Source organism: Urocampus carinirostris, chromosome 4 (genome assembly GCF_059441175.1).
Source record: "Urocampus carinirostris isolate Australia breed hairy pipefish chromosome 4, RoL_Ucar_1.0, whole genome shotgun sequence".
Taxonomy (NCBI): Eukaryota; Metazoa; Chordata; class Actinopteri; order Syngnathiformes; family Syngnathidae; genus Urocampus; species Urocampus carinirostris.
The window spans coordinates 41,527,879-41,672,057 of NC_142352.1; the positions used below are offsets into that span (position 1 = coordinate 41,527,879).

The 144,179-nt window shown below is 39.3% G+C and overlaps 4 protein-coding genes, 1 long non-coding RNA gene and 1 pseudogene across 7 annotated transcripts in view; 4 read left to right on the forward strand and 2 right to left on the reverse strand.

Moving 5' to 3' along the window:
- Positions 1-528: 528 nt before the first annotated feature.
- Positions 529-25,222, reverse strand: dbndd1 (dysbindin domain containing 1). The gene is made up of 4 exons (XM_088333284.1): positions 24,784-25,222; positions 17,403-17,570; positions 11,804-11,941; positions 529-1,287 (listed from the first exon to the last, which is right to left on the reverse strand). Exons 1-4 carry the CDS (start codon positions 24,812-24,814, stop codon positions 1,130-1,132), a joined length of 495 nt encoding a protein of 164 aa, XP_088189410.1. The 5' UTR covers positions 24,815-25,222; the 3' UTR covers positions 529-1,129.
- Positions 25,223-28,058: 2,836 nt separating this feature from the next.
- On the forward strand, positions 28,059-56,741 carry mthfsd (methenyltetrahydrofolate synthetase domain containing). 3 transcript variants are annotated; one of them, XM_088334606.1, is made up of 9 exons: positions 28,059-28,206; positions 28,302-28,405; positions 28,582-28,695; positions 41,386-41,499; positions 41,580-41,670; positions 44,857-44,969; positions 46,637-46,762; positions 51,935-52,256; positions 53,631-56,741. In XM_088334606.1, the coding sequence occupies exons 1-9, from the start codon at positions 28,179-28,181 to the stop codon at positions 54,047-54,049; spliced, it is 1,431 nt and encodes a 476-aa protein (XP_088190732.1). In that variant the 5' UTR covers positions 28,059-28,178; the 3' UTR covers positions 54,050-56,741. The 3 variants fall into 3 exon arrangements, with proteins under 3 accessions (XP_088190732.1, XP_088190733.1, XP_088190734.1); XM_088334607.1 differs by lacking the exon at positions 28,582-28,695 and adding an exon at positions 28,743-28,856; XM_088334608.1 differs by lacking the exon at positions 28,582-28,695.
- On the forward strand, positions 37,364-38,833 carry LOC148367610 (uncharacterized; annotated as a pseudogene).
- A 4,827-nt stretch (positions 56,742-61,568) lies between the features above and the next one.
- On the reverse strand, positions 61,569-65,594 carry foxf1 (forkhead box F1). The gene is made up of 2 exons (XM_088333285.1): positions 64,450-65,594; positions 61,569-62,408 (listed from the first exon to the last, which is right to left on the reverse strand). The coding sequence occupies exons 1-2, from the start codon at positions 65,420-65,422 to the stop codon at positions 62,245-62,247; spliced, it is 1,137 nt and encodes a 378-aa protein (XP_088189411.1). The 5' UTR covers positions 65,423-65,594; the 3' UTR covers positions 61,569-62,244.
- A 7,404-nt stretch (positions 65,595-72,998) lies between these two features.
- Positions 72,999-77,184, forward strand: LOC148367612 (uncharacterized). The gene is made up of 3 exons (XM_088333309.1): positions 72,999-73,053; positions 75,581-75,717; positions 75,919-77,184. Exons 1-3 carry the CDS (start codon positions 72,999-73,001, stop codon positions 76,717-76,719), a joined length of 993 nt encoding a protein of 330 aa, XP_088189435.1. The 3' UTR covers positions 76,720-77,184.
- A 39,789-nt stretch (positions 77,185-116,973) lies between these two features.
- LOC148367613 (uncharacterized) overlaps positions 116,974-144,179 on the forward strand; it is a 40,214-nt gene continuing 13,008 nt past the window's right edge. The window contains exon 1 of the long non-coding RNA XR_015850208.1: positions 116,974-117,121. This is a non-coding gene — a long non-coding RNA (uncharacterized LOC148367613). The remainder of the gene's footprint in view (positions 117,122-144,179) is intronic.

Consider the following 144,179-nt stretch of genomic DNA (forward strand, 5'->3'; position numbering starts at 1 on the left):
AATGTTCACAGCAGTTTTTGAGAATAAGTCACGGCATTTAGATGGACCAATGACTAACATTTCGGTCTTTTCAGAGTTAACACGCAAGAAATTGAGTGACATCCACTCTTTTATCTCAATGAGCCAGGCCTCCAAATTTCCACAGTTTAGTGTGGGAGATTCCTCCAACGGAAGATATAGTTGAGTGTCGTCTGCGTAGCCAAGCACTGAACCCTGCGGAACACCGCAGGTAACATTAAAGGGCTCAGATATCATTTCACCATATTTAACACAGTGCGTCCTATCTGAGAGGTAGGATCTGAACCACGAGAGGACGGTTCCTGAGAGACCAATCCATTTTTCCAACCGTTCTAGTAGGAAATTGTGGTGCACTGCATGCATGCATCCATGCGCCGCCATGTTGAATCTGACGATCCATTCTGTATAATTTTTGTGGGTCACACATTTGACTAATTAAAAAAAAAAAGAAATGAACTACATGCCAAGAATTGAAATGAAAACAAATAGGAAACAAAATCTACCAATGAGCACAGTTTTCCAGATGTTTATTTTAACCTCTCACATTCACCCAAATAATTCTGCATCAATGAGCTAAATTGATTAAAAACTGATCCAAACTGGGCTGGTCACTTCAGCTTCTTGTTGCATTACACACATGTTGGCACTTCATTGTGTATTTGGCATTCGTGTAATTTTACATTAGCGCAACATTTTCTGTCCCCCTTCAATTTTGATTGGCATTGGAAGAGCAATGTCAGTCACAAGATAGTCATCACTTTAAAAGCTTAGGAAAATTATAACTTGAAAAAAAAAAAAGAAAAAACTATCCGACCATGATGAAGGCAATTATCACTACAGCACAACACACACTTCCTTTACTTAAATCCCAGCATCATGTGGAATCTGGTATTACCCTGTCTGTCACTCCAACACACAGCATCCAATCTTCAGATTAAAGCAAGAGGATGCAGGATTTTGTGTGTGTACTTAATCATTTTGAAAACTGGAAAAGAGTTCAGCATTCAATCCGAACTAATTTGTTCATCAGAGCCACAAAACGCCATCAGAGGCCAAGGGTTGCTCAAGTGTCGAAATGCTGGCTTCATTTTGAAGCTGGTGGAGCATCCCTTCAAGGTTGTTTTGGCCTCTCCAGCTTCATGAAGGTTTCAGACAAGGTGTCCGAGTCGCTATGGTGCTTCCTTTCTCGGGGGAGCTCCACTTTGCTGCAGCGTGTCCATGAGGGAGAGCGCATGTAGCCTCCCTTGCCCAGCATTGCCTGATGGGAACCTGACAAACACACAACACACACAAGAGATCAAATAAATATCAATACACACATATTGGTGACAGCAATTCAAGTCCCATGAGCACTAGCTGTGGAGTCCCTCAAGGGTCTGTGTTAGGACCTTAGTTGTTTTTATTGTATATAAATGACTTCTGTAACGTATCATTTCATTAAAATATATTCTATTTGCTGATGATACTACAACATTAAGCTTAGGTACACGTCAACAAGAATTGCATGCAGAAATTACTGTAGAACTTAACAAAGTAAAAGAATGGTTTGATTAAAACAAACTATCATTGAATGTATCAAAACAAAAATAATGGTATTTGGAAATTCCAAAGATCCAAGACATTAATATACAAAGATGGGTAATGTTAAATCAAAAAAGGTTAAAGAGAATATGTTTTTAGGAGTGATAATTAGCCATAGTAGCTGGAAACTCCATATAAATAGCATACAGTATAAATTAGCAAATAATATTGCTGATATGAGTAGATGCTGGCCTATGTTTGACCAAAACAAACCCTCATATAATGTACAGTACGTTCATTTTGCCTTTTTATGTTTTGTATTGAAATTTGGAGAAATACATATAAGAGCTACAGATATAATTGCTTATTCAATTACAGAAGAAAGATATTATGATTGTTCATAACGCTGGATATAAAGAACATCTTAACAGTCTATGAAATCCAACATGTTAAATGTAAAGATATACTGAAACCTGACTCCCTATTATTAGTGTACAAAGCAAGTAAGCCTCAACTCCCAGCAAATATTCAAAAATAGTTTTTCTCAGGTGTGTCTTGGGAAGTACAGCCTGGTGGTGCCCATTCCTAACATATGTTTCCACCGTGAAATATTTGACCACTAAATGTCACTGTATTTTGTAGTGAAACAGTAAATCTAATGCTACAGAGCACGAGGAAGGAGATAAACTACCTGTGATGAGTCGTCGGGACCTGCAAGGCCTTTTCTCAAGGCCTATAACAATATCTGAATCATGTGATGTTAATCATAGTTTGTTCATTAATACTTATTCAATAATTCCAAATTGTATGTCAGCTTCCTTTCATTGCTTTTCCCCTGCTTGCGCTGTTTTTACATGTAACCAATAAACCAATCACATGTCGGCGATTACTTGTTGCCAAGGTCAAAAATCTACCTGGAGACTTTCCCAATCAGTTCTGAAGGTCCTGAAGCATAAAATAGGTGTTCATAAAGCTGTTGCTTTAACCATTTCGAGTTGGCAAGATGAGGAAAAAGCTTTTCCTGATTGCGAAAGGCTTTCTTGCTTAAATAACGCAACAGTGTATTTCTTAGTTAAACGGCTGTTGGTGCGATCACTGTGGTTCGCCCCTTTGGTGAGAGAAGACAACTCAAAATCTGATTAGCTAAACTTCTTATGTCTCACAAGGGCCCCCGGGTATGCTTCTGCGGGCCTCTGGGCAGATTTCTGAGCTTGGCAACAACTAATGGCTGAAATGTGATTGGTTGGAAGAGGATAGAATTGTGTCAGTGCATAATGCAGATCCGGTAAGTATGGAAACCGTGAAAAGTAATTCCCGTACTTCAAGGGATATCAGTATCTGTATCAATGACCATTCAAGATATGGACATTAGCCTTGGTAATGAATGTCCCAAATTTTAACCGTGTGCGTTACTTGAACCACAGCTTATGAATGTTTTACAGACAACATGTTTAAAATGTAAATTCAGGTCAATTTTATTTATTTTCTTTCAGAACCGCTATGAACAAAACCACAAAATCATGAGTAACTTCTTTTACCCGAACATCTCGGTAATCACTTAAAACATTTACACTCAGTAAAATGTGGGCTTAAAATAATGGTAATGTGATGTTCGGATATTGTCACAACCTTACATCAAGCACTTCAGCTGTCCTGTAAGTTAAAATTACCCTGTTGTCGGCCACTTAGTACAAGTATAGCCATTCCTTTTTCTTGCCACTCGACGACGGAGTCTAACCCTTGAGATAAGAACAAATTAAACGAGAGTCACAGCTTAGCTCTCCGACGGCCCTCCCAGGCAAAAAGTATTCTCTCTGCTGCTTGAAGAGTTCCCCCCGAGCCAGAGAAATGTCCTCACACATCAGACACATTCTGGCTAAGGGGGTGCGGGTTGATGGATGAGTATTGACCTTATATTAATGACTTCTCCACAAGATGATAATTAGAAGCAAATCATTTACTCATTTGCTCTTAAGTAAATCCTACTCGTAGTTAGCTTTTTCTATTAACTGAAAAATACTACATGCTACAGTAACTAATACAATTTCATATTATTCGTTTGCCATATTGAATAGTATCATAGCTGTTTGAATGTTTTCCCTCGGGGAAGGTGGTTTGCTTCCATCAAAGAAAAACTGAATTATTTAGGAAGCCACTTTCAACGTGAACTCATTCAACCTTTCACTCAACCTCTTTCTCTGCAGTCAACCGGACCGAAATGTAAGTTTTTGGTCCATCCAAATGCTATGACTTATTCTCAATAACTGCTCTGAAATTTGACCAGAGTGACTCAGTCAAAAACGTCGGTGTCATATTTGACCCCGATCCGTCCTTTTAAACACACTTTAAGAATATTACTAGAACATCTTTTTTCCTTCTTCACAACATTGCTAAAATTCGCCCTATGCTGTCTCAGTCGGATGTGGAGATTATAATTCACGCGTTTGTTACCTCCCGTTACGATTACTGCAATGAACTACTCTCGGGTCTCCCGAAGTCCAAAATCAAGAGCTTTCAGCTGGTACAAAATGCTGCAACGAGGCTTCTAACTAAGACAAGAAAGTTTGATCACATTACCCCAATTTTAGCTAACCTGCATTGGCTCCCTGTTAGCTTAAGATGTGTTCTGTTGGTAGTATACAAAATCATGCAAGGATTTCACCCTTCATAACTTTCAGATTAAATTTCCCCCTATGTTCCGGTCCGGAGCCTTCGTTCTGAAAGCGCCGGTCTACTGGTGATCCCAAGTTCCAAGAAGAGTTCCGCAGGTTCGAGACCGTTCTCCATTCGGGCCCCGGTGCTTTGGAATGCTCTTCCCCCTGAGATACGATCTGCAACCTCAGTGGAAATGTTTAAATCTAAGCTTAAAACACACTTCTACTCTATAGGATATGAATAACCTATATTTTATGTTGACAATATCTGTGTATTATTTGCCCTCATGTAGGTTTTAGATCAGGGGATGGTGTCATAATCGTCTGTAGTTTGCAATATTCTTTGATCTGTGCAACCCTTTGAGTCTCTTTGTGATTAAGGGCTATACATATAAACATGACTTGACTTGACTCCAACCAGTCAGTTTTCATGTTTAGTCAACATTAAAGTGTCCATTGTTATTCAAACAAATGGGAGAAGCAAAGGAATGAAAATAAGTAGTGAGATGAACCGACGAAGGAAAAAACGTATGTGTGTGATGTTGAGCTATAGGGGCAAATGGATAAAGTTCTGGGACATCCAGAATCATGATCACAGAGGAATATATAACAAAAAGAGTCACAATGTCAACAACTTTTGATGAGAAAAGCAAGTTTTCTACAGTTCCTGAGGCTCATCTATTTTTTCAGCTACGAAAAAAATGGCTTTTTTGGAAGCTGGCATTTTAACTAATAGAAACAGGCAGCTTGTGTCATGATGAATAAACAAATCCTGCCTGTGGATTTAGTTTTATCCCACATTGATCAAAGCTAAAGTTCTCTTTCTTTCAACAGTATTTGTAGCAAAAAGGATGTAAGACACTATTATTGGATATTAAAATCTAGGTTTTCTTGATATAGACATTACACCAAGTTGGTGTGTGTGAACCTTTTTAATGCCGTTTTACAAACAAATATGATCTAAAATACAGTGCCTTGCAAAAGTATTCATTCCTCTTTAACTTTTCAAGATTTCGCCACATTTCCGGCTTCAGACATAAAGACTTAACACTTAATTTTTTGACAAAAATAGGTCAGACCAATTGTGACATGGAAAACAAATCTAAGTGCAGCATGGAGTTTTCTTTGGCCACTTTGCATGAATACTTGGTCGTGCCACATTGGTTTGTCAGTTTTGCATTTTGAGAGACTGAAATTCTTGCCCATTCTTTCTTGCATAACAGCTCGAGCCCAGTGAGGTTGGAGTGGGAGTGTTTGTGAACAGTAGTCTTCAGATCTGCCTGCAGAATCTCAATTGAATTCGGGTTTTGCCTTTGATTCCGTTGTAGATCTGGCTTTTTTTTTGGATCATTATCTCTGTTGGAAGTTGAATCTTTGTCCCAATCTCAGGCCTTTTGCAGACTCCAACCAGTTTTCTTCCAGATGATCCTGTCTTTGGCTCCATTTATCTTCCCATCAATTTGAACAATCTTCCCTGTCCCTGCTCATAAAAAGCAGGCCCAAACCATGAGGTTTCACCTCAATGTTTGAAAGTGCGGGTAGTGTTCGAGGGGTGATGAGCTATATTGCTTTAACATATTTTTACGTATTGTGGACATAAATGTCCACTATGGTTTCATTCGAGCAAAGAACCTTCTTCCAAAAATTTGGTGGTGTGCTTTTGTTTTGTTTTCTCTGTACCTTTTTTATCCCTTGCACTTTATTGTAGTTTAGTGAATGATCTGATATTGCCATTATTCTTTATTTAGAGTCAATTTAGTCCACTTTTTTAAAAATATAAAACATGGGCCACTGGTGCCTGAATAATACATGCATGTTTGATTTTCAAGTTCATGTTATGGGGATTTTCTATAAAAAAGAAATTTGTTTTTTTGTGAAGGTTGAAAGCTAGAGATTACTGACAGAGCCATAAGGATGTATTGTTTTATTTTTTAAAATATTTTATATTCAAGTTTTTATTATGTTCAACGAGAGTAGGGATCATTAAACGTTTGAAAGTTTCCCCGCGATGTCACACGCGATCCAATGTAAACAGTTTTCGATATTGGATGGGTCCAACTGATGCAGTCTGATATTGTCAAGGGTCGCCACTTATTTTTTTGGGGACGCTCAAGAGGAATGTGTAAGATAATTATGTAACTTTATGCACAAAATTAGTTAATCATTTAGAAAATTTCCATTATTCTATTAAGGTATTGCACCATTAATTTTTTCACTAAACCCCAAGATGTCACTGTGTTGTGTAACTTATTTACTATGAACTTTTTCATATCAAGCAACTTTAATGTCAAGCAACTCAAAAAAGTTAAATAAAAATATTGTCTAATCTGTGCAACAACAAATAAACTAGGTAATCCGAAAATTAACTTTACATTTGTTGTGTAAAACATATTGAACGAAAAACACAGGAACCATAAATTAAAGTATTTACACTCAACAGATTTAAAGTCAACAACACAGAATTCACATTCATGAAAGACACAGTCATTCAGATTGTGAAGGCCCAAGTGTGAAATTCACGGCAGGCCACTACGTGATAGAAACTATTCAAATATTGTTTTAGGCCTTCTGACAATCTTATCCAAATCCATGTGGACCTCTTTTGAGGGCACACAATCAGAAAATGACCAACATAATTAGTATTAATTATGCCTCGAAAACACAAAGCGGCTTTTGTTACAAAAGAGCTTATTCATCACCTGTTACATGTTACCAAATTTGCCAGCCTCAGAGTCTGACCTTCCTTGTTTTTGGTCGGTAATTATTCTCACGATGACACAACCGATCCTCATACTGTATTCATCTCCAATTAACGATGCATACAACACCTTGAACATGCTACAGATGGCCTATTTAGATGAAATATTACATTTATCACATTCCTTTCTTTTATTTCTTGGTCACATTACTTTTGAACCAGATGTAAAATTTGTCAATTTTTTTCAAAGTTGACTGTTTGACCTCATACCCTAGAGCTGTGACGTCAACGGATGACAACAAGCACTCAAAACAGACGGCCATTGTAGTAATCAGCAAATACAAAGTGTTAATTTTTGGCTGGGATGTTTGCTTACTGTGTCGCTGGGAGACTTCTGTCTGTTTTGTTCGAATTGCGTGCTTTGATCATCAAAAGCTGCGTGGGGTAAGTTTACCTGCCGTCGTGTAGAGTGTGCGGTTCTTTTTTGCTTTTGCCTCCTTTTAGGTATGTGACTGTGACTTTTCCGTTTGTCTTTTTCGTTTCGTGTCTTGAAATTGATAAAATATTGTCCAAATAGCTAGCCAGTTGGTTGTCTTAATTTTCTTTTTGTTTTTGGCTCCCAGTTATCCTGGCTGCTCACTGCATGTTTTTGGTCGGCCAGCCTTCCGTTTTTTCCTGCTGATTGTTCCCGGTTTGCCCATCACAGTATCCTGCTAGCCTGCGGTGCTCGTTTGGTACATTTACGGCTAGATTCATGTTTGTCGCCTTAAATTGTTTTTTGTTGTTGGCTCCCAGTTATCGGACAGGCTCGTGTTTTCCCGCCGATCGATCCCGGTTAGCTATTTTTAGCAGCTGGCTAGCCTGGTGTGTCTCTGCTGGTTTAGCCCCTGTTAGCTCTAAGTGTGTTATTTTACTAGTTCGCCCCAATTTGGCTGCTCACCATTTGTCGTACCATTGCTGCACACACCTGCAACACAACGCCTAGCCACTCTCCACAAAAACTACCAAAACTTGGCTTCAAACACTCAAAACCTTTTCGGCTAGTTAACATGTAAACCAAGAGGGTAACTGTCTTGCTAGGGTGTTGGTGTTCCTTACACAACGTCACAGCTCAGGAAGTCAAGGCGAGACATGAATCATCTCAGAAATTATGCCAATTAAATATGTATCGGTATTATGAAAAAAATAACATGTACTATTTTCTCACATTTTTTATGTTGTTGAATTTAGGTATCCCTTTAAATTCCTACAACCTCAATTGAGACTTTGGGAGTGTCAGGCAGGATGTAATGAAAACTGAGATCACTTGCACTCGTTTCTTGGTTTTTATTGGAAGGAAGGAATGACAAGACGTGAATCTTCGATCCGTTGTTTGACGGATTGTCGAGACTTGACAGGCGGGTGAAGGCTTGGCGGGAATGGTTGCGGACAGGCGTAGTTGTCGTGTTGTTGGTTGGGGCTGGACAAGAAGGGCGTCGTTGTGTTCGGAAGAGAGATCAGGAGTCAGGCGGGCAGGGCAGGTCGTAGGCAGATTCGGAAACGGGTCGGCAACGGAGATCAGGTAGAACAACAGGAGGCAGGCAAAGAGTCGGAGGTACGGGCTTTCTGAGCAAATGGCAACAGATCGCATAGTACAATCGAACAAAGTGTAACCGGAAGCTGGGGATTTAAATATACAGGGTGCGCCAATCAGCTGTCCTGGCTGTTGGCGCCAAATCCTGAACACAGGTGTTCCCGATCCGGGTGATTGTGACAGGGAGCTATTAGTCTCATTCCTCTCCTCTTGATTGCAGTGGTGGTGATTAAAGATGATCTTACAATTTAACTTCTGAATAATTTTAAATCAAGTTGTTTGAGTTGTGCTGGGCTCTTGGGTGAGTTCGCTATCTGTATGCAAGATGAGGGATCCAGCTCATGAATAAAACATTTTTCCTTCTCTAAATAAGAAGTGTGGGTGTTTATTTCCATGCTCCCACTGCTGTGAAACACAAGCAGAATGGGCTCTCACGCGTCTTTTTCCATTCTGCTTGCTGCCCCAAAAGAACCTTTTCGCCCTAGTCTGTTTTTTGTACCTTCAATTCCCTTTTAGTTCAGTGTCACAGTTGCCTAAAATAGATAATCATCGATTTTGTGGACTAATAGATATTAAATAGAAGAGTGCACTTGACTGGTGTTGTTTACATGTCCTTGAGTTAAGGCTCTGTAAGTCCTCATGTTTCTAAGTCTTTCATATGTTCTAAAGATTTTATCAGATTTGGCGTTAAAGAATGTTCAAATTTGTCAAAATAATGATACAAAGTCTTTCAACTTTCTTGTCAGGGGGCCACTTGAATGCAATTTGTATTTATGTTGGAGTCCTAAAATTGTGTCATAATTTTATTCACCCCTATCACAATCGCACAATGATTCTAAATAATATCTTTTTTTTCATTTACTGATAACCAAAATCTTGAGAAGTAATTTTTCAAAAATCGCACACCAGCACTACATGTAAAAATATCCCATACTCTATGCAAAAAAATGAAATATTTTTAAAGTAATAGCTTTAAATCCAAACATTAAATGTTTACTTTTCATTTGATTTCAGTTTTTGGCGATTTATTATTCTTTGTTTTTTGTATTGTCCATCAATGACCAGTAAAGAGCAACCAATCTTGGTATTGACCTTTGTGAGTACTTCTCTATCCCTAAATATTAGTATGCTAGGAATATCATCGAATGTATCAGAACCGGAATAGATAGTAGACCCAAAGGCGTAACATTTCACACAAAAGTTTGTTGGGATATCGAGGAAGTCAGGTGCAAGGAAACAAACACCAGCGATTCGGTGATCGCTGGACAGGAGGAGCGAGCAGCTCACGGGTTTGGAGCGTGATCAGAATGCGGAAGTGAGTGGATTCGCCGGGGCAGGTGATCGGAGCGTGGTCAGGGGCAAAACAGGTCGATAGCCAGAGCGGGAGATCAGAGCGCGGTCTGGGGCAATCGTAGACAATTGGGAAATCAGGAGCAGACGAGTAGGATAAGGATGAAAATGGGACAGACGGGAGCCAGAGTCAAAGTGCTTGCCGTGCGTATGCAAAGGTTCGCTGACGGACTGACAAGGAGTGACTGGAGTACTGAGTTTAAATAGGAGGTGAATCAATCAGACAAAGAGCAGCAGCTGGCGCCAAACAAGCGGGCACAGGTGAGGGCAATGAGTAATCATGACAGAATGCAAATCTTTCTGAATTTTAAACTACATTTTTTCCTATACTAAATGTTGAACAAGACAAAAAAATGGAGTACTATTCAATATTTTCTTTTTCTTTTTAAGAATTCTGTATTGCAATGGTTAGGACTTTTGCCTAATGCGCGAAAGGTCCCCGGTTTGAGACCATATGTTGGCCTGAAGAGGAATGGGCACCACCAGACTGTATTTGCCCAAGACACACCACAGGAAATGGTGCCTCTACGACCTTAGTGGTTAAGCGATCCAACCAACTCATAAAAAATACGTACCTGGTTGCAGTATACTTACTATACACCAGTGTTTCCCAACCTTTTTTCAGCTTCGGCACTTTTGTTTTGTTAAAAAAAATCACGAAGCATGCAATCAGTTAAACATTTTTTTAAATTCATTCCCAGGACCAGTTTCGTGTTTTTTTATATATTTTTTTGTTTTATTCTTAATGATCATGTTGCTTAAATTTACAGTTCAGTATATTGTTTTTCTTATGATTTGTGGTAACCCGGGTTCAGGAGGTAATACACGCTATTCGTTTTGGTTCATACTTTTGCCGTTATTTTGTATTTCAATATATTCTAAACCTGTTATTTAATTTTTACCTTGTTTTTTTAGAAAAATATAAGGGGCACCGAACCTTAAGGCGCATAAAATTGACACTACAGTAAGAGCTACAGAGTTTATTAGCGTATAACCATTGGTCTCTTTGTACACTTACGGCATAGTATAATAGTAAATGATTAATCAGTTGATGAGTTTTAGTGATCAAAATCGCAAAACATGGTTTGAACCCGGATCGCAACGCTCACCGCCAACACTTTAGCACTAGACCAACAATGGTACAGATGACATGCATAAAGGCATTGGAACTTAGCTCATTAGCACACTCATGGTGCCAGAAACTGATTTGCATAGTGCATTCGGAATTCTTCAAATGTGCGTCAATAACTTTTGGTTTAATATATATACGTACGTTAAAAAAGCTTGTACAATATTTTGTTAAAAGACTTTGTTTTCTGTTTCTGTCTTTCGCAAAGTTATTGATGCACAGGTGAGGAAGTGCAGGCACTGTTCAACCTTTTACAATGCATTATGCAAATCAGAGTTTCTGGCACCGTGAGTAAAAATAGTGTGATCATGTTGATGCCTTTTCATATGTCGTACGTATCACTAGTGTTCTAGTGGTAAAGTACTAGGGCATTCACCCCCATGATTCGGGTTGGATTCCCGTTGCAATTTAGTCCATTGATGATTGTCGATTGATGGAATATAGCTCAAATGATGAGGTATATTGTAAAACCTCGTGTAGTATTGCATTGTTATCCATTGTATTCTGCAGTATATAAGGCGCACCGGGTTGTAAGGCACCGCTTTAAATTTCTGACCACTTTGAGGTTTTGAGGTGCACCTTATAATCCGGAAAATACAGTATATGTGTAAAGAAATTATTTTTAAAAATCTGCTACCACTTACTGATATGGATGAATGTTAGCAGCACGGTAGTCCAGGTGTCATGGCCCTCTGGTTGGAAAACGTGGATTTACAAACCCTTAAAACTAGCCTTTTATTCCCCCAGGAAGCCTTCCCAGTGATCCAGGTAACCCAAATAAATTCCAGCTATTGTAGTAGCTTTCCCTGTTTTTCTTACATGCACTTGTCATACTGTAGGTTACTGTGAATGCATCCCACCTGGTGTACATTCGTTGTGGTTTTCCTCATCAGAGTCGACAAACACTTCAGCCAGTTCCTGATCCGACATGTCTGTCAGCTCGGTCAGATCCAGAAGGTCAAAGTGGACTTCCAAAGAGGACACACTGCTCAGAGGTTCTACAGATCACAAAGAAACAGTCATCAGTGCATTTCTAGGACTTTGTAGAACTTAAAAAGTGTTTTACTTGAGTGTAAGGTGGCTCACGCTTTTTCATAATGAAACATGTCCACTATATATTGAGCCCAAATTCAATATTTTATTGAGATATTTGGTAACTTGTGGAATAACTTTTGGAGACAAACAAGAACAAATAAAATTTATGTCCAAGCATCAAGCCCAAAGTCAATAACCACCAACCTGCCCTCAACATTTGTCCGTATGTCCTTGTACTAAAGTCGCACAGTGCTCAATAGCTGAACTATGGTGAAAGATGTCTGAAAGAGGCGATGAGGCAGATGGAAGCTCGTATGTGTTTGCCCGTGATTCAGTGTGCCTGCCAAGTCTGGATTAAAGCGGCGCAGACTGCGTGGGCATTAAAAAGGCTTCGCCGGCATGGTGTTATCGTTCCCATTTGTGGGCTGCAGTGAGGAAGCCGCAAGACGACATGAAGAATGCTCGAGGCAACAGCTGCTTGATAACTGTGGGCAAGGAAGTGTGTTCTTTCTCATGAGGAGTTTAATCATGACATTCTCAGTTTCCTTGCTGATAAAACTTTGATCAGTCCATAGCTTTCCAGTCTAGACGTCAAGATGTAGCTTAATGACAGGGACAGTAGAAATGACGCTATGTGGGGGATGAAATAAAGATGAAAGAAAGAGGGATGTTGGAGAAACCAAAGAGGAAAATAGAAGGGATGATGAAAATGACGAAAAAATGAGGGAACCACAATCATTTGTCCTCCTGCTTTCTTTTGTGCAGTGCCTGGTGATTTCCCTCTCCCCATCTCCCACCACCCATCTCCTTAAATAATTCATCACAAAGCTTTCTCTTCCAGACAGTAAAACGACCTCTTTGTTTTGTGTGTGTGTGTGTGTAGTGACATGTATTACCCCACAAGATGTAAAGCCGTAGGAGCCACATTTGACACATTTTCACTATCGCCCCAGGGTTTTTAGTCCAACATTATCTTTAATATTCATTATTTCATTGTGTAAAAGGTTCATTAAAAAAAAACATCAATATTAATTTGAATAATAAATCAAAATATATTAACTATAATATAAAGGTGCATTTTTAAATGCTCATAGCTCAAATTTATATTATTGATTTTACATAACATGAGGCTTGCCTAAAGGAAGCTGATACGATTGTCTGCCATCTTGATCCTACAGGTAACCTCAAAAACTAAAACCCTTATGAAAGACTAGGGAAACAAATGAGAATAAAAGTTGTGGGGACTGGTCATTCTAAGGCTCTGTAGTTCTTATTCTTCATTGTTCTTTGTATCACTCTTTTTCGGTTGCACTACATAAAACAGTGGCATGATGTCATCAAGTGTTTAAATAATCCACAGTGTCCCTTTAAATAATTCTAGAATGAATTCCAATTGTTATACACTGTGTCCCTTCAAGAGTTTAGAATAAATTCTCATTTCACATCCACAAATTGTCATCAGAGAAAAGCAACATAATTATACATTTTTAGTTTTATTGTATTTGTTTTTTTCCTGCCATGGGTTTATATTATAACAATAGTAAAATACAGTAATCACACTGAACATAATTTGATTCAAGGGGTAAGACAGCAAGTATACAGCACTCACATTAGGCAGTTATTTTATTAGTTAGTTGTTAGTGAACTTGTTTTAGGGCAGTTCGTTCATTTGGTGACTGATGTATTAACTCTTAACAGAACATCAGAAGGTCAATCAAGCGTGTGTGTTTGTGTTGAGAGAGAGCATAAAAAGCACACTTAAGTTTAAGGCTAAATGATTAGCTTTTGCCATTACATTAGATCGTCAATCTGGCTCTAAAACAGGAGTGCCCACACAGTTTAATCTGAGAACTTTGTTGAAGTTTCTATTGCTTCTTGCAATATGATTTGAGGAGGGTTTTTTGCAATGCCTTAAATTTAATTTAAGTGATGTTAATTTTATTGACATTTGTACTTATTTATTATAAAACTGATCAGGGAGCTATGTATAGTGAAGAAAAAAAAGTATTTGAACACCCTGCTATTTTGCTGTTTCTCTCACTTGGAAATCATGGAGGGGTTTGAAATTTTCATCGTAGGTGCACGTCCACTGTGAGAGAGATAAACTAAAAAGAAAAATCCAGAAATCACAATGCATGATTTTTTTTTAACAATTTATTTGTGTGACACAGCTGCAAATAAGTATTCGAACACCTGTGTATCATTTAGAAGTCTTACCCTGAAAGACCTGTTAGTCTGCTTATTAGAAGTCCACCTGCACTCCGTATATGATCCTGAATCAGATGTACATGTTTGAGGTCCGTAGCTGCAAAAAAAAACCTCCTGTCCACCCCATACAATCAGTAACACTTCAACTTGTAACATGGTGAAGACCAAAGAGCTATCCAAAGACACTAGAGACAAAATTGTACAGCTCCACAAGGCTGTAAAGGGCTACGGAGCAATTGCCAAGAAGCTTGGTGAAAGAAGGTCCACTGTTGGAGCAATCAGGATAAAATGGAAGAAGCTAAACATGACGGTCAATCTCAATCGGAGTGGAGCACCATGCAAAATATCACCTCGTGGGGTCTAAGAAAGGTGAGGAATCAGCCCGGAACTACACGACAGGAGTTGGTCAATGACCTGAAAAGAGCTGGAACCACAGTCTCCAAGGTTACTGTAGGTTATACACTAAGACGTCATGATTTGAAATCATGCTTGGCACGAAAGGTTCTCCTGCTTAAATTAGCACATGTCAAGGCCCATCTTAAGTTTGCATATGACCATTTAGATGATACGGAGGAGTCATGGGAGAAAATTTTGGAACGTTTTGGTCATAATTCCACTATGCGTGTTTGGAGGAAGAAGAATGAAGAGAACAATCCGAAGAACACCATCCCTACTATGAAGCATTGTACTGCAAACCTTTTTTTTTTTTTTTTTTTTTTGAAGGGGCGTCGCTACTTCGCAGATTTTCACTTTTCGCGGATGGTTTTGGTCCCCATTAACCGGGTCTAAAAAATAATAATAATAAAATAAAATCGTATATATATTTTAATTTTTTTTTTTTTAGCATTTTTTAAAGGGGTGTCGCTACTTTGCGGATTTTCACTTTTCGCGGGTGGTTTTGGTCCCCATTAACCGCGATAAGCGAGGTCCCACTGTATTGTAGAATAGATTGCCTCTTCCTCCATTTTGTGTGTGTTTATACATGCTGGGTTAAAAAGTTCTGCTACAAAAAACAGACAACATAATCTCCTACAATAGCAACACTATGGCCAAGTGAGGCGTTGCCCGTCTGACCGGGGGCATAAAGGTAAAGTCGTCTTGATTATCAAATTGTCATGCCTGTGAGGCGCCCAGATGTGACTCGCTCTGTCAGGTTACAAACCCAGCCATTGGCTTGCAGACTTTAGCCTGAAGGAGACGTCGCGGTGAAAAACGCTCAATTTACTGAAGCAGATAAAAGCTGCCTTGTCACATTTAGCCCCAGGATTCAGCAATTGGTTGCATAATGAAGACTTTCAGCATTTAGCCCTGTGCTGCAGCCACCTTCAAGCATGCGTGTGCAGAATACTTAAAAGGGATGGTAAACATTAAATGTCTTTTAAGTACTAGGGAGGTTTGTTTGATATCACAGTTTTAAATCTTTGAAGTTGAGTCAGTAAGGCATTTGGACCGGTGGTATGAAGTTCTCGAAAGACAATCTTTCGCCACAACTAAATACTCTTGACTTGCCTTATTACGACACATGATGAGTATTGATTCATGTATCTGCTCAAGTAATCATCCTCCACTTTTCAACAACAATTTTTTTTATTCAGAAAGATATATTTACGTGAGCTAGTTTCAGGCAATAATGAAATAAAAAAGGCGTACAACCATCCCTTCCAAATGCTTTAAACTGAAATGCACTTTGAATTATAACACAAGCAGTCTTCATGTGGGTTTCAGATCAGGGGTATTGTAATTGTGGCTTGTGCAGCACTTTGAGACTTTCTGTGATTAAGGGATATACACATAAATGGCCTGACTTGACTTGACTTGGTGCCAATCCTTATGCTGGTGTTGGCAAAATATGTAAAACCAAGTGCGACTGATTCGAGTTTGATAAGACCTCTCCTGCTCATCAACGCATCCTACGAACATGATTGTGAAGTAAGTGATGACACCACCTTAATCGGACTCATCTCTGATGGGGATGAAGTGGCAACCAGGGAGAAAGTGGAGACGTTAACGACGTGGTGTACAAAAAAATAAACTTATCCTGACACTAAAAAAATCCAAATAAGTCATATTCGACTTCAGGAGGGCAAGCACATGCCCAGCTCCACTCATCATAAATGGAGACTGTGGAGAAAGCCCACTCTTTTATATTCCTGGGTACGCACATCTCCAAAAACTTCTCCTGTTGCACCAACACAAGGTCTGCACTGGGGAAGGTCCAGTAGCAACTCCACTTACTGAGGGTTCTCAGGAGGAACAACCTGCAACGGAAGCTGCTGGTTTTGTTCTAGAAAGCCACAGTGTAGAACATTCTAGCACACAGCATCACTGTGTGGAATGCTAGGAGCACAGAAGCGGGCAGGAAACACATACAGAGAGTCATCAACACAGCCCAGAAGATATTTGGCTGCTCTCTGTGCAGTCTGGGGGACATTGCCGGCTTGCGATGCCACGGCAAAGCCATAAACATTATAAAAGACTGTTCTCACACTGGCCCCCATGTCTTTGACGTGTTGTCCTCTGGTAGGCACTACAGGTCCCTTGAAACAAGGACTAACAGGCTCAGATACACTTTCTTCTCCAAAACCATCACCATCCTAAACAAGCCCTGAAAACCCTGAAAATTGTTTTATGTGACCTGTGAGACCTTGATGAGAGAAGCACAAGAGAGAAATGAGTGTCAAACAATTACTTGCAGTGTTAAATATGTCCACTGGACGTCGCCAAATCAGGCGCCGTTCCCAAAGCCGTATATGCTGACTACTATTTATCAACCAGAGAACATTGAGGATACCCATCCGGATATCATTTTACTTGAAATAAAAGTCACAGACACAAAGTCTAATGCAACACAAAAAATATTAAATGAAAAAGAAAAAATGTCACCTGGGTGTCTTTGCCATAGTTTAAAGAAACTGCAAACATGTTCTAAAAAGATACAAATATACAGAAGGATCTCCCAAAAGATCCCTATTCCTCCAGCTAAGGCACACTTTTCATGCCATAAGTTTACTAGTTTTACCCTCGTGAGAGTGTTTTCTTCTACCATGTTGCCCCGAGCTACATGTGTTTGACTCCCCTGGTCTACTGTTTGAGATAACATGTATTGTGAGCATGAAATTGCTACTAATCATCTTGAAAATTTCAAAATACCTTTATGCTTTAAATATTATTCATAAAATTACTGATAATGCGTCTGCCTTTGCTTCTTCTACTCACGTCTCTTTTCGGAGATGTGCAGCAGACTGGCGGTGTTTCCTGTCCAGCCACCGTCCTCTCCCTCCTCTTCTTCTTCATCATCGTCTTCTTTCTGCTGCTGGAACTGCTCCTGAGAGAGCTTTCCTGAGCCGGGGGGCTTAAGCAGCTTCTGGATGTCTTTACCAGGCTCTAATGCAGAACATACGTGGGGGACAGCTAATGTTTATGAGCCTTTTACAGCCTCAGTGCACTTTAATGGATTTGTCAGGTGATTGGTTTACCTTTATTAAATTAATTGACACTAAAAGAGCAACAGCAGGTTTGAATTTTTAGCCTCATACATTTTCTTCTACCCGGAAATAACTTTCTAATCAGCTCAACAATTCCATCAAATGAATAAAAGACAAGACTTAAATTGTAACAATATGAGTGAATAAGTAAATAAATAAATACATGGATTAAATAATGTATGAATGAATGGAATTGATATTGAAATGAAATGATCTGCATTTATATAGCGCTTTTCAAGTCAAGACTTCCCAAAGCGCTTCACATTTCCCAATAGCGGCCGTGCAGCCATGTAAGGCGCTAATCTGCTTTTTTTTTTTTCATTTTGGATAAGTCAGTAACTGACAACTGTTTTGGTAATCGAGATTTAAGTTGAACCCTTCTTTTGACGCAATTTTACATAAATGCAAGAGGACATTAGAAGCATTGGGGCTAGAATTATTGATTGATTTCCTCCGGGTGGGACATTGACAGCACGACCTTAGCTATTAGAGGGAAACGTTTTGTCAATATTTAGACTTCAAATTTTATTTGATTTCTGTCCTCATCTTATCTTTATTTCATGGTACTCCAGGGAGGTGTAGCACCAACCAGGATTTTATTCAACTGTAGTTCTTTTGAGTTCAAAATGTCTTTTCCAACCCTTGTTTAAGCCTGACTTAAAAGAAGAGGCATGGTTAGTTACTTGAGGTTAATGGCAAACTCCAGTCAAAGTAAACCGAATATAAAATAGTGTTAGGGAGATGTTATATATTCTTAGTCATGAGTTTAAAATGTGAGTTTGAGAAAATTTACCATTTCCTACAAAGTAGTTTACACAGAATTATTCGAGGGTTAGCAAACGAACTTCTTAATATTCGCTACTTTTACATGCTGGCAATCGAAATTGGACTATATCAGGTATTCTGGTTGTATTAAAAACAAGTATACCCACAATGTATTCTGATTTAATGCACAGTCTAGTCTGGGTATGGTCTTAATATAACTTCAAATACTCTGATTGAAATTGGTGGGTCTATGTCCTTTTATTCAATAAATATCTTTGCATATTTCCATTTGAATGGTCCAATTGCTGGTCCACAGTACTGTACATACATAGTTTCTCAGTCTGGGTTCAATTATTTTCAATATGGAAGTGCACTTGCTGTAAAAATTGGTACAGCTTAATTTCCTTGTTGAAGCGAGTCTGACCAAGGGTGTTTTCTATCACACCATCGTCAATATTGACGGTTTGGTAACAAAAATTAAACTACATTTTAGACTAGGACTCTTTAACCTTTCTAAAACTGAGAGCTTAATTTTGTTACTAATTAGTGCAAAGGTCTATCAACTTAATATTAATTGCTAAAACAACAATTTATCATGTTATTACCATGTTGTTATTATGTTATTACCATTATTATTGTAAGTAGGGATAAATAGACACAGTCAACAACTAACAAAAATCATTTTACAAGAAAATCACAAAGACCCTGCAATGATGAGTTATTCTCAGAACCATACCGCAGGCTACCCAGATATCTTTAAGGGAGCCACATAGTGCCCGCATGCATCAAGTTGGCGACCCCTGCTTGACCAAGTAATGGGAGACAGATTCCATGTTCCAATGTATGTGCTTGATACTATCAGAGTAGAACTTGAAATGGCCAATAATTAGGTAATCTCTCTTTAGTCCACAAACTAGGGCAAATACCTAATGCTATTTTACTTGTGCCAGATCGAAAAGAAGAAGCGGTTTAATATTAAACTTAGCTTGGGTGATAATAGGGTAAAAATATGGTCCTAAATTGGATGGACCCTTAATATTAGAAGAAGGAGAATGGTTTCACAACAGTCTGTATGGAATCGGTCCCCCGTGCCTCAGAGCCTGTCTGATTTTATAGTCAGCGTTTTCAATCCACTTTTGGTGGTCTAGGGCAGCCTCATCTACAGACTTCTGTGGTAAATCATGTGGGAATTGTGATTGCCATTAGCAGTTTGCCCTCTCTGAAAAGACCATTAAATGAACCATGGTTGATACAACTCATGAATAGATGAAGATTGTTGTTTAAATTGTGGCACACTGACCTGCTTCTGGAATTGAAGAGGATTGGGACAGGACTTTTACTACAGCCATGTTTGAATCTTTTACCACTACTCACTAAGACTTATTGTCATTGCCCGAGGTAAATCATTGTATTTTTAGTGCTTAATGATACAAGGATTTTGCCACTCTGGAACTACAGAGTTTTTGGGAGAGATGGTCAAGTACCGATTTCAGGTATGGGTATTAGTGAGAAGATCAGCCTTTTTTTGACGTCATCAGAACTCGGGATGGTGGCCGATACTAGACTGCTGTTTAATATTCATTCATCAGAAAACTAGAACAGTTTTAAATATCCACTAATGAAAAGCAGTATAAGGGATAATGTGCATTATTTAGTGCATCAGAGTAGTACAAAAAAACTTTCAAAATTCATTTGAAAGGGCAATATTGATTTGATTATTGAGCAAAAATACATGAACTATCAAATAAAAATGCATTTTGTTCAAACACTCATAGGTTAAGCAATGAGTAATTTACATTAAATGAGCCTCAGCTAGAGCTGGCATGATTGTACGCCATTTTGCTGCTATATGTACCCCAAAAATAAAAACCTTGTGAAAGGCTGGGAAAAAAATGAGAAGAAAAACGGTGAAGTTTGGTCACTGAATCCCCGTAGTTTCTATCCCCCTTTGTGCTTTGTAGCACTCGTTTATGGTCGTATTACACAATACAACAACATCTAGTGGTCACATTTTACAGTGGTCCTTTGGTAGGGAATGCATTCATGTAGAATTTGTGATACCACACTAAGGTAATCATCTTTACAGGAATACAACATCAGAAGCATGTATTTTGTCATCTAGTTTTCCATTTACATATACATTGTATTCACATATATGTAGTTAATATTTATTTTAAATCTAGTTGAAGTTCACACATCCTCGTCTACCCTTAGCTTTTACGGGTAAGATAACTCCAAAATCAGAAATGTTCACGTGCATGTTTAGTTATGTGAACTTAAAAAGAAGACAGTACTCACATCACACCACTCAAATCCCTATTCTCTAACATGTGATTGGTTGAGTCTGCTGTCAGGAATTTTGTTTGATGTGAGTTGCCTGACAGATGCGGCGAGTGATGAAAAATGTGAAAGGCGTGGAAAATTATTTGCATGGCTGTTGCCAAAATGTGAGACATGTGTCTCGGCCCCACGAATCGATAGATGTTCAGCACAAGTAATGAGCTCAAAGTGATAAATGGAATCAATGGTTTCAAAGCTTTCAGTGAATGAGATTGACAGACAGAGAAAACTGATTCAATAATAAAGTATATTCACAGCAGTTATGGGACTCCATAGAAAAGTAGGTGTACCTAATCTTTTGGCCGAGAAGACAATTGCTTTGTCAAATTGCTTGTAGGTGACTCACTCCTGGATCTATTGATTTTTTTTTCATTTGGTTAAAATTAAATCTACATAAAAGGGTTCAACATAAAGCGCCAACATGAATGTAACATTAAGAACAATAATAATCGTCGGACAATTTTGGTATTTGCTGATAATGTGAATTAGACCATGCAAATCAAGTCCAGAATTAAACTGCATTTGGACACTCTGCTAAAGACTGATTAAGGAGACGGTGTTGTAATATTAAAATGTGTGACTGCATATAAGGTCATGATAGTGGGATTTTTTTTTCAGTTATACACTTTTTTTCAGTCATTTATAACTCTTCACTTATTTAGTCGTAATTGATTCGCTTTAAGATTATTCATTTATTTGAGTGTAATTATTCAAAATCATTTATATTTACATTCATTTAATTGTTGTTGTCACGGTTGCCCATGGCGCCCAATTGGCCCCGCCCGTTTGGCGCCAGCTGCGGCTCGTTGACTGATTGGCTTCCCTCCTCTTTAAGCTCAGTGCTCTTACTCACCCTTAGTCAGTCCGCCAACGAACCTCTGCACCCGCAAGACGTGTGTTTTGACTCTTTCCGGTAGCGATCCCCTCTATTTTGTCCGGTTTTGAAATCGGTCTCCGGTCTCCAGTGTCTGGTATCGTTTCCGTCTATCTCGTTCTGTCTGATCTCTGTCTCCAGGCTCCTATATCTCTTATCAATCCTGTCAGTCCCGTTCTGTCCGGTATCGACACCATCTGTCCGGTGGCTCTTGTAACTGGTATGGATCTCGTTGGTCTCTGGCTTCCTGTTGTTCCACGCCAGACTTCTGTATTTTTTCTTCTGCCAGGCGATCGCCGAATCACTGGCGTTTGTGTTAATGTACATGACTGCCCCATTTCCGTAAAATATAGCTTGTGTGAGAAACTTTACGCATCTGGAACCTCCTCCTGTTCCGGTTCATGACAGTTATTCAGCTTCCCCATTGTTGTAAGTAGTGGTTTTAATTTGCACTTTGGAAAAAGCCTTGCGTTTTTTTCAGTGTTCGCCAGGAATGGTTTAGAACTTTAGACAAAGGGCTGTTGTGAAATAAGGGTTTTATCTGCCCTCCTAGTATGAAAAGGGTTGACAGCCATGTTGGACTTTGCACTTTTTTATCAAGCAGCTTTGTTTAGTAGTAGTAATTTGTGGAGAGTTATGAATAAAAACCCCAACAGAACTGCTCAACTCCAGCACTTTTTTCCCCATCTCAATGCCAATTGTAAACAAAGATGTGGAGAAAGTAAAAAGCTGTTCCTTTTCAATTGCTATGCCACCAAGAATCCACTTTTTTTTCTCAACCTCATAATTACAGTGAATATTGAAAAGTCTACACACACACCTGTCTTAAATTCCAGGTGTTTGTGATATGATCAAAATGTCATTGGGATAGCCCTTTTCAAAGTCTTTAATACTATTCATGAACTGAAAAGTCCAAATTTAAATACCACTTAATTTATTTAGAACGTTTCCACGCAAATCACTGCATACTTGCCATAGTGCCGTCATGATTCTGATGAAGCCTGTACTTTTCAAGTACAGTAATCCCTCGCTATCATGCAGTTTACTTTTCATGGTTTGTTACTTCATGGATTTGCATCCTGCTATGTGTTTTGCATTCTGAGTGGCTTAACAGTTTCCCAGCTTATTATTATTTGACGATACAGTAGTTACGTGTAAAAAAACAACAACCTTATACAAACCCTGTAAAAAGGGTTTTTGTTTTTTGTGTTATAAGAGTATTTCTTGTATAATAGTTTATTTCACCTATCATGGGTTATTTTTTGAACCAACCCCCCTCAATAAACGAGGGATCACTGTGCATTATGTTAGGCTTGTGAGAATAAGGAAACATTCCTTTATATTTTTGGTAGCATTACAAAAACCAATAAAAGTATTTATTAACATTATTTTTGTTTATATCTTTATTTAATCATTACAGTCCGGTGGGTTAGTTAAAGAAAATGTCTAAAACCAGCAGCATTCCGCACATTTCTGTCACGACCAGAACTGAATCAGGACCCAAATGCGTAGCGTAAACCACAAGTTTATTGAATAGAAAGAGGAAGGGCAGCCCCCGCGATCCGGTGCTCGCTGGACGCTGGAAGTGGACCTTCCGTAGCGGGAGATGGCGGTGTCAGGGACGGAAAAACAGATTGATAGCCGGGACAGGAGAGCAAAAACATGGTCAGGATCAGAAACGGGGCGTAAGCCGGGACGGGAGAGCAGACGGGGCCGGGATCAAAAACGGGTCGTAAGCCGGGACGGAAGAGCAGACGTGGTTGGAGATCAAAAACAGGTTGTAGCCGGAGACAAACAGGGAGATCAGGAACGGACAGGTGGAAAAACCGGTGCAGGCGGGAGTCAGGGTAAAAAATGCTTGCCTTGTAACAACAGAAGTTCGCTGATGGATTGACAACAGGCGAGTGAAAGGACTGAGCTTAAGTAGGAACAGGGAACCAATCAGGTAGCCCGTAGCGGCTGGCGTCAAACGAGCGGATACAGGTGATCCAAATCAGTAATCATGACAATTCCTGGTCTATATGAAAGATTTGAACTACTTTGCCACTCCCCTTACTGTAGCGGTGGTGAAATTAGTTATTTCAGGACATTCAAAAATAAAATTCTTCTGTGTAATATGATATATTCCAAGCCTACGAAGTAAAGCTTGTGATATCCAGGCTAGGAGTGAACTTCTATGGGCATAATTTCAGTGCAGGGGTAGTTCGCCCCCTAAGGACAGCTGAGTAGACCACGCACCGGTTCTGAAAAATGCTTACTAGTGTTGGGTGTTTGCGACTTTCTAGTAAAATTATTTTTTTGTGGTTGACTGAGTGTATATAACCCTATTTTTTATAATCAGCCTGGTAATGTCATAGTAATAAAATACTATAAACATGATAAGTTGTCATTAGTAACAAAAAATCAGCTCTCAGCTTAAAAAAAGTTGGAGACCTCTGTTTTAGTGCATCGCTAAAAGCACATCACACCTGGAGTAAATCATCATAGCAAAAAAGTCCAGTTCCAGCAAAAAAAAATTTAAAAAATCATAACATTTTAAAATGTTGGATGGTATGTCCTGACTGCTACATAGCCCAAGGTTCATTTAAATTGGCTCATTCTGACCACAGACCTCCGTCCTATTTTTAGAGGATTGTGTGGATTGGTTTTCAGGTCACATCAATGGTTGTTAAGTCTTTTGGTGATTTTTTTAAAATCACAAATTAATAGAAGAGGGGTTTGTAGACTTTTTCAATAAATTGTGATCCATTTACATGGAAATTAGAGTGACTGACAGTCAACAATGCAGCCTGTGAGCCGTGTGTTCGGCATCCCTACAACGGGCTTCCCCGGATGGCCATCACACAATGCACCCTCTATTGTGCGGCAATTTGTCTCTCATCACTACACTTTCTGCATGGCTGACCCATGGTGTGTAGAATTCAGAGAGGCCCTCTTTTGCAATGAGCAAGCAACTTGAGAGTGGAACCTCCACAACATGGGGAGAAGACAATGAGCGCTGTGTGTCATGCGAACTCTTAAAAAGAGAGGCTCAAGCTTGGGATGCGGTCGTAAAGCATGATGATGGTTAAAAGGTTGAAAGCACCAACAACAAAACAAACAAACAACAACCAAGAAAGAAGTGTGCTCTTACCTGGGCTTCCAGCCCCTCCCTGTGCGTCCATGCGGCTCAACCAAGAGAGTCCTGTTCACCACACCAGCATCCGACAAGCAGGAGGAGTAAAAGGGAGAAAGGAACAAGTGTGATGTGCGTATATGTGCGTGTAGTCGTTAAGCAGAGGAAAATCTCAGATCCTTTCGTTTTTTTCTCTTTCAGAGACTTCCCAAACAGGCGCAGTGGTCAGCTCCCTCCACGTGGCAAGACCATCCATCAGAGCAGCGGACGGATGCTCCATTGCAAAGGGGTGAAGTGGGGGTCCGGGAACAGCCACATCACTGTGAATTCCTTAGCTCACCGGTTTAGTCAGCAAGGCATTGTGAGGCTTTGCTTGACATGTATAGAATCCACTGAGATCCAGAGAGAGAATGAAGAGGGTGAGGGGAGGGCAAGGGAGGGTGAAGCTTGGCTCCCAGCCCAGACAGGGAGAGGGAGGCTGTGGGGTGTGGGTAAGAGCTCTTTTTGGGGAGGTGGTGGCGTCGGTGTTGAGAGAATGACTGTGAATGTACATGTCAAATAAATGTAAATTCTGTAAATAAATGTAGGAATAATCCAGCATTGATAAAAGTTAAAAGGGGATGAAAAAATGAAAGGCGAGTTTTACTTATTTGACATTATACTATTAATTATGATTATTATTACTATCAGTAGTAGTAGTAGTAGTAGTAGTAGTAGTAGTAGTAGTAGTAGTAGTAGTAGTAGTAGTAGTAGTAGTAGCATTATCATTATTATTATTATTATTATTTCTATTATTATTATTATTATTAGTAGTAGTAGTAGTAGTAGTAGTAGTAATAGTAGTGGTAGTAGTAGTAGTAGTAGTAGTAGTAGTAGTAGTAGTAGTAGTAGTAGTAGTAGCAGTAGTAGCAGTAGTAGTCGTAGTATTAGTAGTAGTTCCCTTTGTAATTAGACGTAGCTCACACAATGCCACTCCTCTTCTCCTAATAGTGTATGCTGAGAATTTGAAGGTACAGGGCTCTCTCTTGTGGTCAAATGCTCACTCTGCAGGCTGTCGCTGAAAGGGAGCAGTAGAATGTCAGTCATAATTTTAAAAAAAAATCCCCCTCAAAATATTGTATTTAAAGGGACCGTGTGTATTATTTATCAGCTATTAGGGGTAAAAATTTTGATTTGAATAATGAGCAAAAATATACAAACTATAAGATAAAAGTGTTTTTTTCCCAATTCCTCATAGGTCGAGATATTTGCATTTATTTTACATAACGGGCCAATTTTAAAGGGAGCTGCCACTATTGTCCGCCAGTTTACTGCTAGGGGTACCCAACAACCTCGTAAAAATTGGTAAAAATATGGGAAGAAAAATTGTGGGGTTTGTTCACTTCGAGTCCCCTTTAAATTCTGTTCTCCCTTGTGGTTTTTGGCACTTGTTATCGATTGCATCAATTAATACAGCAACGTGTAGTGGTCAAATAAAACACACTGTCTCTTTAACATAAGGGTCCCCAAACTTTTTCCTGTGAGGGTCAGTTTTTATCAGAAACCATGTGACGGTTGCAGAAAAAAAGTATTTTCTCCAGAAAGCAATCAAAAAACCCTTCTGGATTCTCCTAGAACAAAACTCAGAAAATGAATGATTCACCATTAATGAAGGAAAAAAAATCTGAATAACCTTCCCTGCATTCTTTATAAAAACAATCAAGAAATAAATAATAACCCCTTTTCTGAGATATATACCAATCACACTCTTCAAAGTCCATGGAACATAATCTTTCTGTTGTGTCGTGTTACATGTCTAGTTGTCTGTGCGCTGGACTACAAGTGGTATTGATGACTTGAGAAAAGGCTGTAGATTTTATCTCATTATCACACTATTTTTAGTCACGGTACCAGAGACTGTAGTTAATTTTGTTGTGAGTTTCACATGTTACAATGACAATGAATTGCATTCTAGCATTGTACATGACACATTTATTGTCATTGTACAAGTGAAATACACAACAAAATGAACATACATGTGTAACGGGTGTAATAATAACTTTTATTTTATTGAAATTCCTGCTAAAATATGTGTATAGTTTTTGGTAAATGTACTGCAATGCTGAGTCCAACAGTGCCATCTGCTGGTATGGGGTGGGGTTTGGTTTTGGCTTCTAACATGTGACCAGGAGGCGGGGTTTGTTGTCAGTTTTACCAGAGTACTACAAAGGTAAGACATATCTTTTGGTGCTCCACAAAATAAGTTAATTTTAAACATTATAACCCCAGCTGACAAATCTCTCACCATGCATAGTAATGTGATTGATATTGTCAAGCTGTTTTGATTTATTTTCGTTTTGTTTCTGTTTTACTAAATATTAATTCCCCTTGTAGAGATCAAAGAGATCAAACCCAGCAGAAAAAGCTAATGTTGTGACTCATCCATTTGCAGGTAAATTGTACCCATTTTTATACTCATTATTGTTTTTATTCCTATTTTTTTCATATACATTAAAAAAGGATGATGTTGGTTAAAATTCAGACTAAAGAAAAACATGTTGAATTCATTGTAAACGTTAAAAATCCACTATACGATCTCTTGTTAAAAGTATCTTGTTAAAATGTAAAGATGTAAAAATGTATTGTGATATTCTAAAATGTATTTTCTGTAAAGTGAAAAGAAAGCTCTTTGATATGCTTTGTTGTCAGTTTTACCAGAGTACTACAAAGAGATCAAAGAGATCAAACCCAGCAGGAAAAGCTAATATTGTGACTCATCCATTTGCAGAAACTGTAATAATAAAAACCTCATCATCCAGTCCAGCGTGAATGTGGATCTTTGGTGGGACACGTACACCGCGGTTACACATGAACCCCCCAATGCCTTTTTAAATGTAATCTGTTTTTTGGGTATTACAACCAAAACTGCGTAGCCAGACTTTGAGTTGGTTTTTTAGGTTAAAAAAGGGGTGTCAATATGTTCTCTGGTATTGTTCATGAGGCCAGACCAAATGTGGAGGCAGGCCGGGTCCAAACTGCGGGCCGAGGTTTGGGCACCCCTGCTTTAATACATGCACAGATTTATCCAAGAGCCAATTAATTACAATGTAGAGTTTGGAAGAGATGGTAAAATATACCATCTTCAGCTGCACTGAGTAAAAAAATAATACTGGTTTATTTGAAAAAAACGTTTATTATTACTGTTAACTACGTCAATACTGTATAATATATTTTCAAATAAGAAAATCATTATTGCTATGTAAACACTAAATAAGTTTCCATTTTTGCATTCTGCCAAAATTTGTCTTTCCCGAGTCGCCGTAGTGACCATAAACATTGTCACGCAGCTGTTGCTGTCTTTTTGCTTTACTTGAAGCGCTCACGTGTACTTGGGAGAAGATCGAGCAGAATAAGCGTATCAAGCATAGTTTGCCATGGAGCCCCTTATAAAAATCAACCCAGGTAGGTCGATTGCGCAATGAACCTCGACGCCATCGCTGTCGTAATCCGTTAGCAATGTAGCTCCAGACGTTCTTTTTTTCCCCTGCCTCCACCAGGAGCAACCAAATCGGACATTCGTCAGAAAATTTGGGACTACATCGAAAAGGAGAATTTGGCTAACTTCCCAAGGCCTGTTCACAACAGAATTCCAAATTTTAAGGCAAGTTCAAACCAATTTTTACGTGGCAGTTTTGAGGACCAGTTGCTATCCAAAACTTGCACAGTATACGTATTATGGATTACACCTTGTAACATACTTGATCATAAGGTGGATTCATAACAAATACATGTTGCAACAGTATTGGTATTTTTCCTGTCTTTGTATTTACTGGCCAGAATGCAGTTCAAGCATGCAACAGGCTGCCAGTCCTACAGGAGTTCAAATCAAGCCAGACAATCAAAATAAATCCAGACAGACCTCAGCAGCATGCTCGCTTTGTCACATTGGAAGTAAGTTGACCATTTACAGACACTACACTTTACTGTTTTCCTCTCAGGGGGCTTCCATGGCCTGCCCCAAAGTGACAGAGCTGGAAGTTTTTTCTCAGACTTCTGAGGTCAAGGTGGATCCTGATAAACCTCTCGAGGCTGCTCGACTAGCAGTGCTACAGGTTGACACACCACACACACAACAACAACAACAACAATTAGGGGAGGGCGGATCGATCCAATGAGCAATATAAGCGATGCCAAGCAAAATTTTGGACATTATCGATACTGTTGTCCTGGGATTGATTCTTCACTTTTCCACCAAATCCCTGCGTAGATAACGCAGCCTCTCCCTCTCCCTATCAGACTGCACCCACTGCTACTCTCTAAGGCAAATTTTTACACTTCAAGGAAATCGGATCCAAACTGTTAAAGTCCACCTGAACAGAACAAATCAATTTTTTTCCCTCCAGACCCAGGTCACTGTCATAGGTGGTTCCTAATCCGATACATATTCGATTTTTTTTGGATTGCGACTGCTGTCTGAACGATCAAGGCGCATTCATGCGACTTGCACGTTATCAATCGGCAGCAGACGTCACTATCCTGCCTTCAAGCAGGCGGGAGGAAGAGAATAATTCAACAACCACGGTAGATGAAAACACGGAGTGTCATGATTTTGCATATTTATCGAACGCATTTTGTAACTCACAGACCAGCCAACATCCTATTGCATACAACTGTATTCCTAACATGTTGCTCAACGTCACTGATGTGAACAACAATGGCCCTCATTGATAAAGTGATAGTATCCTCTAGTGGTAGTTAACAATATTTACATTTGAATCACACTACATGGAATGTATTCATTGGGGGAAAGCAAGGTTTATATTTAATTAATATCTGGGGTGGGAGGCCTAATGCTCTGCTGTTAACATCCCTGAGTACTTCCGCAAACAAGAGCGCATTGCGTGTGATGTCACTGTCCTCTTTTGCGCATGCAGACCATTTCTGGAATTCACACGGGAGATGAAGTTTTATACAAGTCGCTTTTATTTGGAAATATGAACGATCTCACAAATATTGGATTTCACCCAGAAATCTGAATTGAGCTTTCAATTCTTCAGTGTGAACCTACTAAAAGTCTATGCCTGAATGGGGGACTGACGGGCACACCTTTATGACTAAGGTACGTGACTAGCCCCTCTCCCTTCCTGTTCAGTGGCTAGCCTTCTGCATCTAGCCTGTTAGGCAGAAGAGAAGGCGATGAGAGATTTTGACAGCCGGATTAATCCTCCCACCCCTACCTAACGTTAAGAATGACAGAGGCAAACAGGACGCGCAGTGTGGAATTTTTTCAACTCCTGAACACAACAATGCCAAGTATAGTTTAGGTGGCAAATTGGTCTGCTGGTGTGACAACACCACACATTTACACAAACAGATGAAATATCACCTTGCTATTAGCTGCAACCAAACATGTTACTGTTTCTGAACAAAAAGCTGTAAACCTGTAGTCACTATGGCAAGAGAAACAAAAGGGCTTCTTACTGACTGTAATATTGCACGATAGAATACACTGTAGTTGTCATGTTGACATTGTAATATAGTAATTGTGTTTTCAAGGAGGGCATGGCAAGGGCTCATACTATAGAGAAGGGGTCGGGAACCTTTTTGACTCAAAGAGCCATAAAAGCAAAAAATATTAATTTTATTTTGGGAAAGAGCCACACCATATATTATGAGACAAATTTACAAAATTGCTAAACCCGCACCCCAGACAAAAGCTTAGTCTTCAGCACATTTATTTTTGATGATTTGATAAAAATTATGAAAAGAGAATAATGCCAGAGCCCCTGTCCCAAAATCAACAAACATACCACTTTAAAATTGTCTCTTTCTTGCAATTACTCAAGATCGGTTAAACTCCTTTTGACCCTTTTTTTCCATACATATTGGTTTCAAAACCAGATGCAAGTTGTTATTGTGTAAAAACGTCACAACATTCTGCAAATAGGGAGCCTGATGAGCTCACTTTTGGCGCAGATGGCGTAGGGCGAGAGATGGGAGGGAGTGCTTGCGCTTTTTGCATGGCTCCACCCATCCCTCCCACTCACCCAATCAAAAGACTAAGTTCTCTTCCGGTGTTTTGGCGTATTTACAGTGTGTTCTGTGGATTCATCATAAGGTATCTGAACACTGAACACAGATTATATAGTGAACTTTTATATAAAGGATTCTTTAGCGTTGTACAGCCAAAACGAGTTTTTTTCCCCCCTTTTTTGTGTGACACCTTGACTGTAAATTGTAGTGAAAAACGTGCCCTATATATACTGCGAAGTAACGCCGTAATACTTAGCTCTGGATTGGCTTTGCGTGTACCTGAATAGGACGAACAACTCAAGTTTCGAATAAGATGGAGAAATTTTGCATGCAATCAAATTTGTCTCTGAGCCATAGATATTCATAGAAAGAGCCATATATGGCTCGCGAGCCATAGGTTCCCGACCCCTGCTATAGAGTAATCCCTCAGTGTTCATTGTACCTCTGAAAAGTGATGGGTCCCGGGGACTCGCATGCTCAAAAATGTATGGGTCCCCAAAATTTAGTGTTATCGAGGTTGAAAGTGTAAATCGGCGACAAATATATAAATAAATATTTAAATCTATATATTCATTCAGTTTTAATCATCGCACTTAATTGGTAATACAAAGCAGTTATCACTTCAGATTTTTTAGTTCACAAAAATATTGTACATTATACAAAATAATATTGCTGAAATATTAGTCTATATATTCATGCCGTTTTAATCACTTCAGATTTTTCAGTTCATATATTCTTTGTGGTTTGCTGTCCCGCTACAGTTGTAATGCCTTCTCAAGGTCCAATTGCAGCAACGGAATTTCCATAGCTAATTTGTGGTTTTCATTGTCGTTGTGCCGATGCAATGTGCTTTTCTGAAAGTTCGTATTGCGAAATGATTTATGCAATCCATTTTTTTTGTCACGCTGGGTGCACGCATCACAGAACATGTAGCGTTCATTATCATCCTCCTCATAGCGTAACCAGGAATATAATTGAGTCCATTTTGGCAGAAATGTCCTTTTCTTGCAAGGAGTATTATTTTGTTTATCTTTCGTCGAATCGTTCGCTTCAAAACGCGTGTTTTCCTTGCCTTCGCGGTCTTCTGAAAAATTTCTCCCCCGTTTTTTCGTGCCGGAATTATTGCCGTTCTTACCTCTTTCTGTATTATGTTTCGACTCATTACCGACACTGAAGAAATTACCATTTTTTTGTTGATTCGCATCTAATACCAACAGTTTTTACAGAGGCATACTTTCACTCGACAACCACCAAAACAATGACGTCATCTCGAAGCAATGAGATCTCGTTTGCCGAGATCGGCGCGAGACCAAAACAACAATGGCAGATCTGCCTGACGAAAAGTTTGGAGTGTGGCAAATCTTTGTTAAAAAAAAAAAGTAATCGGGTAATAATGACAATTTGGTGTCAAAAGAGTTGCGTCCCAGGGACGCACGTTGATTTGACACAATGCATCACCAGCAAAAATGATGCGTCTAGGACGCAGGGACGCGGGCAAACAAGAACACTTGCTGTATCGCAGTTTGCTTATTGCTGTTTTTCTACTTCACTGATTTTCATCGTGCATTACGTTCTGGATTCTGGTTGGTTTAGAGAGTTGACCTGCCCCTTTTCAGCTTGTCCGGCTGTGCTTCAATTACATTGCAGTCTAAATTGTACACATACATAAAACAGCTTGACAAACCTCTGCGCAAATATTTTTTGTTTCAAATTTTTCTAAAAGCCATCATGTCATCAAAACACTCTGGACCCACAAAAACACCAAAAGGCAGAGGAAAAATGCTTTCTACAGCCAACAAAGTTGGACTTCTAGACCTGTTAAACTTGCTCTGGACCCACATGCGGGTTTTTTTTGTGCTCCCTAGTGGCTCCTTGGCACTTTTTAAAAAAGGCTTGATTTTCAGAAAAATACACTGTGTCTGTAGGAGAAACAGGAGACATTCTTAACGTTTTCCAATGAATATAGAGATACATTATGTGTTTCCTTTCTTGTAAGGCTTTTATTTTTTTGTAGTTCCAGATATATATGATTTGGGGGGGGGTTGTTGGTCATTCTTCTGTTTCTGTTTTTTTAGCACTCGTTTTCGTTCGCACAACGCAATACTTTGGCATCTAGTAGTCAAATAATACACACTCTCCCTTAAAGCAGACACACACACACACACACACATTCCTACATTCTGCGAGGCTGTCTATAGCTTTCATCTGTATGAAGCCTTAGTAGATTCACATTTATTTATTCATTTCTTTAGTCATTCAAATTTGACAGGCTTCTGAAAAAAAAAACTTCTCTAAAGTCTGTCAAAATAACAAGGCGTCCCCCACCTCTTTGCACAGGGTCTTCATCATCTTCATTACACACATTCTTTCACGTGTGCGATCATATTTTTACTGTTATGCTTTGAACTTGTAATGTGTAGTCCTTCATTTAGACTAAAAGATGTTAAACCAAATAAAATGCAACACATTTACCGTAAATTCCGGACTATAGAGCGCACCTGATTATAAGCCGCACCCACCACATTTCGGGAGGAAAACCGATTTTGTACATACTCGAGCCGCACCTGTATATTAGCCACATGCGCCCACATCGCAAAAATGCAACACAAACATAAAATTAACCCATACCTGACACAGTCCAAAAATCACAGTCGGTAAAATTAATGGAAAATGATACCGGTACTTAAGGTTTGATGCAGACCTGCAGAGTCCGGGTGCCCGTTGAAAGTAATCCAAGGAAAAAGTGTATATTTCCAAAGGTAAGGGTGGGAAAAATATATATCCACTATTGTCGGCTGCGTCCACAAACACGTCTCACCTTTACTCCACTTCCCGTCAGCCTGCGTTTGCCCCACCCATTCTTTCTCATTTGCTCGTGCAAAACATATCAGAATAAGTTTCTAAAATAAATACATTCCAAAAATATACAGTTGCAAATACATATTATACATGGTTACACATATTTACAAAGAAAGACGATACACCGAGAGAGTTTTCAAAGCTTTAATAATATAACTTTCATCCCAAACGGTGCCTGACAGGGCAGTTAATGGTAGCAACACGCTAGCAACACGCTCGCAACACAGTAAACTGGTCTGTTAAAAAAACATACCGTACTTGTAAAAATCACAGTAAACCGTCCTCATCTTCCTCCTTAGAACTGAAGCCATCAAAGTCGTCTTCCTCAGTGTCGAAAAGAAACAGTGTAATATAGACGTCGTCCCACCCTCCCGCAGCCGGACTCGCACTCTCATTGTCGCTGGAACTTTCCACTCCTGATTCTGTGCCCTCCTCTCCGGCACGCAGCAGACCGGCTTTTTGGAACCCGTTGGTGATGGTGGATTTTTTTATGCTGCCCCACGCTGTCAGGATCCACTGGCAGACCACTAAAAAGTTGCCTTTCGCATGCGGCCAGTTTTAGTGAAGTTGCAGTCTTCCTCGGCGCATATATTCCACCGGTCTAAATCTTACCTTTTGTACTCGAGCGCCGCTGCCGGCCGTTAGAAAAATTACATAAATCGGGCGCATAACTGAAAGTTTTGGGAAAAAGTAGCGGCTTATAGTCCGGAATTTACGGTACTGCAAGAGATTTGGGGGAATAAATAACGGGGTTCATACGGGTGTTTGAAATTCATGAAAATGCTTGTATTTTAATGTTTTGTTTTAAGGATTGAAAAGTGCTTGGACTTTGGGTGAAGTGCTTGTAAATGTTTAAAATCTGTGCCATGTTTCTTAACAAGTCTGCTTAAAAACGGCGCCAACACTGCGCTCTGGGTGCTCTGCTTTGCCTTTGCAGTTCTTCTTTGTTCATCATTAGTTGCAGCCAGCATTAGTTTGTATATATATATATATATATATATATATATATAAATATAAATAATCATACTAAGCCCCATCACCCCAAGAGAACAAGCGCATGCTACATCTAAACAGGGCACTATGAAATGGTAATTAGTGAATGGGTTACACAATGATGGACATTTATTATGGGCCATGCAGAAAAATGAAGGTAGCTTTTCTCCGTGGTATATTGTTATGGGGAAAATTTTCTACCACTGAAAATGTAAGCTACATATTACATTTCATGTCATTTTTACCCAGCACCTATATGGGGGGGATATTTGTCTCAAAAATGAATATATTCCCTATATGCTCAAAATCTAAAAATCAGATGTCTTGATGAATGCACACACAATCGCAGATTTATTTGTCAAGTCAAGTCATTTTTATTTCTATAGCCCTTAATCACAAAGCGTCTCAAAGGGCTTCACAGGTTATTACACAGACTATATTTATCAGACTATCATTACACCATCCCCTGATCTGGAACCAACATGGGGGCAAGGAAAAACTCGAAAAACCTCAACATGAGCAAAATGAAGAAACCTTGAGAAGGGACCGCACATGTGGTATCCCCCTTCCAGGATTACCAGACAGCAAAGGATTTTGCAATCACAAATAATACACAGATATTGTCCACAAAAAGTATAGGTTATTCATATGCTATAGCGTAGAAGTGAGTTTTAAGCTTAGATTTAAACATTTCCACTGAGGTTGCAGATCGGATCTCAGGGGGAAGAGTATTCCACAGCACCAGTGCCCGGATGGAGAACGCTCTCGAACCAGCGAAACACTTCTTGGCTCTTGGGATCACCAGAAGACCGGTGCTCTCAGAACGAAGGCTTCGGACCGGAACATATGGGGAAATCAGATCTGAAAGATATGAGGGAGCAAGTCCATGTATGATTTTGTATAATACTAAGAGAACCTTGAAATCACATCTTAGGCTAACTGGGAGCCAATGCAGGTTAGTCAAAATCGGGGTGATGTGATCGGACTTTTTTGTTCTAGATAAAAGCCTCGCTGCGGCATTTTGTACCAGCTGAAGACTCTTGATTCTGGACTTCGGGAGACCGGAGAGTAGTGCATTACAGAATTTGAGACGGGAGGTAACAAACGCGTAAATTATACCGTATTTTCCGCACTATAGGGCGCACCGGGTTATAGGGCGTACCCCCCAAAAAATGGTTTTTGGTCCTATATCTTCCATAGATAAGGCGCATCGGATTATAAGGCGCTACAATGGGAACGTCGACAAAACAGTCAGATGATTCAGTCAAACTGATTACCCCCTTAACATTCCCAAAGCTTGCAAAGAAGCAAATACGTGTCGTAGACACGTGCGGATGCGGTGTCCGTACGATGTCACTTGAATGCGTCATTTCAAATATCATTCGGAAGGTTGAAGTCTTGGGATTCAAGAAATGCCAAACATTTCTATGTTTCTATTTTCTTTTTCGCTCACAGCTTTACTCTCCCCTCTCTCTCTCTCTCTCTCTTTCTCTCTGTTTCTTTTTCACCCCTTTTCTCCCACTCTGTCTCGGTCTCTTTCACTCTCTGTGTCTCTTTTTCTCATCCTTTTTTGCTCTCTGTCTCTTTCTCTCTGTGTCTTTTAACCTCTTTTGCTCTAACTTCCTTTTTTCTTTTTCTCTCTTTTCTCTTTCTCTCTTCATACCCTTCGCGCTTTCTTTTTTTTTTCTCTCCTTCTATCTTTCTATTTCTCTTTGGATTTCATTCTTCATCTCCCTTTCTTTTCCCCCTCTCTCACAACTTTTTATCTTTTGTTGCTCACGCTCTCTCCCTCTCTCTCTTTTTCTTTCTTTGTCCTGCCCTCTCTCCTTTTACTTCCCTCTTCCTTTTATTTCTTTATCTCTTTTTCTTTCTCTTTAATCTACTAGTCCGGCCCCCGACAGAATGTTTGTTCCATCGTGTGGCCTCCGAGTTAAAATGAGTTTGACACCCCTGATCTAATGCATTAAAACATCATTCTATTTTGTTCATTGACAGTAGTTTTATGTGTATATCACGCACGTGAACGCACCGCGAGTGAAGCTAGCGTAGCCGCTAATGTGCTTTGGCCACTTGAATGCCACGATTTTGGCGTCTGTGGGTTTCGAAAAGAAAATAAAGCACTGAGTCGACGTTGTCGTCGACTCGGCGGATTCCTTTCGAAAACCAGTGCAGGAAGGAGGTCGATTCGCCTGCTTTCCGAGACCGGCCAATATTGACGCTGGCAAACATGGCGGCGCTGCTTTGTAAAGCGACCAAAAGCCGAGGAAACTAAGTCCGGCGAAATAACAACTTGAGAGTCAGAGGGCGATTGGGTGAGGCGATCAGCGGACAGTGACGTAAGAGAAGCGTGAAGTTTTCAAGATGCCGAGCAGAGATAAATGAACTCGAGGAAATTAAAAAGTCACTCGGCTTTTTAATGGACAAAATGGATATAGTCACTAAACAACAAGACACAATCTTGAGTTTAATGGCTGAAATCAAAGACCCAAAAAAACGAAAACGTGGAGAAAGACAAGAGGATTATTGCGCTAGAAGGATGAGTAGCAGATCTGGAACAGTACACCAGGATAAATGACATTATTATCACTGGTCTGGACATTAAACCTCGGACCTATGCCAAGGCTGTGGCAAATAAAAATATCGCTACGGATGCTGTTGAAGATTCTGCTGAGCAACAGGTCATTGCTTTTATGAGCAAAAAAGGCATATCCATCAATGCTGAGGACATAGAAGCATGCCATCAATTAACAAGAGGTGAGAACCAGCCTAAGGCGACCATCGTGAGATTTGTCAACAGAAAACGGAAACATGAAATCCTTAAGCAAGGAAAAAAACTAAAAGGGACAAGTGTTTATTTAAATGAACACTTAAGCAAAAAAAAAACTTGATTTTTGAGGAAAACGAACAAGATACAAGGAACTTGGACTTCAAACTGTAGAATATATATAAAGTTAAACGGCACTCCAGAAGAAGCAAAAATACTTTGGGTCTGAGAAATGCAGAAGCCGGACAGATTTGCCTGAAGTGTAACAATGGCATCCTAGACTGACAATATGGACACCTTTATTACAGATCACAGTAAAAAAAATCCATCATAATATTTTACGCCCTGATCTACCGGAACTGAGCATTGTTGATCACACTGACTCCAATAATTCAAGATTAGAAGACTTCGATCCTGACCACAAATTCCTATCAGCTAGCTCAGTTGCAAATATTATACTGGAAATTAATATAATACATTTGTTAAATCTGAAGGCAAATTCTCAATAATACACTTTAACAGTAGAAGCATGTACGCAAATTTTGATGACATTACTGAATACTTACAGCAATTTGAGAACCCGTTTAGCGTTATTGCAGTTTCTGAAACGTGGTTCAGTGAGGAAAGGGGTGGAAATTTTGAATTAAACAACTATAATTTGAACTATGTAAATAGAACAAACAAAATAGGAGGTGGAGTAACTATATACTGGTATGTGCTCAAAAGATTAAAATCGAGAATATTACAAAAGATGTCTTTTTTCATTGACGATTTACTTGAATGTATTACAATAGTAATTATAAATGAAAAAAGGAAAAATATTATAGTCAGTTGTGTATATAGATCACCGGGCTCAAATCTGGAAACCTTCACAAACTGGGCCGAAAAAACATATTCAACAATAAGCGGGAAAACACTATTCATTTGTGGAGATTTCAACATTGATCTAATGAATCCAAACAAACATAAAAACATTGATGACTATATTAATATGATGTACAGTATGAGTTTGTACCCAACTATATTAAGACCTAGTAGATTCACTTCACACAGTGCAACACTCATTGACAATATATTTACAAATAATATGGAATTTACAAACGTCAGCGGATTACTGGTTTGTGATATTTCTGATCACCTACCAGTATTTACAGTGTATGATGAAAAGGTTAGTGGACAAGAATCAATTAAAGATTATGTTTACAAACGAGTTAGAACTGAAGAGACTATTATTTCACTCTATGATGACTTAGTTAAACAAAACTGGAATGTTATATATGGTACGGATGATGTGGATCGTGCGTTTGACATATTTTTGGAAGTATAACAAATTGCCCAATGAGACAAACTAATATTAAGAATGAATCTGTAAACCATCCATGGATAACTAAGGGTTTACATAATGCTTGTAAGAAAAAAAACACCTTATATAGAAAATAAAACAAATTGACAGGAATATTAAGAGCAAGCAAGAAATTATACTATACCAATTTATTACATCATAACAAAAGTAATATCAAAGGTATTTGGGATATATTAAATAGTATAATAAAAGGAAAGAATGTAAGCAATGCATATCCAAACTATTTTATTGATAAGAACAGTGAAAATTATAATTTAAATCAAGTTGTGGAGAATTTCAATAGTTATTTTGTAAATGTTGGACCAGAGCTCGCTGCAAATATCCCACAGTGCAGTGGTAAACAATTTGAGTCACTGATAAAAATGAACTCCAAGACCATATTTTTATCTGGGGTTACGGAATCAGAAATATTAGACGTGGTTAACAACTGTAAAAACAAAACGTCTATGGATTGTTTTGACATCGATATGGTACTAGTTAAGCAAATTATAAATAGCATTGTGAAACCATTGACCTACATCTGTAATCTATCATTTCTAACAGGCACATTTCCAAATCAAATGAAAATAGCAAAAGTTATACCAATATACAAAAATGGAAACAAGCACAATTTTACAAACTATAGACCGGTATCTCTGCTTCCTCAGTTCTCTAAAATATTAGAGAGACTTTACAATAATAGACTAGAACAATTTGTAGATAAACATAAATTGATTAATGAAAGTCATATGGTTTTAGAGCAAACAGATCAGCAACAATGGCAATTATTGATGCAGTAGAAAAAATCACCCATAGTATAGAAAAGAAGAGATACACAGTCGGGGTATTTATTGACTTAAAAAAAGCATTTGATACCATTAATCATAATATGCTATTAAAAAAACTGGAAAGATATGGCATTAGGGGAGTGGCTTTGCAATGGATTCAGAGTTATTTGACGGGGAGGAAGCAATATGTAAAAATGGGAGAGTTTTCATCTGAATATTTGGACATCTGTTGTGGAGTACCACAGGGTTCTATCCTGGGACCAAAGTTATTTAATTTATATATTAACGATATTTTTAATGTTTCAAAACTATTGAAATTAGTAATATTTGCAGACGACACACATTTTCTATTCAAATGATAACTATATTGATTTGGTAAGCTGTATCAATCGTTAACTAATTAACCTAAAAGTATGGATGGATATAAATAAATTATCTTTAAATTTAAATAAAACCAAAGTAATATTCTTTGGTAATCGTAAGGCAAATCAAGATTTAGAAGTAAAAATGGATGGTGTCGCAATAGACATTGTATCAGAAATTAAGTTTTTAGGGGTCATAATAGACAATAAATTAAGTTGGAAAACACACATCAGACACATACAAACTAAGGTTTCTAAAAGCATTTCAATAATTAATAAAGCCAAATTTCTTTTAAATTATAATGCATTGTATTTATCAGACATGGGGACTTGAGACTTAGTGACTTGGACTCGAGTCGACTCGAGTCGCTGTTTTTATGACTTGTGACTTGACTTGGACTTGGCAATCTAAGACTCGGGACTTGACTTGTGACATGACTTGCCCAAGAAAAAAATACTTGGGACTTACTTGGGACTTGAAGGTGAAGACTTGAGACTTACTTGAGACTTGCACATGTGTGACTTGGTCCCATGTCTGGTATTTATTATATTGTTCTCTTGTTCTGCCATATTTAACATATTGTGCAGAAGTCTGGGGCAATAATTACAAAAGTTCACTACACCCCCTTTTTATCCTTCAAAAACGTGCAATAAGAACCATACACAGGGTAGGATATCGGGATCATACCAACATTTTATTCATGCAGTCCAAATTATTAAAATTGGATGATTTAATACAATTTTTCACTTCACAACTGTTATTTAAGGTCAACAAAAACATAGTGCCAGAAAACATACAAAATTTATTCACTCGGAAAGAGGGAAATTATAACTTGAGGGGCTGTGGTGAATTCAAAATCCCAAAGGTGAGAACCACCAGGAAAAGTATGTGTGTGTCTGTGTGTGGAGTCAGACTTTGGAATAATTTGCAGAATGAGATCAAAGAATGTCCAACTATCCATGAGTTCAAATTTAAATACAAAAAAGCATTACTGGCGAAATACAGGGATGAAGAAAATGGGATATGAGGGAGATTGGAAATACTGCATTTCAAGCTATGGTTAACTTGTTGTTATTGTTACTATTATTATATCAGAACTGTTATTATAAGTATTGTGTTGATTTTTATTGTTATTATACCTGGTGCCGCAGTGACATTATGCGCATTATGACGTTGAGGGATGGTATTGCGAAGATTAGTGTATAAAATATGTGATTATTGTAACTATTATAATTATTGGTATCTGACCCATGTAATAAGTATATCCATGAGATTTTGTTGTAGTGGTCACAAGAGGAGCTATCTGTAAAATGTATTTAATAAGGAAGATAAAGGGGTAGGAAAAATAAGCATCTGCTTCTGACTACCCCTTTTCGAACATGTTATGTGACATTATTCTGTTGTTGACTCATTGTTTTTGTCCTGTTTTTATTTTTATGTTCGAAATAAGTTTTCATTCATTCATTCATTTTTTTAATGATTGCCCTCTTTTTCAACAGGCACACAAAACTTTATTGGTCCCAACTCCTCGTCTTCATTTTGGCCTTTTTAACAAGATAGTGCCCCCGCAGGGCGCCAACAAAGAACAGCTGCGCGTATGTGCTTCCTCTCAGGTTTGTGGCAGGTTTGTTTCATTTCACAGTTATCTCAATCGTTCTATCTCGCCAACAATCAAGTGTTTCCCAAACTTCAGGGTGTAAAAGATTTTAGCGTGCCTGTCGGCCTGGAAGCCAAAGTCAAGGTTGACCTCGTGGTTGTCGGTTCTGTGGCCGTTTCAGAGAAAGGTAAGGGATCGTGTGATTTTTATGCCGTTTTTTACATGCATAGTAATACAAATTGAGAATTTAAATTATCTTTGATAACAACGTAGTGAACATTGTTTGAAACGAGGTAAGACGTAACACTCCAGGATAAACATCTGATAAAGACTAAATAGAGAAAATGAGATCAAAATTCACCTTTATCATCATATGTGTTGCTTCAACAAAATTAGAGTTGCACTCCAGTTGGCAAAATATAAAGTATAATACATAGAACGATATAAAATATTTCTCACTTATACAAAGTATTCACATCCCCCAAAAAACGATAAACAACTGGTATATTGCACTTAAAACTGTCTTATGTGTGCTTGTGATTTAGTGTGTTGATAGCTATGGTGGAAAAAGCTATCCCTCAATCTGTTTGTTCGGGCCTTGTGCGATCTGAACCGTTGGCCCCATGGTAACAGTTCGAAAAAGCAGTTGTGGAGGTGTAAGGAGTCCTTCAGGATGTGTTTAGCTTTGCTGAGGTGGCGAGAGTCCTCCAGGCAGGCCAGGGGGCAGCCCATGATCCTTTTTGCCCTTTTATAATCCTCTTTAAGGTTTTCCTGTCTGCTGCACAGCATCCTGCGTACCACGCGGCGATACAGTCTGTTTAGATGCCCTCGATGGTGCTGCTGTGGAATTTCACCAACCGCTTCTCCTTCAGCTTGTTCCTCCTGAGCACTCCAGAAAGTGAAGTTGTTGCTGGGCTTTCCTTATCACTGATTTGGTGTTGGCCGACCAGCAGAGGTCCTCTGAGATCTGCACGCCCAGGAATCTGATGGAGTGGACCCTTGTCACGCTGTACCTGTTAATGTGAAGCGGTTCTAGGTCTGCTGTGCCTTTCCTAGAGTCCAGGATTCTCTCCTTTGTTTTTGTGGTGTTCAGATGGAGGTTGCTCACTGAACACCTCGCCATTAGTCTTTTGACCTTATCCCTGTTGTCTGACTCATCTTCCTCTGAGATGAGTCCATCCATGGTCGTGTCATCAGCGTACGTAATGCTATAAGAGGGATGTGTCAGGGTGCAGTCAGATGTATGATGTAGAGAGTGAACGGATGCAAAGTCAATACAAACCCATGTGGAGAACCGGTTCTGAGTGTGATGGCGGAGGAGCAATGATTTCAGAGGTTGACGGATTGGGGGCTATTTGTTAGGAAGATAAAAAAAAAATGTCTGAATAAAATGGGCAAAATAAATTACAAGGTAGTGCTTGGAGACTGCCCTTCATTGCAAGGGCAGTTTTCTTTCGTAATACTAGTGCAATAACATGCAAAAACATACAGCAACAAAACTCCCAAATAGGTCAAAAATAAGATATGAATAGCCATTTTTCTGTACTAGGACAAGATATATAAATTTTCAGTCTTGTGCACTATTTAGGGTGGTTATGGCTCTGGCACCTGTTGGTCCTTGTTTTAAGGGACCTGTAGCACCTACCAGGGGACATCAGGTCAAAAAACATAAATAACAGGGTACAGAATATCGGTTTTACTCCCAATCACTAAATCCCAAAACATTTTTATTCTCTCTGTCACTTTCATGGTTAACAGTCCGCTGCTTCCACTATCTGCTTCTAAGTCACCTCCGCTTTCACAATTTGCAGCTCGTAATCCGCAGTATATGATTTTCATTTCGGTGCCATTTTTGTTCAGTTGTTTTTATAAATGATCAGTGTTGTGCCGAAAAATGTCCCCCCGTCTGAAATGTCACCCCGAGCCGAAATGCACATCCGTCACGAGCGCAATCGTCACTAAAATAACTTTTACATTTTTGGGTGGGAATATAATTAAAAAGTAAAGCAGAGAGCATTTGTACCTTTTCTAGGCATCCCTTTTGAGCAATTTGAAAATATTAACTGTGGCGGAATGACGCTTTATCTTCTTCACGATTAAAAAGGTTTTGTCATTTTTCCAAAGTAAATATTTTAAACTTTCTATACAAGACGCAAATTCTCTGTACGTTACTGTTCTATTACATTTCCTCCAACAATTATATCCCAAGTCATTTTAATGAAATGAAATGAAATGATCTGCATTTATATAGCGCTTTTCAAGTCAATGACTTCCCAAAGCGCTTTACATTGTGCTTCACATTTCCCAATAGTGGCCATGATCTGTGCAGCCATGTAAGGCGCTAACCTGCTTATTGGGGGTATTGGGGGTTCAGTGTCTTACCCAAGGACACTTCGACATGTAACACGGACAAACCGGGATTCGAACTGGGATCCCTTAATCCTAAGACGATCGCTCTACCTCCTGAGCGTGATTGACTAAAGAAACTGCGACTCATAGTCCGGAAATTTTCTTCATATTTATCACATATATGTATATATATATATATATATATATATATATCAGGGGTGGCGAAGAAGTTTGACACAAAGACCCGAAATTTTTAACTGTGAGAGTGAAAGAGCCACGCATTGACCTGCCATGACAGAGACACACAATTAAAAACATATTATTTCCTATGACACACTCATCTCCTTACAATACAACAAGTATTGTTATTGTGTTGATTTCAAGGAAAGTGTCTACCCTCAATACACACAAAAAAAACATGAAACAAGGCACAGTATATTTGATGAGGTGAAGAGCCGCATTCTTATTGGCCAAGAGCCGCATGCGGCTCTAGAGCCACGTGTTCGCCACCCCTGATATATATATACAGTATATATATATATATATACAGTGGGACCTCGCTACTTCCCGGTTCCACGTTCGCGGGTTCAGAGCTTTGCAGGTCTAAAAAATAATAATAAAATAAAATAATATATTTTTTAAAATGTATTTTATTTATTTATTTTTAAGCATTTTTGAAGGGGCGTCGCTACTTCGTGGATTTTCACTTTTCGCAGGTGGTTTTGGTCCCCATTAACTGCGATAATTTTTTTAGGTACCCAGTTTGTTTATGTTTCGGTATGGTGGAATGCGTGGGAATGTAACAATAAATACTATTAATTCCAATGGGAAATAATGCTTTGGGACACGATCAATTTGGTGTATGACCACTAATCTTAAACGGATTATGTATCATTGTGCAATTTCATAAACCTTCAATATAACTTGTGCCTCCCTTTGGGGCTCGTTCAGCTTGATTAAGTTTTTCTTAAGTTATCATGCAAAATCCTTCTTCAAGATGTGCCCATTTGTTTTATTTTTTTAGGTTTCCGCATCGGAAAAGGAGAAGGATTTGCTGACCTTGAATATGCGATGATGACCACGATGGGAGCAGTTAATGAGTCCACTGTGGTGGTCACCATTGTCCACGATTGTCAAGTTAGTTCCTTACACTTACTTTTTTTAAGGGACAGTGTGTATTATCAAGTGTTTCCTACTGAGGAATATATATATATATATATATATATATATATATATATATTCATATGTATTCAATTTAAAAAAAGAGCAAAAATACTTGAACTTTTAAATAAACATTATTTTTTTGAATACTCATAGGTAGAAAAATTTGCATTTATTTTACATCAAATGAACCTCAACCTAGACAGAGCTGACCTAATTGTCCGCTATCTTGCATGCTACGTGTACCCAAAAACACTCACAAACGGCTGGGGAAAAAAAAACGAAAGAAAAATGGTGCAGTTTGGTCTCTTTGAGTCTCTGTAGTTTGTTTTATTCCTTTGCTTTTCAGTAGAGGTGGGCAGATTGATCCAATTATCGATACTAAGCAAGTCCTTGGATAGGATCAATACTGATATCCTGTTGATCAGTACTTTACCGCTCCACAAATTTGATCAAAGTGCCGCTTCTATATGTAGATTGCAATATTATTCTATCTCTTATCCAGTGCACTCGGCCACAAGTTTATGACTATTTGTGTGACTGACAGGCACACATTTAGCACCTCTCTCTACCTGGACTGATGCTACAGACAGAATAGTGGCCTAAATCTTCTTATCAGAAGCTAACACTGACAGATGCAGACGTGAAACGCATTATGTACTTTTTTTTCTTCCCAACAACAGAAAAGGGGTAATGCCAGGTGTAATTCGTATGATAGAGTGGTCCGCTGCTGTGCCAAGTTTACATAAACACATGCAAACAGTTCCCCTAGAGCAGGCAACGAAAAGCAACCAGAAATGTAAACATTTTACTGTTCCTGAACAAAAACCTGGAAATCACTATTGCAACAGAGCCACTCTGGCTACTTAGCTATATTGCTGAGTTTTTGGTTTACCCCTTTTGACTTATGCTCTGTAACAATTGTTGTACTAAAGGTTTTTAGATTATATTGTTAACATTATTTGCTCTTTATTTTCGAAATACTGTGCAATGGAAGGTATGATTGACATGTTGACATTGTTACATTTATATTTTCATCACATTGCTGCTTTTTATCAGACTCTTGGTGTTTCTTCTCAAACAGTTGTAATAATAATATTTCTATTTTCTTTTACTTTTTAAGTTTGAATGCTTCATAATTTAATAAAAAGGGAAACATTTTTAATGCCTAATTTTGTTTTGCTTTGTTTATTGACAATTTAAGCCAACATAAGGGGAGGCTTCAATTATTCAATGACATTTCCAAGAAAAACGACTCTGTATTGAATCAGTAATTATCGATAATACAATGTTTTTACTTGGATCAGATTGATACTAAAGTTCCCAGAATCACCCAGCCCTACTTTTTAGCACTTATTTTTGGTTGCACACCCAATACAGATACATCCAGTGGCCAAAATTTTACACACAGTACCTTTAAACAGTTGAGTTTATCTCTTTTGTCATTCATGAAAACAAGTAGCATTTGTATCTTGTTTTTGAGCCAATGTCCTGTCAGGTGGGTAATTTTTCTTTTATTTTACCGTTTTTATTTTTTATGTTTCATTACTTCCATTGTGCTCTTTTAAATAATTTTAATGATTTTATTTGCACACTTGTGGTATCAGCTGTGAATTTATTAATGTGTGTATTGATCCCCTTAGGTGGTGGACATTCCCGGGGAGCTCATGGAAAGCCACGACTTGACAGTGGACTACATCCTCACACCCAGCAGAGTCATTAAGACCAACTGCCTGTCTCCCAAGCCACAAGGAATCATTTGGACAAAGGTGAAGTGGAACTTGTCTCTTAAGTCGCTTTTAGTGAAGTTTATGAAAGTTTCTTTAACTTTGAATAACCACACATTTATACAGGTTTCCAAAACATTTAATTGATATGGCTCAGATGAAAAAAAAATGGTTTGGATTGGCAACTAAGAGAGATAAAAGTTGACCGAGTAGAAAATCTTCAAAGTCAGGCAATTCAATGGAAAACATTTTTGTCAGTATGTCATTAAAGAAAAACTTTTCTCATTTAATATTATTTCTAGTGGGTTTCCTCCGGGCACTCCGGTTTCCTCCCACATTCCAAAAAACATGCATTTCAGGTGAATTGGCCGGTCCAAATTGTCCGTAGGTGTGAATGAGCGAGTGAGATGTCTGTCCCTGTGTGCCCTGCGATTGGCTGGCAACCAGTTCAGGGTGTCCCCTGCCCACTGCCCGGAGATGGCTGGGGTACGGCTAATGAGATGAGATGAGAATATTATTTCTAAACAACAGGCCAATTGTTTCCATCCCTATTTAAAAAATACAAATGATAAAACTGATCACTACACTGGGAAGAAAAATAACATGTTTTACAAATAGTCAAGACTGAAAAACTAAACAGGCTGTATATGGCCCGAGGGCTGTAGTATGCCCATGCCTGGTCTACTCCCTCTTGTCACACGTTTATGTATTATATCATCGTATTGTACACCTCTTTTCTGTGCAAATATGTTATTGTGTCCTTTTGTGAATTATTGGTTGATGTTATGTTTTGTGCTGTGCCTAAATAAGAAAGCTATAAACAAAACGGCAAAAAAAAAAAAAAATCTTTATTTTCTGTAATGAAGATAAAACACAAAAATGTCATATATTTTTGAATACTTACATATCAACTAAAATATTGCAAGATTTTTTTAATAGTGCTGATTTTGGTGAAAACTTAGGGCCCGGTCACACAGCCGTTTGCATCTGTATCGCGGGTAAAATTTTGCGGTTTTTTTTTTTGCCCTTGGTTGCCCGCGATGGAAAATGCGCAAAATTGGCCAACCCACTGTTCATCGGTGGTATGCCTGCAAAACAGACGCCGGCGACTGTTCCGCTTCCTCATCGCGTCATTTCCGCCTCATTTTCTCGTGTGGACCACGGGTATAAAAGCTCCCTAGCCGTTGTTGTGCCCAAATCCGACTCCTATGCGGCCAGAGCACGTCGTTCCGCGTCATTCCCGCGTCATTACCTCGTGTGCCGCCTGCGGTTAACACGTGCTCAAAGTTTTGAGCAGCTCAAAACTTTTTCGCGCGGCCAACCGCGTGTGAATTTCCGACCGCGAGTGAAGCACTGCTGTATCTCGTCTATATGGCGGTCTCAAAGCGCCCAACAGCGCCCAACAGCGTCTGCTTCACGGCCAGAAATTTCTGGCCGTGAATCAGCCTCGATACGCCCGTGAAAGGCTGTGTACCCACGCTCTAAAGTATTGAGCAGCGCAAAACTTTTTCGCGCTGCCACCCGCGTGTGAATTTCCGACCGCGTGTTAAGCACTGCTGTATCTCGTCTGTATGGCGATCTCAAAGCGTCCAATAGCGTCCGCCTCACAGGCAGAAATTTCTGGCCGTGATTCAGCCGCAAACGGCTGTGTGACCGGGCCCTTAGATCTCCTATTTCAAAATGTTGGAATATCAGGAAAAAGTATACAAATTAATTAGCAATATTAAAACAATGGTGTCCAGCAAGATTTCAGTTGATTGATCCAGAATGTATGCCATTTTTAAGGTTTTTTTAGTAAAGATAATAAATAACCTTATCACTTTTTTAATATTCTGAGACAGTCCTGTATGCATCATTTAGTTAACATTGAGGGTCAGCAAACGTTTTGAAAAATGTAAACAGGAGCCGCTAAAAAAAAAAAAAAAGCTCATTGATGTATTAAATTTTTTGTTACATGCCGATAGTCTCAAATGTAATACCTCGGCAATACATGAGGAAAGTAGATGAAGGGACAATTTCATCCAATTGGTTTTCAAAACATACAAAAATACAAATAAATACAATCATTTTACAAAAAATCTTTAAGAGTAATAGCAAAGTAATATCTCCCTTTTTAAGCACTAAATTTGATGATTAGCATTGAAAAGCATGCAATAAAGGTACTTAAGAAGTGTTTTATTGCATGCTTTGGCAACATCCAGTAGACATATTATAATCTGTAGGTCAATGTTCGACTAGAAGCAGGTTATTTTATCCTCATGCTTATCTCAGCATCAACTCGCGGGCAAAATTTAGTCTGTTGGCGGGTATTTTGATGACCCTGGGTTTACATAATAATATATAAGGGGGGAAAAAAAGAATTGATGGACTAATTTGTACATCATGTATTTGAATTGAGTAAACAAAAATACTACAGTTGGTTAAATTAACCTGGTACAAACAGTCAACTGTTCATTTTAGGTCCCAGAATGCATTAATATATAGGGTGTTTCAAACAAATTGATATCCTTTGAATATTAATAATTATTATAATAAATATATGTATTTACCTGTACTGACTTATTATCAGGTATTTAGTATATATAAAGAAAAAGAAATGGTACTTGGCAGGAGCTGGATTACCGTCTTATGCCATGTCTCAGGCGGCTCGCATATTTAACATTTGTAAATGGTAATTGGTCTGCATTTATATAGCGCTTTTCAAGTCAATAAAGACCTCACAAAGCGCTTTACAATGTGCTTCACACTTACCCATTCACACACACACTCACACACCATTAGGGAGTCAGCCATGCAAGGCACCTACCTGCTTATTGGGGGCTTTAGGGATTTAGTGTCTTGCCCAAGGACATTGTAAAATGTTCACTTATCCCACATGCTTTTGAATTTCTCTTTACGATCTGTAAGAATAAATCTCATGATCTTCAACATTATTACAATTTTAATTTAATTTCCCCCTAATCAGATACTTTCTATGATATTTACATATAAAAGGATATCAATTTTTTTGAATACCCTGTATAATATATCACGGTTCCTTGATCCCTTAACCACCTGGGTTATAGGAGGACCACATACTGTGGCGTGTCTTGGGCAATTACAGCCTGGCGTTGCCTATCCCTCTTCAGGCCAGTTTGCTCTCCCACATCAATCATATAGTAAAGGTTTTTATGGTTAGCAGGAGAAGCCTCCTGATCTGATTCGATACAGCACCTTGATCATCTTGTCACCTTTGTGTTTTGGTGTAAAGCATCATCATGTTAGTCAGAGATGAGCCAGACCTCGGCAATGACGGGCCGCTGGGCGAGGTAATTCGGATGCTAGATCCTAAATCACTGGGAAAAATGATTCTGTTTTAAATTTTTGAGAACATGTTAACCCAGAAGCAATACAAACATTAATCGTCCATATAGGAAGCATGTTTAGTAGTGGAGTAAGTTTACTATCAACCCAACCACTTGATTCACAATCCAATGGACTCTACCAAGATCTAAATTTCGCCTATTTTTCCTGATGTTTTTTAACCACTTATCTTAACTGTCTAATGAAAATTTGATTGAATTGTCATGATTGTAGTATCTGTCTTAAAAGGTTTTTTGTGTAAACGATTGTCAGTAAACAGGAGCTGCTTGGTAGGAAAGCTCTTGAGGTCATCTCAGTATTGTCTTCGTGGCCTCCGAGAAGGTAGTATTTGCGGGTTGAAGTGGGGAAGCGAGGGGTGGATTTTAGGTCAAACAGGCCACCATAAAAACAATGGCCTCGTTTATTCTTGTCTGCACCGGCCAGAATCAAAGGCTGCCCAACACACTCCAAGATGTAACAAATCAAGTTGTTGTCTCATTTTAACTGCTTGGGAAGTGAAATGTCCTGCTGCTATAAATTGAAGAGATGCTGATGAAGCTGGCTTGAGCAGGAACAAATGACGCACATTAATTGCTTGGTTTGAATGAAGTTCATTAACTAGCTTGCATAAACAAGGCCACTTTAGAACGAGAAAGCAAACGCCAAAAACATTTTTGTCTTTTTATGCATCGTAAGTAAGTTGTTGTCTTCCACAATAACTACTTGTTTTTCGAGTCAAGTCAAGTCATTTTTATTTGTATAGCCCTAAATCACGAAGAGTCTCAAAGGGCTTCACAGATTATTACACTATATTACACAGACTATTTTTCAGCCGACGAGAAGAGTAGGGTATTCATATGCTATGGAGTAGAAGTGAGTTTTAAGCTTAGATTTAAACATTTCCACTGAGGTTGCAGATCGGTTCTCAGGGGGAAGAGCATTCCACAGCACCGGTGCCCGGATGGAGAACGCTCTCGAACCAGCAGAACACTTCTTTGCTCTTGGGATCACCAGAAGACCGGCACTCTCAGATCGTAGGCTTCGGACCGGGACATAGCTGGAAATCAGATCTGAAAGATAAGAGGGAGCAAGTCCATGTATGATTTTGTATAATACTAAGAGAACCTTGAAATCACATCTAAGGCTAACTGGGAGCCAATGCAGGTTAGCCAAAATCGGTGTTATGTGATCGTACTTTTTTGTCCTAGTTAAAAGCCTCGCTGCGGCATTTTGTACCAGCTGAAGAGACTTGATTCTAGACTTGGGGAGACCAGAGAGTAGTGCATTACAGTAATCGAGAGTAATCTTCGTTGGGGTTGTGTTCCTACATATTCCCGCTACACTGATATCAATACCCTGCAATGTAGAAACATTAATTTATTTATCAGACGTCATTAGACGTCAGCACCCTGTCCTATATGCATTTCTAAAATAACATCTCATTATGTTATTCCTATGCTGTTATTATGTTGTTATCAGGTTAATGTTGGAAGTATGAGTTAAATAGACTCAGTCAACCCTCCCCCAAAAATCATTTTACAAGAAAATCACAATTACCCTGCACTTGGTGAGCTATTTTCATGACAGGTCCCGCAGGCACCTGGGCTGCACTTAGGGGGCACCCAGGTAAGTGAGCCAAGCTAAATTTAACCTGCACTCATGCAACCGACTATAGGCTAAATTTAGCCAAAGCTTAATACCTTAACTTGATTTCGTGCAATATTCCCAATGTGTATGTTTGTGCAGTGCCTGCTGCAGATTATTGAAACACAGTGTGGGTCGACAGAGCTTCCACACCTTTCTCTCCTTCTTAACTCCTGGGCCATTTTCATGCCAGCCACTGACTTAGTCTACTGCATTTACTATCCTCAGCTGTATCCAGAAAAGTTGGAGAAGATCCCAATTCTTAAGCAGTTGCATACCCTTGAGGAGCAGGCGGGGAAGGACGTCACGCTCGGGGTGGCACCTCCCCCGGCCGAACACCTTTCGAAAACCAGTCTCCCCCAAAAGCAGAGCAGGCGCAGGCCCCGTCCCAAAGCAGCCCGACAGGATACCCATGATGAGTTCAAGGAGGAAAAACTTGTAGAACCGCCACCAAATGCCAGACAACGTGTGAGGAAAGAAAGTCGAGGAAGCGAGGGAGACGGTGTGGAGAAGAGGAAGAAGAAAGGACGAAGTGGGCGGAACCCTAAAGGTATTCTCAAAGACACAACATTTTTTCCAATTAGGTATAAAAGGTGTAGAGTTCTCCACAATTAGGCAAATATCTTGCAAAATATTACACTCGCCGGGGGACTCCAAATTTTTTATCTCAAAGTTGACCTATCCGGCTCATTTCCTCATTTCTCTCTATCGCTTAACACAACATGTGAGGCAGCTCAGAAACAATTAGCGATTGCAGTGAACAAAGATTGCATACTGCTCATTTCTGCTTGGAGAAATTGGATCTCTACCCTGTCGCTGGGGGCCTTGTGACTGTTTTGTCATAGTTGCGTGCTTCGACCTCCTAAAGCTGTAAGTTTACCTGCCGCCATTACAGCGTGCGTTCCTTGTTTGCAATTATAGATTTTGGTTTTGTGTTTTTCCACTTTGTAGAAGTTATTAAGATTTTATCCGGCTAGTTCCCTTTTAATCGTCAGGCTGCCAAAGGGCTTACTGTATTGTTTGCTCCCGGCTGGCCGGCAGTCATTGGCTGCACACGGTGTGTTGTTGGGCCTGCTAGCCTGGCGGTAGCACCGATTTTGCTATGTGTCCTTTGGTAATTCCTGGGTGGCTTCACGTTTTTAGCTGTTGGTTTCCGCTTAGTCTGAATGTTCACTGCGTGTTTTTTGTTTGGCCAGCCTCATGTTTTTCTGCTTAGGCTGCGGTGCAATTGCTTTTTGTTGATTGTTCCGGGATAGCTCACGTTAGCTCGCCATTTTTTTTACAGTTAACCTCTTTTTGGCTGCTCACCCTCTTTGTACAGATACTGAATCCACCTGCAACAGAGCGAGCGCTAAGGCATTTTCCACAAGAACTACCAAAACTTAATTTACACATATCATGACTGACTTGCATGCGTGCTGGTGTTCTTTGTATGATATCACAGTTCAGGAAGTCAAGGATGAGACAGGCTGTCTTCAAATGCATTATCTCTGAAAATAGTTTTAGGTTTTAGATTTCATTTATTGGATCTCTTCCGCCGACTGTTCCGGAGTAAACCACAGACATTACATTACAAACAAAAAAATCCAGCAGAATGATAAACAAACATGAGAGTGAGACAATGAGGGCAGACTGATTTTATTAATCAGCAGGGCCCGTTGTTTGGAAAGGTAATGGCAGAGGGGATCAGGCTTTTCCTGGGGAAGGCCCTCTCAAATCTTATTGTTCTGTATCTGCAGGATGAAGAATTGGTTTAGTTGGTTTTGATATGTTGGACGATTGTGTTTTTCAGACTGATGATGGACCTGTTATTTAAGTCTGTGAGGTTGTGTGTGGGGAATAATTGGAATATACAGTAATATATATATTATATATGTATACATTTTATGCAAAAATGATCTACTATTTCCTGCGCATGTTTTAGAATTTGGGAACCTGAAAGAAAAGAACCAAAACCAGACTGGGGATGAAGTTGGGACCCAGGACAAGATCCCACCCGGTGCGACCACGGTGTATCTTGGCGGGATCCCTGCCGGGCTGCGTGTCAGCGAGCTGAAAACGTCGCTCCGGGAGAGGGAAGCGGCACCGCTTCGACTAATCTGGCAGGGGGCTCAGCACCGAGCCTTCCTGGACTACAGCAGTCCGGAGGCCGCCGACAAGGCTCTGGAAGCCCTTCAGGGGCTCAACCTGAACGGTCAAAGCGTTCAGGCGGAGCTGGCCAAGAGCCAACGCCGCGGCAAGAGACCCGACCCGGCCGATCGCAAACCGAAACCAGAAGCTCCAGCATCTGATGTTGGAGCGATAGAATCCAAGACTGAAGCCAACCAGCAGATAGAGTCATAAAAACAAAAGAGCAGTGTTGGGTGGGTTACTGAAAAAAAATAAATAAAAAGAATTATTTACAGTTACTAGTTTTATCAGTTGAAAGTAATTGCGTTACTGCCCCAGCTAACAGATACCCAAAGATAGCTTGGTACTCGGAAAGTAACTAGTGACAAATTACCATATATACTTACATTGAAGCTGACCCCCTAAAACGGCTTTAAAAAATCCACATACTAAAATAAACGGAAGAAAATATGTACACCAACTTGTGGAATTGGTGAAGCCTTCATATGTCTTGGTTTGTGCAATCTTTAGGGCTTGCAAACTAACAGAGCTCAGACACTCCATATCCATTTTGTCTTTTTTCTTCAAAACACTTGTAGAGTTCTTCAAATTCGAAGTAATGTCGAATACATTTTTGCCCTCTGGACATGTTATATTGTATAGGTAGATATGGCTTTAAAAAATCCAACCCAAAGCCACCTGGGCCCGCAGGTATAAAAACCCGACCCAGGCCGAACCAGACCAATTAACTTGTATCGCTCAGATCCATCACTGAGCGACACTTAAAGCCTGTCTTTTGTAACAAAATTTAAGTTAAACAAGACTTTATTAAAATTTTCATATTTTATAGTTTTGTGACTGCAGAGGTTACCTTAACCGACAATTTGCATAATTGACAGATTTTTAAAGGAAATTTTTAGGCCATCTGTCATTTGACGGCTTGAAAACTGAACCATAAACCACAAAAGCTGTGTGTCTTAAGACAAATAAAAAGAGGCAAAGAAGAACAATGGCTTTTGGATACATTTTTAAGAAAATTCCGCGAAAGATTATCCTGGCTAAATTGGATTTGAATTTTGGTTCAGGCTCGGGTGATTAAGGCCTGTACAAAATACTTGACTTGAATTGCCAAAATAATTTTACAAATAAAAAGACAAAAATTCAGCACTCTTTAATGTAAATTCTGTGCTCACTGCTCACGTTTGCCATTTTGATTTTGTTTTTCCTGTACAAGCCACGTTCCTCCCTGACGTGCTGCCTGCCGTTCGCTACTGGAATCAGTACCAATGTGAACCTACCCTCTGATTTCAGTATTTTATTTCATTGTTGTGAATACGGCTTGGATGCGAGTATATATGGTAGGGAGAATAATCGTAACGCTATTGTAATAATTTTAAATCACCTGTAATTAGACCTGAATTGCTGGCGTATTTGAGAGATGTATGTTACTTTGTGAGCAAATGAGATTCAGTCACAGAACAGAAGACAGACAATTATCTCCTTTTAAAATTGAACGTGCCATGTTGTTACAGTGCTCATTACCGAGAAAAAGTAATGACGTCCTAGGAACGAAAAAAGAGGATGCACTAACCTCGAAATGCCTTATGAAAGTTTGGAATAATCAATCCAGGTTGAGTGCAGTAGACTGCAATTTTATATTGGGCAACATCTTATTAAAATATGCAACAATAATTCTTTTAAATGTGATTTTTGTCTCGCCCTTTCGTGGCTATTTCACGGAAGTCGGCCCTAAGCATGTGTAAACAGCACCACTTGGTGGCCATGTTTCATAGGGACACTCGATCCGAAATGGATTAAGAACATTTTTGTATTCATTTTTATATAATTTAACCAGTCCATTAGGATTTAAATCCAAATTAAAACATATTTTTTTCTTTTGTGAAAATAATATATCTCCATTTGTCATTTAATATTTGTTTTCCTTTAAAGGGAAATTTGATATTTCACTGTATTGTTGAGTGCAACCGAAAACGAATGCTCCAAAAAACAAAGGAAAAATATGGATTACAGGCCCACAAAGTGACCAAACTGCACCATTTTTTTTCATTTTTGGCCAAACCTTTCATAATTTTTTTTACCTTTTTGGGGTTCCTGTAGCAGCAAGTCGCCGACAATCATGTCAGCTCCCTCTAGGTGAGCCTCGAGTTAAAAAAGCAGATTTTGTAACCTATGAGAATTAAAAAAATGCATTTTGTATGACATTTCATTCGAATCAGTATTGTTTTTCTTTTTAATCAAGGCACTAAAATACATGATGTCCTTTTAAGAACATACCTCTTGTATTAACTAGTATTTAATTTTACAAAACCACATGCACATCTACTGTGTGTGTACATATATATATATATATATATATATATATATATATATACAAAATATATAATTTTACATTACTTTATAAACCTTGCTGTCGTGAAGGCAACGTATCTCTGTCATCTTTTATCTATTCAGATGTTTTTATTGTAAACATTACAAGGAATAGTGGATTGGTAACATTGCAAATGATGTAAAGGTAAAAGATGACTGAAATGAAGTAGAATCTTATATTTTTCACATGACAACGAAAATAAATACCCCCTTTTCGTTATCAGATTCAGCAGCACGTAATTATTAACATGTTTATTGCACGGATAATACTACATATACTGCAATGTAATCAACAAAGACAGCTAAAATAATGAATCCACCAGTTCTTTCACAAGTCTCCTATTTGACCCAATGAATTGGGCATGTGACTCATCAGGCTTTTTATTTTGGCCTGCCAAACAAAAAGTAAAAAAATGAGTATTACTAAAAAAAGATTTTGGATGCCACTGTTATTCTTCGGTGCCCCTGTCCATAAAATATATATTTTTGAAATGAATGTGTCCAGCGACAATAAACAAAAAATGTTTTTACCCTTGCAATGGCTTTGTTTTGTCATGCATAGATTTGATTTCTCAATGCATTTACCAAATATCTTGACTTTCGCATTTAGAGTTTTTTAAATGCACGTTATCAAATTTTGAGCTCAAGAAACGACATCATATATGAGTTTACTTTTATCTTTAACATTTGCATAGCGTTTTTTTCTTGCATAGGATGAATTTTCTAATCAGAAAATTTTAAAATGACAAAAAAATTATCCCTAAAATAAGTAAAATTATCCCATCTAGCAGGTAGTCAGTAATTGAAGGAATTTAAGATGGATATCATCCATCCATCCATTATCTGCACCGCTTATCCTCAGTAGGGTCACGGGGGTGCTGGAGCCCATCCCAGCTATCTTCAGGCAGTGGGCAGGGGACACCCTTAACTGGTTGCCAGCCAATCGCAGGGCACACAGGGACAGACAACTCGCTCGCTCATTCACACCTACGGACAATTTGGACCGGCCAATTCACCTGAAATGCATGTTTTTGGAATGTGGGAGGAAACTGGAGTGCCCGGAGGAAACCCACGCAAGCACGGGGAGAACATACAAACTCCGCACAGGAAGTCTGGTAGCTGGATTTGAACCTATGACCTCAGAACTGTGCCGCACATGCGCTAACCACTGCGTCGCCGTGCTGCAGATTAATATCAATTTATAACTAATATTATATAAATAAAATAAATGAGAAATTGAGTTATTATATATTTTTAAAAAAAATTAAATTAAGCAAATTAAGACACACCTATTTTAGGGTCAGTATATGTTATTTGACCACTGAATCACTTTTTTTTTTATTTTTCCCAACGGTCTATGAATAAACTAACAAAAAATTAATGTTAATATGTATGCATGTATATTTATTCTTAAATAAGTATAAAAAATATCTTGGAAATCGTTTTTTCTTCATGCAGTATTTGACCCACACTCTGATTTTCTTTGTGTGTTTATATTCCAATCAATCAGTCAATCAATCAATGGTGTTTTTCTTCCTACTTGGCCCTTCTACTAAATTATTTAACCTAGTGCCTACCACTCAAAAACATTGCCCATCCCAATCGGTTAAATTGGGTTTTTTTTCAACTCATGTCAATTTGAAAAGGAGTGTAACATTGCTACTAGACTTATTATTGAGACTTGTGTGTGCGTTTCACTTGTGTTATGGTTTTGTTTTTCTGTTATTTGCGCTGTTTTTATGGTAGTGGTGGCAGATCCATCCGAATAGCGATATTGTAGATACTGGACAAGTAATTACACTGGATTGATACTATTATCCTGGGATACAATGCCGGAGTGGCTAATCGGGAAGAACGTCAAATATCCCAAAGGTGGAGTTTGGGCAGGCTGTATGAGAAAACCTATCTCAAGATGTATCTTGCTCACGCATTAATTCTCTATAGATGGTTTGGCCCACCACCACTCTTCTTTTCTGTAGCCGTAAAATGAACACAGATGAGCACGAATGATATGAGGCAGGTACGATGGAGGTGCTAGGTGGAGATGAAAAAAACAAAACAGAAAAATAAAAAGAAATGCGTTAAAAGAAAGACTGCCGTCATTCATTTCACTCATCTTGTACTTTTAGCCTGTCACCTGTGTGCTCCTGACTGTGTGGTGTGCTACTTGCTTGCAGAATTTAGCAGTTAAATGCCTTCCCTAAGGGCAGCACAGTGGTGCAGTGGTTAACGCATGTGCGGCACAGTTTTTAGGTCACGAGATTGAAGCTCTTGTGTGGACTTTGCATGGTCTCCCCGTGCTTGTGTGGGTTTCCTCCCGGCACTCCTGTTTCCCCCCACTTTCCAAAAACAGTTAAAAATAAAGGTTAATTGGCCGGTCCAAATTATCCCGAGGTGTGAATGAGCGAGCTAATTGTCTGTCCATGTGTGCCCTGCGATTGAATGGCAACTAGATCAGGGGTTCTTCTGCCCGAGGATAGCTGGGATGGGCTCCCGCACCCCCGTGACCCTACTGAAGATAAGCGGTGCAGATGCAGTATGGATGCCTTCACAAAGCCAAACAATCTGTTGGGAAGGCAGATGCAATTCTGATTTCAAATTATGGATACTGTACATAGGTAAATATGTTTTGATCCATGTCAGAAGATTTATATAATTTCCCTTTGAATTAAGATGGGTTTTTTTTGTGTTAACCTGTCAACATACTGTATCCCTGAATTTATTTCCAATAAAAATGCATCATAAGAGCTTGCTGCTGTTCTGTTCATTCAATGTTTTGCTCTCTATAGTTAAGTGGGCCGGCTTTGGGTACAAAGCTCCCGGTCTGAAAAAGTGGCCCACTCTAGGATACTTCACTCCTCGACCAATTTCCTCAAAGTGGCGCTTCTATACTTATATATCCCAGCCCATCTCTCTCTCACCCAGAACCCTTGGCCACTCTATAAATTTGTGCCTGTTTGTGGGACTGACTGGCACACTTTTAGCACCTCTCCCTACCTGGCCTGCAGCTGAATCCTGCCTGCCAGGCAGAAGAGAGGGCCAACTCGACGTCCTCCCCTACAAAAGGCTAAATATGACATTAGCAAGCAGGAATTGCAATGCAGTGTGAATTTTGGGGGTTTGGAGCTCACCCTGCAGAGAGCAACGAGCTGAAACCAAAAATGTAAACATGTTACTGTGCCTAAGCAAGAATATAAAATCGTTGTCGCTTTTGCATTAGAGCCAATGAGACACTTTATTTGTATTACTGACTTAATTTTCAAAATATTCTGCAATGGAAGGTATTTTAGTTCTCTAGTTGTCATATGTATACAATATTTTATTTTTTGTTACATAGCTGCATGCTTTTTTGGTTTGATTCTGGGAAATAATCGAAATATATCTATCTACTTTTATACTAATCAAGTTTGCAATTTAATTGTTAAAAAAACGAAACACTTTTAGAGCATAAAATCGTGCCGTGTTATCGTAATTATAGCCTAACATAACAGGGGAGGGTTCGATTATTCACTGATCATAACATTTCCAAGCAAAAGTTATCGGTCTCGGATCGGTATTGATCGACACTACCATGTGTTTACTTGTATCAGATCTATCCTAAAAATCCCAGGATCGCCCACCCCTACTTCATTGCACTCATACAGTAAGTTCGTCCTTGAACACCCCTGCAGCAAATCGTGTCAGTCTGCACCCGCACCGACCTTCTTCGGCCTTTTTATGGAGCGGGCATGCAAGCAGCTGCGGTGGCTTTGCCACATCTCGGCCAATGTCACCAGATCAAAGAAGAGATTCATTCCACTGCTTGTTTTTTTTCCTTTTCATTCGTTTTCTTTTCTCCCTTTCTTAAAAACTTGATTCCGTGTCGAAGGCGGTTGCAAGTGCACTGTGAGGTGGAATGCGAATGCTGACCAAGTGAGCATGAACCTATAAATTATTTACAGTCTTGTAACTCTGCAAGTAGCATCTGTTCATCTTTAAAACTCTCGTGCAGTATTTATTTTTTCAAAATAAGTTTTATCAAATATATATTTTAAGTTTTTGTCCCGAGAAAATTAAATTACAGCGTTAAAACATAAATACGATTCAAAAATCCACACACAGAATTGTAACAATAAACATTTTTAACTATTTCAAAGTTAAAAAAAAGTATTAAGTAAAATATTTGATTGATCCATTTAAATGTATTGTGGGGTTAAATAACGAAGTTATATCTTATTTTGCTTTAGGATCACCAAGAAACTGGGGCAACTAGACCTTAACAAACTGTTAGTTAAGAAACTAGATAGATAGTTGAGAAACAAAATATATATTGTTGTTGCAGATTTTGTCGTATGTTTTACGATTTGTGATTTTATTTCAGACCGGGTGGAAACATTTGTTGACCGGGAGGGGGATGAGTGCCACCAAGCTGTACTTGCCCAAGACACACCACAAGAAAGGATGCCCCATGACCCTAGTGGTTAAGCGATCCTTCCAAACACCACCCCACCCCCAAAACATTTTATCATGGTAATAAAACGAAATTCTCTTTACAGGAAATCATATTGAGCAAGCTAGAAATTGAAGTCGTATGGACACCATTTGTGTCCCTTTTAAGTAGTGTTTGTTCCCATATGGTTTAAAAACAACTGACATTTCCCTTAATATGTTTTTATTTGTCTAAGAAATTCAACTGGAATTCACATTTGCTGCAATTTGAGTTCTATTCATACGTTATAATATACATAAGTACAATGATACCAGGATTAATTTGTTCTGAATGTTGAATAAACTTGATTTTTTTATTATTGTAGGAATCAACAGCTCACCAATAATATTATTTTTACAGATAGAGTTCAAGAAGACCCCCAATTTCATGAATTATAATCTAGCACATATTGTATTTTTTAAAGATATCATTTAAGAAGAAGCTTGGTTTTAAGAAAATAACATACAATAAATAAAAAGATGCCCGAATTAATTTATTTTAATTGTTGTACCAAATTGAGATGCATTTCTTTAGAACTTATGCGCCTGCTGCTCAGCAAATATTAGAATTTTACAGATATAATTTAATGATGAAACTTGATTTCATGATTTATAATGCACAAATAAAAATGATTTATCTGGTTTGAGTGTTGAACAAAATGCAAATGTATTTTCTTAGAATTTAGGAATCAAGAGCTCAACAAATATGTTATTTTCTATGGATAGGGATTCTTCATATACAATGAATAAAATGAAAAATAGAAAATCAATGATTATTTTATTTTGCATGTTGCACAAAATTGAAATGAATTTTTATTATTTCAGAACTTAGGCATCAACAGCCTAGTAAATATTTTAAGAAAATTAAAAAAGATCCTCGATAAATTCTCCAACAATATACAACAACATGACAGTGCTGGCTTTAATTCCTGATCTACATATTTCTGACGACAACAACGGTGCTTATAATATATCCTCCATTTTAAAACAGAAATGATAAGCGTTCTGACAAATATTGCCAATAAAGCAAAAACACATCCTTGGACAATTCGCCTGAAAACAAAATCATAAATGCCGACCTTCAGAATAAATAAAAAATGCGCTTATAGGCTATAGTTAAAAAGTGCCTTCATCATTTTATACACATTGTCCACAATTGTTAATGTCACCGGAAGTCCCAAAAAGTGTAAAATGCCAAAGGAAGTGAGGACAGAAAAAAGTGTGATTTTCTTAAACAAGGATAGAAACGAAAGACAACTTTGAGAAAATCAGTGAAGTTGGAGGAATTATAGTACCAAACGTCCGCAGACCTTTGCCCCGCTGATCCGTGATGAAAGGACGTAAAAGTTTGTATTATTATATATTATCAACATCGCCGTCCTCATAATAATAATAAAAAAAATCATCAACATCATAATCATTATCAGTATATATTGTCGCCGTTGCGCCAGGCAGAAGAAAAGAAGCCATGGAAAAAGCAGTCCGGCTTGTCTTTTGCGAGGCCTTCACGTCCCCTCAGTGGTTTTATTTTGCTTCAGTCCAACCGAACCGAACAGAACCGAACCGAACCCGTATCACATGACGCACGGCTTGATGTCCTGGTAAGCGACCTGTTGGTGGTGGTAGTAAGAGCTGCTGCTCGGTGAGTGCATAGCGGACGACGTCATTGCGTTGAAGGAGAACACGAACTCTTTCCGGTCGCACATGCTCGGAGACTGCGAATGGTACCGAGGGATACCTGCGCACAAACACACACACACTTTTAGAAGGCAGTACGGTGGTCCCCAAACTAGGGCCTGGGGTCTGGGTGCGTGTTTTGTGGTTAAAATTGCTTACAAACGGGATCGCAGCGGTCTGCGACAAACGTTTAGCACTGGAGTATAGACGACCTATGAAATGCATTGGCTTTTACCTCATTATCTCACTATTTTTGGTCACAGTACCAGAGACAAATGTTATATTTTAAAAATCTACAATGACAATAAACAAGCCACTTTCTATGATTAGAATAGGATAGAAGAATAGAATCGAATTTATTGTATTTTTAACATGTGATATGCACAACAAACTGAACATTCATCTCTACTACCATGAATAAAAGTAGCGTGATAGTGAGATAAAATTGATTGCCTTTTCGCAAGTCATCTGTACCACTGTTGGTCCAGTGTTCTGACAACTAAGTCAAACTTAGACCTCTTAAGACTGTGCACGGCAGAACAAAAAGTGTATATGTCAAGGCCTATCTGACTTTGAAGAACCCACAACATTTTATGTAGTTATTATTTATTTCATAAAAAGTGCTATTATTTATTTTCTGATTTTTGGTTCGTTTTTGATTGTGGCTTCCTGGATAACAATATATTTTTTACATATAGGCACTCCTGCAATTGCCACCCTTTTCGGTTACAGACTGACCCTGGCCCCTCATCAGAGAAGTGAAAAGTTTTGTGGCCCTCACAGGAAAAAAAGTTAGTCCCCCCCGACCTAGACTTCAATTTTGCCAATGATTTTGTAGCCTGTAAGTCTCAGAATAATTATGAATGTGGACGCAGCCGTCTTGTGACATTTAAAATAAAGAAATCCAAATAACAATTGACTGCAATGTAAACATTTTACCATGTGACAATACAGTACATGCCAATCTTCTGACATTAAAGTGCGCTAGATGCTATTGCACACGCTATTTTACGTGCCAAACACAATCAGTCTCCAGAATATTAAAAAACGAGACCAAAAAATGTGTTTGTTTGAACCGGAAGTGACAAACATTTACTAAAAGAGAAATGTAATGCAATAATTGGAGCGGGTTATTCACGCACAATGGTTAAGTCAAAATGAAGCAGACTAAAATTCATGTCTTAAGTAAAGATTGTTGTCTTTAATTTAAATGTGAAAAAAACTGGTTGATTTTTGTCTAATCTGTAGGCGTTTTAAGTGTAGAAAAGTAGTAGTGTTATGCATAAAACGGTAACATTTGAGCGTATGTTTTATAAATACATTATTGATTATAATATTATGTAATTATGATATTTACCTATACCTTTAACCACATCCCCCTTTTATTTTGCAATGGTTAAAAATTAGGTCATATTGGCACTGGTAGCAAAATAAACCATTCCCAAATTATTTTTAAATACATATTTTTATATTGTTCGTTCCCCTGGCAATAAAAGTAAATTAAAACTACGACGGGTTTTTTAGACACGTTGAATCAAATTGAATTGGTTTTGTGAAATATTCTATGCAACGAGGTTAGACATAACACTCTCACATAACATACACATAACAAAGAAAACAAGACTATCAGGATAAATACTCAAAAATATTATAGCGCCCAAGGACTGGCTCAATTTGAAATAATAGTGCAACGATCAAAATAGTGCATTGCAACAAAAGTCTGATGAAAAGTAGTGAAATGAAATTCAACAGCAACAAGATAATCCAGAATTCGTTGCAAGGTTTTTTTTTATTTCACAGTTTTAGTTTTTTGGTGTGTTATTATGGCCCATGTTTATATATATTATTTATTCTCTGAATTTGGGCATACATTTTGGCTATTAACTGCACCAACATGTCAGTTTTATCCGAGCATTTTTTCATTTTGCCACTCAGAATGCAGTCCAGGTCGTAGTTGACGACGGGTCACCGAACCACTGTGATTCCGCCCAACACTAATAATTATGCGGCCGCTCTTTGTTTTCATTTTCCAGGTGATCTGCTTCAATGCAAACCGGATAAACGAATGTTTTCCCTGCGGTATGACTGAAGCGGGAACCTACCTTGCAAGTCTGCGGCCGTATGGCCGTTCTGATGCAGGTAGGGCTGCTCCAGCGAGTGTGTGGGCAAGCTGGGCTGCAGTGGGTTGGCACCAGGGTTGCACGGAGACAGCGGTTGCTGCTTAATGTAAGAAGCTCCGTTATTGGGACTCGGCGCCCACGCCGACGTGGGTGCAGAGTAGACCGGGTGCGGCTCCATTACACCACCGCCTGTTAGCAGAGGCGATGCGGCCGAGTTGTCGTGGTGCGAGTAGGCCCCCTCGTTGGCATTCCCCGCGCAGCCGCCCATATACGCGTGGCCGCCGTTAGCCGACAAGTGCGTCATTGAGTGTCCCGACAGCGCCATGCCGTCCATGTTCCCGGCCAAATGTCCATTCATCATCCCGATCCCACCGTCCAAGGTCAGGCTGTTAGGGGGACAGGAGAGCCCCCCGCCACCCCCTTGGAAGTTATACGACTCGGGGATGTGGTTGAAGCCCAAACCGTTCATCATGCTGTACATTGGCTTAAGCGCTTGGCACTTGCGCCGGAATCCGCGGGGTCTCCTTCGGAACGAGCCCTCCTCGAACATGAACTCGCTGGCCGGATCTATGGTCCAGTAATGACCCTTCCCAGGTCGGCCAAGACCCTTTGGCAGCTTGATGAAGCACTCGTTGAGGGACAAGTTGTGACGGACAGAGTTCTTCCAGCCCTGGTAGGAGCCCCGGAAGAATGGAAAGCGGCTCTGCAGGAACTGGTAGATCTCACTGAGGGTCAGACGCTTGCTGGGGGAGCTCTGAATGGCCATGACGATGAGGGCGATGTAGGAGTAGGGTGGCTTCTCCGGTCTGCGAATCCCCGCGTTAGTCTTTTTGGCTTTGGCAGTTGACGAAGCTGCCGCTGCAGCGACGTCCATCACTGCAGACTTGTCCGGACCAGACATGGGACCGCTTTGGGCAGGAGTGTGCGCTTGGGGCTGCTGGACCTCTGCCGTCATGAGGTGGACGAGAAAGAAGACCGAAAAACGTCTTCAGTCGATGATGTCAACTTACCGGCATACACAGAAGCACTGAGCCCCCCCGAAACGAAAGAGGACAAGATCCGAGAAATTTTCCTGAGAACGGGAGCTGCTTTTCCACTTCACTCGCTGACTTTTTTACTTATCTGTTGCCATCAGCCAGTTGGAGGCATGTCTTGATCATTCGGGAAGAAAAAAACAAAAAGTCCCCGCCCAATCTCCTCCTACTCCAATGGTGGGCTGCAAACACATCTGGGTGCACTCACTTGACTCTGTATTAGAAACTTAACAGTTATATATTTATTTTTCGTATACATAGCATGTTTTAGTCGTAGTCATTTTTTTTCATTATACACATTTTTGACAATTGTGAGGTCACATGAAAATTTACATCCAAAAGGAAGCTCACACCAAATAACCAAAAAATAGGCACTATTGCCGCAGATATCCTAAGAAACCACGTTAATGGTACGTCATGGATTACCCTTTTTTATAGAGCATCGAAATTGCATTACATTACATTTTTTTCTACCAAATATTTTAAAAGTACTTCCATGGAAGAGTTTTTTTTACACGGAAATTGTAAATAACAAAGCTCTTGTATAAACAAAAACAAAGTACTCATTTTGAATTACAGTCTCTTAAACACTATTTATAAAAATAATATAATACATTGGTCCCTGAACTATGGCCTGCGGGCTTGACACAGCATTCATTCACATTTTTTCCTGCCCTCCGAACAATACCAGAGATCATTTTGACACACTTTTGTTTACCTAATATAGTAACCCGACGTATGCACGGAAGTTTTTGAGTGCAATGGGATTTGAATTCAGGTAGTTGCGATTAGAGCAAATAATTCTTACCACTGGACTACCACTGATTAAGATGACATGTAAAAACACATTGGGTTTTATCTCATTACCACATGATCTTTTGTCACAATACCAGGGACGAATGTTGATTTTGTTGTGCATTTCTCGCGTTAAAATGACTATATATATATATGTATATATATATATATATATATATGTATATATATATATATATATATATATATATATATATATATATATATATATATATATATATATATATATATATATATATATATATATATATATATATATCATAACATGTTATAACATGTAAATCGTACACAAAAAATAACTTTCGTCTCTACCTTGACTGAGATGATGTGATAATTAGAAAAAATCTACTGCAATTTTCATTTATGCATGGTCCATGTCTTCTGACGTCTGAGCTGAATTTGAACCTGTGAAGGCTGTGCACAGCACAACAGAAATATGGCGTTTCATGTTTTTTTTTTTTTAATGACAATAGCCCACATGGAGTTATTTGGTCCTTCATTATTTCCGAACTTTTGTTCTGTGAGTAACCCAGGAGGTTTGATTGAGGTTCTCTAAAATAATATTTAACTTTTTCTGTTACAAATTGACATTGGACCCTCATCAGAGAAGGGAAAAGTTATGTGACCTTCACAGAAAAAAGCTTGGGGACCCCTGATATAACATAAACACCTACAGAAAAAAACAGACATTTCCAAAATGCAGAATATACTACATAAATAGGGTTAATTTTTATATTAAATGTTCCTTGATTTGTAAATAAAAAGTACGTTTTTGTATAGACAATGGCACGGAAGAAATGTTTATTACTACTTTAAAAGGAAAATGGAGCAAGCCCTTCATATTCCAAGCTATTTTCAAAATATATGAGCGTTATATGTTTACACAGCAAAATGTTGACACCTTCATTCCCTAGAAAAGAAAATACAGTAAAAAGTTGATACTCATAGACACTTTGTAGTTTGAGATGATCATTAGATCTGAGCTGCCCCCTTTTAGTTTATCTTTAATGTTCTTTTTTCCCTCTTGTTCCTATTATGACTAAGTTAATTGATTATTACTGATATTATTTATTGTATTTATATAGTTATATTATTATTATTTTACATCATTCTCCTTCTTTCTTAGTTTATTTATTTCCTTAATCAGTTATTTTGGCTTTCTGAATGGTGTGAACGTGTGGCTGAATGTGTAGTTTAGGACGCGAGCGGCCTATGTATACACTTTTTCCATGGTGACACCAAGGTTTACAACCTGGTCATTCTAAGTCCACGGTTTCCTAAAGTTGTCTGTACCACCGTTTAAGAGGAAAACGTAAAGATAAGTACTTGAACTTGTTAAGCTGATGCAGTTCGATCAGCTAGTCACTGCAACGGGCTGTGCCCTCGCAGACAAGCAAGTCGTGGGGCGTTTTTTTTATGCAGCGGAATATTGTTTGTGCAAGTCATAATATTTACGCAGGAGACGCCCGGGGGAAATGAAGTCGAAGCTCTGCCGCGCATTGAGCGCACAACCTCGACTGGAGACCACGCAACCACTCCTGCACCTTTTTCGAGGGCCCACAAAAAAGTAAGATCATGTATTTTTATTTCAAGCTTCTCGGTTTGTGTGACGTGCATGTGGATGCGTTTCCATGCTAAACTGTTGGCAGTAACTCGCTTATTGTTCCCTAGAGACTTCTGTTGAACTGCAGTCTGCAACCTTTACCCTGACATTGAGCTCAAACCTCCTACTGTTCTTTGAAAGAAACAAATAGCATGCAGTTGCACCAAAATGTTTGGGCTCTGCACCACTAATGACAGCAAAAGAAAGGCTGGACGTGACATTTTTAATTTCGTTTTATAAAATATAATGCACGCATGCACTTCAAGTGGCAGGTATTGTTCTTTGATGGATCAAATTGCCGGCCTCCTGTCGCAGGATTTGACTTTAAACGCATGCACGCGCGGTAAATGAATGTTGGTATTGTTTGAATCGACTTTAGTGTGGATTTTGTAAGGGGTGGATGTACATTTATCAGCAAATGGGACCACCCAGTGGGCCCCACGCCGGTTGGGGGGGGGGGGGGTGCATGCCCGCCCCTGTGTCCTCTCCCTTCCCACTGCGTTTAATTATGACTTCATTCCCTGACCCCCTTTTCCACCCACCCAATCACTCCACACGTTGAAATGTCGAGATCGATTTTATTGAAATAAATTTTGTTTCAACATTCTGCCTTTGCAATGAAAACAATGATTTAATTTAAAGAGATGTGTTCCAATAAGATTTTTTCTTCTTAAAACCTCTTGTGTTAGCTTTTAGGCAACACGCCAAGTAAGTGTACGGGTCATTGGCTACTCGTTACCTAAACCATCGGCAAAATATGCTAAAAACAATAATACATCACACATTTTTTTCACATCTCTTGCATTGTTACCTTGTTAGGCTCCCTTCTCCATAATAATATTGCATTTTCTATTTTGGGTGTGGGTCTTTTTTTCTGCCAGTTGGTTGGTTGGATCCTTTAACCATTAAGATTGTAATGGCCCGATTTCCCGTGGTCTGTCTTGGGCAAGTACATCCTTGTGTCGCTCATCTCTCTCCAAGCCAAATATGTTTCTACTCTGCAGTATCGAACCCGAGACATTTCGCATGCACACCGCATAATTTTGACATTTAAAAATTGTAAAATTAACCCAAAGAAAAGTATTAAAACAAAAAGAAGTTTTTCTTTTACCTTATTTTTAATGATAAGCATTACAGCACACCTGTTTGATAATCTTGTTTCCCTCCCATTTTAATGATAATAATTATCCACTAGTATACGTTGTACACGTTTCCTCTGTTTTTTTCCTCAGAGATGCCACTTGCAGCTTTACCAATGCAAATCTGTAAATCTGTAAATTCCAGATTTATTCTGCTTTGACATAACTGGCAAGATTTTGATGCCATAATCCCCTGGTTCACCTTTATCTAAAAGGTCTTAGGTGACATTGTCACCCCTAAATACTCTGCAAATTACCTGATCTATGCTGCATTAGCCTTACATGTCTGGGTAGGTTTTTGTTTAATTTTTGTGCAGATATGTTGAAAAAAAAAACGCCAAAAGGAAATTACCCTAATGCTCACATGAGTGAGATAGGGAGTTATCACTATAAATGACAGCGTACTTAAAGTCTCAGTTTTGGTGGTAGTTAGTGTTTTATGAACTTGTTTTCATAGCCAGGTCGAAACCAATCCTAAAAAAATGTAACAATATCAATTAGAGCATTTTATAATGTACTGATTTCTTGTTGTACCTCATTTTGTTGAAATAGATATTCTTAACAAAACCAATAAGCGTTGTTGCAATAAACAAATGCACGTGGATTTTGTGTGCATTTAAAATCCAAAACAGGTCGGTGGCGACCCTAACACATGAGGAGAGTTTACGTTCATGCGTTATTTTCTTCATGCGTGGTAACATTTTGGATAGCACGCAGGGCCACTTAAGTGTAGGAAGACCGCAAAGTGCAGTCCTGACAGGTTTTCCTATATTGCAAATTAGCCGATATACCCTTACATGCACCCCTACCTGCACTCCAGAAATACTTCCTGTGTTTTCTTCTGCATAATTTCACCCAGAAAAACACTCAGTTGCTGTCTCTTCCCAGGCTCAATGGATTCATTTTTCTACCCCAATAAGAAGTTCAGCTTTCTTTACACTGTATATCAAATGTTAAATCAACCCAGTGTTTTTTTTAAATCGGAAAAGTGAAACTTTAAAATCTGCAGTCTGTTAGAACAAGCAAAAAATATATCCTTCAGGAATTTTTGATATAGGCAAAAAATATTAGCAAATTAATATTAAAAATTATTTTTTTACAATTTCTATACATTCAGTTCTTTTTTGATGGCCTCAGACATAAAACAACAGCCACACGATGTATTATGGCGTAAGCAGAAAAAAGCGCAACAATAAAACCAGTTTTACCTAAAATAAAAAAGGATCACGAAGTTGTCAAATTGTATTTATCCGACAACGCCATTGAGGCAGATTTTAAAAACATCACACGTTTTTTTAAATAATAACAAAACACGGCATTTTCACCCGTGTTACATTAACATGTGTCCACAATCATGACTGCTAATTTAGTATGAAGTATGAATAGCATTATTTTTTAAATGTAAAAAAATATCTATTTATATAGTGTTTGAGAAACACCAGATCAATGTAAAAAAAAGTGACGCCGGAGAAAAGAACAGAGCAAATATATATATATATATATATATATATATATATATATATATATATATATATATATGTATGATATAATAATATAATGTCATTTAAAATAATATAATTAGTGTTGCTCACAATTACAATTATGCTGTTGACTCCGATATTTGCAAAACATGCCCTATTTTGGAACTGAAATAGAAATGACACCAACATACGTATGACAATAATAATAATAATAATAATTATTATTATTATAATGATAATTATAATAGAAATAATAATAATAAACATGCACAGATAAGTCGCTTCCTTTTTTTGCAAGTATAATTGTAAGTACGTAATAATTCCAGGACATTCTAGTTGAAGGCCAAACATTCGAACCAATCCTCAATTATATTTAAAAACTAGTTCATACCTGTGAACCTTAGCAAATTGCTTCCCTCTTTAATAAACTTCACAAACAAACCCAGGCACCTATTTTGTCACAGCAAGACAGACTATGTATAATTCAAACTGTTATATTTTGTGTAAACTTAATGACTAAAACGACAACTAAGGTCGAAAGTTTGCTCTTATTATTGGTGGGGACATAACAATTTTTTTAAAGTGATCACATAAAATTGGTACGGACAAAACAAGGATTGCTCGTTCTTGGGTGGGGGCATGCATTTTAAACAACACAAACAATTCGTTCAGCATCTTTCTTAATAATATTTACCCACTTGTAATCAATTTTGTGTTTCTTCTTACACGTAGCAGCGCAAGATTTAGACTTCATCTTCATTAGCAATCTACAATGGCGTTGTTGTCTGCTACCAGTGACGATCCGAATTGAAATAAAAACGATGAAAAACGAATTCAGGCAGCACGCCGGCGCAGTGGTTAGCGCACAGTTCTGAGGTCTTGGGAACCTTCTGTGTGGGTTCAAATCCAGCTACCGGACTGTGCGGAGTTTGTATGTTCTCCCCGTGCTTGCGTGGGTCTCCTCCGGGCTCTCCTGTTTCCTCCCACATTCCAAAGACATGCATTTCAGGTGGATTGGCCGGTCCAAATTGTCCTTAGGTGTGAATGAGCGACTCTGTCCCTGTGTGCCCTGCGATTGGCTGGCAACCAGTTCAGGGCGTCCCCTGCCCACTGCCCGATGATTGCTGGGATGGGCTCCAGCATCCCCGCGACCCTACTGAGGATAAGCGGTGCAGCTAATGAGATGAGATGAGAAAAAACGAATTCAATACGGGAAAACATATAAATGACAGGTATGAGTTCAATGTATCTTAATCCAAGGCATATACATTTGCGTCATAAGCCAGTATGGCCTTTTCTGTATACAGACATAGCAATATGAAACATAATGCACATATAATACAACGCGTTCGTATTCGTGCCCCCGTAATGTGTTGAGGTAGTGGAACATTTGTCATGATTCGCCCGCGGCTTTAAAGGGACAATATGCACTATTTTACCATTAAATGTCGATTGCGTGGTGCTTCCAAAAACGGGTTCTAAAAATCACAAGGAATCTTACAAATTTGGGAGTAACAAAACCAAAAAGGAATTTTTTTCTTTTCAGTTTGTTGACCTTCCCTGAAGAAACAAAAGGAGGGAAAAATAAAAAAGAAAAGATAGAAGAAAAACCTAAGGGAATGAAGATAAAGAGACGGAGAGTGGATGAGTGAAATATTCAAGGAAAAGGGAAATAAAGTAAAGCGAAAAGTAAAATAGGAAAAAGACAAAAGAAAGAAAGAAAATAAAAAGATAGAAGGAAATAAAGACGGAAAAAAGAAAGACAAAATGATAAAGATAAAAACAAAATAAAAAGGAAAAAGACAGAAATAAAAAAGGACGGAAAACAAAGAAAAAAGGGGAAACTAAAAAGGGAAAATAGAGAAAGAAAATAACAACAAGAAAACAAATTCAAACGAAAAAATAAAGGGAGAATAAAAAGCAAGGAAAGTAAGTAAAAAAGGATAGAAAGAAGGAAGGAATAAAGAAAATAAGTTTGAAGGAGAAAGAGGAAAACTAAAGAAAACAAAAGAGAAGTAAAAATAAAAATATAAGAAAATTAAAAGATAAAAAAAGAGTTGAAAATAGAGAGAGAGATATTGACTTAGAAGTATTAAAAACGCATGATTATGTCACATCTTATGTTTGTACTTATTATTTAAATAATGTGTTTTTTGAATGGACTACGTTTTTACCCCTAGGAGGCGCTAAATATTACACACTGTCCCTTTAATTGAAAGCAAACGGGCAGCGGCACCCTCATGACTTTGCTGGCACTGTAGGTGGCCGTGTATATTTTCCTTCAAGTGCTGTTTATGTGAACGAGAAAGGACGCGCTGATTGCGCCCCGCGCATTCGACTCACTCGTCGCGCTCGCACTCTCTCTTTTTTGTGTTCGTGGCCTGCGTGCAAGTGGACCAAATGAGAAAAGCCCCGATATGACAATAAGCATTAGAAGAGGCCGTAAAACCAATATACGGTCATGGGCCATAACATGAGGTACACTTGCCGTCCTGTACAAGAGCTGCAGAAAGATGGTGCCTTTATGTCAGTGCTTCTCAATTATTTTCCATCACGTCCCCCCACCCATTTTCCTTTGACTGATAACATAACAATAGTCAGGACAAAAACCTGAAAAAAACCTTCTCGCATCTTTTATCGTTATTCGTTTGTAATTTTAAAGTAACAGCTCAATTTATTTGGCTTCGTGCTGTCAGCTGCCAACATTTTAAAAATAGTAAACACACTGGTCCAAGTGTCCTTGGGCAAGACACTGAATCCCTAATGCCCCCAATAAGCAGGTTGATGCCTTGCATGGCTGGATGGCCGCTATTGGTGTGTGAGTGTGTGAGTGAATGGGTTAGTGTGAAGCACATTTTAAAGCGCTTTGTGAGGTCTTCATTGACTTGAAAAAGCGCTATATAAATGCAGACCATTTACTGGTCTTTGCTCGTCTCCCTCTATGGTTGCAGTGCTACGCACGCTGAGTCAAACTTGTCAAGGCAAGTCACATTTATTTAAAAAAACCCTAATCACAAAAATGTCTCAAGGCCTGCACAGGATTACAATTACACAATTACCTGATCTTAAACCAACATGCGGGCAAGGAACAACTTAAAACCTCAGCGTGAGGAAAAAAGAAACCTTGAGAAAGGACCTCACAAGTGGTAATCCCCCTTCCAGGATAACCAGGGTGAAATAGATTTAGCATTACAGTACACAAACATAGTAAACACTAGGTAACATGTTGAAAATTTGTTCCGAAAGTGCATGACAGCAACGACGCCCCCAGCCTGTAAACTAGTCCAGAAAGTCTATGACGGCCACGACGCAGCTTCCCATCTCTGCCAGCTGGTTAATGCAGGCGTTGACATGCTTCAGGTCAGACACTAGTCCGCTGACTCATCTCAAATCCTGCTTCTCCTTCGAATCACCACCAGCCAGGCAGTCGGAAAAAGACAGGACAATACAAAATATGAGGTGGGCATCAATCATAAGCTTTGGAATATAAGTGTATCTTCAGTCTAGATTGAAAAAACTTCCAATGAGGTTGCAGATCTTATCTCCGGAGGCAAAGCATTCCATGGCACCGGGGCCCGGATGGAGAACGCTCTCGAGCCTGCACACTTCTTGGCTCTCAGAGTCACAAGTGGACCTGCATTTTCCGAGCGGAGGCTCCGTGCAGGAACATAGGGGGAAATCAAATCAGAGAGATAAGAGGGTGCAAGTCCATGCAAACATTTGAATGTTAGTAAGATAACCTTAAAGTCACATCTTAAGTGGACTGGAAGCCAGTGCAAGTTGGCCAATAGGAGTAATATGCTTAAACTTTTTTTGTCTTTGTCTGAACCAGCTGCAAACTTTTAAAGCTAGACATCGGGAGACCAGAAAGCAATACATTGCAGTAATCAAGCCAAGAAGTAATAAACGCATGAATTGAAACCTCTGCATCTGATTGGGATAGCATGGAACGAATCTTCGCAATATTACGGAGGTGGTAGAAAGCTATTCTAGTAATATTTTTCACGTGTGACTGAAACGACAGATTCGTATCAAATATAAGCATCTGCCAGGATTTTTGACCGAGTCACTATGTGTGATATTAGATTTGTCTAGGTTCAGGGCAGTGTTTGAAAACAACTCACGACAATGAGCTGGACCAAGAATCCACATTTCAGTTTTTTTCTGGGTTAAGGCGCAAAAGATTAAGTGACATCCATCTTTGAATCTCAGTAAGGCAAGCCTCCAGATTTCTACAACTTAACTGTCCAGTTGTCTCCTGTGGCACATACAGTTGAGTGTCATCTGCATAGCAATGGAAACTAATATTATACTTGCGGATAATGCCACCAAATAGAAGCATATAAATACTAAAAAGAAGGGGGGCAAGTACAGAGCCCTGTGGAACACCACAGGGGACATTAGAGTGTTTAGAGGTCAGAATGCCATAGTTAACGCATCGCATCCTGTCTGACAAGTAGGACCTATACCATGAGAGTACAGTTCCTGAGATACCAATGCATTCCAGACGAACAAGTACCGTATTTTCCGCACTATAAGGCGCACCTAAAAGTCTTGTTTTTTTTCAAAAGCTGACCATGCGCCTTATAACACAGTGCGCCTTATATATGGCTCAATATTAAATTCGCAAGGTCTCGCAACTACGAGAAACAGCCGCTGACTCCATTTTTCGCGCTGTGCATACTGGGAAATATTAAACGATTGGTAGTTGCCGGGGCTCGTGTTGTATTTGTTTACTAAGTGGCAAAATGGCTACCCCATTAAACTGCTTAATTCATATTCAACAAATACAGTATTTGTCTGAATCCAGGGTTATGACTGGTGAAGATGTAAAGCACAATTTACCTTAAACAAACGCAGAATTATTCAGAATGTCACGTTTGAGAGAGAGAGAGAGCGAGAGGGAGAGAGAGAGAGCGAGATTCTCTTTCATACGTGCATTTGTATAAGAAAATGGCTCCTGTTAAGAGACACGCGTACAACGCCGAGTTTAAACTTCTGTTCTTCCGATTATTACGTTGGTGTTTTCGCCTCGTATATAAGCCCACGTGGTGGCGCTTTGTGGCGACAACTGCAAGGTGAACAAAGCCATTGCAAAGCAGTGCAATGTTCCTCTGGTCGGCTGCGCCTCCCATCGCTTCAACCTCGCTGTCAAAGAACTCTTGAAGCCCTACGAAAAGGTGAACTTCTTTTCTATGCTGCTTACTTATATCTCACAATATCTATATTGAAGACAGAGTGCACTCTGTCACAACGGTTCCACAATATTTTTTTCACATACCCCACGCGGCCACGCCTTCTATCAAAGGAATTTTACGCAAGGCGATTTTAAGCTGCTCAAATTTAGCATATTTCTTATTTCCTGCTTTTACTTTTTTAAGGTACTCTGTAAGTTGAACTCCTTGATGGCTCGCCTGAGATACAGCACGCTTAGTGCACTACTGGATGAGTACACAGACCTTCGACCGTTGACGAGAAATGAGACACGGTGGTCAAGCACGGCAAAGATGGTGCGCAGGTTCTTCGAGCTGCAGAAAATTCTTGCAAAAGAAGTTTTCACCACCGACCCAAGGGTGATGGATTTACTTCTCAACGCAGCGGATGTTCATAAACTCACTCAACTCAACGGTGATTTGGCCAAGTTGGATTCTTTGACGCTTACTTTGCAGCAAGAAGATCTGACAGTCGCAGAGGCGAGGTACCTCTTTGATGTTGCAATGTCGTCCCATCCTGCCATGGCCCATCACCTCAGCCCCGACGCCGAAATCGTTCAAGCGCCTATGTTTGAGAGGGCTATTGTGAAAATTCAAAACCAAAAACATGGTCAATTTACGACAAAAGAGCGTCAAGCAGTGGAGGCTCTCAAAGTCACCGAAACTGCACCGGTCGATGAAAGTCCAATAGATGAGTCATCGGATATGGCCTTCGGCCAAAATTTGATAAAACGGCGCCGCCTGAACATGATGCTGCCCACCTTTGATCAATTTATCGATACAACATTTATACTGCCAACTTCCAACATAGTAGAACGCTTTTTCAGTGCTGCCGGACGTGCCTATGCGGATGAACGGTACAACTTGTCAACAAATTGCCTAGAAGCCCAACTTTTTTTGTTTTCTAACAACCGCTTCTGGGACAGCGAATTTGTTTCCCACATCGTTTCATCTAATGAAAATCTCTAACATTTTCACTATCTCCGATGTTTCTATGTTGTACACATTTTTGTTCATAAATGAATGTGTAATAAATAGCAAAACCTCTTATTACTAAGGTGTCTTACTGCGCATGATAATGTTGGCGTGAATGTTCTATCATTCACTGTTCATCTAACCTCAGTTAGTGTTCCGACAATTCGCATATTAACTTAGGAGGAATCGACAAATTATAATTATAAAACAAGCCCCAACATGACGGTAGCTGATGTGATCACCAATAACTCAGAAGATATTTTTTGTACTAAAAGTAAAGATTAAAGGGACCAGTTTGTTCGACCATATTGACACGGCTAGTATACCATTAAATTACCAATTAATGGCTAGAAATCCAATAAATACCCATTAATTGGCCTTGCCGCAAAAAAATTAATTTTAATTTTTTCGCACTTAAATATTATTTTTTTTTCCAAAAATCAATTAATGATGACCCCTGGCGTCCCCTGCCCACTGCCCGGAGATGGCTGGGATGGGCTCCAGCACCCCCGCGACCCTAATAAGGATAAGCGGTGCAGATAATGAGACGAGATGAGATTTTTTCTTTTTCTTTTTCTTTTTGAAGGGTCGTCGCTACTTCGCGGATTTTCACTTATCGTGGGTGGTTTTGGTCCCCATTAACCGCGATAACCGAGGTCCCACTGTATCCCCAAAAAATGTTAAAATTGTACTTGTTTTTGTCTTGAAGAGTAAGTAAAGGGACTTAAATAGCAAAAATATGTCTTTCTTCTGAAATACCAGATATTATATCTGATTTTAGCAGAATAAAACACTTCAGTAAAACAATAATAAAATGACTATTTTAAAATTAGATTTTGTAATAAAGTAATATAGTAGTAAAAAAATCAACAATCGTCATATTTGTATAGCCCTTGATCAAAAAATGTCTAGAAGAACTGCACAGGCCACATTTACACCATCCCCTGATCTGAAACTGACATGCGTGCAAGGAAAACCTAAAAAATCTCATCATGAGGGAAAATATTAAACCTTGAAAAGGGGCCAAAAAGTGGTAAGCCCCCTTCCAGGATGACTAGGCTGCACTGCATTGGGTAAAAATACACAAAACGTAGTGAGCATTAATAAAAAAACATAGGTAATATGTAACATTTTCAAAAAAGTCAATAACGGCATCTACGAAGCTTCCCATTTCAGCCGGCTGGTTGATGCAGATGATGATAAGCTTCAGGTCAAGATGCTTGTCCGCTGACTCATTCAGATATGTCCTTCTCCCTCATATTAGCCCCAACCACGCAGCCAGAAAGGACAGGAGGATACATTTATGTGGTCGGCTTCAATCACAAGCTATAGAATAGATGTGTATCTTAAGACTAGATTCCAAAACTTTAGCTGAAGTTGCATACCTTATCTCCGGAGGCAGAGCATTCCACAGTACTGCGGCCCAGATAGAGAACATTCTCGAGCCTGCAGATTTCTTTTTGGCTCTTGGAGTCCGAAGTACACCAGCATTTGCCAAGGGGAGGTTTTGTGCAGGAACATAGGGGGAACTCAAATCAGAGAGATAAGAGGGGCAAGTCCATTCAAACATTTGTATGTTAGTAACAGAACCTTCAAGTCACATCTTGAGTGGACCAAGAGCCAATGCAGGTTAGCTTATGTGGAAGTGATATGGTCAAACCATTTTGATGCTAGACATTGGGAGACCAGATAGCAATAAAATACAGCAATCAAGACGAGAACAAACGAAAGCATGAATAATAATCTCAGCGTCTGATTTTGACAGCATTAGGTGAATCTTCACAATATTACAAAGCTGGAAGAAAGTTATTCTGGTAATATTTTTCACATGTTCCTGAAACGACAGACAAGGATAAAAAAAAATAATACCTTGATTTTTGACAGTCATTTTGGGTGATATTACATTTGTCAATGATCAGAGTAGTGCGTGAGAACAAATCACAACAATGAGTTAGAGCAACAATCAACATCTGTTTTTTTCTGGGTTAAGTCGCAAAAAATTTGGGACATCCATCTTTGTATCTCTGTAAGGCAAGCCTCCCAATTTCTCCAACTCAATGGAGCGGTTGTCTCCAGAGGCAGATACAGTTGAGTGTCATCTAATATTATAAAAAACTAATATTGTACATTTGTATAATATCACCAAGCTGAATCATGGAACTACTAAAAAGAATGGGGCCAAGTACAGAGCCCTGTGGAACGCCACAGGTGACATTAAAATGTTCAGAGGTCAGATTGCTTTAATTATTACAGTGAGTCCTGTCTGACAGGTAGAACCTAAACAACGAGAGTACGGTTCTTGAGATAACAATCAATTTTTCCAGACAATGAGGTAATATGTTGTGATCCACAGTATCAAAAATAGCACTGAGATCCAGCAGCAGCAGCATTGACAAGGCGCCGAAATCTATTGCTAAGAGGATAGTCATTGGTTACTTGATGTTATGTAGAAACTTATATTGAATGACAGTAGTTTTTATGACTGTTCTTTGTACACAAGCTTGATATTTCTTGTATTTATTTTATTGTGTGGCTATTTTTAAGCTGTTTTAAGGGGGTCTTCTTCCATGTAAGTACAGACGGTAATATGTAACTAGCTGTCGGAAATCTGGGAGGGTAACTGAATTACTTTTTAAATGAAGTGAATAGTAACTGTACCTATTTACTTTTTTATAGGGCCCCGCCCAACATTGATAATACATAAAAAAACCTTCTATTTTCGTAGCCATCCTTGCTCGATCACACAGAGCAGAAGAAAACCCATCAATGTGGGCGATGTGTACACCTCCCATGTTGTGGGCCACCACAGATTCATCCTCCTTGCTGTCACTCTGTCGGAAGTGGTTGAAGCGGGCAAAAAGATGGCCTCCAACGTTCATGTTTACACCAAATTATCAATGTTTACGGGTCACTGTGTATCTTGTTTTTTTCTCTTCTGAAAGGGGTTTTCCTGTCGGAAAAAGCAATCAAGAATTCCCGCCACAATGGGAGACATCATACAGCCAAACTGATTTTAATCCCGTATCCAAGTGAAGCCACCGACAAGCTAACCACAAACCACGTGAGAAGGTGGGGGTCAAGCTTAGGCCCGACACAATTCCACAGCGGCTTTGAAATGTCCCGGTTTTCTGTGGGGAGTCGCGGCGGTCGGAATCAGTCAGGAATGTTTGGGATGGTAACCGGATTCGGAGAGTAATGCCCGGGCTCTCCGCAGCGACTCGCGAGGGTGGGAAATAGGCCGAAAGCGTTTCCTGAGTGGAGGGGGGTCCCAGCCAAGCGTCACAGCCAAGCGGGCATTATGTGACAGCCGCCCTTGCCAGCGTCTCTGCCTCACCGTCCCACATGAAGAGCGGCTAGGACGGAAAAAAAGCGTGTAAAAGGCAGCAATTAAAACGTGTGGCCTTTAGGCAGCCAACCCAAACCTGTCAATGGTGGAAAATGAAAAACGTGATGTCAAAGGCAGTGACACACAAGACAAGCTTGGGAGTTTTTAATTTTTAGAGCACCAGAAATATTTGCTGGGTGTAGCAGAACCTTTGCAAGTGATCCCCAAAGAAACTAAAAAAAAGCACCATGCGGTGGGAACTCCTACGCTGAACAGAATCCAAGATATGGCATGTACTCATCTTGTTAATAAATTCATCTTAATTTCTTTATTTGGTCCCCTTGGGGAAATTCATTTTCACCAACTTTACCAAGGGAGGGGGTGGTTACAGTCAGTGCTGTCGCAGCAGAGCGTGCGCTAAACGACCGATTCACAACACCTGGTATTCCCAGGCGGTCTACCACCCAAGTCCTAACCAGACCAGATCCTGCTTAGTTTTCTTGAGTTTGGGCGTTCACAGGCCGTAAATAGGTCACAAGCCTGAAATAAAAATAAAGGGGAAAAATTGTCGTCCTTATGTGTAATTCTCTTAATGAGGGATGTTTAATACCCCAATCATTGTTTGTGAAACCAGTGACCCTTCCCAAGGCCCGCTAGCAGTTGCTGACTTGCCAACTCTGAATCTTATTGGCTAAACCCAATATTTTATCATCACTTATTTTATGCCTCAGGGCATTCCAACAAATCAACTCAATGCGAACAATGTCATTTACAATAAAATTGTCTTGATAAGATTTTTAAAACACATCAAAAATGAATATAAAACGTTTTTTTTTTTATTCCCAGCCATATACATGTATTCAATATTTTTAGTGCCATTATTGTAAAAGGGCCACAATTGTATTGCTATCACGGAAATACTTATACCTTGAAAATATCCTTTTATATTGACATGATATCATAATTCTGGTATTGACACTTGCATATTCCAGCACCTATTAGATACATTTAGGGTTCAATGTGCTTGTAAAATATTTTAAATAATTCACTTTCAGACTTACCTGTCAGGGGGGCCTGATCTCATCTCATTAGCCGTACCGCTTATCCTCATTAGAGTCGCGGGGGGGGCTGGAGCCCATCCCAGCCATCTCCGGGCAGTGGGCAGGGGACACCCTGAACTGGTTGCCAGCCAATTGCAGGGCACACAGGGACAGACAACTCATTCGCTCATTCACACCTAGGGACAATTTGGACCGGCCAATTCACCTGAAATGCATGTTTTTGGAACGTGGGAGGAAACGGGAGTACCCGGAGGAAACCCACGCAAGCACGGGGAGAACATACAAACTCCGCACAGGAAGTCTGGAGCTGGATTTGAACCCACGACAGGTTCCGGGGGGCCTGATATGTAATTTATCTGTGTAAAAATAATATCAGCCTAATCTTTCACTATTTCATACTTATAGGTAGATTTCTGAGGTCCGGATAGAAAAATGGCCATTAACAATAACATTTAAATTGCTAGATACGCTCTGCCGTTTATTTGCTTTAATATATTTAATTTTTCCTTTGCGGTACAATCTTAACCAGCATCATGAAACAAAAAAAGTTCTAAAATATATTTCCCTGTGCTATGTAATGAGCAGAAAATTAGTACATACATATATATATATATATATATATATATATATATATATATATATATATATATATGAAGTAAAAAAATATATATCGTAGTCTGTTGCCACCTACTGGTATGGATGAGTATTTGTTACTCAACTGATCAAAGGAAGAAAGCAAGTATACTGAACAATGGCATGCTTTTTTTGCAAAGATACAATTCCCTGTACACTAGACAAGGTCTTTAATTAAAAAATATTGTTGTAAATTGTTATTGCTGTCCAACTCTTAAGGCACATGCTCAAAAATACTGTTATATTGTTATATATATATTATACAAAAATATTGTGATATTTTTGTGAGTGTATGTAGTAGGAAGGGGTCGTGGTCGTTTGCTAGTGTTTCTTATTTTGAGAATAATCTTCAAGCCAATGCGGTAGTTGTCAAAACCTTTTGATTTCCACCTGCTTGCGGCTTACTTCCTGCTGTATAACAATGGCACTGGGGAAGCAGTGGAGTGCCAAGTGATTGATGCTGTACTGTATTTGGCCCTTCTTTACACGACGGGAAGTGTCTGCCCCCCTTGCGACCTCCACCCAAACACCAACAGGCGCTGACCCTTTATTTTGGTTACTTTTATTTTGGTTCTCCTACAAAGAAGCATATACTGTGTTTTCTGTCATAAGGTGCACCAGATTATATATTATCTATCATACATAAGGCACACCGGACTATAAGGCATGGGAAAATTATACTATAGTAAGAGCTTCCTTGTGTATGGGTACATTTGAATGTAATATAATATATATATATATATGTATATATATATATATATATATATATATATATATATATATATATATATATATATATATATATATATATATATATATATATATATATATATATATATATATATATACAGTGCATCCGGAAAGTATTCACAGCGCTTCACTTTTTCCACATTTTGTTATGTTACAGCCTCATTCCAAATTGTATTAATTTAATCTCTTATCTCAAAATTCTACACAAATACTCCATTATGACAATGTGAAAACGTTTTTTTTTTACTTTTTTTGAATTTATTAAAAATAGAAAACTAAGAAATCACATTTACATAAGTGAACATATAACAATCTTTCACTAGGACAATCACAGTAAATTGCTCCATTCCTTATGAAATACTGTACAAGACAAGAGCATTCGACAAGGTATCCTTGATAAACTATTCCCTGAAAAATAAACCAGATAATTCACTTGATTTAAGTTTTCACGCAAAGTTTTGAGTTTTAGACATCTGACAGACTTTTCGGTGAAACCGAATAAATTTAAGTGAGCATGGATCTAAATAGCAGGCGGCATGAGGGCTGAGTAGTTAACAGGTCAGTGGCACAGTTCTGAGGTCATGGGATCACATTCAGCTACCAGCCTTCCAGTGTGAAGCTTGCACGTTCTCCCCATGCTTGCATGGGTTTCCTCCAGGCACTGTGGTTTCCTCCCACATTCCAAAACCATGCATGTCAGGTTAGTTGGTCAGTCCTATTTGTCCCTAGGTGTGAATGAGCGAATAGCTGTCTGTCTCTGTCCCGTGCGACTGGCTGGCAACCAGTTCAGGGTGTCCCCCATCCACTGCCCAAAGATAGCTGCGATGGGCTCCAGCATATAATTATCCGGTATAAAATATATTTGTATTTATACATATATATGTCTGTTTGTCTGTTTTTTTTTGTGGGTCTGTCCACTCAGGAAAATCAGCAAGAAGTTTAGATCTGACCACCATGCTCTATAAGTATATGTAATGTGAAAAATATATTTGAAAAAAAGCTGACTCAGCAATTTTGGTTTTGTTGACTGTGTATTTTTCCCCAAAAATACATTCTTCTCTCACAGGCCAGAAAAAAATTAATTATTACACAATCTTTTGACGGCAGTAAGGTAGGTTACCCCAGAGGTGAAAACTGTCCCAAAAAGCTGAATCGGCCTTTTTTGTTTTGTTGACTCAACAGCTGTCCCTTAAATATATTTTACTCTCTCGCGCCAGAACAAGTTTGGTCAGGATCACAATCTGTCACAAGCAATAAGGTCTGTCCCTCTAGAAGTGAAATGCCGCCCCCTAAAAACCTGACCCAATGAACTATGACCCTTGGAAAAAGGGAAATGCCCCCCAAAAATGGTTCAGTGCTCTCATGGCAAGCAGCCATTTGAAGTAATGTATAAATTCCCAACCATATCTGCCGTATTCTGCGGTATTGAGGCACATTTACAAATTTCTTGCTAAATTCAGGCGCCTTACAGTCAGGAAAGTACTGTAATTATATTCTATGTCTCCTAGATTATTTCTTTTCAAATCTCGCGCTCAATTGAACTCAGTCACGTCCACTCTGGATCATGTCAGACCATCACTCGTCGAACGCGTCCTGCGTCTGGACGTGGGACAGCAATCCATCACGCCGGCGTTCTTTCCACACGCCGCAGCGGAGACGACCATTCATCACTCTGATGGCCGGCATTCTTTCTCCTTCTCTATTTCTAAACCTTTCTCTCCTTCTGCTTCCTCCAGGTTGGAGTGGGCGAGTGAGACTTTGGCCACAGGAAGCTGCGAATTCTTCGCAGAATTGAAGATGTCTTTAAGGGGGACGTGGTCCACCCGCCCACACCCGCCCGTTACCCCAAAATGACCCTCTGACCCGTCGCCGTGTTTATACCAGAGCGTGGAAGTGAGGAATAGTGATGAGTCAATCCGGGCCGCCTGTTTATACACGGAGTCACGCAAGGAAGGAAATCAGCCGCGGCCTTCTACAAGTGGCTGACTCCGAAGGAGAATAGCGACGGCCCCATCAGGCAAATGCCTCCAGCTCGGCTAGCTTTGAGACAATTTACATTACCCGAGTACTGCCGTCACCGAAAATGCTTAAAGTGCTAATGCTTAAAAATCTGAGGCGATTTAAAGTTCAGAGTGTCTGGCTCGTTATTCATTTATTCATTTTTCATTTGAGTAATTATATGTATTATATATATATATATATATATATATATATATATATATATATATATATATATATATATATATATATATATATATATATATACACACACATTATTATAAAGTACAAAAATGACGGTTTCAAATACAGTCCAAATGCCAACCAAAACCCCCAAAAAGATGAAAAAGGAAGCATTTATTCGAGCGCTTGGAATAATTTCACATCCTTGCACGCGCAACAAAATTGGGTGGAATGATGATTCCAACCAGACGATGGCATCAGCAAACAGAATATTTTTGATCTTCCAATGCATATAAAAAATCTGTACTACCGTTTCAAATGAGGTTAACGTTTTAAAACCAAAGATTCCTTAAAGGGACAGTGGACATTATTCTTATTATTTGACCACTGGATGTTGCTGTATTGTGTGTGAAACTGAAAACAAAGAAACAAGGAAGAATGCAAACTACAGGAACCCAAAATGAACAAACAACATTATTTTTATTCTCATTTACTTGTGCAGCCTTTCGCAAGGTTTTAGGTTTTTGGGTACCCATAGCAGCAAGATGATAAATAATTAGGTAAGCTCCCTCTATTCAAGGCTCACATTATGTGAAATTTTATCAAAATAACTCAACATACAAAGGGGCAGCTGAGTGGTTAGCAAGTTCGTGGCACAGTTCTGAGGTCATGGATTCAAATCCAGCTACCAGCCTTCCTTTGTGGAGTTTGCATGCTCTCGCCATGCCCGCATGGGTTACCCCAGGGCACTACGGTTTCCTCGCCTATTCCAAAAACATGCATGTCTGGTTTATTGACTGGTCCAAATTGCCCCTAGGTGTGAATGGGTGAGTGCGTTAAATGTCATTGGGCGCCCTGCGACTGGCTGGCAACCAGTTCAGGGTGTCCCCTGCCCAATGCCCAAAGATGGCTAGTATGGGCTCCAGCACCCTGTCGTGATTACCTAACTGGAGCCACCTGAGGTAATCAGCTGGCGTGCTGGAATGCGCTTCCTGATTGGTGGAAGCTTTCTACTTAAGCTGTCAGCGTCCAGAGATGGACGTTCGAGTGTACTCCTCGTTTCCATGAGTGAGCCTCCAACATTCAAGGTACCCACGATCCCTTTGTCTATTCCAAGCCTGCTTCTCGTTGCCTGACCCTTTTCTGTTACAAGTTTATGATCTACTCTCCCGCCCCGGCCACCGACTTACCTGCTACGTTGCTCGTCACGCGTTTCACCACGGAGCTGCCATTCCGTCCAAAGAGGCTTTCTGCCACCAAGAGCCGACGTCTCAAGCCTGCTCCACCGACCCTTGTCCAAATAAACTATAAAACTGACGCTATTGGATCCGAGTGCTTGTTCTGGTCCCTGACACACCCCCGCAACCCTACTGAGGATAAGTGATGCGGAAAAGGGTAGAATGGATGGATTGCCATACAAACATGTTAAAAAATGCACATTTATGTATTTTTGGCTTATCTTTAAAATCCATATAGTTTTTTTTTTTAAATCAACGAATGACGTTTATTTTATCGCCAGGAGGTGCAAAATGGTACACAATGTCCCTTTTAACATCTCAATAAAAATTCAATCCAATTCAATTATGTTTTTTCCTCTTCGCGAGTCCCACACTTTTAGTGTCACTGCTCAACATCCCTGCAGGAGTTTCGAATGTAGCGACAGTTATGCTTCAGAACCGTAAACATCCTGCCTTCCTGACGCTTTTACATTGTTGTAAAAAGCTTGCAAAATGACCACGCGTGGCTTTGTTTGCACTTTTGGAGTGTATCAAATGAGAAGCACTCAGCAAAGGTTCGTTTGCGCTTTGCTAATAGCGCCTGCGGACAGCTGACTTTGTGTACGAACCACGTAAACACAGTCACGGCAAAGTAGACACGCTTCTGAGTGTGTCCTGACTGGAGACAGGCAGTGAAAACTGGCTCTATGCAACCAAGCGACATTTCCAAAAAGGTTGATTGATGAGGTGCCCAAAGGTATTGATGTGAAAACATTGATATTTGCCAATACAATTGGTAGGCAGTCAGGGCCAGTAAGGCGTTCTCTGCTAGCCTAAAATATCTGAAACAAGTGATGTTAATGATATTTTTTCAATGAATACTTAATAAAACGTTGCTCATTGTGTGTCAGCTTCCTTTCATTGGTGATGTGTGCTTTATTTAAGAATATACCCCTTCACATTTCAGCCATTCCTTGTTGTCAGGGTCAGTATTCTGCCCAGCGGCCTTCACCCAAGACTTTTGAAGGTCCTGAGGAATAACATCAAAGTTCGATAAAGCTGTTGGTTTAGCCAATTACATTACAAGTTGGCGACTTCAATGGCCTTCTTGTAGTTGTTAAGGAAATGTCAGTTGCGTAGTGTTAATTCACCACAGTCTAAAATGTATTATTCTACTAAATTATAATAGCATTTCTTTTACTCGACAGTGAGCTTTTAGCTCGTTTTAACTTTAATTTTGTTCACCAAGCAAAAACCACACCTCAAAACATTAATTAAAATATTGACTTCTCAACACAAAAACAATGCAACTTATGGTCTGGAAAATATGGGCACTAGTTTAACTGATTTATTACTTGCTGGATTATATATTTGTTATTTGTTCTAGATTCAAAGTAACACAATTTCCCTGTACAGATTCCAGAAGTTTCTCCTTCAAGCCTTAGTTTTTTTGATACTCGCTTCACAATATGAAAAAAAAGTGATCATGTTTTCTAGGGTTCCCTGCCACATTTCTCATGAACCTCAAATTGTATTGTTTGTGTCAAATGGGGAAAGGAATGTTTGTTTTACCATCAGTCTGCAAGATTAATAATAGTAAATCTAGTATTCCTTTAATGTTATTCATACATTTGTTTGTATTCTGCTTGCTTGAAATTGATAATTTGGTTGAATTTTGAATATTGATCACTATTGACTTTTGGAGGAGATTGCAGGGTTGGGCTATTCTTTACCATTATTGTGCACTGTTGTTAGTAATTTTGACTATTATTGAGATATTGTGCACTCTTGCATCACTTTTATTAAAAGCCAATCATGTTGCTGTTCTTTGATTTTTACTCCATTTTACACTGCAGTTTTATACCTTAACCAACTAACCATGCAATACAAACTCTGACCTAAAGCAGCGTCTGAAACTCAAGACAAAAAGTTACCGGACACCAGGGCAGACAACTCTAAAAAGTTGCCTGCCCAGCCATTAAGTTGCCTGCCCCATTTTTCACAACTTGAAACAAAATCAGACGACTTGTAGCAAAAAACAAAAACAAAAAAACATTGTTGCAGATATTAAGGATTACTAATCAGAATACATAACAGAAAAACTCTTTAAAATTAGTTTTATTATCAATCTATTTATAACATTCATTGCGTGGATAGGACATCGCCATTTTCCATCTGCCATCAGTATGTACCTGTATTTACTCATCTTCTTTCATGTAATGTTTGCATTGCGTCGTCTGCTACAAGCCATTTGAACTCCTCTTTCCGCGATGCTCTTGAATGTACGTTTACGTTTTGTAGCGTCATAAATTTTGTTAGCTTCTTTTGAATCTTTCTTCTGGGGCTGAGGTTTTGGCTTGATTCCCGGTAAAGATATGTCAGAGTATGCAGTTTCCTCATGCGTGAGAAGATAAGCATATTTATTCCTCAACAGCAAGAAAACAACAACACGGCTCCATTCAATAAAACATGGCGATCAACAATTAGCAAAACGAAAAATGGTGCGTGCGTAATGACCTCACACAATGGAAAATGCTATTAAATTAACAAACCTTAACAATTCCAAACCACTTTGCCATTTTTCTTGTGTTCTCTGTGCGTGTACTTTGGAAAATTATATACAAATGAGCGACCATATAACGCTTGGGAAAGTCCGGAGGCATGAAGTTATTCGATGCAGGCTTCTGATGGGCTCTATGCACAACTTACTTCCGTGTTGGAGTAAGGATGGTTAGTCATTTCCGGTCTCTCGTAAACAGCACAAACAAAGCGTGAAATAACGTCATGGAGGAGTTAACTTATACACGCTGTTTGTTGGAGTTGCCAAAGATCACGGTAAATGATGTCCGGAGAATTGTTCGGGCGTCCAGTGCAGCACCACAGACCAAACTTGAAAAAGCAAGAGTAACTGTCACATTTCAGGGAGGTCAGTTTTGTTGCTCCAAGCAAAGCAGAAAACCTGGCAAAAAGACTCATCCGAGGGACACAACAAACTTGAAGAGGGGTCTGCAGATAGAATCAAGTGCCTTTATGCAGTTTAAAAAAATGTGAACTTAACCACGTGTGGGCTAGAGGTTCATCCAGATGCACCGTGGTTGGGTGCATCACCTGATGGGCTGGTATATGACTTTACCAATGAAGACATTCTTGTGCAGAGCATGCACAGAGACAATGCTGTGTTGCATTGTATGAAAAAAAAAGTTGGTTTGTTTTTCTTGAACGTTGAGGTACACAGCAGTGGTGGCTGGCTGAACTGTCTCCCCGTTTTTGAAAACAAATATTTGTGCATTTACAAGTCATTCTGACCTTCGGTTGGCATAAGAAGAGTTGAAATTAATTGCAAATAACGTCCAAAACCAAATCCATATTCGGCTTTGGCGGATTTGTTTTTAGCATAACATTGAGACCAGCGAAACAACAAACCGTCCTGAGATTCTTCCGGAAATATGTCATCGTCTCTCGTGCATAGAGCCCATTGGCTGCCGAGTATGAAAATTTCCTAACAAACCGAAATTCCGACATTTCCAAAACGAACGAAGATTTTGAAATCGGAATAAAACGTTTCATTAGTTAAAAAAAAAAAAAAGCCCGACGTAAAAGATGCACGTCCCGAGCGTCCTGACAGACGTTATTTCAAACACTGCCTAAAGAGTTGCTTCTTTTTTTACATACTCAGAAATTAAAGGCAGACCAGATCAAATATTCCAGTGTGCCACTTGTTTTACATGCCTGATTTAGAGCTTGAATAGCTTTTTTAATGTACAGCAGCTATAATATCTACAGATGAAAATTCCAACTATCTTGGGCATTGATTACATGATGGTTTGTCACAGTAATCTATGAACAGTCGTAGGTGTTATTTTTCTATTGTACACAGGACAAACTATCTTTTTTTATTTTTGGGCCATATTTGAAAACTATCATGGGCGTTTTCGGGAAAGACGGGCAGCTGTTAGGATAGACGACCACATGGTTTCGTTTGACGTCCACTAATTTTAGGGAATCAATCCTAAATGACACCTACGGGATATGCGGGTTGGATTTGCCTGTGATGTAGATTGTTATGCTTTGCAGACGAAAGACAGTCAAATAAATAAAAGCCACAGCCAGCCGCTGCCCGAGCATAATGGGATACATACTGACACCCTGAGCTGCAGCTTTGCTTACTTTGAGAAAGTTACTTACAGTAATGAGAAGACTCTTTAACAGGAAGCAATTCTCCTCCCGGACACGCTCGGCCGATGCCGTTTTAATCCCCTCAGACGATTCATTGAAAAATCCTCAGTGTTATCAAATAACTCTTAAATCGGCTCTAGTCAATCATTTCATCAGCTTTTGTGTCTGCCGGCTGCCTGAAGTAGGAATAATAATGGTAAGACAATCCTGGCTGGTCTCATCCTGGATGGACTGGAGCATGACGTTCCCGACACAAGCTACAATTCAAACCAAACAGCGTCCCAGCATTTCGCAAACCAGGTAATTGGCCGGAGTAGAGTGCACAGGACGCTGGAAGTAAAGTTGATTTTAATAATTAACAGATCGGTCAATTATTTATTTCGAATAAATGATGAAATGTAATAAGATGAAAACACGTTTTTAATTTCAGCCTCTTTGTTCGAATAATGAAGCTTTGGATAGATAAAAACAACATAATTTTGTAGAACATGATACAGTATAAAATCCAAGTGTCTGTCAAATAGCTCAACAAGAAACAAAAATACATACAAATGTATGTTAAATACCTGCAAATATCCTTTCCTTTTTTTAGTGAAAAGGGTCTTGAGCTGCCATCTGCTGGATAAAAAGTGCTACTACAAGTTCGTCACTGGATCAAGAGGACATCGCACAACAAAATGTGGTCCCCAATTGCCCTCTGCTAGTGGCACTACAAACATGTCCCCGCAATGTCACAACAAAATTCAATACATTTGTTACTTGCATTGGATTAACACGCTAAGTGGTGCATACATTGTTATCAATTCGTTGTTGCAGCCCTAGCGTGTACCAATTGGGACTCTGTCAACATCGGTGCCACGGAGTTGATTTATTCCCAACGGGGTCAACTCCCGTCTGATGCACTGAAACAAATCACCTTGTCTGACAACAGCACACTTTGTCTGCGTTTTGTTCACATCAACCACACAGTGGTTTTGGAGTGAAGGACAAAACTTGGTTTCTAAATTCAATTTGCAACTCCAGAGGTGTCCAAAATTTCTCGCATGAGGGCCGCTTACAGATAAACTGCAGGATACAATGGCCACATTTATTTAATTATTTGAATTAATGTATTCATTTATTGTATTTTACTAAGCACACCAAAGGCTCATGTTTTGTTTTGAAACAGCAAACCAAATAAAGATCAAAATGATCCCAAATTGTGTAAAATATGGAATGATCCAGGTCTTGAAATAATTAAACCATGTAGTGTATCAAGTCCAGTGTTAGGCACGTTGCTGAAAAATTGTAATTAGTGACAGTTACTAGTTACTTCATTTAAAAAGTACTCTGCAAATTACTGACTCTGAAAGTATTCAGCTAGTTAAAAATTGCAGTATATACTCGCACAGAACCAGACTCCCTAAAACTGCTTTAAAGTAGCCACATAATAAAAGACACAGAAGGAAACTTGTCGAAGCAGTGAACCTTTCATTTCTATCGGCTTGTGCAATTTTGAGAGCTTGCAAACAAACACTTAATGGAGACCCTCTATATCCATTTTGTCTCTGGGCCTCAAATCACTCAAAGATCTTCCTCTTAATTTCTGGCTACTGTCCAAGACACTTTCTTTTTTTCCTCCAGACAAAGTCAATTCTGTGCTTACGTTTTCCCCATTGATTTCATATTGGTTTGTAGTTCCTGTACAAGCCATGTCCTCTTCCCCACACCTTTCACTACCGGTGACGCACGACTAAATATGCGCATATTAGCGGATGCCCTAATTAGAGTATTTCATTTTATATTTGTAAATTAGTCTTGGATGCAAGATTTGAAAATATCTTCATGACGAGAAATTCAGCGTTCTCACACTCTGTTCTTGAGATGTCGATACCTTAACAGTATTCAGCTGTACTTTGTGTGTAAATATGAACACACCCACCTTTTTCTGTATTTTGCAGGCGGATCAAGGGTTGTATCTGACAATGTGCGAGATGCGGGGGAGTTAGGAAGTCAGAAGTCATTGTAATACTTGGTCTATTTTAAATGAGTAGGTAAATAACGCAGTAACGCACCATCTAGTAACGACAGTAGAATTACAAAACTTAACCGATAACGCATCAACCCTGCTGGTTACCGAGAAAAGTAATTGCGTTCCATCGACACATTTCTTTGTAATGCTTATGTAACAACACTGATCAAGTCATAACCCCATATTTGGATAGTGTTGACCCAACTGTTTTTGGAGTGTTTAAGTTTACAAAAAATGATTGTATTTCTTGACGAAAAGTTAATATTTCATGATAAAATATTTAAAAAATATGAATAAAAACAGGCCCCAAATAATTGTCAGAAGGCTGCAAATGCCGCCTAGGCCGTAATCACTTCCTTAGGGCCATCACCACCATAAATAAGCGCACAAGACTGTTAAACATATATATCTTGCCTATGTTTAGTAAAAGGGGTATTTATATCTTATTCATTGACTTATTTTTGAATTATATTGTTTCTAAATGTTATTCTACTATTTTTCATTGGACTATTGTTCTGATGTGCTTACAATTTAGCCCCATCTCCAAGCACTAGTTTGTGAATATTTTTGTAATATTTATCCTGACATTCTTTTTATTTTTTATTTTTTTCTATTGAGTCTTTATTATGGGTTTGTCCTCGAGTGCCAAGTCCAATAACGTTGTGAACAATATTCACTCAGTTGTTTTAAATGACAATTAAGACAGTTATAATTCTTAACCTACCATTTGCCAGCCTACCAGTGGAAGGCCATGCATTTATCATCCAGGCCTTCAGTAGTCTGAATCAATTCCAACCCTCAATAACTATTTCATGGCTATAAAACATTTACTGGAGCTACAGCTGCGACAGATATAAAAACAAAACCTTGCTAATAACTTCAAAAAAATTGCAGAAGAATAGCCACAATTACTCAACAAACATAATTTTTATTTATGCACAAAATACATCCTCCTTTCTTTTCCCAGGAAGATTTCAATTACTCTGTTGAACAGATTATCCGTACTTTTCATTTCCATCTTGAAGTTCTTTACCAGCCCCATCAAAGCTAATGCTGAAAGTCGAGCCTGTCTTGTTGTATTTCTGTCATAAGTTTGTATTCGATTTAGGGCTGAAAATGTCGTTTGACAGAATCTGACAGCATTTCTGACACTTGTTTTCTAACCTCAGGGACGGCAGAACTCGTTGTAAAGGCCTCCAGGCAGACTTCGGACCCTGGCAACAAGTAATGGCTTAAATGTGATTGGTTAAACGCTTAAATATGATAGCACACATCTGGAATCAGCACAGCCAGGGGGAAATCAATAAAAGGAAGCTAAGACACAATTTGGAATAATGTAAGAAGTATTAATGGACAAAATATAATTTTCATCTCATGATTAAAATATTTTTTAGGCCAACAGAGAAGGCCTTGCACCCCCTGATGGCCTATCACTGCCGCCTACCATATATTATATAAATACTCCCATTTTTAAAGGTGTACATATTAAAATGAATTGCAGCCCAAATGTGTGATTTAGCCAACATTTTTGTGGACCCTGGCCACCAGCGGTGCCGCCTGACTCAGGGGCTCGGGGTGATAAGACCGCCATAACTCTACTTAATCCCTCCCGCTCATTATCTAGCTTCATCCCAGATCTGCTGTGAGCCTTCAGGCCCTTTGCGAGGCCGTCTTGGCCTCTCACATCCGCAGCCTACAGATTAGTTTGGAGACACGCAGGCTCAGTTGAACTAACCCCAGACACTTGACATCCTAACTTTGTGGGGGGAAACGTTCAACAATAAAGTGGGTGTCACACTGGCCAAGACGTGTGGAATTCCCTCATGACAAATGACTTATTTAAAAAGAGAAAGGTACTCAAACGACACTTACTTGCAACATCCTCAAATTTATGTTTTAATGTTTGCCCGGGGAGACTCAGTGAATGACTGCCTAGCACGTTTGACTGACAGTTCAGAAGTCCCAGGTTCGATTCCAGTTACCAGACTCCCCGAGCAGAGTTTGCAAGTTCTTCCCGTGTCTGTGTGGGTTTTCTCCGTGCACTCTAGTTTCCTCTACCATTACCCCTAAAAACATGAATGGCAAGTTAATTGGTGACTCCTATGTATGACTGTGTATGAGAATGGTTGTACTGTATGTCTGGCTTGCAATAAGTCCAAGGTGTCCCCTGCCCAAATTCAGATTGGATGGGCCCCAGTATCCCTGCAACCCTAGTAGGGGCAAGAAAATGTGGAAAATGAATGAATCAATGCTGTTAGTTAAATCTTAAGTCACCCTGAATCAAGATTTCATCTTTTCAGACCCAAAGCTTTGCAAAAGCTTATGTTTATAAAAACTTAAATCAAGCTAAGGGCTAAATGAGTTTGAATTTAGAGTAGTATTGAAAATATTTTTTTATTTGTTGCTCCTTATTCTGTTTTTCTATCCTGTCTGTCCCGTCCTGTCCGGTATTGACCCCATCTGTCGGATATCAACTTGGGCAATTGGAATCGATCTCGTCGATCTCTGGCTTCCTGTCTTTCCGCACCAGACCGGCTTCCTAACGTGCATGACTCCCCATTTCCCATAAAATAAAAGGCTTGTGTGAGAACGTCACTCGTTTGGGTCCTTATCCTGTTCTGGTTCTTGACACTTAGGGCAATAACATTAGTAATAATCATGAAAATGATATTTTAAATCAATATTTTGATAATAATTCAGAATAATACTTACTGATAAAATTATTTTTTATATTCTTGAAGTTATTGAATTTCATTGGCTACAAATTTGAAATGTCAATACTGTATCACGAAATGGCCTGAACCAACACAACACATTCTATATAGCATTATCACACAATCATTTGAAAACATCTTAAAATGTGAACACTTGATTCAGTTTGGGATTTCATTTTGATAACATCTTTTTATGATCACTCAAAAGTTTTTTTTTTTTACATGTTCAAAAATTATGATTAGAAATGGGTGATTAAAATAGTAAACAAATTACCTTTTATTCCCTAAATATTTAAGAGAAAAAAATGATAAGTCAGAGAATGATACCAGGGCAAAGCAGTTCCAGTTTAAGTTCAGTTTCTTAAATGAAAATGTGTGTTAGTTCAGTATGTTTGGCTAGACATGTGTATTTTTTGGGAATATGATCGGCTAGCAAATATATATTTGTTACCGTTAAGGTGTTGCTTTATAAATAAAATTGACTTGAGGAGGAATAATGAGACCAACTATGAGTACACTATCATGCTACAAAACAATAATATAGAATACAATAGAAAATAATTGTCTTAACTGTCATTGATTACAACATAGTATGTGGTAAAATATGTATAATTGTTTTGAGTGGTAATACGTCTCGTGAAGAAATGGGCAGCTTAGATAGTTTATGTATGTTATATATGCCCCCAAATCTTTTGATTAGTATTGTTTAGATGGTATAGAAATTAAGCCGCAAAATACACTTTTTTTATATTAATCTCAGGAAGAGACTACAGATATTAACTTACTGTAAGCTGAAAACAATTACAATTAAATCAGAGTTCAGATTTGGTAAACAGGTAAGTATTTCTTACTTAATGCTTGAGCATAAAACATCTCATCTCATCTCATTAGCCGTACCGCTTATCCTCATTAGGGTCGCGGGGGGGCTGGAGCCCATCCCAGCCATCTCCGGGCAGTGGGCAGGGGACACCCTGAACTGGTTGCCAGCCAATCGCAGGGCACACAGGGACAGACAACTCATCCGCTCATTCACACCTATGGACAATTTGGACCGGCCAATTCACCTGAAATGCATGTTTTTGGAACATGGGAGGAAACCGGAGTGCCCGGAGGAAACCCACGCAAGCACAGAGAACATACAAACTCCGCACAGGAAGTCTGGAGCTGGATTTGAACCCATGACAGGTTCCCATGACATGAACTGTGCCGCACAAGCGCTAACCACTGCGCCGCCGTGCTGCCCAGCATAAAACATATTATTGTAAAATAAAACATTTTGGGTTGGGATTCAGAATGTAAGTTCACACGCATTCTTTCTTGATTGTGTTGGAGGTTTGGAAATATAATCGTAGATTCAGGATGTATCAGTCCACCACGAGTCAATCCTAAAGTGATTCAGTGCCAGCATTTTTTTTCCAAAGCGAACTTTTCAAACTTTCATTTTTAAACTGCTAAACTTTAAATTGGCTCTTGCATGTCTATACCTATATGGGGTTTGTTTCAACAGCTGGACTTGAAGGTATGTGGCATGTAATGTACTTGAGGCCGTATAGAGAGGGAAAGTATGAACTATACCACAACAATGTGATGTGTTTTTAAGTATACTCATTATACTGGCATATGTGGTATTTTATGGTGTTTGTAGAATGTGGAATGTAAAAAAAACAACACTGCTATAAATAAAGCAGATTCAAAAAATTTCATTCTGGAAATCGATAGGCCCAAAGCAAGAAAAGAGACCCCACACAGTGTTGATATTTTCCTCCCTGTTCCCCTTTACTCGACCTGTCTTTACATTACTGCAAAAAAACAAATTCTTGGTTTGAAACACAGACATCTTGCAGGTTGTTTTTCAGTTCTCATTTGTTAAAGACCAATGAAGGATTCTCGGAAAATGCTAAAAAATGATTCATCATCTAGCTGACCTTTACCACATGTATTCAATTTTCTTCCGATGAATTAAATAGGAGAGCGGAGTGGCGTGCAGACACGCTCATTTCATGTGTTGATTTCTCAATTTGCCTCTTTGGAGGGGACACAGAATGGCCGAAGACAGCTACAAGCTGAGCGCCTGTTTCTCTCCCTGCAAGTCATCCGGTTACAGTCAATATGTAAACCTATCCAAGGACCTGTACACAAATGTATAAACACTCACTAAGACACTTGAAAACACCGGTGTGGTCGTCTCGAGGTAAACACAAACACATTTTTTGTAGCTTTGGGAGGCACATGACAGCGCACTTTACAATAAAAAAAATCTTTTTTGAGGGCTTGGTGATTTAGATTATACTCTATTCAATCTTTGACTCTTTTAGAGCATTAAATACATTTAGCTCTGCTAGAGAAACCTCTTACGTGGACACGGGGTTGTGTAGACTTCCAACTTATAATTTATGACTTATTAAAAAAAAAGAAACAAACAAAATAATATACCCATGCTAATTACTTCATAAAATTATCAGTTACAATTTAGCTGTTATGGATTTACACAACTTTGGTTTATTTTCTACCAGAAATATATCTTGGAGTGACAGGTGAGCTCTGCTAGGATAAGTAGCAAGACGCTTACTACAGCACAAAGATTTTTGAAAATGTATTCATAGATTTGCCTCCAAACTGAATGTGCGAGTTTGAATATGATTGCTAGAAGGCAGGGTTGGGAGGGGTTCTTTAAAAATTAAATCCGATGCAGTTAATATCACTTGTTGAAAAATTTAATCAGTAACGCAGTCCAAATACCATAATATTGCAGTAATGTAACTTGATTACTTTTGATTAATTTTGGATTACTGCAATACCAAATTGGCAAATAAACTAACTATAAAGAGTTTAAATTCCACGTTTAAAATAAATAAGAAATAGAGGTAGTTGCTTGTAGTCCAACAAAAAAGTTCTCACAATTTAACTAAGTGGTATTGTGTATTAAGCAAAAATCAAACGTTTTCTTTCACATGGCGGATAAGGAATGTTTTGGTGGGTGGGGGCTTTCGAGTGAGCGTCTATGTGGAGTGAGTGAAAGAAAGGAGAGGAGCAAACGGATATGGCCAATGTAAGGGGCCGGTCACACAGTCGTTTGCGGCTGAATCACGGCTAAAATTTTGCGTTTTTTTTTTGCCCGTGGTTGCCCGCGATGGAAAATGCACAAAATTGGCCAACCCGCTGTTCATCGGTGGTATGCCCGCAAAACAGACGCCGGGGACTGTTCCGCTTCCTCATCGCGTCATTTCCGCGTCATTTTTCGTGTGGACCACAGGTATAAAAGCTCCCGAGCCGGTGTTTTGCCCAAATCCGACTCCTACGCACCCCCCCCCCCCCCACGTGAACGCTCATTCTGCTGCGATCGCTTTTGTTGGAAGCGTGCATTGACGTTGGTGACTTTTTCATCCGCGTTAACAAACGCATTTTGTAGAATACGATCGCACTTTATTGTTTAAATAAACGCGTTATATAGACTAGGATCTCCCAATTGTTATAATTAGCTCGCTTTATTGTTTTAATAAGCGTTTTATATAGAATACGATCGCTTTTGTTGGAAGCGCAGCAGAATGCGCGTTCACGCGAGGGGGGGGGATTTTATATACAGTGTGCATTACCGTTCGATTACGTTCACAACAAAAACAAATACGGAATGGTTTAAGTTGTATTACATTCCCAACAAATGCAAGACTAAGTGGTTTTGGTTATATGTTCGCCATTACATTCCCTAAAAGTGATATAAAAGTGAGATAAAACGAGCTAAAAGTGGTTGTAGTAGCGAGGGGATGCAAATCTCGGCAGGGATGTATTTCTCGGCATAACACCGGGCTGTAGAAATCATAACCGCTCAAGAAACAGTCCCGTGAAGATCAAGATTTCAAGCTATGGCACCGAAGAAGCCAATATGTTATTATTGTAAAAGTTTTTCATTTTTATTTTATTATCTTGTTAAGAAATGAAAAGAAATGTCAAGAAATAAAAATGGATTAAGACGAGGTCACTACGGTGACGGAGATCCATGTCCATCCCTTGACGTCTCGAGCACAACTGACGTGTGCTTGGCAAATCGCGCTGTATATACGCGGAGAAAGGCGTTTGACCGTCACACGCGTAACACGCTAATTTCACGTAATAACACCGCGATACAGGCGCAGAACATGCTATTACCATGCTCCACCCACGATGACCCACTGAAATTTCCTGTCCTACCCATGTGTAACCACGCCCTGGCCGCGGCCAGAGCACGTCGTTCTGCATCATTTCCGCGTCATTACCTCGTGTGCCGCCCGCGGTTAACACGTGCTCAAAGTTTTGAGCAGCTCAAAACTTTTTCGCGCGGCCTACCGCGTGTGAATTTCCGACCTTGAGTAAAGCACTGCTGTATCTCGTCTATATGGCGGTCTCAAAGCGTCCAACAGCGCCCAACAGAGCCCAACAGCGCCCAACAGCGCCCAACAGCGCCCAACAGCGTCTGCTTCACGGCCAAAAATTTCTGGCCGTGGTTCAGCCTCGATACGCCCGTGAAAGGCTGTGTACCCGCGCTCTAAAGAATTGAGCAGCGCAAAACTCTTTCGCGCTGCCACCCGCGCGGGAATTTCCGACCGCGTGTTAAGCACTGCTGTATCTCGTCTGTATGGCGATCTCAAAGCGTCCAATAGCGTCCGCCTCACAGGCAGAAATCTCTGGCCGTGATTCAGCCGCAAACGGCTGTGTGACCGGCCCCTAAAGCAAAGTTATGGCAACAGGGATTTTTGAAAAAAGTTAAAAGTAATTCACCAGACTACAATATTAATCCCTTATTTTAACAAAAAATACCTGTTATTTCATTACCTCTCTTACAATACAAGCACGTTTTTTTTTGTTATCCTGATTACGTAAATCCGTTTCACGTTGCGTTATTCTCCAAGCCCGCTCAAAAGCATCCAAAGTATTCACATCAGTGGTTATACAGTGCAAACTATAAGTCAGTTTGCTGTTAGTATGAATCCGAAGCCAATCAGCTCGAAAGCTATCTATTGGCTTCACTTTCAATTATGGCATGAAAAAAATCGAAAGTTAAATTACTGTATTTTTTTCTAATCTTGAAATATCCTGGTCACTGGTCAATCTATCATGTTGTGCATTGTTCATCAAAGTCAGATAGGATAGGCCTCATCTCAGTCAGGATTATAATGGCAGGCACGTTATAAGAAAGGAGTTTGATGATCATTCTATTCTGCCAGGTCCACATAAAATCATGGATGAAACTCAGGAATTAACTGAGGGGTTCATGAGGAGAAAAGGACTAAGATGTGGTTGAAGAATGGACAAGGCAGGAATTCCCAGAAGTCATAAACTGGGATGTTTCTAATTGATTTCTGGCAGTACTTATAGTAGTATAGCAGTCTTATAGTCTGAAAAAATAGCTTTGAACAGCTCAGTAACATTTTTTAGGCTATTTCAAATAAGAGTAACTGATACTAGACGTGCTAACAACTACGCCCGCTATTTAGATCCATGCTCACGTAACTTTATTTGTTTTTTTAGACAATACTTAATAGAGGATACCTTGTCGAGCGTTGCGACTGGCTGGCAACCAGTTCAGAGTGTTCCCTGCCCACTGCCCAAAGATGACAGGGATGGGCCCCAGCACCCCCACAACCCTACTGAATGTAAGCGGTGCAAATAATGGATGGATACCTTGTCGAAACCCCTAGTCTTGTACAGTATTTCATAAAGAAATGGAACAATTTGCTGTGATTGTGTTAGTGAAGGATCGTTATATGTTCACACTTTGTGTATGCTGGCCAAAACCCCCAAAGCCAAACTCAGGGAAATGTCAACCATAAGTCAAATAAAGTTCGTTCATTGATGTTTTCTTTGCCAGCTCTGCTGTGGATGTTTTTTCACCACAATTGTAATTGCGGAAGAAGTTAAAAAAACAAAAAAAGGATATATGATTCTACACATTTCCTTTCACCATTTTGCATTTTTGCGTTTTTCCGCTTATTTAAAATTTGAATTCACCTACATTGAAATGTCACTTCTCCAAATAATTCTCACGATCCTTTTGGATTTGCTACTGATTCTACTGCTGCTTGAGTGCGGTATCCTCCTCCGAGCGAGTTTTAGCAGCTCATGCATTGCTGCTAATCCACACGGGAGTAAAAGGTCAGCTTGCTCACTAGAACATTCATGCATACGTCCCACAGCAGCATTCTATGTCAATTAGGTTGTGAGATGTTGCAGGCGAGTACGTGATTAAACCCGGTAGCTTCAACATGAAGCTCTGCAGAGATGCGAGGAAGCAGTCACGAAAGTCATCCCAACAGTCTGTGTGTGTGCTAGCCATCACTCCTGCCCGGGTTGGAACACTCTCATTCACAAAGCTTTATTAATCACTCTACTCAAGTCCTGATTTTTTGGCCTCCCGCTTTGGGTCTGTGGCCTTGACACAACAGCGCATTGTCCAAGAACTTCGCGTCAGCATGCTGTGACTTTCCCACTGTGTGTGGTTTATTATGTGTGTCAGCACAGGGGAAGGAAAGCAGAATTGACGCATGTTGTTGATGGCGAGGTAGGGCGCCGAAGGGGAGGACAGCAGGAGGAGGGCATGAGGCAGTGCGAACTGCTGGTGCCGATAAGATGGGTCAGTCTTAATGAATGGGGGTCGGGGTTGTTGTGGTGTCACAGGCTTGGACTGGCAAAGAGGGGCTACGGTGGGCTGGGGTCACTAAGTCATACAGGCAGGGTGTGTAAATGTACATTGTTCTAAGGTAGCTGATCTAAAAAATGGTATGACGCAACAAAAGAATGTTCTCACAATTGTCCCTAAGAAAGTTTGCACTCATAGAAATGTTGTATACATACTGGTCTCTTTCTTTGCAGAGTGGTATTATGTACATCTGTCTAATCACAAAAGAATAGTGCCTTCTTGTCATGGATCAGTGGTTATCAAATGGGGGTACGTAAATCTCCTACAAGGAAATACAAGAGATTTGTTTTTATTTCTAGAAAAATCATCATTTCGAAATAAAAGTTAAATGATCACAATCATTATTTTAGGGAGGTTTCACTTAATTGTCATTTTATTTTAAAAAGATACAGTCTATACAAGTTTGGGTCACGAAATAACTTAACTCAGTTAAAGAGTCTCAGTGTTCATTTTACCTCTGAAAAGTGATGGGTCCTGGGGACTCGCATGCTCAAAAATCTATAGGTCCCAACAGAGATGTATGGGTCCCCAAACATGTTTATTTATGTAGTTTAACATGTTGTATTGTACATGTGTTTCCTTATATCATTTATATAGTTAATGAACATTTTATTGTGAGACACTGAGTTGCTCGACATGAATGAGGTTTATTATAAAAAAAGTTCAAAAATGAAGTCGCTTGCATGTTCACTGTAGAAGGAAAAAATATATGCAAATATAATTAAGTAGAATAATATATTTTCTTATTCAAAATATTAATTCATATTCTGCATTAAATTATTGTTGGTAATATACTTATTAAAAGGGATAACGACAAACCTGTCTTTTTTCATTTTCTTCTTTTATACTTCCTTTTTCTCTTAACTTCTTTATACAACATAATCATTCGTAATATAATGCATCAAAGCAAGTGAGCCGTTTGAGAGCCGGCTCTTTAATGAGTTGAGCCGAAAAAGCTGGTTCTCTAAAAAGAGACTGAATTTCACTACACAACTCGAACTCGAGATCGGCGTGCAGACGAAAACTCGAACCGCGAGACCAAAACAACAATGGCGGATCTGTCTGAAGAAAAGTTTGGAGTGCAGTAAATCTTTGTTAAAAAATAATAATGACAATTTCGTATCAAAAAAGTTGCGTCCCGGGGACGCACGTTGATTTGAGACCATGGTTCCCCAGCAAATAGAATGCGTCTAGGACGCAGGGACGCGGGCAAACGAGAACACTGAAGTCGACATATCTACTTTATCGATTAATCAATCGATTGGGTCATCAACAATTCCAGTGTTTCAATCAACCTTACTTGTCAAGTTCTTGTGAAAGCTCATAGGTTTTTGCACCAATTCAGATGGCCTATCAGAACCAAGTAGTGCATTTATGAACTGCATGTAAACAAAATCATTAAAAGTGTTTCCAATACATTTTCCATTCCATTTTGCACAAAATGCAAGGACCAAGTATCCCAACCAAAGAAAAGCCCTCTCCAGTATGCTAAAAACATTTTTTAAGCTCTAATGAGGTGATTTTTGAGCCTTGTGTGAAGAATGCCTAACGCATCTTGGTCCTCGGTTCACTCGTTAAACCTTGCATATTTAAGAAATTTGAGACAAGACTTGAATCACTCTACAATGATAACACAAGTCAACATTACTTTTGAGTTAACATTATGCAAATATCACTTATATTTTGTGGAAAATCTTAATAAGAAATGCAGCCATCCAACCCTCAAAATGCTAATTATGTAGAATCAGAAGGTTGCCAGTTTTATCTGTGATTGCCAAATGACAGTAAATGAAAGGATGCCAAAACCTAAACAAGACAGGAAAACAAACTTAAGCCCAGCTCACACTGTTCAACAAATGTTTTCTCTTGTGACGAGATTTTGTCACTGTAACATCACAGCAATTTGTCTTGGCTGCCATGGGGACATATGTCAGCAATATGTGTGTTTTCCCCCAATTCAAGCATTAATCGAAATCAACCCTAAACACTCACACACAGCGCCGTGTTGAAGACAGGCCCTACTCTTACCCCTTCTGTCTCTTTATTTTAGTGGTTCTCAACTAGTTTGACTTCAGGAGCCACCCTAACGACAAGCTGCGACCCTAATCAATGAAACATTTACCACTTCTCAAATATACCCAATAATATTGTATGCAGTTTAAAACAGAGATAGTAGAATACATTCACTTTTTGGGGTCAAAAAACAAAATGACCTGCAAAACAACTTCAAGTACCGTATATACTCACGTAAAAGCGACACGCTAAACCTGCTTTGAAATAGCCCCATACTATGAGAAACGTGTGGGCAAGGAAAAACTGAAATCCTCAGCACAAGGGAAATACAAAACTTTGAGAAGGGGCCTCAGAAGTGGTGAGGTTGACCAGTGATCAATAGATTTAGCATTGTACCCCAAAAAATTGTACCAAAAAAACAAAAAAAAAAACCCCATGTACTTAAACGTTGAGAATTATTTTATTATGTAGATATTAAAAACGATATACTGGTAAAAAAGTAAAAAATGTAACATGTTTAAACAATTTACAGTACCTTTCAGCAGCACTTCAATGTCAGCCACCCAATTACTGTGTTTTGCAATCATTTTCTTTCTTTGACTTGATCTTGATTGTCACTGTTTTCCACTTTGCCTTCCCCTTATGATGGGAAGAAGAAAAAAAAACTATAAAATCAAATGTGCTTCCCCTCAAACACTTTTGGGATGGCTGATGGAGTGAAAAAAAAAAGAAATCAAGCAGGGTATTATCCCCATCTACTGTTAAGGAGTGTAATTTACCCTCCCTTTTTGTTATTCCTAGCATTCTTTTGCCAAGGCAAAAGGCCACGACCCACTGAAAACGAGTCTGTGACCCACTCGTTAAGAAATGCTGTCTTAATTGTCTCTATCACCTCTTCACTTGTTCAGGACTCCCGCCGTGATAACTCACGGTAAATTCTCCAGCCTGCATAAAACCGGTTGCTGCAAATGTGGATAAAATGAATATGAAAAAAAAGGAAAATACTATGACGAGTCACGACAATTTGATTTTTCCGAGTTTTGTTGTTTTGTTCTTTTTGCAGCTGCTGCTGGAGGCATGGAATTTAATAGTTTAACACTAACCAATTAAAAACTTCATGCTGGCAGGTGTATCTAGTGGTCCGGTAATTTTTGGCTTACAATCCTCCAGCCGGTCCCGCAGCCCACCCACTTCCAAACATGTCCGGGTCCTAAACATCCTGTTGGTGCGAACACTAACTCATCATGTGTGCAAACAAATGTCTCAAAGAGGCAGCAGAAGCTTTGTCCAACGACACCCACCTGTACAGGTCAATCGGTTCATGACTTGGTAGGCTCGGTACAACGTCATCACGCCCAAAAAGTTGCATCTTCCTACCTAGTAAGACTCAGTAAACTCACAACTTTGCTTCAAACAGCAGAAACATGGCTTGTGTCATTATTGCAGCCTCAGACAAGCTCCTTATGTTGCAGGTGTGAGTACGTGCATTTCTTAGACGCATTGAACCAACTTCTTTTTTTGTCTTTCTTGGGGTTTGGGTTGGCGTTTGGATTGTACATGAAATCGACCTTACTTTCACCATTTTCATGCTACACTAACAGATATAATATAAAAAAAACATATGGACAAGCATGAAGTTAAGGTACGACTGTGCTTCGTAGAGCTGATTGAAACAAAAGTTTATACTATCTTTGAGTTTGTGTCTAAATGATCAAATCCTTTTTTAAAATACTAATCTTGAACAAGAGCACCATGTATTTGTCATGTATCTTCATGTAAGCCAAAACCACAAAATAAAACAAAAAGTAGGTATAGCTGTTTGCTTTTTGGTTTGACCTCTGTGTGTACTCATAGAAATCATGTGGTTGAAACAATGAGCACTTGGCTGATCTTGAAGTACACAAAGGCAAAGCATGCTGCCAGAAGTTCGGAGATGAAGTCAGGGAGTGATGCCAGAGTCTACTACCGCTTACAACTTTAAAGCATCTCAGCTTTTCGGAGAAAAATCCTGACAATATCAATAGCAGAATAGCAGTCTTTACAGGTTGGCAGGATTTGTTTTTCCTGCAATATTTCAGTGGAAATATCCAACTGTGTGTGGCCATTTTGCCATTTGCTGTCAATTAAAAATGACATCAAAGTAATGAGGGTTAAATATCAGTCAATCATGGCCCAAATTCATAAAAACACCTCAAGAGAAATGCCAGTCAAAATTCTATATCAGACTATGAAGAGGAAAAAGCTTTTACTTTCCTCACGCGTGGTTTTATATTCTGGTTATAAAGCAAAACATGAGTTGGAGAGATCAGTTTGTCACAAATGAGCTAGGCTCCAAATTCAGACGTTTACAGTCAAAATAGCTGACAAATACTTTTATCCTGAGAAGGCAGTCCATCAGCACGATACAACATTTAAGAAAAGAGAATGGCAGGCAAGGACTCCCATTTTGAAAGGTGGTCTGGAACAATGAACTATATCTTTAGGAAAAACAAAGAGTACAATAGTAATGGAAGTTTCCACTACACAACAACTCTTTTTTAAACTGGATCTAACAAGTACTGATATCATTCAAGTCCGCTTTCTGACTACAGATAAAACAGTCAAAGTAATGGAGAAGCTGAATAATTATCACTAAATAAATGATGCATGACTTTAGTTGTAACTGAATGAAAGAAGGAGTTATGAATGATTGAGGTAATAACGGGGTTATGAATGAAGAAATGAGTTTTTTTTTCAATTGGGAGTGCAGAGAAAATATACTGAAACATGTGGTTGGCCCTTCTTTTAGGTAAGGTTGATTAAGGTTTATATTCCTATAAATATTTTAAGGGAGAGGCTAATGTTTTACTTTTGGATGTCCTTCTCTTTCACCACTACTTTAAGAATCAAACAGGAACATGGACACTTTTATCACATGTTGTGTAATCAATGACATGTTATTATCTATTTAAATTGTTTCTTTCTAGTCTCATTTAATGGTAAAACAATTTCCTACAATTCCGATAAAAACTGCTAGAAAATACGTTCTCGAAAAATGCCTTATAAGACACTATAAAATAACACAACACATTTTGATTTTACATTACATAGTCATACAAGTGATGATAAATGTCTGTATACATAATTTTGTAATATGTGAAGATAATCGTTGTGTTTTTCCCTCTGAGATAACATTTTGAAATCATTTGAAATGATTACCACTTCTGAATACTTTTCTCCTAAACTAATTCCCCAATTTACCATAACTATCACAGTGAATCGGTTTTTCTACTTCTAGGAATAATGTAAGAGATATTTACCCAAAATAATTTTTGAAATGTTTTTGAATTTATTTTTTTTATTACAATTTTTTATCTTTCCCCTTCCTTCCATTGCTTGTGAATATAGTAGAGGGAACGTGCGTATTATTTAGTGCAGGGGTGTAAAAACGGCTGCCCGCTAAGGGATTGAATCCGGCCCACGAGACAACACTGAGGGAAGGGCAAGACAAAAACAAGCTGCAGGTTGAAATATGTCCACTTGATGTTACCAAAGGTAGGTGCCTCTCACAAACGCTGTACTTGTATTTCTTTCTCTCTCTCTGTCTCTCTGTCTCTCTCTCTCTCTCTCTCTCCCTCTCTCTCTGTGTCTCTCTCTCCCTCTCTCTCTGTGTGTCTCTCTCTCTCTCTCTCTCTCTCTCTCTCTCTCTCTCTCTCTCTCTCTCTCTTTCTCTCTCTCTCTCTCTCCTTCTTTTTCTGTCTCTCTCTCTCTCTCTGTCTTTCTCTCTCTCTCTCTCTCTCTTTCTCTCTCTCTTTCACTCTGTCTCTTTTTCTCTTTCTTTGTTACTCTTTGTCTCCTTCGCTTTTTATTTTCTTTTTCTCTCCCTTTCTTTTTACCTTTTCTCTCTCTTTCTCGCTTACTATCTTTCTTGCTTTCTCCCCTTCTCACTTTCTCTCCTTCTCTTTTCTCTCCTTCTCTCTTTCTATTTGTTTTTGAATTTATTTATTTCTCTCTTTCTTTCCCCCTCTCACTATTTCTCTTTTTATCTCTTTGTTTCTCACACTCTCACTTTCTCTCTTTCTTTGTTCCACCCTCTCTCTTTCTCTCACTCTCTTTCTGTCTCTTTTTCTTTCTCTGTAATCTACTAGTTCGGCCCCTGAGAGAATGTTTGTTTTATCGTGTGGCCCCAGAGTTAAAATTAATTTGACACCCCTGATTTAGTGCCTCCTTGTGGTTAAAAAAAAAGACAGGTTAATTAAAAAAGAATATGAATTTAAATAATGAGCAAAAATACATATCACGGTTCATGGGTCGTGGGGGCACCATTATCTGTGATTTGTCTTCGGCAAGGCTGTTGGAAATGACCATCCCTCAGACAAGCTCCTCATGTTGCACGTGCGAGTACGTGCATTTCTTAGATGCATTTGAATAAACTTCTTTTTTTGTCTTTCTTGGGGTTTGGGTTGGCAATTGGATTGTACATGAAACAGACCTTACTTTCACCATTTTCATGCTACACTAACAGATATAATTTAAAAAAAAAACCACATGGACAAGCATGAAGTGAAGGTACGACTGTACTTCGTAGAGTTGATTGAAACAAAAGTTTATAGTATTTATGAGTTTGTGTTTAAATGATGAAATCCTTTTTAAAATACTAATCTTGAACAAAAGCAAGGCTGTTGGCAATGACCATCCCTCTCCATGCTGTTGTTTTGGGGGTAAGGGTTTGCTCCCCCTCATGAAACATATAGTACATGTCTCCAAAATTACCAGCAGCAGGAGAAACCTCCTGATCTGACTTAGATACAGCACATTTATCATGTGGTCGCTGTTATTTTTAACATTCATTTGTCAAATACTCAAAGATCAGGACATTAGTTCTTATTTAGTATAATATGAGCCTTACGTCGAAGGAGCTGACATAGTTGCCATCTTACTGCTACGGGTACCGAAAAATCTTAAATAGGCTGGGCAAAAAATAAGCACTAAATTCGTTTTCTTTCAGCCACTTTCGTTTGAATTTTTTGCACTTATTTTTGGTTGCACTAAAGAATACAGCGACATCTCTGTGTCAAATATAACACTTGGTCCCTTTAGAATAATGGTCCCCAAACCACAGCCCACAGGCCAGATGGGGCCCACCTCCACATTTGGTCTGGCCCCCTGATTAATACCAAAAAATATTTTAACGTATATTTTTTTAACCTAAAATATAACTTAGTCTGGGTGTGCAATTTGGTTTTAATGCGATTTGAATCCTGGCTCATTGCATTGAAAGCATCAAATGTCAGGAAACGGACCCGGAAGCAGGAAGTCGGAACTCATAAGCGTAGACGATCTGTCACTTTAATTAGGAAATAAAGGTTGCCCAACACACTAACGAACCAAAGACAAAACAAAACAGGTTTAAAGGCAATCAAAATTATAAACTAGGTATTACTCAGATCAAACAGGCATGAACAGGTCTTCAACAAGGTAAAGCAATGATCTGGCAACGGGCAGTCCCAAAAGGAGCGTTTAAGTACTCCACAAGCAATCAGTCCAATGCGTCTCAGCTGGTGTCAAGGGGCGCCCCGCTGGGTGCCATGACAACCGTGCAGGACATGACAGAACCCCCCCTTCAAGGGACAGCTCCTGAGGTCCCAAAAGGTAACAAATACCTTGCCCTACAGGATGGGTCGACGCTCCCGATGAGGGAAACCCCACTCCCTCTTCCGAAAACGCAGGAACGGGGAGAGGCAGGAGCGGAAGGCGGACGAGTCGGACTGGCGGTCGTCGGAGTCGGACTGGCGATCGGCGGAGTCAGACTGGCGATCGGCAGAGTTGGACTGGCGACTGGCGGAGTCGGACTGGCGATCGGCGGAGTCGGACTGGCGATCGGCGGAGTCGGACTGGCAAGCAGCGAAGTCGGACAGGCAAGCAGCGGAGTCGGACAGGCAAGCAGGGTGGTAGACAGGCAAGCAGGGGGGTCAGACAGGCAAGCAGGGGGGTCAGACAGGCAAGCAGGAGAGTCAGACAGGCAAGCAGGAGAGTCAGACCGATAGATGGGTATGGAAGGTCCGCCGATAGGAACCTCGGACAACTCGGCGCCAAATCTTCCCGGGAACCTCATTCAAGGCACAGCCATGGCCACGACGGGCGGGGTTGGGTTCGAGTGGGCAGGGAAGGTGACGTCGCGGCCAGAGAAGGAGCCGCGGAAGGCGGGGCCATTGCCGATAGGAGTTCATTCAGCAGACGAGTCGGACCGGTGGCTAGAAGAATCGGACAGGCGGATGGTTGAATCAGGCAAGCAGGCGAGAACCACAGACATATTGGGCGTTGCAGGAGAGTCGAATGGGTGAGTCGAATGGGTGAGTCGAAGAGTCGGAAAGGCAGGCAGACGAGTTGGAGTGGGGAGCAGAAGAATCAGACGTGCAGACGGGTGAATCAGGCAGGCAGACAGGTCGACAAGCAGGCATGGCAGGCGGACATCGGGACAGGCGGCCGACGGATGTCGAGACTGGTGGGAAGGCAGGCGGATGGGCGGAGGTCGAGACAGGCGGAAGGACGGACCTCGAGACCGGTGGGAAGGCAGGCGTCGAGACAGGCGGAAGGACGGACCTCGAGACCAGTGGGAAGGCAGGCGGATGGACGGACAGGCTGGCGTTGATGTCGACGGGGACATCGGACAGCTCGGCGCCAAGTCTTTCCGGAAACCCCACTCGAGGCACAGCAATTGAAACGACGGGCGGGCCGTGGTTCGAGTGGACAGGAAAGGCGACCTCACTGGGCGATTGCCAAACGGCGTCCTCCAGCTTTCCCCAAATTGTGTTGGGATCGTTCGCTGAGTTCCCATCGTATGGCCAGACCATTCTGTTAGGAAACGGACCAGGAAGCAGGAAGTTGGAACTCATAAGCGTAGACGATCTGTCACTTTAATTAGGAAATAAAAGTTGTCTAACACACTAACGAACCAAAGACAAAAAAACAGGTTTAAAGGCAATCAAAATTACAAACTAGGTATTACTCAGATCAAACAGGCATGAACAGGTCTTCAACAAGGTAAAGCAATTGTCTGGCAACGGGCAGTCCCAAAAGGAGCGTTTAAGTACTCCACAAGCAATCAGTCCAATGCGTCTCAGCTGGTGTCAAGGGGCAGGGCCAGCTGGGTGCCATGACCACCGTGCAGGACATGACATCAAACTCTTACCACTGAACTACCAGCAATATTGATGACATTTGAAAATATATTGGTTTTATCTCATTATTACACAATCTTTAGTTATGGGTCCAGAGGCAAATGTTAATTCTGTTGTGGATTTCTCATGTTACAATGACAACAAATACTATTTTACTCTTCTATTCTATAATGGCATGCACTCCTAGGTTTGACTTTACTTCGTAGAGCTGTGAAACACACAAGAAAATTAACATTGACTTATGTTGCCATGACTCAAAATAGGGTGATCATGAGACAAAATCTACTGCAATTTCCACCTATACCACGGTTGGTCCAGTGCCCTAACAAACTAAATTGAACTTGGACCTGTTAAGACGGTGCACGACACAATAGATATGTGTTCCACCGACTATTTTCTGTGAAGAATCAATAGAGTGTTATTTGGATATTTTTGGTTTCATTAACAGTATTATTATTTTTCTGACTTTATTTTGCAAATAATCCAGAAAGTGTTTTTTGGTATTTATTCCATTAATATTCTTATTTATTTTCCGACTTTTGTTCCAGAAGGGTTACGTACAGGCACTCCTGAGATAGCCACACTTTTTCTGTTACAAACTGATATTGGCCCCTCATCTGAGAAGGGAAAGTATGTGGCCCTCACAGGAAAAAGTCTAGGGACCAGTGTTCCCTCTAAGCTGCGCGTGTGCGCAATTGCGCACTGCTCGCACATTCTCAGCGTACAAGAAAATCTAGCCAGCGCACAAAAATGAGGTCTCAAAATTACTAATTAAGAAGCGACATAAGTCAAAGTTACAGTGCATAAAGGTAAAAATACACGAGTTCCCCCGACGTTGTGTCCTAAATGCGGTATTTTGAAGTCGAGTCGAAGTAAAACGAAGTTGAGTAAAGTTTGTCGAGACCCGGCTTTTTCGGCTCGGCTCACTAAAAGGAACCGGCTCTTTCGGGTCCTCAACGGCTCTTCAGTTTGTTTTTGCTTCTTTAATCCCAACATGACCAAATATTATGTAAAACTATGCACAAAAAGACTTAAAAGAAGGGGGAACAGAAGAAAAAATTAAAAAAAATACCAAAATGAAAAAGTAGTGAAAAGCTGAAAAAAAAGAAACAAAAGGAAGAGAAAAAAAAGGAAAAATTTAGAAAAGAGCCAGAAAAAAAAGAAAAGAAAGAAACCTAGGAAAAAAGTAAATAGAGAACAAAAAGAAAAAAGTAACAGCTCGGAAAAAATAAACACAATGAGACTTTTTTTAAAGAATTAAAAAAAAAGTAGAAAAAAAAACACAGAAAAAAGAAGAAAAAGTTTGTGTCGTATTCAAATAATTTCCAATTATATCAAGTGAATCTTGTTGCAACATTGTACTTCCACTAAAAAATGTGATTAAGTACAGTTCTGTATCTTGCAACCGACTAAATAAGCCCCCAAATATGTTAATATTATGCGACAAAATATATCAGGAAATAAAAAGAAATGGATATCTTGTGAAAGAATTGTAAGAACAAATGACGTTTGTAGGCCATACAACCTTTGCAATACTACATGAGTCGATTTTTTCAAAAGAGAAAATTAATTTTGCATTGCCGGAAACTCAGCAAAATGTAACTTGATGTCAAGTTTTGGACATGTTTGATAATTAATTATCTTGCCACACTTGGGATTGCTGTTGCTCACAGTTGTTTCAAGCGATGCTCACCGACTTTGTGTGAACACACAGACCCGTGGAAAATTAGAGGGAACATTGCTAGGGACCCCTGCTAAAAGATGTTACACTGCTCGGCTGCAAAAAAAATCAAACTGACCCGCAGTAAGAACAAAGCTTTTGAGCATGCAGTGAGAATTTGACCTCTTCATTTTGCAAGTGCGGCTGTAAAGACCGCTCGAATATTCCAATTCAAATCATACAACTTTAGATGACCGTGATTGCACATGAGAACCTTTGTAGAGCGCCGGTGGTCAAATTAAAGTTGTCGGCCATGTCGTTGGGACAATTTTCGGTGTCAGGAGCCGGTGCAGCTCAAGCCGAAGCAGCTGCTGAGGCTCATAGCCCAGCCTCTAATTAAAACAGTGGAAAATGAGATAACTCGGCAGATCCATCATGGCCGTCGTGGGCTGTCAGAGCGCTCGGGGGCTGCCACCCACCGTATGTTTACATCAGAGCCACTCGGCCTCTCTGCTCTCAGGGTGTTTTCAGAGTCCCGGCCTGATTTCTCTAATGGGCCAAGAGGTTTTTTTAGCCTCCTTCCACCCTGGCTTTGCTGTGAAGCTCTTGGCGCTCCCACCGCCTCTCCCTTGCCTTCAAGTGTTCTTGATGGAGCTGACAGAGGCATGATGTGGCCCCCCTCTCCCCATCTCTTGCTCCTATATTTCCCACCCACTCCGCCTTGTTAGGGCTTCATTTATTAGGCACTAATGGAAGCTGGGATGATTGTGATGTCATGCGGCGGTGCATGGAGAGGACAACTTATTTTTAAATCTTTTGCAACTTCCTCCTATGTGGTTTCAGCTCTTGCAGAAGATTTTTGTTTCTGTTTGTTAACCGTATTTACCGTATTTTCCTCACAACGAAGTAGGGGTGGGGAACAATCTGGAATCGCAGGACGCATTGGGTTAAAAATACTACCAAGGGGCTGATCCTGGAGACCTATTTGATTTTCAATTTATGAAAAGATATACAGGGAGTGCAGAATTATTAGGCAAGTTGTATTTTTGAGGATTAATTTTATTATTGAACAACAACCATGTTCTTAATGAACCCAAAAGTCTCATTAATATCAAAGCTGAATATTTTGGAAGTTGGAGTGGGGCTTTTTTAGTTTTAGCTATTTTAGGAGGATATCTGTGTGTGCAGGTGACTATTACTGTGCATAATTATTAGGCAACTTAACAAAAAACAAATGTATACCCATTTCAATTATTTATTTTCATCAGGGAAACCAATATAACAGCTCAACATTCACAAATATACATTTCTGACATTCAAAAACAAAACAAAAACAAATCAGTGACCAATATAGCCACCTTTCTTTGTAAGGACACTCAAAAGCCTGCCATCCATGGATTCTGTCAGTGCTTTGATCTGTTCACGATCAACATTGCGTGCAGCAGCAACCACAGCCTCCCAGACACTGTTCAGAGAGGTGTATTGTTTTCCCTCCTTGTAAATCTCACATTTGATGAGGGACCACAGGTTCTCTATGGGGTTCAGATCAGGTGAACAAGGAGGCCATGTCATTAGTTTTTCTTCTTTTAGACCCTTTCTTGCCAGCCACGCTGTGGAGTACTTGGATGCGTGTGATGGAGCGTTGTCCTGCATGAAAATCATGTTTTTCTTGAAGGATGCGGACTTCTTCCTGTACCACTGCTTGAAGAAGGTGTCTTCCAGAAACTGGCAGTAGGACTGGGAGTTGAGCTTGAGTCCATCCTCAACCCGAAAAGGCCCCACAAGCTCATCTTTGATGATACCAGCCCATACCAGTACCCCACCTCCACCTTGCTGGCGTCTGAGGCGGACTGGAGCTCTCTGCCCTGTACCGATCCAGCCACGGGCCCATCCATCTGGCCCATCAAGACTCACTCTCATTTTATCAGTCCATAAAACCTTAGAAAAATCCGTCTTGAGATTTTTCTTGGCCCAGTCTTGACGTTTCAGCTTGTGTGTCTTGTTCAGTGGTGGTCGTTTTTCAGCCTTTCTTACCTTGGCCATGTCTCTGAGTATTGCACACCTTGTGCTTTTGGGCACTCCAGTGATGTTGCAGCTCTGAAATATGGCAAAACTGGTGGCAAGTGGCATCTTGGCAGCTGTACGCTTGACTTTTCTCAGTTCACGGGCAGTTATTTTGCGCCTTGGTTTTTCTACACGCTTCTTGCGACCCTGTTGACTATTTTGAATGTAACGCTTGATTGTTCGATGATCACGCTTCAGAAGCTTGGCAATTTTAAGAGTGCTGCATCCCTCTGCAAGATATCTCACTATTTTTGACTTTTCAGAGCCTGTCAAGTCCCTCTTCTGACCCATTTTGCCAAAGGAAAGGAAGTTGCCTAATAATTATGCACACCTGATATAGGGTGTTGATGTCATTAGACCACACCCCTTCTCATTACAGAGATGCACATCACCTGATATGCTTAATTGGTAGTAGGCTTTCGAGCCTATACAGCTTGGAGTAAGACAACATGCATAAAGAGGATGATGTGGTCAAAATACTCATTTGCCTAATAATTCTGCACTCCCTGTACATGCACACCCTGGCATGTTATATACCTTTATATGAGTTTTTAAATAGATTAGTTTCATCTAATTGGATTTGAAACACTCACGAATTACTGCAAAATAATATATTTAGCCCCAGTTTTATGCACTTAATTTGATATTTATTATTAACAATTATGCATTTTATTTCAAAGTGCCTTTCAGGACACCTTAGGTCAATGCCGGTTTTAGGCACAGGTGAGGCGGGCAGCCACCTTTGGCGGCATTTTTTTCGTGACACATGGGGGGCAGCACGAAAACTTACTCCATATGGGGAATTCAATGAATTACTATGCATGAAATAATTAGTTGGTGGCTTCTGTCTTGCATATAACCCACATAATTCATAACTTTGAAAATACAGGCTGCACATTTTGATGAAGTGTGTGAAATGGAGGTCACTAGCCTTGCTGTAATCAGCTTTAAACACGAAATAGGGGAGCGGATTACTTATGACGATATTATCGATGATTTTGCATCAAGGAAGGCCAAACAGGTCTGGTTTTAGTATGTTTTCTTTTCATTATACAACTAAATTTCTTCAGTCTGTCTAATAATATTAGTATATTTTATTATTTTATATTATTGTTGTCTGAACAATTTTCAACAAACATTTGCCCTTTTTATTCATCCAGTGTATTTGTATTTATTATTTAAGCGTTTATATAACATTAGTAAAACATGAATGAAACAAACAATCAATACATATAAAAATAAAAACAAAGTACAGTTAAAAAAGGGGGGGCATGTCATATATCATCATCAAGTTGGGGTGTTGAATGTGATGTCGCTATACAAATGAATGTACTGCAAAGTACACAGTACCATTTGTTTGGGCATTGTTTTCTATTGATCCAAAAATGACATTCAAATGACAAAAGAAATGAATAAAAAAACACCGGCGTAATGCGCCTTATAGCCGGAACAAAAATAATTTAAATTAGACAAAAGAAAAGCAGATAGGCCTGGGGAAAAACAATATATAAAGGCTCTCTTAACTCAGGTAGGCATTGTAAACACTTACTTAATGGAGAATTTACATACGGTTTCTAGCAAAGGAATTAGCATGACATTCTGAAGAGGAGCAACTGACTTGAGATTGTCAAACAGTCCATTGCAGTTTTCATAGTTTGGTATATTGTGAATATGAAGACACATTTTAATTTGAGGTATGACAAAGAAAAAACAGTTTTTGCCTTTCATTAAAATATTCATGTCCAGCCAAATTTAAAAAAATAAAATTGTCATTTTTTTATTCATTATTGGCATTCATCAATTTAGAAAATGAATAATTAACATTTTTGTAAATGTCTATTTGACAGTAGCAGTGGACACTGGAATACAGTTTTGATCTCCACATTTTGTGTTATGATACTTCTGTTACCGCCCTCTACCCAAGCATAATTAGTGAAACCAGTGACATTTCCCAAAGCCCACTTCTAGGCGCTGACTCGCCTACTCGGAATTTGATTAGCTTAACCAACAGCGCTATCATCACTTATTCTATGCCTCAGAACCTGCAGAGCGGATTGTGACAGCCTTGGGTAGATTTTTGACCCTGCTATAAGTAATGGCTGAAAATATAAAACAAAACAGACAGCTAACAGACAATTTGGAATTATTTAACAATGAAAAATGGACAAAACATAAATAACATCTCATAACATGATTCAGATATTATTTAGGCCAGCAGAAAAGGCCGTGAAGGACCTAAAGGCCCACCACTAAGTTTCTCACGTGTGTGAATGTTTTGTGTGTGTGTTTGCTTGTATCGATGTGAGGTGTGCAGCAGGCCACCCAGCAGCAGCGCTCATTAGTTTCTGTAACACATTACTTCATGTTATTGCCACACAAAGGCCATTGATCAAACTGCAGCACACGCTGATGACAAAGACCACAAATGTGATACTTTGTTCTGTAAGGAGATCCGTGTTTTCCTTCTCATTGCAGCGGCACACACAGCCAAAGCGGCATTTAGAAATCAGGCAGGGGATCATTAGGACCGCCCTAGCCCCCCTCCCGCTCTCACTCGCTCTACTGCTCCCTCCATTTCTTGTTCGCTCCCTCCCGCAGAGGTAGCTAATACGTTTTCGGATGTCAACAGATGTCAAACGGCTCCACACTTAGGCCAACGGGCTTCACTCCATCGCTACATGGTGGGCTTCAGCCAAATGGGAGATTGGTAGATCAGGCTTTGGATTGCTGTAAGATGACAAGTCATCCATCACGTTGGAAGGTAACCGCCCCCACACCCCTCCAACCAGCCTCTCAGTCCTCATCGTAAGCCCTTTCCCCGCTGGTTCCTCCATGCTTGCTTGCTCTCTTTTTGCCCCCGTCTCCATGCCCTCATCACTCAGTCAGGTTAAAAAAAAGTCAGAACAAGGGAGAGCGAAAGAGTAAATAGTGCAGGGAGATCAAGAGCGTTTTACACCCGTCTTAAATATTTATAGAAATGCATTTGTAAAACGTGGATTACGTATGAAAGATCAAGTTTAAATTTTGTTTTGCCTTGGGATTGGTCAATTTGGAAGATGTGCCCCAACTAATGCTATTGGGTTGATGTAAAAAAATGAATTAGTTTCCAGCAATGCGTAAATATATCGATATATTTGAGGGCGGCAGTAGCTCAGGAGGTAAAGCGGTCATCTTGGGATCGATTCCCGGCTCCTCCGTGTTATATGTCGAAGTGTCCTTGACACTGAATCACTAATGCCCCGATGAGCGGGTAGTTGCCTTGCATGGCTAACGCTGCTATTGGTTAGTTAGTGTGTGTAAAAGGGAAAGTGTGAAGCACATTTTTATGCGCTTTGGGAGCTCTTCATTGACTTGAAAAGCGCAATATAAATGGAGAACATTTACATTTATAGAAATACTGTATATACTGTATACTGTATATCAATATATTCCTTAAAATGTATGGATCAGTTGTCTTACTTTTCTGTCTTTTTTTAGAAGAACATGATAAAATATCTTACATTAAGTAAAATTATGCTTAACATTAATTTTGGCCAAGATTGTAGGATATATATATATATATATTTAGAAGTATTAGGATATATTGTAATGTTGTGATTTAAAAGCCTTAAGCCTTTAACGTTGAAGTCAAGTAAGTAATAATATCTTTAATACGGTACAATTAATCTAAACACCACTATTAATTTCATATGTTGTTTGAACAATATGAATTAAGAAGCAAAATCCACGTTTTTACCACGTTAACCGGAGCTGAATCACATTTACTCTGCTGCCTCGAGCAGAACAATAATTGATGCCTAACTGATACTATACTAATTAAATTAAAACTTAAAACTCAAAAAAGATGTTTTTTTTTTAAGTTTTAGCACAGAATATTTCAGGCACATTTAAGCTTTCGAACAATTGCTGCAAACTCTTAAGTGCACAGTCAAAATATATGACAGTTACTTTTATACTGGGAGGATAGTCCGTGAGTCAAAACGGGGAAAAAAAAATGGCGATCAAGCAATCTTATATTGAAAGGACGGTGCGAAATATCGAAGCCATTTTTTTGGAGAAAACTCAAAGTATATCGCGAGTGGAAGTTTCCGGTAAGCTGGTGTAGTGTCCTGAAATGGTTCCATCTGCTTTGAAAGAAAAGTCCAATGTGCAAAAACACCTCAGCATCACCTAATTATTAGCCCATAGAGGAAAACAATCCAACTCCAAACAAGTCAAATGAACTCGCTATTATCATCAGAGCTTAAGTCAGCTGACGTAGTCCTGCAGCGGTCTCAGCTCACACAGATGGTTTTCGTCTGTACCCTGCCGCCCCCTTTGCCCGCCTTCCCCTCGCCTGCACTAATTACTGATAAAACACGGCGCGATACGTCCCGAGTCTGATGGATAGACAGGTGAGGAGATGCTGTCACCGAAGGTGTGATACCTCTTGAAAGCAGCCGGGCGTTGACAAGGAGATAACGTGTGGATGATGGATCACATGACAATCTCGCCAGTCAGACTTGGCCTGTCACGACAGTGAAGAAGGAGGTTAAGAGGTGAACAAATCAGTTTGTGTTCAAAATGGAGCGCTGGTCTGACAAACGTGTGGATGAACTCCCCAAAATCTTTGCGGAATTCTTTTGGAGGATTACTGATTTGGACGATTGAATTGGGTCCAAAACAAATTTGGGTTACTATGCTATCCTTATCATAATTGTTAAAAAAATGTGTTGTATACACATCAAAAAGTCCATTTAGAAAATATGTATGTAGTTCAATTTAAAAAAATGTCTTTTTAACTTTAATTTCATCGTTGCACTCCCAAATGAGGTGGGTTATTTGTCATAATGTTTTTCCTTTTTTATTGTTCCTTTTGACATTTTTGTTTTTTACTTAAAATGACAGCTCCTCCTAGTGCAGGGGATGGGAACCATTTAAACTAAAAAAAAAACATAAAAGCAAAAATGTTTTGTCTCTGCCCTAACCCAATAACAAACCTACGGAGCACACACCCAGTGATCAGCATTTCTTTGCGCTCTTCTGACTCTTATCAGGGTGCAATTATTTAATTAATGCCTTTTCAGTGTAACAAGTCGCTAAAGTCATTGCTGTTGCCCTGCTTCGCATGTTGTTTTGGGTGGACACATTGGCTTGAGCGCCCACCTGGATACTTGACTGACAGTATACACCAACCTACCTGAGACAGACACAAACGCCTGACACACACCCAACCCTATACAAACTGCACCCTGTGATAGCATCTGCTTTGTATTGTCTGCTGCAGAACACAATGCATGATGAAAATCCGCTAAGTATCGGAACCGTTAAAAGTAAAAAGTGATTCAGAGAAGGATTACTGTATCATTTTTTCTTTGTAATTGAATGTAGTCAAGCTTGACCTGCCCACCCAATTAATTACTCAATAAATTCCATAATTAGTTTAAAATTGTTCTCGTCTTTTCTGCAAGATTACAAATATTCATGTTTGAATCTTTATTGTCACGGAATTGAATAACAAAAAGCCTAAACATTTGACCAAAATGTATTTCAGCACTATGAATAAAAGGTTTCTGGGAAAACTTGAACCTCATCTGTATAAAATAGAAAAGTCTCCAAAGGTTATCCATGAACTCATTAATCCCCTTTAAAACAGATCAAGCATCCATGCTCATTGTCTTCTAGGAAATCTTTGTCATCCAACTAAATTGCCATTGCCGTAGCGCAGAACGAAGCTGCCACACGGCTGCTGCCTTAAAAGGAGACAGACAACATGAGCAGTCCTCCCTGCTCCATTCAACGCAGTGGAACCTCGTGATTGCAAATAGAATGAGTAAAACTCAGCAGTAATCTTTTATTATAGCTTCACTGAAAGAGGGAAAGACAATTACATAATCCGCTAACAATCTGTGCCACAGAATCTAATGTTGCTTGATCGCATATGTATTCCTGGTGTTTTTTTTCAAAATGAAATCAACAGAAGAGTTTATGATCTTGATTATTCATGTTGATGGAGAAACATTCAATAAGTGGTGCATTTCAAGCGTAATTCACACTCTTTCAGAATTTTCGGTTCCACATCGAAAAACATGAACATGAGTTGACCTCAGATATGAAACATAAACCATCACTCTTAGGGGGAAAAAGTGTGCATGTAATTAACAGTGGGCGACTGAAGGTTTTGGGCGGGTGAAAGGGCCATCAGAAGTTTGAACCTCCTTCCAGTTCAACCTCTAGCAGGCGGTTTGCAACGCAGTCTAATTGAGTAGAGACCAGATAAGGAAACTGGAGAGACGACCATGGGGATTAGGGCTGCTTGTTGTTGTCCTCGGAGCACAGGGGTCATTTAACTGCCCTTTCTGGATAGGAAGAGGAATGTCTGCAGCAACAACACACATTTTATGGGCTCCATTCGAGGCTTGCGTCAAAAGAGCATTCCTGTTAAAAACCTGGTTTCTTAGTAGTTTATTATTTGTCCGTTTGTCGGTGGCGTTTTACACGGACATAGCACTAAGAAACCCTCAAAAGGAATTAACGAAATATTTCTAAAAAGGCACCTGTACAATGCAATTATATTTATGAACATGAGCCCAAAAGGAGCGGGCTGAAGTAAGAGCCAGAGACTGTCTACTTCAATCATGTCCAAAGTCTGGCCCGGGGTTCAGTTACGGCCTGTGATCAATTTTTTGCTGGCCTGCGGCCTCTGTCATAAAATAATGATATGTGGCCCGCCAGTAACGTTGAACACAGTATAAAGTGAATTGGTACCGCAAAAAGTAAAAATCACTATTTCACCAGATAACTGCAGAGGACCTATGGCTACCTTGCTTTTGGCTTTCTGTGAGAATTTTTGCCCACCCAATTCCAATTAAGACAGCTGTAAATATATTAAAAAAAAGTTGACTGTGAGGGCTGCCACTTGCAGGACAAGTGGAAATTGGAGTATTTTTCACCAAAATCCGAAACAACTGCATCTGCCTAATTTGCGAAGACAGTGGTTGTTTTCAAAGAATATAAAATCAATAGGCACTGCCAGATAATGCATGCTGAATACAAAAAGCTAACTGGAAACGAACAGTGTGGAAATGTTAAGCAACTGGAAGTTGTTTTAACAGCACAGCAGCACTTTTTCACGAGACCCTGCGAGTCAAATGAAAATGCTACAAAGGAGAGCTATGAGGTCGTGACACTGATCGCCAAGCGCTGCAAAATGCCCATATTGAAGACTTTTCAAAAAATGCCGGGCTGAATAGTCGGCTCTCACACATTTTCAGCTTCACAAATTTTGCCTGCTTTTAGAAAATTTTGGACACCCCTGGCCTACTCCTATTTATTTATTTTTTTCCTGCAGAAGACATTCAGATCAAAGTAACAAAACAAAACTCTACCCCTAATAAGGGAAATTAAAAAGAAAAAGCCTTTTGAGCTCTGCAATTATTCTGCTAGCAACTATAACGTTCCAAATAAATACCCAAAGAAACTCTTAGAAATAATCCTCTTTAGCATATTTAACGAAAACACATGTCCCTTAACCGACTAGGTTGTCTGAGCGCCAATGAGGACGCAACTGTGGACAGCTTTCCTCACTGTTGACGGTTCCTGACCTGTTTCTGGTCGAAGCAAAGTTGGCACCAGTCCATTCCTTTATGTTGTTGGCCCTGTTATTTGTCAGCATCCTCTCTGCCTGCCCTCTCGAACGGAGGACCTGGAGAATAATCTTGATCATCTTGTGATGTGTCCATACCTCTAGCGGCTTGACGTTTTCTATCAAACGCCTTCCTGAAATCAACAAAAACGTGATATAGGTTTCTCTGGTATTGTTGAAACCTCTCGCTTAAAATGCAGCGATCAAAAAGTTGTTCTGTGGTGCTTCTTCCCTCGTTGAAACCTGCTTGGGTTTTGGCTAGAATGTTTTCAGCCTGTGGTTTCAGTCTGTTCAGTAGAATCTTTAGCATAACTTTATTTGCATGTCTGATGAGACTGATGGTTCTATTTGCAGCACATTTCTTTGGTAGCATACTTACAAGCATCTTTGTCCATGCGATGGACTCCATCCTGTTTTCCAGATCCTTTTGCAAATCTTTGGCAAGATGTCTTTACAGTACATCATTTTAAATTTATTTGAGTTAGGATATTCTTTCAGGCCAACATTTAAATCCTCCCGTGTACGAGGATTTTGGACCCTAAATGATGACCGATGCTCTGTCGAGAAACAACTGTTGAATATATGTTGGAAGTTGATGGTTACTTGCTTTGTATATTAATAATAAAGATTTAAGTTTAATTACATCTTCAAGTCCAACATGTTAAATGTAAATCGTCTGCATTTATAGAGCGCTTTTCAAGTCAATGAGTACCTTCCAAAGCTTAGGTTAATTGGCTGGTCCAAATTGTCCCTCGGTGTGGAAAACCGAGTCAGTTGTTTGTCCCTGTCTGCCCTGCGACTGGCTGGCAACCAGTTCAGGGTGTCCCCTGCCTACGGCACCAAGACAGCTGGGATGGGCTCAAGCACCCCAGGTGAGGAGCCCAAACATGTTTGTGTCGTGCCTAAAGTCAAGCATGGTGTTGGGAATGTCATGGTTTGGGCCTGCATGAGTACAACTGGAATTGGGCAGTTACATTTCATTAAGGAGTACACAAACTTAAGGATGTTCTGTGGAATATTGGAGCACAGAATGATCCCTTCCTTTCAGAAACTGGGTTGCAGGGCAATGTTCCAGCCTCACAATGACCCTAAATACACTTCTAAGATGACCAAGGCTTTTCAAAAGGGGTTGAAGATAAAGGGAAAGGATTGGCCAAACATGTCTCCAACTGTAAATCCAGGTGGGGAAGCACTAAATCTCGAATATCTCCCAGCTCAGTCATGTTGTCATGAAGGAGTGGAACAGTATTCCAGAAGCAATTTTTAAGGCTCTGGTGAAATCCATTGCATGGAGGATTAAACTGGTTCTACAAAATCATGGGGGCCACACAAAATACTGAACGTCAGGGTCTACTCTTTTTTTGTTACCAGGGTTTTAGCTACTAATGGTTATATTTTGAGTTTTATGAGGGTACAAATAAATTTACACTGCTATATTGCCTTTACACAGACTACCTTTCATTGTGTCAAAGCAATGTTTCTTCAGTGTTGTTAAATGAAACGTGATGATAAAACATCTGCAGAAATATGAGAGTTGTACTCACATTTTTGACATACTCTACGTCTGCATCTACTTATAACTGCAATGTTCTTTGCTAGTTTGGATTCTATACTATTTACATGCTGTATCCAACTCATAACATAGTTAAAAATCACTCTAGGAAACTATAAATAATCTTTAACTTTTTCAATTTGAACATTACCAATCTTTATTTGCATTATTATAATAATTTATGATACTTATGATATTGTAAGAAAATGTATTGGTATTTCAATGTATTTTCTTAAATGTTACCAATTACCATTACTTTTATTTTGTATACAGTTATGTTTTGGTAGTAATAGTTTTCTATACATGTTCCAACTTACCTGCATATATGCTCAAGTATTGGCAGGTTTGATTTAATACAAAATTGAAAATAAAATAAATTGCACATCTCGATTTTGGCCTGCTTTGCTGCCACTTTTCCTCACTTTTACACCACCCTTAATACTTTACTTGTCTCTGCCGTCCAATCATCAATGGAATGGTTGACTAATATTTGCTACACACATACATAAAAAAAGTGCCTCCTCAGTCTCAGTATATCGCTTCCTGCCGTCCTTGTGCTGTCTGTTCTTGGAAACCAAATAGTATCGACTTGGGCTTCTGTATCCAGCTGCTCCTTCTATCAGCTGTCATCGCTTTCTTGAGACCATCCCTGCCAAATAATTATCTGCGTCCCAGCTCTGCTATTCCAGGGCTGCAGCTTAGTGATTTTTGTGTACTATTCTTGGGCCGCTCCATCAGTTGCATTCAAGGCTGTGACGTAAACCTCGCAGGCAGCTGTTGACGTCCTTCCTGGAGACTTACGCCCACTCGCTTCGTTCGGTGAAATGCTGAGTAATAGCTTAATGCTGTTGAGGATTAAGTGTGCTTTGAACCTCTTACTCTCTTGTAAAACTGGATGTGAGTCAATATAGTGCTTGATTCTGATTTGCATTTGATATTTCATTATTTCCATTCAACGTTGTCCATTGTGGTGCCCTAAGGCAAGGTTCCGATATTTTCCACACTACAGTATAAAACGCACCGGATTAGAAGGCGGTCCTTAAAAAAATTGTGTTTTGTAAATTCAAACTACAATAAGAAATAGAGTTGCATAAAAAAAATAACTAAATACATTTAAATAAAGTAAAATATTTCATAAAATATAAATGAACATTATGAAGTCTGGTTTCACCGCTTAAAATAATGAATTAAATCATAAATTGTTACTGTGCCTTCCTCACTTTGAAGCATCCCCTTTGTCACCAACTAGACAACTAGTGAACAATGTCCTGAATATCCAGATTTCTTTTCTTCAGGTGCTGTTTTTCAGACAATATCCTCCACCATTACCATTCAAGATGGCGGCTGCGCATGGATACATGCTTGCGGCTAGCTCTCCAGCTAATCTTCTATTTATTGCCGTTCTCTTGTTTTTTTTGCTTTCACTTTTGGACACATGTGTGGCCAAAAACACTTACAGTAGGGACGAACTTATTCGGTTGGGTGGGCGTCTAAATTTCGATTTTTCGGGCACTTTTTATACCGCCCATGATATACCGAGCGAACTTCAAAGAGACCCGGCATCCTTGTGGACAGCTATTCCTCTTAATAAACGTCGCCGACGGCGCCGTAAAGAAAGGAAACAGAAGCGTGGTTGCCGTGCAGGTAGATGTGTGAAGCGTGTGAAGTCCAAGCAGCAAGATGGACGCGAGGATGGACGCGAGGATGTAACTAATTCCACCATTCATTCCTCGCCGGACAACCGACGCTTTAAACTCAGCGCTCACGAGCGGCCACAACGCCGGGAGCTTTTGAAAATCTCGACAAAGACTACAAAGAGTTCAGCTAAGTCAAATGATTCATCAAAGCTGAAATTTGGTCTGTTAAATATTAGATCGCTTGCTCCAAAAGCTTTACTTGTTGATAACATTATTCGTGATTATAAACTTAACTGTATGGGTCTTTGTGAAACGTGGTTACGCCCGGATGAGCACTTAGCGCTAAATTATGCCTCTCCCCCAGACTACGAGAGTAGTCATATAGCACGCACGCTGAAAAGAGGTGGTGGTGTTGCGCTAATCTCTGAAAAATCGCTCAAATTTATTACACGTACCTCTAATAATTACAAAACGTTTGAGGCTCTTGTGATGCGGTCCCCTCAATTGTCAATTGATGTAATAACTATCTATCGTGCACCTGGGCCATACACAACTTTCTTAGACGAATTTGCTGAACTTTTGTCTGAACTAGTAACCTATGCAGACAAAATTATAATTATGGGAGACTTTAACATTCATATGAACTCCCCACACAGTTCACTTACTATTGCGTTTAGTTCTCTAATTGATGCATTTGGTTTTACTCAACTGGTTGACTTGCCAACCTATAAAAATGGGAACACGCTAGACTTGATTCTGACTCGAGGAGTTTTAACCTCAAACATTATGGTTCTACCGTGTACTACTGTTATCTCTGATCATTATTTAGTGACATTTGAGGTGCTAACTAAATGTAGACTTAATAAAGCTGAGGGATTTAGCGGACGCAATATAAGCACTGGCACAGTTTCTGAGCTCTTTGAACTCCTTCCTGGAGCAGTTGAGTCCTTTCCTAAATACAATGGCTCGATTGACTCACTCATGAATGAGTTCAATACCACGCTGACTAGTGTGCTGGATTCAATAGCGCCCATAAAACTAAAATCACGTCCTAAAAGACGCACACCTTGGTTTACTGATGAAACTAGAGCCCTTAAAAAAGAATGCAGGAAATGGGAGAGAAAATGGCGCGCTACCAAGCTTGAGGTTTTCCATCAAACCTGGTGTGACAGCTTGTTAAAGTATAAAGCGGCCCTTGCCTCTGCAAAATCGGCCTACCTTTCGAAGGTGATTGCGTCTCAAAAGAACAACCCCAAAGCCCTTTTTGACACTGTAGCATCGCTTACAAGGCAACAGGCTATCGCAGACAGTTCGACACACTCTGCTCAGGACTGAATGGTCTTCTTCACTAAGAAGATTCAATGCATACAGGAAGAAATTGCAAAAGATATTGTTAGTACCACACGTATTAAAGGACTGAAATTTACAGATGCACGACAGGGTGGCTGCCCTGGGAAAATGGCCGGTTTTAGTGAACTGTCACTTGATGATCTCAAACAAGTGGTGAATGCGGCCAAACCGACAACTTGCCAGTTCGACCCTCTCCCAGGCTCACTTATTAAAAGTCTTTTTAGCGTCCTTGGGCCTTCAGTTCTAAATATTATAAATACATCACTCTCCTCAGGTGTAGTTCCAGCAGCTTTTAAGTCCGCCGTTATTAAACCCACACTGAAACGACCCAACCTTGATCCAGAAATATTAAGTAATTACAGACCTGTGTCAAACCTACCTTTCCTCTCTAAAGTACTCGAAAGAGTAGTGGCACAGCAGCTGAATGCTTTCATATCGGAGAATAACCTTTTTGAATCCATGCAATCTGGATTCAGGGCTAACCACTCTACTGAGACAGCTCTGATCAAGGTAACAAATGATCTCCTAATGTCAATGGATTCTGGCGCTTCATCACTTTTGCTGCTACTGGATCTTAGTGCTGCTTTTGACACAGTGCGCCACAATATCCTACTAGAACAGTTGGAAAAATGGATTGGTCTCTCAGGAGCCGTCCTCTCGTGGTTCAAATCTTACCTCTCAGATAGGACGCACTGTGTTAAATATGGTGAAACGACATCTGAGCCCTTTAATGTTACCTGCGGTGTTCCGCAGGGTTCAGTGCTCGGCCCCCTACTTTTCAACATTTACATGCTTCCATTAGGTGATATTATTCGCAAGTACAATATCAGCTTCCACTGCTACGCAGACGACACTCAACTATATCTTCCGTTGGAGGAATCTTCCACACTAAACTGTGGAAATTTGGAGGCCTGTCTCACTGAGATAAAAGAGTGGATGTCACTCAATTTCTTGCGTCTTAACTCTGAAAAGACCGAAATGTTAGTCATTGGTCCTTCTAAATGCCGGGACTTATTCGCAAAAACTGCTGTGAACATTGACAAATGTCACATCACACAGAGTGACTCAGTTAAAAATTTAGGTGTCATATTTGACCCTGATCTATCCTTTGAGATGCATGTAAAGCAAATTACTAGAACTGCCTTCTTCCATCTTCGCAACATTGCTAAAATCCGTTCAATACTGTCTCAGTCTGATGCGGAAACAATAATTCATGCATTTGTTACCTCCCGTCTCGATTACTGCAATGCACTACTCTCCGGTCTCCCGAAGTCCAGAATCAAGTCTCTTCAGCTAGTACAAAATGCCGCAGCGAGGCTTTTAACTAGGACAAAAAAGTACGATCACATAACACCGATTATGGCTAACCTGCATTGGCTCCCAGTTAGCCAAAGATGTGACTTCAAAGTTCTCTTAGTATTGTACAAAATCATACATGGACTTGCTCCCTCTTATCTTTCAGATCTGATCTGCCACTATGTCCCGGTCCGAAGCCTACGATCTGAGAGTGCTGGTCTTCTGATGATCCCGAGAGCAAAGAAGTCTTCTGCTGGTTCGAGAGCGTTCTCCATCCGGGCACCGGTGCTGTGGAATGCTCTTCCCCCTGAGATTCGATCTGCAACCTCAGTGGAAATGTTTAAATCTAAACTTAAAACTCACTTCTACTCCATTGCATACGAATAACCTACTCCTCTTGTCGGTTGAAAATAGTTTGTGTAATATAGTGTAACAATCTGTGAAGCCCTTTGAGACTCTTCGTGATTTAGGGCTATACAAATAAAAATGACTTGACTTGACTTGACATTACAAGATCGCTGTAAAACAAAAAAAAAAAGTACAAAAAAGTCCCTTTTGCTTGCTAACTATATGAATACATTCTTAACTAAGGTAAGACTTGCTAGCAATAATTCAAACAAAAGTATGCCATTTGGTCCAAAATGTTCATTCATCTATTTTCTGCACTGAGGGGACAACCTGAACTGGTTGCCAACCAGTCTGTACAAAATGTCACCATAAAAATATATTTATTTAAGTATTTACAATGCGTTTCATACTGACGGACAATCATTGTTCAAAACACAACAGGATTAGCAATGAGCATTCAAAAGTTGGCATCTGAGCTGCCGTCGAAGTTCTGTGCTTCCCAGCAACTAACATTTAACATGTTAACCACAAGAGGGCACTTAAAGACCAGATATGTTTCTCAAAGGCAGAACAGTTACTGTATGCAGTTTCTTTTAAATATAACTATGCATTCCCATTTTTTTCCACCGTATTTTCTGGTATATAAGGTCTATTGGATTATAAGGAGCACTTTTCAAATGTCTGGACAATCTAATTTATAGACCTACAAGTGTTTTAAAGTGGCACATTTAAATAGTTCATGTGCTTATGCCTATTATGTATGCCACGGCTGCCATGGCGCCAATTGGCCCCGCCCGTGTTGCGGCAACTGCGGCTCATTAACAGATTGGCTTTCCGCCTTTTTAAACTCAGTGTGCTCCGTCTTACTTTGTCAGCTTGTCAACAAACCTCTGCCCCGCAAGACGTGGGTTCTGACTCGGTCCTGTTTTCCTGTTAATATTTCCAGTCCAGTATTGTTCATGTTTATTTTTGTCCTGTTTAATATCGGTTTCCAGTTTTGTTTCCGTCTATTTTTGTCCTGTTTATTATTCTCTCCAGTTTTTCCTCCTATCGTGTTTGTCCTGTTTATTGTCGATATCCTGTTTCATTATCTATCCTGTCTGCCTGACCCCATCCGTCCAATATCAACTCGGGCCATTGGAATCGATCTCGTCTGTCTCTGGCTTCCCGTATTTTGATGCCGGACCGCTGTCTAACGTGCATAACTCCCCATTTCCGGAAAATAAAAGGCTTGTGTGAGAACGTCACACGTTTGGGTCCTGATCCTGTTCTGGTTCTTGACAATGATATGCAATCTTGTTTTTTTGATGGATACGTTTTTGATTTACCACTGGGAGGTGCTAAATAATACACGCTGCCCCTTTAAATGATACGTAGGGAAGAATCAATTACATCAATTTGATCCGGACTTGCAAATAGTGTCATGGTGGGTTCATGGCTGAAGCTATCCTTCTTATACATCATGGCGTTATCCTCTTTTTTTAATTACATTTCAAATATCCAGAAAACAAAATCTTGCAGATTGCACCAATGCAAGTAATTACTATAATTTTGTTTTCGTTTCTGTTCTTTTTAGTTGATTACATAAAAAAAAATGCAGCCTTGCCCTATTGCAATTTTCAGATGAGTAATAATGAATGTAATAGCGTAAATCCAGCTAAGTCATGGGTGTGTTAAGGAAGGATTATGCTGTGATATGGTCGCACAGTTAGATTAGAGGAAAAGGGGTAATGAACCCAAAGGTCCAGCGCTGGACAACTAATGGCCTAGTTTTATCATCATCCAACTTCCTGTAGCCTCCTCTCTTGGGACGGCCTGCTGGAATACTGCTGATAAAATCCCTGGCTGTGGTTCACATGCCTCTGGGAACAAGAGAAACGGCAAGGAGGAACAGTTCGGTGAGAGAAAAACAGAAGCCGAAGGACTTTTTTGTAGAACCTTGAAAGAAAAACGTCACTATACCGTACCTTTCAACTTGCTCCAAGCAAAAATACAAAAAGATGCCCTACATGGGCATTTTTTTATCACCATGTCAATGCAGAACAGTAGCAAATAGGGCTAGCCAAAGAGAGGCAGGAGGATGGTTATTTTGGTGTTTTGAGGCCCCCAGATGACAGTATAAATCCAGTCAGAGGATCGGCATGCTGGATACCAGGCAAGACAAGCCATGGGAGCAAGCACCAGTAAGAAGAGCAATTACACTCACAGCTTAAGAGGATCCCAGGATACCACATTGGCTTCCTTTGCTGGGAAACACAAGCGCTGACGCAAAATAAAGGAGCAAAGTTGGACGTTTTGTTGAAATGCTCGAAACAAAATGTGAGAAATGTGTCAAAGGAGAAAAACAGACAATTCACTGGAGATTACAAGGCTAAAAAATCTGATTGACCAGTTGGGTTTTTGTGTGAATGGGTTATTCACATATTGTTGACCCAAACACATTACAGTGTCGCGAAATGTTGTCTAGTGTATTGCAGGAATCTGTCCACGTTGATCAACAAGTTTTCGGTTCTCAGATCCCTTAACCGCCCAGGTCGTTGGGGAACCACTTCATGTGGAGTTTATTGGGTAAGTACAGCCTGGCAGGGCCCATTCCTCCACAGGCCATTTTTTGAGTAGGGGTTTTCTCCCCCAAATTAAACAGATAGTACCATGAATACCAAGCCTCCCGATCTGAATCAGATACAGCAGCTTCATCATCTGGTCACTGTTTCGGTGCAAAGCTTCATCTCAACTTTGATGGGCAGCGGTGGCCGACAAAACTTATACTGGGGAAAACTATTTTCAAATGATCACATCAAGTGCTCTCGGTAAATAATTTGAATTTTATGACAAAAGGAAATTTGTGCTTACTCCTTTGTATGAATGTATAAATAAAATTCCACAGCTCAATAGTTTTGTTCAGTCTTTAACTAGAAAAACGGGAAAAAATATGATATGTATTATGGATTTTCAATTTAGGCTGCTGTAAAATGCCTGGTTTTAAATTTATAATGCTAAAAATGAGTTACATAACATTTCAATGCAATCAAATACACAATGTTTTAATGTATTCAATTTAAAACTAATTATTTTTTAACATTTTATTGACGTTAGCATTGACTTTGCAGTTATTTCTTGATTGATATATGATAATATAAAAATTGCCCGACATTCAAAAAAATCAAAAGAAAACTTTTAAAAGTGTACAAAAGCTGGACAAAGATTATATAAACTCTGAATATCCTATGTACATACACGTTATAATGAAGCCTCGTTTGATTTTTGTTCACCACCCCGATGTCTTTGAACCAAGGGTAGCTCAGGGGTCGCTAACTATTCTTAACCCAAGAGCTTTTTTTTTTTGTACGGACTGGCTTGAATGGCTATCAGTTTGACATTAATTTAATAATAGCAATTTAGTTACTAGTATGTTGTTACAATGTTATTAATATGTTGTTACCAGATGGTTATTACTAGAAATAGGGTTAGAATGGGGACAGTCAACCACTAAAAAATAGTTTTAAAAAACTGATCATATCAATGATTTCTCATGCCAGATTGAAAGAAATTCAATTTTCTAGAAAAGCACAATGACCCATGACACCTAATCCACTACCTTGTGCCAGCAGGATCCATGTTGGAGACCCCTGCTTCAAACAGTTGAATCACAAAAAGGAATACCAGCATTAACAAATGACAGCATATTTTCGACATGTTGCTTGATTGTGGGGAGAGTTCTCACCTCAGCATCTATTGCTAGGAAATATAGTGATAAAAAAGTAGTTTCCTCGTAGGACCCTGGACAGGCATCCACAATTAAGAGAAGGACTCAATTTCCCATGATTCTTAGCTGAGAAAGCAAAAAAAAAAAGTTCTGGTCTTGGTCTATGCCGGTTTATTGTATGAATCGTTACGACGAAAACAGCAAAACAACAAAAAAGAAGAAAAACAACAGAAATGTTTTGTATTGAGTATCGAATTAAAACCATTCAAGGAGGTTAACTTTGTTCCTTCTTTGGCTTGATAATATGATAGCACGAAGCGAGACGAATTATTAAACTAGTGAGAAGACTGATAATGAAGCGGAGCAGACAAAGCTAGTTGTAAGCCTTATAACGACATTGAATGTTTTTAGTGCATGAAAAGATTGGAGATGGGAAATGTTCTCATATGTCCCGGAGGCGTCTGCTTTTCTTTAAGATGATATATTCTGATACAGTCCATCATTTTGGTCTACGACCTTGTAATTCAATGATATCAACGTTTACTTGACTGTTTTACACCATTAAAAAAACGTAACTCAGGGGTCCTTTTTTGGCCAAATTACGTCTATGTGGAGTGTGTATTAAGAGCAACTATATTCGTGCCAATTGTAGTAAATATAAAATAATGATCTATTAGCCATTCATTTTCTGTTTTATTATCAAAATTATAGCAGCTTTGAATCATTTTAAGCAACATAATTTGTTAAGGTAAAAAATACAATTCGCCGGCATAAGATAGCGGTGAAAAATATTAGGGATGACACGGTACAACATTCCAAGTTTTTAGTTTTTTGTTTTAAGTTTCAAGTTTTGTGTGTGTGTGTGTGTGTGTGTGTGTGTCTTGTCCTGTTATGCTAACAAGAGAGCGATTGTTTCAGGGTTAAAATGTGTAAATGGAAAACAATAAAAAAGTTAAACCTAATTATTGGTGGGTTAGATATAAATAAGGGGTTTCAAACTCGGGGCCCAGGGGCTCAATTGCAGCCCCTGGGTTAATAATTTAAGGCCCCAGCCTTAATAGAAAAGTTTAATGTAGGTGGCAGCCGACAGAAATTATGGAATTATTTATTAATGATTGACTTATCCTCATATTAATTTTTGTTTAACATTTTTTGTATAGAAATTATACATTTGACAACAGAGGAATGTTTGTAGCAGAGCGTTTGGCCCAACCTCACGCAAAACCTTAGCTCCGGGGGCCTCTGAGTCTGAGACCATTATTTCAAAAGGTGACTTACTTTTGTTTTGTTATTTTAGTAGGGCAAATATCTTTGGAAAACCGTTTTTTTTTTTAAAAAGAGTTCAGTTGCATCAATTGACCCTTTGACATTTTTTTAGCAAGGACTTTGCTATCATTTCTTTTGATATTTTGACTGGATATTAAAAATGGCCTGCGCAATTTACGCTATTAAGCTAATTTAGTTTTTATTTAGACAACATCGTGGAATCTTATGATGTGTTTTGGGTTCAGAGAGTCAAACGACATTTACTATGCTCTGTAGCCCAGTTTCAGTGACTCGTCCAAACGTTTTATTATTTTTTTTGGGGGGGGGCAAAATGTATGAAATTGTGTCGTAAGCTGAGAGGGCCCTCAGCTCCGCTGTCTCTGTCTGCGTGGGCGGGGCTGACGCTCAATGTTGAATGAATTCCATTAGAGCCTAAATTACCTTTAATAGTACAACAACAGGCAATTAGTGGGGCTCCATTAGCATGACGGTACTGAGGTGTTTGCTGGTGCGTGTGGCACAGGCCAAACATATGGTTGAGCTCACAGAGAGCCCGGCGTTATAAAGCTAACATTGTCATGACTGATGTATGGTGGCGTGCTAGTGAGCTCTGAAAGATCCATTTGTCTTCTCAATTAAAGCTGAGAGGGGGAAGACAGGAACGGGATATGGGGGCAGGGAGGTTGCCTTGCTGGGATTCTACCCCCTGTGCGGTCCTCACTTAGGAACATGTGGCGGCCTGGCGAGCGTGGGCCTGAGATGTGTGTGTTTGGAAGACACTGAACAAGTGTGTGTCAGACTGTTGGATGCAGGCCAGATGAAGCCTGGGAGTTGTTTTGGCAGCTTCTTTTTTTTCATCATCTTTTTTTCCCCTAAAACTTAAACTGCCCCCGCCCACATTTCCGCCTTCTCCTCTATCTTCTCGCCATATTCCTGGTCTTGATGAATAGTAAGGCTGAATTCTCGCTCAAACTTTATTCAAAATCTTCCTGGAGAGGATTATGACCGGAGCTCTGGACCAACATGAAGACACAATCAGTATTCGGGGACATAACGTAACTTGCATTCGTATTTTGATTATATTGCCACGCTGTCAAAAGAAGAACAGGAACTCATAGTTCTGGTAAATTACCTGGACAAATCATCAACCCAGTATGGGATGAAATCAGCACAGAAAAAGACTACAGTATCGACCAACAACCTCCAAGGTATCGCTACAAATATCATGATCAAATACCAAGAGTTTGAACCTGTCATTGAATTTAAATCTCTTGGAGATGTCATATCGAAAGAGGGGCCCAAACCGGAAATCATGGAGATGCAATGTTACATGAAATTTCTAGGCATCAGCCTGTGAAAAACATAACATTGCACAATACCATCAGAGGCCACATTGAATCCTACGAAGAACTCTTGTCAACTGTGCACACACGGAAACGGCAGTGGTATGGTTACATCACAAGATCATCAGCACGGTCCAAGATCATTCTCCAGGGCAATGTCCAAAGGGGAGGAAGACGGAAAAATAACTTGGCCGACAATATCAAGGAATGGACTAGTGTCAACTTTGCTGCCACCCAGACTCAGGCCAGGAACCGTCAGCAGTGGAGAATTAGGAAAAATTGAGGACCCTTGATTTAAGCTGTTAAATGATGTTATTTTGTTTTTCTATATTTGGGTCTTACAGGACTAAAGGGGGGATATAAAATATGTGCCCATGGTCGTATACACACATGCATAATAATACTACAAACACTCAGATGGAAAGACACACAAGCAAACTCACACAAAGATAGAGAATAAACAACAAGATACACTTAACACACTAAAAATCAGTGGCAAAATAAATGGCCATGCACACAAAAATGAAAATACATCGTAAAACAAAAAGACACAGAACACACACATAAACATTGGCACACATGTACGCTCACACAAACACACAGTCAGCTTATCTGACTTGACAAAATGACATGTATGTTCTCTATTTCCCCATCCACCTCACGCCGTCTCACCATCAAGTCAGACAGATAAGGCCTAATTAGGGAAAATACTGCAGAAAGAGCATTTATTCCAACGCTACAAAAATCAGCAAATCAGTATTCATCCATTAGAACATCGTTCTTAACAAGTGCTTCAATAATTATTCTATCTACAAAGACATTCTTTGATGCTTGTCAGCTCATCCGGTTCCACATGCTAGTTGTTTTCCATTGGACTTTATCTAAAGTATTTAACCAACAACCAAAGACGTTAGAACGGCTTATTTATAGCCCCCACCCCCCTTCTTCTTTTTTAAAAATAACCGATGACCGTTTGTTCTCAGTTTAGAACCTAACTGAATGTTTTATACAGAATATACGCTATGATGGTGACCTGATGGTTTCCCTAACAACATAATTAAATGTGCTTGAATTAATAAAAGTACAATGGTTATATGTGTGTGTGTGTGTGTGTGTGTGTGTGCGCGGGGGGTGCGGGGGTGTTTGTATGATTGTGTGTGGGTGTTTGTGTGATTGTGTGCAGGTGTTTGTGTGTTTGTGTGTGAGTGTGTATAAAATGTACAGAAATATAGTTTCAGATTTATGAGAAAAAAGCTGAATATAACTCAAGTTGAAAACATTTGCACAAAAGGGGGACCTTCTTTGAATTGACAGTTTGTATTATATCCCCACCAAATGTCACTGTTGTATTTAGTGCAATCAAAATGGGGTGCTACAAAGCATTCGGAAGAATACAAACTATGGAGACTCAAAATAACAAAAACACAATTTTAATTCTCACTTTTTGGCCATCCTTTTGTGAGTTTTTAGGGTACTCGTAACAACAAGATGGCTGACAATTGTTTCAGATACCTGAAGGTGAGGCTCAAAGAGGAACTGACGAAAGAGGAGCTGAAAGAACTACAAGCAAAAAGAAAGGAAAAAAAATAAAAATGAAAGCAATTAAAATTAGCGGAGTAAAATATTTTTAGTTGCAGTTAATTTAAAGTTACAGTAACTTATATTTTAAGTGTACAGAAAGTGCTTACATATTATCAAGAATCTCTCTTGCTCCCTAACTCCTGCGCCTCTCTCCCTTGCTCTTCCACATCCACGCATACACCTCAGCCAGCAATTGTAGACATCTTGCTTCGCAAAAGTTCATACTAAACTCTCACTTTATTTAATTAACATCATATTATTATCTTATTATTGTATTTTTACGTTCAATAACCATTTGAAGGTGTTTTTCTTGATCAGGAAGATGGGTTATATCGCTATTTTATGGTTACTATGGGACTATTTATGAGGCTCGGACTGGATGATTGGTTTGCATATCAACAACAGTCTCTTGTGCTAACCTCTCGCCCTTACTCTTCCACCTCAGCTAGCAATTGGAGACGTTGCAAATGTTCATGATAAATTCACATTTTATTTCATTAACGTCATTTTATTTATTTAATTATTGTTGCTTTACCTTAAATTGAATGTAAATGGTCTGCGTTTATATAGCGCTTTTCAAGTCAATGAAGACATCCCAAAGCGCTTTACAATGTGCTTCACACTTTCCCTTTTACACAAACTAACCGATAGCAGCGTCAGCCGTGCTCATCGGTTACCCTAACCCAGGGGTCGGGAACCTTTTTGACTCAAAGAGCCATAAAAGCAGAAAATATTAATTTTATTTTGGGAAAGAGCCACACCATATATTATGAGACAAATTTACTAAATTGCTTAACCCGCGCCCCAGACAAAAGCTTAGTCTTCAGCACATTTATTTTTGATGATTTGATAAAAATTATGAAAAGAGAATAATGCCAGAGCCCCTGTCCCAAATTCAACAAACAGACCACTTTAAACTTGTCTCTTTCTTGCAATTACTCAAGATCGGTTAAACTCCTTTTGACCCTTTTTTTCATACATATTGGTTTCAAAACCAGATGCAAGCATTTATTTTGTAAAAACGTCACAACATTCTGAGAATAGGGAGCCTTATGTGCTTACCTTTGGCGAGAGATGGGAGGGAATGCTTGTACTTTTTGCATAGCTCCACCCATCCCTCCCACTCACCCAATCAAATGACTAAGTTCTCTTCCGGTGTTTTGGCGTATTTACAGTTCTGTGGATTCATCATAAAGTATCTGAACACTGAACACAGATTATATAGTGAACTTTTAAATAAAGGATTCTTTAGCGTTGTACAGCCAAAACGAGTTTTTTCCCCCTTTTTTTGTGTGACACCTTGACTGTAAATTGTAGTGAAAAACGTGCCCTATATATACTGCAAAGTGTTTCCTTTACATTTAGCTTTGGTTTGGCTTTACGTGTACCTGAATAGGATAGACAATCCCGATTTTGAACGAGAAGGAGAAATTTGCCATGCAATCAAATTGGTCTCTGAGCCACAGATACTCATAGAAAGAGCCATATATGGCTCGCGAGCCATAGGTTCCCGACCCCTGCCCTAACCAAACAAGCCGACTCAGCCCTTTTGGTTTTGTTGACTAAGCACTTTTACCCAGAAAGACATTCCCCTTATTGAATATTAATTGCCTGTCAAAATCTTCCACGAGCTATTAGTTAGGTCATGCCATAATAGAGCACAGCCATTCTAGTACATTAAAAGCAATGATATGATAATAAAATAATCCCAAAACAAAGTGAACACTAGTTGAAGTTAAAAAATACAAATACAAATCAAATAAATTTGTCTTTCCCACTATTAGTCCACAAATGATACTGTATCTGAGTAGCATGAGTATATGCTCAATTCTTCCAAAATTATTTTCAAAGTAACAGTATGTATTATCTGACCCTCAGATGTCAAAGTATTGTGTAGTGCAGTGGTTAACAACCTTTTCTGTACCACAGATCTGTTTAATGTATGACTATATTTTCGTGGCCCAACCCAATTTTACTAATATTAATAATAACATTAGGGATTAAGTGGATTGCCCAAGGACACTCTGACATATAACACGGAGAAGCCGGGAATCGAACCTGCGACCTCTCGATACCAAGACAAGCACGTTACCCAAGACAAGCACGTTACCTCCATGTTACCGCCAATTAAATTGTAATGTAATGTAAATGTAATGGAAATGGTCTGCATTTATATAGCGTTTTTCAAGTCACTGAAGCCCTCCCAAAGTGCTCTACAATGTGCACACACACACACACACACACACACACACACACACACACACACACACACACACACACACACACACACACACACACACACACACACACACACACCGACAGAAGTGTCAGCCATTAAAGGCAACTACCTGCTTTATCTTGCCCAAGGACAGTTTGACATATAACACAGAGGAGCTGGGAATCAAACCTGTTATATCTTGATCCCAAGACGAGCGCATTACCTCCTGAGCTATTGCCGCCCCATTTGAAGGTGTTCCTTGATCATGATGATGTGTTTCATAGCTATTTATACTTAACTTGTACTATTGGTGAGGCTGGGATTGGATGATTGGTTTTCACTTATTTCTTATGGTGAAGATTTGTTAGCGATATGATCGATTCTAAATACAAGCTTGATTATGGAACGAATCAATCACATACGTCGAGGGGTAACTGTAATTAGATACATTATAAATATAGATACATTTCATGCAATTGGCAATAGGAATCTGCAGCCTTTTTTAAATTTATTTCCTTGAGAATAGGATAAACGTACAAGTGGTTACAGGAATTAGTGTTGGTATTGGTCTGGAAGTATTGGACATCCCTGAACCACCATTCAAGTATTATTTCTCATCTCATGAAACTACATTTAAACAAGAGTGTTTAAAATGACATATGCACTGTAGTTGACAATAGAAATAGATATGAATAAAGTTGGTAAAAAGTATAAAATAAAAAACACAGCAGATAATGCAAACTAGCAGGGTTAAAATGACTTCATTTCTGTCTTGTACATAGACACAGATGCTCAAATAAACACATACACAGTCCCACATTCTACCGGCACTCCTTCAAATTCTTAAGAAAAGCAGTATTGTTCTCGATCGTTTCGTGCTGTCCAACAGTTCCTAATTGGAGCTTCTCATTACACATCCTCAGTGGCACGATGCCGGCCGTATGCAGTGAAACAGAATCGCACTTCTAAGGGGAGCAGAGGAAGTGCACTGTATGCTCAGCAAGTGATGCTTTTTAATTCAAGGTCTCATCCAATTCCACACCACCGCATGTGTCGGAACATCTGGAGTACTCCGCTTTCAAATTCCTTCCGTTCGCATTGCAGAATTGCCAGGAATGTACAGCACCACTCGGTATTTCTGTTTTTTGGGCTTAAACCGTATCACTGAAATACCTGTTAATTTTTTATATTGGAGCTGAGGACATACTGCACACTTTTGAGTGGATTCAATAACAAACGGATATAAAAAGGGTGTAACGTGTACCCAGAAAATAAGGAAAACACTCAATGAAGAGTTTTCTGCCAAGGTTAAAATATTTTCCACCTGCCTAAGTGGGAGCCTTTGCAAAGCGAAAACACTTCATTGATTTATGGGATTAAGTTTGTTTATCTGTTTGTGTGTCTGTCAGCCCCCCCCCAAAAAAGGGGGACGAGTTCAATTATGACCACTATCTTTCACAGGAAGTCAGGTAGGTTACCCTAGCAAAACAAGCCGGCTCAGCCCTTTTGGTTTTGTTGACTAAGCATTTTTACCCAGAAAGACATTCCCCTTATTGAATATTAATTACCTGTCAAAATCTTCCACAAGCTATTAGTTAGGTCATGCTATAATAGAGCACAGCCATTCTAGTACATTTATTCATCCTCGAGCCTTTTACCCCACTACGGTTGTGGTGGTGCTGGAGCCCAACTCAGCTGACTTGATAGTGGTCAGGAGACACGTTGGACTTCTTGCCAGCCAATTGCAGAGCACAGGGAGACAGGCAACCGTTCACTCATACAGTCATGCATAAATTGGTTAATGGGAAAAAAAAACAAAGTGCCCAGAGAAAAGGCATTTGGGCGCAGAAAAAACAGGCAGACGCCACACAGAGAGGATGGCAGCTGAAATTGAACCCAGGACTGTGAGGCTGACGTGCTAACCAGCCATTCGCTGTACCAGCAATAATATTCTAATTACATTATTATGTTTTCCAACTGTAAGCAATGTATTTTGTGTTTTACTACATAAGTAGGTCAATAATACAGCAAATGAGAAAACAGATATTTTAAAAAAAATCTGTCAATGTGGTATAATGTATATTTTATATCAAAGACCCACTGGGGTGGCGTAAAAGTACAGTCAAGACACACGGATTAGTGCAGCAATGAAGGTCTTTATTTGGACAGGGTTCGATACATGGGGAGTCCTAAATCGGGACAACAGTATCAAGATCACCAGAGGCCGCAGTTGGGTCCAAGAAGCAGGCAAGGGGTCAGTGATCCACTGAACTCACTTTGGCAAAGGTTACAGTACAAATGTTTGGCGGACGGTACTCGTGGTCAGGAAAGAAAGCAAATGTTTGGTACTCTCGAAAACAACTTGGCTGTGATCAGGAGTCTTGGAGCGTGATGAAAAAGGCAGAGAACTAGCACTGAGCTGAGAAAACAGGGTTTATTTAGTGAAGAGAGAGAGGTGAGATTGGAGAGTAATCAAGTAATCAAGGACACCAGTTATGGGTCGGAGATTATAGCCAGGAAGTGAGTGACCAAATAAGGTAAAACAAGTGAGAGGTAGAGAAAGAGGAAATCAAACCCGACTGCAGCTCTGTGACAGTTTTTTGCTTTGCCTTTGTAAGAATAAACACAGCATTTCTGAGAAATGCGGCATATTCAAATTTCATCGGCTGATCATACAGCAAAATAAAAAAACTGCATGTCAAACCAATTGTACGGTGTTGCGTAAGTAAGGAAAATAAAATCTTTTAATATCTACTAGTGTGTCTGAAGTTCGTCATTGTATTTGTATAACTAGAAAAGGAATTTCCATCAAACAACTTCTGTTGATGGACGTAAGCTTTCATCCGGTAACTAAGTTAAAAGTATTTCTTTTCCATACCAACTCACTTTTCTGCTTTTATAACCAAACCGCAATGAATCGTTAAGGTCTGTTTGCAAAAAAAAAAATAAAAAAAATACACATGCACACAATAAGCAGAAATAAATGTAAAAAAGAAACAGGGACCCGCAAAATACTTTAAAAGATTGTTGCTCCAATAAGTAAATATTTTTTTCAAATTCTTTTTTCACTTTTTACTTTATTTTGATTTGTTTTTTCTTTTGGAATAAATAAAATTAGCCACTAGTTAGGTCTATTGGAAATATTATTTGAATCATTTGATTGTTTTTTGTTTTGTTTTTTCAACTATTTGCCAAGTAAAACAAGTTAACCATTTTTGAAAATACAAATATCAAATCTTAAATCAGGTGGCGGGTGATTGTAATTATTTTAAGAATATATCTTCTTTTTTTAAATTGAGCAGACGGTAGATTATTTATGTAATTAAAAAAAATATGCCAAACAAACTTTACAATAATAATGTATACACCTGAAAAAAAAAAATTTCGACAGATATTTTAAAATAGATCTCCAAGTTTCAGGTAAATATTTTGGGGGGTAAGATTTTAATGTATGTATGTATGTATGTATGTGTGTATCTATCTATCTATCTATCTATCTATCTATCTATCTATCTATCTATCTATCTATCTATCTATCTATCTATCTATCTATCTATCTATCTATCTATCTATCTATCTATCTATCTATCTATCTATCTATCTATCTATCTATCTATCTATCTATCTATCTATCTATCTATCTTTAGATTTAATTTTTATTTTTTATAACCGTATGTGTTTTTCCCCATTGCAAAGATAAAATAGATGTTAAAAACTGGTGTTTATTTATTTTGCCAATGAGGACAACAGTAGTAGTATCTGACAATGAAATTATTCGTCTAAGTGTTTAAAGTAATCTTTTGGTGATTGTCAGTGTTTTTCTTCATTACATTTTAAGTTATATCTTTCAGTTTAAACTTGTATGCAATCTATTTAAAAGGTGGACCATTCAAAAAAATGTTACTTCCAAACTATTTTGGGGTACAGATGAGTATTTGAACCAGGTTTTTGACAGTGAGGCTTGAGTTGCACACAGCAATTTGTCAAGACACGCAACGCTTTGACACAGGTTTTGGAGCTAACCTTCTTTAATGAGGGCCTGCCCGCACTTGCCTTTATATTTATTGTGAAAATGTCTAATAACTTCAAGCAGCGGTTTCTGGAGGAAATGGTTTGAATGTGTTGCCAGGGTGTGAAAGGGAATCCTCTCCAGGATGATGGAAATGTGAGGCTCCAAGCGGGCGCAAAGAAAACTGAGGCCGCTCTAATAGCTTGTGCGCCGCACTCTAATGAAATCAGTGACCAGACCGGACTTCATGAATGAGGTCCATGCATGGGCCCGGCATCCTCATCCAAGTGCTCCTTCCAGTGGGGAGGGGAAAAAAGAGGCCTTGTGGACTCTATGAGCTAAAAGGATTGGTGCCTATATCTGGGAATCAAGAGGCATCGTAATTCCGATGCGGGCGCCGCGATGGGCTTCATCATAGGCCGTCTTGTATGAGTTGAAACTTGATCCGGATGAGACACAGGAACAATTTTCTAATGTGGTTTGAAAGTAACTGTGTCAAAAGGCAAGTATTAGTGTCAGGTTACTTAAATCTGGTGGTCTTGCAAATAAGTGTGTAAGTGAACCTGCAAAACATTACAAGATGAATTGACTTACTGTAGCTTGTAAACTTGCATTTTCAATTACATGTTGGAATGTTCTAACTTTGTGGTCCATTTTAGTTGGTTTAAATAAGATTATGTTCATGGCACTTGATTGCGTCATTGTTTCTTTCTCAAGAGACCGAAATCAAATTGGATGAACTCAGTGTTTCACAACCTTTATAATGTGAAATCTACCTTTTTACATTGATGGCAACGGTTGTACATTAGAGCAGTGGTTTTCAACTGGTCTGACTTCAGGACCCACCATTCCGGCCTAATGGCAAGCTTCAAAAATATATTTCCGTTTCTCAAATTTGTCCAATGAAAAGATTGTCCAAGTTGAAGCAGAGAAAGCTAAGTATATTCATCTTTTTTCAAAAAACAAAATGACCAGCAAAACCAAAATGACGTAAAGTATTTGAAGCAAATACAGTACATTGCATACAAGCGAACCCCTAAAACTGCTTTGAAATAGCCACATATTAAGAGAAATTCAAGAAATTTAGGGACTGAGTACTGAAATAGATTTTTATTTCAAATAAAACAAATAAATGAATAGATAAAAATTATATATAAGAACATTTTCAGAGTTTTTGCTTGAGCAAATATCTATGACAAGGGCTTTCCCATCAAATTTTAATATTTTATTTAAATGATGAGTCATCGTTTTTTGTACCATATTTTCCGCACTATAAGGTGCACCTAAAAGCCTTTATTTTTTTCAAAAGCTGACCATGCGCCTTGTAATACAGTGCGCCTTATTTATGGATCAATATTAATTTGCAAAGTCTTGCAACTAACTTGCAGCCGCCAACTAGATTTTCGCCCGAACGCCAAGTAGTCCGCGGTGTATGCTGGGACTTATTTACCGGCGTTTCATTGGCTAACCAATGTGTCAATCATCATTTGAATCGATCACTATTGGCTAAAGTTATTCGGAGGTCAAGAGGCGGATCCTTTTTATCATTTACAGTGTAACTGTTCTCTATGGATGTGTAGCAATACCAAAAACTGTATTTAATTGGTATTTCTCATTTGTATTGTAGTAAAATAGAAAACATAAGGCATTGGACGATGTAAATATTATCATACCTGTCAAAGGGATAATAAAAAAGGTCCATTTTAAATTGTTGAAAGACCGAGGAAAATACTTTTCCATTTACAAACAAATTAACGTTTTAATTTAAATGCTGATATTCTTATGTAAATCTATTTGATGACTTGCCAATGGTCTTGATTTCAGATGTCTAGTAGGTAAAGTGCATTTCCTAATCATTGTTTGAAATGAAAATAAGCACACTGAAACAA

Excerpts from the sequence above, each read along its gene's own strand:
- LOC148367612 (XM_088333309.1), top strand. The coding sequence starts at position 72,999 with ATGGGCCATAACATGAGGTACACTTGCCGTCCTGTACAAGAGCTGCAG. Across the intron at positions 73,054-75,580 it reads ACAAGAGCTGCAGAAAGATG|CCCACGTGGTGGCGCTTTGT; the intron begins GTGCCTTTATGT and ends CTCGTATATAAG. Across the intron at positions 75,718-75,918 it reads TCTTGAAGCCCTACGAAAAG|GTACTCTGTAAGTTGAACTC; the intron begins GTGAACTTCTTT and ends TACTTTTTTAAG.
- foxf1 (XM_088333285.1), bottom strand. The coding sequence starts at position 65,422 with ATGACGGCAGAGGTCCAGCAGCCCCAAGCGCACACTCCTGCCCAAAGC. Across the intron at positions 62,409-64,449 it reads TACGGCCGCAGACTTGCAAG|GTATCCCTCGGTACCATTCG; the intron begins GTAGGTTCCCGC and ends GTTTGTGCGCAG.
- mthfsd (XM_088334606.1), top strand. The coding sequence starts at position 28,179 with ATGGAGCCCCTTATAAAAATCAACCCAG. Across the intron at positions 41,500-41,579 it reads GCGTATGTGCTTCCTCTCAG|GGTGTAAAAGATTTTAGCGT; the intron begins GTTTGTGGCAGG and ends CCCAAACTTCAG. Across the intron at positions 52,257-53,630 it reads AAGTGGGCGGAACCCTAAAG|AATTTGGGAACCTGAAAGAA; the intron begins GTATTCTCAAAG and ends CGCATGTTTTAG.
- dbndd1 (XM_088333284.1), bottom strand. The coding sequence starts at position 24,814 with ATGGACGCACAGGGAGGGGCTGGAAGCCCAG. Across the intron at positions 17,571-24,783 it reads GGGAGGGGCTGGAAGCCCAG|AGCCTGGTAAAGACATCCAG; the intron begins GTAAGAGCACAC and ends GTTCTGCATTAG. Across the intron at positions 1,288-11,803 it reads CCACAACGAATGTACACCAG|GTTCCCATCAGGCAATGCTG; the intron begins GTGGGATGCATT and ends TGTGTTTGTCAG.